Source organism: Halichoeres trimaculatus, unplaced genomic scaffold (assembly GCF_033239565.1).
Source record: "Halichoeres trimaculatus isolate MK-OKI-2021-1 unplaced genomic scaffold, fHalTri1.1 fHalTri1_scaffold_17, whole genome shotgun sequence".
NCBI classification, from domain to species: Eukaryota; Metazoa; Chordata; class Actinopteri; order Labriformes; family Labridae; genus Halichoeres; species Halichoeres trimaculatus.
Window position 1 is genome coordinate 7,501,621 of NW_027437195.1, and position 117,686 is coordinate 7,619,306.

General features: G+C 39.7%; 2 protein-coding genes across 2 annotated transcripts; both read left to right on the forward strand.

Annotated features, from left to right (window-relative positions):
* The first annotated feature begins 20,099 nt into the window (after nucleotides 1-20,099).
* c9orf72 (C9orf72-SMCR8 complex subunit) lies at nucleotides 20,100-30,766 on the forward strand. The gene is made up of 10 exons (XM_074692586.1): nucleotides 20,100-20,299; nucleotides 20,936-21,433; nucleotides 24,530-24,625; nucleotides 25,035-25,099; nucleotides 25,742-25,814; nucleotides 26,475-26,591; nucleotides 27,004-27,239; nucleotides 27,378-27,435; nucleotides 28,105-28,214; nucleotides 30,034-30,766. The coding sequence occupies exons 2-10, from the start codon at nucleotides 20,987-20,989 to the stop codon at nucleotides 30,218-30,220; spliced, it is 1,389 nt and encodes a 462-aa protein (XP_074548687.1). The 5' UTR covers nucleotides 20,100-20,299; nucleotides 20,936-20,986; the 3' UTR covers nucleotides 30,221-30,766.
* Nucleotides 30,767-33,192: 2,426 nt separating this feature from the next.
* kiaa1109 (KIAA1109 ortholog) lies at nucleotides 33,193-113,792 on the forward strand. Its single transcript, XM_074692588.1, has 90 exons — nucleotides 33,193-33,323; nucleotides 37,592-37,727; nucleotides 38,560-38,676; nucleotides 40,456-40,534; nucleotides 40,623-40,687; nucleotides 40,953-41,121; nucleotides 41,221-41,302; nucleotides 41,384-41,577; nucleotides 41,771-41,850; nucleotides 44,686-44,836; nucleotides 45,091-45,247; nucleotides 45,669-45,747; nucleotides 47,952-48,043; nucleotides 48,167-48,284; nucleotides 48,401-48,556; nucleotides 48,780-48,877; nucleotides 48,978-49,168; nucleotides 50,817-50,923; nucleotides 51,112-51,344; nucleotides 51,524-51,742; nucleotides 53,086-53,223; nucleotides 53,744-53,920; nucleotides 54,293-54,421; nucleotides 55,842-55,961; nucleotides 56,097-56,428; nucleotides 58,081-58,331; nucleotides 58,493-58,733; nucleotides 58,937-59,428; nucleotides 60,435-60,696; nucleotides 60,872-61,009; nucleotides 61,189-61,259; nucleotides 62,680-62,853; nucleotides 63,158-63,278; nucleotides 63,540-63,689; nucleotides 64,404-64,531; nucleotides 66,449-66,651; nucleotides 67,820-68,020; nucleotides 68,155-68,366; nucleotides 68,760-68,911; nucleotides 69,512-69,662; nucleotides 70,688-70,840; nucleotides 71,021-71,261; nucleotides 71,457-71,605; nucleotides 72,162-72,393; nucleotides 72,720-72,881; nucleotides 74,697-74,881; nucleotides 75,496-75,671; nucleotides 75,820-76,408; nucleotides 78,467-78,665; nucleotides 78,815-79,078; nucleotides 79,473-79,566; nucleotides 81,334-81,384; nucleotides 81,985-82,191; nucleotides 83,189-83,424; nucleotides 83,559-83,803; nucleotides 83,908-84,013; nucleotides 84,652-84,749; nucleotides 84,952-85,140; nucleotides 85,244-85,412; nucleotides 85,870-86,081; nucleotides 87,806-87,883; nucleotides 88,754-88,952; nucleotides 89,088-89,147; nucleotides 89,293-89,519; nucleotides 91,827-91,957; nucleotides 92,079-92,202; nucleotides 92,349-92,461; nucleotides 92,993-93,083; nucleotides 93,449-93,508; nucleotides 95,917-96,188; nucleotides 96,320-96,535; nucleotides 97,858-98,038; nucleotides 98,130-98,319; nucleotides 98,621-98,782; nucleotides 98,895-99,034; nucleotides 100,029-100,224; nucleotides 100,633-100,833; nucleotides 103,004-103,180; nucleotides 103,323-103,460; nucleotides 104,732-104,974; nucleotides 105,373-105,526; nucleotides 107,167-107,324; nucleotides 107,688-107,877; nucleotides 108,030-108,247; nucleotides 108,516-108,767; nucleotides 108,917-109,120; nucleotides 110,130-110,324; nucleotides 110,560-110,694; nucleotides 111,080-111,239; nucleotides 112,881-113,792. The coding sequence occupies exons 2-90, from the start codon at nucleotides 37,622-37,624 to the stop codon at nucleotides 113,095-113,097; spliced, it is 15,375 nt and encodes a 5,124-aa protein (XP_074548689.1). The 5' UTR covers nucleotides 33,193-33,323; nucleotides 37,592-37,621; the 3' UTR covers nucleotides 113,098-113,792.
* Nucleotides 113,793-117,686: the final 3,894 nt, after the last annotated feature.

Below are 117,686 nucleotides of genomic sequence, written 5' to 3' on the forward strand. Positions count from 1 at the left end.
AATAGGACATGCTACGTGCATTACATTTTCATTGTGGCAACGTATACTGCCTTGGGTGAACTACACAACAACAAAAACAATGTCAGATTAGCATGTTGTGCTAGTGCTGCTCAATCTAAATCATTTGACTACCTTTCAACAAAATGTGCATCTGTTGCACCACTTTTACAATCAGCAAAGACACATTCAATATATGCACCCAACGATCAGCCTGCATCCAATTTGGCAGAGGGCTAACAAAAGACTCATTCATATTGCCAACTACAGGCCTGGCATGCACACTACAGTGTAATTAGTCCCTCAGCGTATTTTTCTTGAGTATTTTATTTCAGTTACGACCTCCATTGAAGAATATTAATTATGTGACATCACTTTGTAAAAAAAATGATTACATTAATGAACAAAATGAAAAATGCATTTACAAGCTTGCACAAATCATCTTCTTCACAAAAAATGAAAAAAAAAAGTCTGTAACCATAAAAGGAGTAGGCTGAAGCTGAGGCTTATTTTTGCCTATCCTGTGCATTAAATGGATGTAGTCTCCACAACGTTAGCCATCTGTTTCTGAAACAGACATTTGAAGTAAATCGACTGGTGCAGCCGTATTGGATGTGGGGCAGGTTTTGAGTTTCCACATCAACAGCTATAGGGCGTCAATCAGTCATGTGAGCTGAGCTCTGCCTCTGATTGGTGGACTTGCAGTCCTAATATTTTCTAAACTGTTGAGTAAGAAAAAAAATCACTCCTGCACTTCAGTGTGTGCTGATAGTGAAATTAACAATTCAGACGTGTTTTGAACCAGACTGTTAATTTGTTTATTTCTGCTGTGAAAATGGCTTTTTTGGCTTGGTATTTTTGCGACTTCCAGTACATCCAGAGCCAGCCTCAAGCAGACACTGCAGAAACAGCTGATTTTAGCACTTCCACATTGTCTTTTATTTTTTGACTGGTGGTTGCTGCTTGGTTTTGGGGAGAAACCTTGTCTTGTAATTACAGGAGCACATAGTTATTCATATTTAGACCTGATCTTCCTTGTATCCTGGCCATAATCTGTTACAAAACAATACACTAACATTGATGTTGACAAAACTAACAAGACTGAGGACATCTCAGAGAATTTGATTGGACTGGTAATGGGGCGTAATAAAAAGACATGTTGTTCTCCGTTAGCTGAACTTTGGAAAGTCAGAGGCAAACCCACCTTTTTGTTTCAAGAGTCAGCACAGTTAAAAATCCAAATGTCAAAGCTCACTCAAAGAGCACACAACCAAAGACTGCAGACTTTGGGTTGCCTAAGGACTGCAAAGAAGCTAAAGCTAACGTAATGTCAGGCAAAAACAACAAAGAAGAAGTGAAGTTCAAGGTACTTCTTGAATCCATTTGAGACCCAAGGACTGACCTCTCAGGTAGACTGGATGGAAGTTTAAGTGGAATTGAAGGGATAAGAAATAAGTGAGGGCATGGAGCATATCACAAATGCTGGGGTTCAAATCTCAAACAGCAGGGGTAACCCAACGAGCCTGGAAGCCAAAGTTCGGTTGCTTTAGGTAACAAAGGCAGAGGTAGAAAACAAAGTGACACACCTCGAGGCAAGGTCAAGGCCAAGGAAGGCACCCAGTGTACCCCAGAGAACTTAAGTACTGAAGCGTCTTAGTAACAGGGATAAGGTGTCTGTGTAGAGAGCAGTCTGTACCAAAAAGAGCCTCTCTACAAGAATAACTATGCTTCTGCCTAGACCTGGGAGCTGGAGTGCATTAAAAAAGAAATTTGTCAATGTGAATTTTTATATTTTCATAAAGGTAAAATAGGTCTCATGCTCAGTTGAGGGAGAATTTTAAGTCCAAAGAGAAGGTGAAGTAGCAGGGCTTGAATACTCATTTTGTAGAGTGGTTTTGAAAGTTACTTGGGTGAACAGGTTTTGGTAGGTTCACAGAAAAGGTTTGCATTTTATTACCTTGGCCAAGGAGGTTATGTTTTTGGGAGAGTTTGTCTGTTTGTCTGTGAACAACAAAACTCAAAAAGTAACAAACAGATCTTGATGAAATTTTCAGGAAATGTTCAAAATGGGATAAGGAAGAAGTGATTAAATTTTGGAGGTGATCTGGATCACCGTCTGGATCCAGGTTTTTTTTAAAGGATTCTTTATCATTGTGAGATAGGGCCGTTTTCACCATATGTGTATATAACTCCATGATAAATGGTTGGATTACTTTACAATTCAATACAAGACAAGGTCACCATAATTTCTGACAGATGTAAAAGTACGATCCAGATCTTGGCGATATTCTGGATATAAGATCTAGAATATGAAATATGTACTGGGTCATCATAATTTTCAACTCTGTCAGGAAACAAATTATCGGACAAACCTTTAACTAACACCAAATTGTAACAGACAGTCTGCTGAAAGGGAGTATAACATTACAGTAGGACTAAAGTGTTGGTGACAATCACAATAGATCAAGTTCTTTGTTGCACGTGAGAAATGCATTGTTTCCTATGGACACAAAATCTACAGTCGCAAGAAAAATTATGTGAACTATCTGGAATTACATGGATTTTTGCGTAATCTGCTCACTATCTGATTTCCATCTAAGTCTCAACAATAGACGGTCTGCTCAAACCAAAACAGTTTCCTCCATCCTCCCATCAACGCTGTTCTTGCTCAGTGTTTGACAAACCATAGATTAGACAACAGAGATGTTCGCATGTGTCAGAGATTTGTCCAGGTCTTCAGCTGATAGTCTGGGACTCTTCTTCCCCTCACCGAGCTTCTGTATGGTGCTCTCAGTCATCCTCACAGGTTTGCCTCTCCACAGCTGACTGATAAACATCAAGGCTTTCAGAGATACCTCCGTGATCCTTCCCAGCTAGTCAACAGCTCTTACTCTCAGGTCTTCTGAGAGATCTTTTGAGCGAGGCATAGTTCACATCAGGCAATGCTTCTTGAGAATAGCAAACTCAAAACTGGTGTGTTTTTCATAGGGCAGGGCATTTACTATTATCAGCCCAAAAACATGAGAAAGGAAACATCCAACTTAAAAGTAAGAAATATGATTTTTGTTTGGTAGGACACACAAAAAAAAGAATAAATAAGGAAATGCCTGTAAACCCTTGATATAATCCATTTATTCATTTATTTATTTGTTTATTTATGTTTTTTTGCTAGGCAGGGCTGATGGGGGCTCAAACAGTGGGCTGATAAGGGAAGAAGTCTGGTTTTGATATCCTTCATAAAGAGGCTGAGAATATGAAAACTTTTGCAGGACTTTTGCCATGAAAAATATTTTCCTCCAACATTTCTTTAATTTTTTACAACTTAAAAGCTTTATTGGATCTCATCATTTTTCAGCAGAGTGCTTTACCATCAGGAGGCTCTTTTTTACATGCCAAAACAAAGACATGCTCTTTGGCATGCAGCGCACTATTCAGCTGTTTGGGCTACAGACAGACAAAAACAAGACCAAACTTTATATTGAGTGATTCTCCAAGTGCTGGTGACATGCTGTGCTCACATGTAGAATGTGTCTGCAGAAACTGTAGCCTAGCTCTGTGCAGTTTTATCCATCAGTCTTGTGTTGATGAGGCCGAGCGGAGGAAGCCCTCATAGACCTAGCATGCTGCAATGTCCTGTTGTTAAGGGAGCCAGAAAAACAGATCAGACTCTTTTATAAACAGGCTGTTATGATTAAATGAGTTCCACAGCCAGTGTTTGGTCTCTTACAGTTTTGGAGGTGAGTTGAGCGCTGTTCTGCTCAATGCCACTTTACAGAACTGTAATTCGATGCAAAACTATAATTTTAGTCGCAGTGTACAAAACATTAATTTTTCCAGAATTTTGAACAGCAATTTTTAGAGTGATGTCAAGCTACAGTAATGCTAACCCATAGGCCATATCATTTTAATACAATAGATTTCTTAATTAAATTTGATTCTATTATTCTGTAATTTTAAAGGGACTGTGAGAACTTTCTGAGGGACCTGAGTCTCACTTCTAGATATATGCCTGATCATAATACACAATTAAAATGAGGTTAGCGGCAAAATAGCTTGTTTCTAAATACTACTTCATAGCCTCCTGATTGGGTTGGGCAGGACCAAATCGATTTATAGCACGTCAAAGTCTCTATGACAACACCACATCCACCTACCTATAAAGCTAAGTAGTGAGAAGATAGAGCTGTGTTTTTATCTGCTGGGAATGATTTCTGTGATTCATTTTGTAGTAATGGTGGACACTGGAGCCTAACTGTCAGACAGAAAAAGGACAGAAGAGCAGGAGAAAGCTAAACAGGAGAGTAATAGAGCGTGAGCCAAAGGCTAAAACACAAGCTAAAGGCTAACACAGGCGCTAAACTGAAAGTCTATCATTAAAATGAAGAGTGAGGTTACGTTAGCTCTGCTTGGTAGATGACTGTCAGGACAAAGCTAACCAGGATTCACTAACGTTACACATTACAGACACGTCAGACGTCAACGTTTTCTTATTGTTCACATTTCAAACTGTAGCGCTACGGTTGCTAACTGTTGATAAATACCTTACCTTGTTGTGTTGTAGGCCTATCTGGTAAAAAAATTGTCTTGAACAAAAAGAAGATCCAATCTCCATTTTTTTCTTCACAAACACACGCCTTGTTTAGAGTCATGTCACTGTGCGTGAGACTCTGGACCAGAGGCTCTGCTGTAATCCACTTCAAACAGAAAGTCCTCCCAGCCTCTTTAAGTATGTTATCTTGCATACATGTGGATCCAGCTCTACATCCCTTACATCAGCCCATTTATACTCAGGCGTGGCACAGAATGTCATTTCCAGCGTGTCCTTGCTTTTTTTTCGAGTGGAGATTAACAACGTCATGGTAGTGCTTATAAATTCTGAACTGTGTATTCATATTCAAGCTGTTTCAAGTTCCACGCTCTGGGATCTAACAGAGCAACAGATTTATGTGCCACGCTTATGAAAATAGTGAAAGCATGTTCAGTGCAGCTTTTTGCTGTATGTAATAATCAGAAAACATCCAAACTGGGGCACAAGAAGGAAAACATCAGAATTGGGGCACTAAAAATGACAGAATGTATGTAGCCTACATATCCAGTCAGTGAGTAAAAAGTGCCTCTTTAAACGCCTGATGCCGAATTTATGAGCTAACATACATGAGTTGTCTTGTATTATTGGTGTAATCTCATCCAGGTCAAATGCTCCCCAAAAATAGGCTTCCCAACAGCTGCTTTCTTCACCGCCTCACCTGACGATCTGTTTAAAAAGATGCTAATTTGGCACCTTTCTCCTGCTGAAAGTGTCTTTTTCTGGCAGCACTTGATACCATCATGGTGATGATAAAAAGGTCTTTTTTTGTCTTTGAGTGTGAAAGCTCACAGGGAATATTCAGGCTGCTGCCAAGGCGTCATGAAGGCAAGATCAAAGTTCCTCCAATAGGCTTTTATTATTTTCATAGCAGTCCCCTTTTACCAAGAGAGTGATGTAAACAATGGAGGAGAAATGTAATGATTCTACTGATGTCTTCTTCTCTTCACATCTCTCACAGATGAAGGTTGAGCACACGGAGTCAGTGTTTAAAGTGATTCAAAAGACCTAAGGAGTGTTTAATGACGCACAGATAGAGGTATTAAAACCCAGGGCCATGCACCCCTGAATTAATACCTCCACACATCATAATGGATCTTCATGAAGGATCTGTCACTGCTGTGCTGTCTCATCAAAGAGCATGAATCAAAGTGAAAAAGATTCAATGCACCTGGGTGTTGCATCAGGGAGAGTAAGCTTGGTAGAAGGAGATTCTTATTATAGATCCAGTTTCCAGGGTTAACAAGCCATCCTGGAGAGAGATCCCTGACCCCTGAGTCAGTGTTGAAATGAAAAGAGTCTGTCCCTTGCTGAAGTTCTGTAAGTAGGGTTAAAAGTTCATCCTTTTTTGTGAGATCATTTTTCTTTCACTTCAAACTTTAATTTCTCGTCTTTTTTAAGAGGAGTCATCGGTGTAGATGTTTCTGTAAAACAGTCTTGGCTAAAAACAAACTTGCATAATCTCTCAGGATTCCAAAAACAGGGCTTTTTTTTTTTTCACTTTTTGACAAAAAACACTTTGTGGTGTATTTTTAAATTAAAGATGCTGTGATGAGGATCTATTTTAATTGGACTGCAGTGACACCTTTTGGCTCAGAGTCTGACACACACACTGTTGTGAAGATGTGTTTGTTTTGGAAGTAAATGGAGATCGGATCTTGTTTTTAAAACATTTTTTCTTTGTATAAGACAACTTTTACCAGATACAATGCAACAAGGTAAAGTGTTTAAAAACATATATACAGTGGAGAAAAATAAGAACGTCAACTTTTTCTCATCACATTTATTTCCGAAGATGCAATTCAAACAAAATTTCTACCAGACATTGGTATTAACTCAAATAATCCACATATGCATGCGGTGGAGTGCATTGCCTATTGTTTTCTCTGTAACAATTGAACCTGCTGCCTCCAAGTCTTTCTGGAGCACTTTCAGGGTGGTCCTTGGCTCATTGAGTACTCTTCTGACTATCTTTCTAACTACCTGACTCCCTCATGTGTGGATTATTTGAGTTAATACCAATGTCTGGTAGAAATTTCGTTTGAATTACAGCTTCGGAAATAAATGTAATGAGAAAAAAAAGTTGACGTGTTCAATACTTATTTTCCCCACTGTACATAGCACTATTGTTTGAAACGTGACAACAAGCAAACTTTGTAAGTTTGTACCATAGTTTAGTAGCCATCTTTATTTAGCATGACTCACAGCAAAGTGCTCTGAGACGTATCTGTAGCATGTGATGTCATCAAATCCTGGTCATGTCCTGCCAGTCATCCACCAATCAGAGCTAATGTAACCTCACTCTTCATTTTATTGATAGACTCTCAAGTTTGAACAGACCACTGCAGAATAACTGCTGACTGTGGGTTGGAATGAACATTAGCACAAACAGTTTAACCCTTTTAGCCTGCTGTATCACTCTCCTGTTTCTCTTTCTTCTACTCTTCTGTCCTTTTTCTGTTTGACAGTTAGGCTCCAGTGTCCACCATCACTACAAAATTAATTATAGAAATCATTTTCAGCAGAGAAAAACACAGTTCTATCTTCTCGCTACTAAACTTCTTTAGCTGGCGTGGTGTTGTCATAGAGACTTTGACATGCTGTAAATCAATCTACCAAGCTCTTCCAAGCAGAGCTAACGTAACCTCACTCTTAACTTTATTAATAGACTCTCAAGTTTCAACAGACCACTGCAGAATAACTGCTTACTGTGTTCTGCTCGCCGTGGTTGGGAAGCTAAATTGTATAAGTTATTTTAACTGGATTATGATCAGGCATATATCTAAAAGGGAGACTTTTTCAAGATCACTTTGAGAGTCCTCACAGCCCCTTTAACTTGAATAACGTCATAGTCATTAACATATGAAACACAGATCTTCATTATTGCTCACGGTTTAATGATTAACCATGTAATGCTGTGTAACATTAGTGCTTCATAAACTAATTATAGACCTGATGGACGGTCATTATCTTCCACATCACCACAATTAACAAATTAAAAAGCTTTTTTCTCAGTTGATGTTGAATTTACCCACAGAATGGATGGAAATACGCCCTGTGAAAAATGTGCACCTTTCCATGAAAATGCTGTAATAATACTTTGTGCTGCACTGCAGTGAATGTTTTTTTTGTTCTCTGTCAGGAATAGTAAATTCACACTTACCATTAAATACCCATTGAACCTGCTGTGGTCAGAACTGAGCACCACTCATCTCATCTCAGTGGAACTGCCCCATTAAAACACAGCTTGTGGCAAGTGTCAGTGAGAGGTGTAGTGTGAAAGATGAGAGCAATAACAAAAAAGAAGCGCATCACATTGCATCGGTGGTCCCAAGGGTGTAGATTTAATTTCTACCAGAAAATCTCTGGGGTAGATTTACTGTGACGTCATTTTACAGACTTTTCCCTCGGGTTGTATTAGCCCGGGCCTAATGGTAGCTTATAACCCTCCACCCCCCTTTCTGTAGAGTGTTACATGTGTATGAAAAATTACTGCTGGGTTCTTGGGGGCATGCAGTACGTATTTTGCTGAATCTATAGAGAGCAACAGCCATATGAGGGATGTCTTCTGGGCTCAACTATCAACCAGCCCTGTACTTTTAAGTTGGGCTTGCCCAAGTGGCTGCCTGCTGCAGCAGCTCTCTCTTCTTTGTCCCCCTTTTTTCTAATTCTTTCCTGTTTTTTCACCATCTTTGTATTTGGAGCCTGTAATCACATTTTATGTCTCATTTGTTGATCATGGACATGGTCGCTCCTGCATTGATGTTTTAACTATTTCTGTTCCTGCATTTCTATGGAGATCCCACATATAATCATGGTTGCATCATTCATGTATGAGATCAGCTGTTAGCAGCCTGTAGCATGTCAATGCTAACCAGTGCTAGGCCTAATGTTCCCCCATGAGCTGAGGAGAAGGAGGCGAGGATCTGTCATTCAACGCTATGGGGAATGTAAGATGTATCTCTAGTAAGATGGATGAGCTACCAGTGCTAACCCAGCATTAGAGGGAATACCAGAAGGCAGGGCAGCATCATGCTTTGCAGAGAGACATGGCTAATGGAGCCAACACCAGACACCAACACCACATAGGAGTGATTTCACCTGCTGCAGGACAAAGGAGAGCAAGACTGAACAGACCTGTGAAGAAGGCCAGCTCAGTCCTGGGCTTCCCTCTGGACCCTGTGGACCCTCTCAACCCTGTGGAGGTGGTGCCTGACAGGGGAATGATGGCAGAGCTCTCGTGTCTGATGGACAACATGTCCCACCACTTTCAGGCGACTTCTTACCTCTTATGTTATGCTTAATATCAATATATAATATTTTTATCACAGTTAGTCTTATTATATTGATATATTATTGTAATATTTTTCACTGTAAACTTTTATATTTGCTGCTGTAACAATGTAAATTTCCCCACTTTAGGATGAATATAGGTGTATCTTATCTCATCTTATCTTATCCCACTCATAGATCGTATAAAACATGGAGTTAGCCTCTGGGACGTCAGCCATCTGTTCCTGATACCATGAAATGAAGCAAATCCGCAGATGCAGCCACATGTGATATGACGCCAGGTGTGTGGTTCTTTCCTAACTGCCAGAGGGCACCTGTCAGTCAGGTGAGTTGAGCTGTGTCTCTGATTGGACAATCAAATGATCCTTACAACTTTTAAACTGCTGAGTTAGAAAAAAATTCACTGTATGTGTCGAAAGCAAAATCAGCATTTCAGACCCAAGCCATTTTTTGAACCAGGCAGTAATTATGCCTTTTAATGCTGTTAAAGTCTGTTGTTGTTGTTTTTTCTGCTGGATGTGAGGCATCTGGTCTTTCTGCAGCCATCCTGAAGCGGATTATTGGTGAACAGCAAATTTTAGCACTTCCGCATAGGCTTCATTTTTCTAAACCGGATGTTGCTCCTTGATTTTACCAAGTACAATGTAGTTTGGCCCTTAAAAAAAAGAAAGGAAAGAAAAGAAAGGAAAACAAAGAAAAAAGCAGTAACTTAGCACAGAAGGATGGAGTGTGACCAAAAAACCCTTTTTTTACATATCAGTGTATATCGTCTGTGTATGATAATTCTTTTTCTTCACTGTTGCACTGCAGCTGGATAGCGAGTGAGATGAATGATTATAAATAAAATGAATGCCCCGTTCCCTCCTGCAGACACTAAATCACTGAGGAAGAAAGCAAAGCTAGGTGCTTATTAATTTAAACATTCATTCTCTGTACAACAAGCCTCACAGAAAGCTTTAAATAGAACCATTGTTTAACTGAAATTCAATTTCACAGGACACACTCTCCTTTCCATTAAAGTTTTCTTTTCACTGAGTCGCCAATAAATGTGGTCCGTTCTTGTAGAGCGGGCTCAAAGCAATTAAACACTCGTTACTTGTAATTCAAGTCTCAAGCAGCCTTTTGTTCACCCACTCTGATTAAAGTGTGGCATTGCCCTTGTTCCAACCACACGTGATGGCCTAAAAATCTGCCTGTGGTTAAGCACAGAGGCTATATCTCAACCAACAGTTAATGTGATGAGGTGGAAGTCAGTGTTTTTAGTGGATGCAGGGGTCAGAGCCATGCCTAGAGGGTCAGAGGAGCTAATTAGGCAGAATGAATGACAGGGACCTGAGGGCATAATTGTGATTACTGACAGAATTAAAGGCATAAAGAGACAAGATAAATCCATAAGATACATGTGAATGGAGCTTAATTTTTTCCCCCCTGAGCCCTGGAAATACCCAAAGTTGAAATCATGTATGTTGTGCTCTTATGCCACGACCACACCATACGTGAATTTGCAAAGACGCGCATCGAGATTACATACAAAGTCAATGCAAAGACGCGTTAAGACGCAGATTTGCCCCGGTCGGCGTGTTGGACACATTTGGCTCAGTACATTTGGAGTGTCAGCGCATTTGGGGCGTCAGACACCTCTACGCTCAAGTTGAAAATATTGAACTTTCGATGCAAATTCGCATGAGGCTGTGCCGCAGCAGCCAATCAGTGATGACATTCCCCCCCTACGTCATTGATTTGATGACGTGTGAAGCTCCTGCCACCTGCTCCCCACCCCACTGAAAGATGGAGGAGAAGTCGATTCGTGTGGTGTGTCATCATCCAGAGTTATACGATATGACGTGTGTACTCTACAGAGACCGGAAAAAAAGGAGCAGGCTTGGGTGAAAGTCGCTGAGGAGACAAGTTTTGAAGGTAAGTTCTGTAAATATTCGTTTCCAGCTGGATTTGCCTGCACAGGTCATCACTGAGTCTGACTTTCCTCAGTGGAGTTTTGTCGTAAAGATGGAAGAGCCGCAAGGAAACCTTCCTGAAAGAGAGGAGGAAGGAGCAGGCAAAAGGAGCGGGGCAAAGGTAGAGCCAAGGAAAAGATGAAAGTTCTCTGCGGTCCTCTCTTTCCTCGACCCCTTCATTATCCCCAGGGAGACCTCCGGGAACATGGGTGGGGGGTCGAGGATGAGGTCGCAGGGATCAGCCAGGCAGGGCCAGTGGAGATGGATAACCAGGGAGAGGCAGCAGGCCCCTCAGGGATTGAGTGTAGAGGTTTGTTGAGAGATGAATATGCACACACATAAAGTATCGCCAACGCGTCATCATCAGCGCGTCGCCCCTCAGCTTGTCAAAATACTCTAGTGTCCAGCCTCAGGCGTTCACTCGGCACGTTACAAGCGTGACGTGCGTTTAAATTTACTAATTTGTGTCTGGTGTGGCCACAGCATTAGGCATAATGATTTAGAAAATAGCATCCTTCACAAATGTTTGTGCTAGGGGTGGCGTCATGGGTGGGCCCAACGGTCCCAGACCACCCCCCCACCCCCCCACCTCTAATTTTTCTTTGAAAAAAACATTTTTTTTCTATTTATTTTTTTAAAAATTCAGTTTTAGAGAGGAATATTTTAAAATTTTGTCACTTAACGCTGGTTTTGTTATTGTTAGATGCCCTGGCTTTATAAAATGAGCCAAGTTTGGCAATCTTTTAATCTGTTGGTAAAAAAATTTATGACTCATACAGCCTCATGTTACACCGTTAGGACTAGAGGATGATTTTGGGAAAGACTGTAGAATTTTGTCTTTTATTTAACTCAACTCAATGTTGCTGCTATTACAGCCTATAACACATGGAAATCTGAGATGGCACAGCCCATTGGTGCGTTGGATACCATTGAGAGCCATTGCTGTCTGATGCAGTAAAATTTTATCAAATATTAAAGGATCAAAAATCAACCAAATCTGCTTTAAAACATCCATAGTATCAGTACCATATCTATATAGTAATAGTTATTTACCAATTTTGGAAACTTAAGGCCCCCCCAAAACTGTTTTGGCCCACCCAAAACTGAAATCCTGGCTCCGTCCCTGGTTTGTGCACTTTAGACAATTGAATCTGCACACCCTGTTAGGATCTATGGACAATGTCACAGTGATCTTCATAAATATTCCATGCTTCCCAGATTTAATTATGAGCTAAAAGGCCTCAGAACACTGTGTGACAGTAATCAGCAGCTCTTGAACATACAGTGAATACACCCCTGCCTCAGTCTGAGCCGTCAGATGAGTTGCACTGAGTCTGCAGACAAGGGAATGTCACTCCAAGCATGTCTGGTGAGAGAGAAAAAAACAGCAGTCTTGAATATCATTAAAGTTTGTTCAGCTCGCTCCTAAAAAGGCAGCAATAAGAAGAAGAGTTGCTGGTGCTGCATGTTTCATGAAGTCTGATTGTTTGATCCAGGATAAAAGACACACAGGAAACCTGGATGGCTTTCTCTGCTTGGCTTCTCTCCAAAGGCTGTCACGGCTTGGAAACAACAGAGAGTCCCTCAGTGTCTCAGCAGCAGAGGAAGGATGTCTGAAGAAATTTCATTCAGCTGAAGACCAGGGATGACACCCAATAACACCTGTAGGCTCAGTTTAATAACTACAGCAGGGCATAATTAAACCAATACCAATAAATCACAGTACACAAAATAAGCTTGTTAGGCAGGAACGTTATTTAATACAGCTATCAAAGTAATAGGTTTGTCATCAACTACGTATCATTTAAACTAGCAATACTTGTATAAAAATGAAGTCTGTCTCTTCCTCTGTTAGAAGAACATTAATGCTTGAAGGTTCTGAAAACCTGCGAAAAACTGTAAATTCAACTGATTGATGCCAGCAGTTTGTCAACTCTTCATTCAAACCATTACTTCATGTTACACTTGAAAAGAAAAGCAAATGAAATGCTAAAGTTTGGCTTTACTCTTGATATATGCTTGGAACAGAACAAGCTAAGGGGAAAATTGAACTGTTCTCATCCCCTGACCAAATTATGCTTATACAGTACACTACTGGTGACTGTTACTGCAAGTACACATGTCCTGGAATGATTATCAACTAAAAGCCTTATGGATTTAGTTGGTGCAGAATTTGATACTTAAACCCAAGGAAAGTCAGGGAAAAAAACTTTCATAGACTTTGTATCATTCACTATCCCAATCCAGCGAGACGGATTAAACAAATGGCTGTACAGCTCAATGCTGCATACAAATGCACTTGCATATCTAAGTGATCTGAAAACAGTACAGTAGATATGCTATGTAAATACTGCATTGAGGCAGATGTTTAAAGGGCTTGAGGCATACAACAACAAATATAGCATGATGACTACATGTGAGGCATGGAATCCAAACATTAACAGACACAGAGGGGAGACAGTGCCTTTAGGCCGCTTTAAGACAGTCCTGAAAATGGGGAAAGATATGGTCTGTTGGTGAAACTCATAAATGTTAATTTGTGTTTTCAATAAAGTTTCTCATAAAGAATTTGATATTGAGCAATAAAAGTTACCATTCATATGGTTTTATTAGTCTGCTACACTGTAAAAGGTGAAACTTAAAATGATTTTTAACCTACTGATCCAAAAATAAAGAGAGAACATTGATGTCCACATCATTCTGACTTGCTCACCACAACAAAACCCATAGTATCAAACCCATATTATTTGTGGTTACACCATTTGACACTGATTCTTTAATTGGTTAAAAATAGATAGAGATGTCATATGACACCAACAGAAATAAAAACTACACATGTAAACAAACATCTGACCTATTTTTTAACGAGTTTAAAGCACAAGTTTGATAAAGACCCTTATATGTCGCTGTCCCAAACATATTTCAAGGAAAAAGATATTGGGCCTTCTTCGGACATTTTCCTGACTCATATAGCAAATGACAATTATGAATTACTTAACACATTTCAAACTGATGTAAAATCAAAGAAGGTTAGAGATATACTGTTGGTTTAGTGTGTCTTTATGATGAAGGCCAAGTCATTGAAGTATGTTACTACTGTTGGTTAAGTATTACCAAATAAAAAGGATTGCATTTGTGTTACTTGATCATTTTGGTTGCCCCCGTTTGTGGAACACTGATTACTTTTGGCTTAAATCAGCCATGCCTGGTTCTAAAAAATCTTTCCAACAGACTCTGCTATCTTATGTTGCCATCACAGCCTTAAAGTGCCAACATATTTAGAAAAGCAGGGCAAAAAAATCCAAGACAAAGTTTGAGATATTTCTAAAATGTATCATGAGTGGAAAGTAACATAGAAGGATTCAAGCATGACTGATGGCCAAATCACAAGTAGACTCAATTACTGTTGATCTCCGGGTAACATGGCAAACAAATCTGTACCAATACTTGCCCTTGGATTTCAAAATGATCAAATACTGATCCCTAACATAGGATATAAATGAATGCTCTATTTACCTTGGCAGAACATAAAAAAGAGAGAAGGACCCTCCTATCCCTTTTCTGCACAGATTGCATTGACCAGATCAACTTTGACAGAAAAGAGAAAGTGACAGTTAAAAAAATGTATCCAAAGATGAATGTACAATACATGCCTGTTTAGATGAACCTGGTTGACAACATTTTTCATGTTTACTTGAACGTTACAATGTTTCAAGAGGCAACACGTGTTTACTCACAGTTAAATTTCAGCTCTTTGGGTCAACTCACTGTTTTATGTTAAGACCAATAATGCATTGTATTATTTCTGTTACACTTCTGTTCTGAAATATCAGTATTTTTCCACTCATATCTCTTTTGCTGCTCTCTGCCCATGGGAAACACCCACCTAATCAGGCACCTCAGTGCACCTGAGCACCCATCTGCAGCTCCTCTGATCAGGCCTTTATTTAAAGCCACATGTTGTTGGGTATATGGGAAACAGCGTATATTTTTATACGCTTAGGCCTGTTATTCACACAATTGCAGTTTGATGTCACTAAAAACAATGTTTTCTGAAAACTCCGGCCAAAGTGGAGATTTTGGAAACCTCCTGGGGTCATTATGATAGGCTGGAGTCTGAAAAACACTGCCAAACATGGGTCCGGTGTGCTCTGAGCCGCACTTATCGGCAGATTTGCCTGGTACGTTTCGATCAAAGTATTTCTTAAACAGGAATAAGGGGAATTATTGGTTTTGGAAAATACCTAGCTACTTGTAGACATGGCCTAAACCTCCAGTTCTTTTCCAGATTGTTCTCAGGATTCATGAAAGACTTTACAGCACTCAGTTCTGTTTTGGTTTCCTGGTTGTGGTCCTCAGCCTGTCATTGACCTGTCCTCTGTCCTTGCCTCTTTTTCTTTTATTTTCTAGCTTTTTTGCTATAACATATGACTGTTCCTGGTTTTGGTCCTGCTGCCTTTCTGACCATGTTATCCATCTTTTCCCTTGGGGTACTGTCCCCTTTATTAGCCCGCAAGAACCACTTAAGGTGCCTGCCAGACATGTTCCAAAAAACAGCACTGGTCACAATGGAGCTCCTTCCTGCCATCATTGCTCTATAAATCATTAATAATTGTGAAATGATTAGCATTGACATGTGAGAAGTCTCTTCATATAGGATTACCACTTCTATTATGGTTTATGTTGTTAAAAAGTGATCCTTGCAATTTTGTTCAGAAAGTTTTGATTGAACAAGTAGCCCTTGTCATGCCAGTCATGCCACTCATTTCCTGTGAGGTAGCCCTCGGTCTCAAAAAGGTTGGTGACCCCTGCTTTAAACTATACGTATGATGTACTCTAACTACTTTCAGGGGAAAAAAAAACTTTAACACAATTTATGAAGAAACACTGTGAATTTTGTGTCCGCAATAAGAACATTTCTTCACATTTAGTAGTGAATGAGGCCCATTGCTCGTATTTTCTTTATTTTTGTGTGCTGCAGTTGGGTTCAAGCATCATTTGTTACCTCATTCACCTGGTCTGTGTGTCTTAAGTTTGGGTGATATTAAACTATTTAAAGAAATGCAGTGTTCCATAAATATGCAATCTGGTTTAAAGTAGTGAAACATATGAAACTATTCAAAATCTGTTGGTTTTAATGCTCAGGCAGCTTTCTTACTGATCATGCTAACATCTCATGATCAGTTAATAGTACAGTGTCTGCATTATTCTGCAGTGTTAGTCTGTGTAGCAGTCCCTGTGTCTTTTTTTAATTCTCATTATAATGATTGGTCTGTGGCAGTGAGGGGCTGGGCAGGAGAAAATTAGGTTCTTTGAAGTTCCCTCTTTTGAATGATTGCTGTTGTTGTGCCTTGTTTCAAACCTGGAGTCATGCAAAAGAAGAGAGGCCTTTTGAAGCCTCGCCGCCTGACCATACTTTGTCCCTTTTGAAAAGAAGAGAGAAGTAATTAGAATTAGTCAGATCAGCCTCTATTCAACGTGATCATGAGTATGACAGACTTTGTATCATCATGATTGTACCTGCATGATTCATCCACATCATTTGTGTTTTTCTCGTCAGTCTATTTGCAGACACTTAGCATGAAGATATTACTTTGTCTGATCTTCAGGGTGACCTTCTCAGCATGTACCTTTACTATTCAATATGTGTGGTGTTTTCAGATCTAGAGATGGCTCTGATTAGAGAAAAATCAGATTTTTTTGTCAACATAGAGTGGATGTATGTGGTAGAATAAGGAAAACTAGGATTCATGGAGGCTCTGGAGGCTGCTCTGAGGGCAGTCTTGCCCCATTTATTGTGGTCATGTGGCTTAGAGGGGAAAAAGCGGATATGAAACCAACCCTAATGGATGTTGGTGGTAGGCATCGAGCAGCTGGCCTTGGTGGATACAGGCGCCTGACTGTCTGTTTAATGTCAGATGAAAAGAAACGCTGTGCTGTCACTCTGCTCAATCATGGCTCCCTGAGCAAAAACACTGACACTAATGAAGTGAACCAGAGATACACAGACGCAGACTCCATCACCCCAAGCACAGATGATGGCTCAGTCGTCCAATTAAGCCCTTTGTACTCTGAGCTTAAAATGAAACAGAGTTAAATCTGAATGAAAATAGCAATTTATGTGATATTTACCATGTCAAATGTCAATAAATCCTAAATGCAGATATGATGCTGTGCGCCACATTTCATAAGAAACAGTTTTAAACATTTTATGCCCAGATTCACTAAAGGGAAAAAACACAGGAACAGGGGCAGACTGAGGTAACAATTTAGGTCAGGAGTTTGATTCTGCCCCATTCCACCCTGTGCACGTGAACCTCTGTGTCTTAAATCCTACAGCGTGAATGGTCTTTCACCAGATTCTATCTTTGACTTGATTCATCAGTTCATCCTTCAGTAGGACAACCACCCTAAGCACACTGCCAAGATATCAAAGGAGTGGCTTCAGGAAAACTTTGTGAATGTCCTTGAGTGGTCCAGCCAGAGCCCGACGCTCCTCATCCAAACTGATGGAGCTGGAGACGTGCTGCAAAGACAGGTGAGCCAAGCTTGAGGCATTATAATCAAAAAGACTTCAGGCTGGAACTGCTGCCAAAGATGCATTAGCAAAGTATTAAGCAAAGTGCATGTGATTTCTAAGTTTTTTATTTTTAATAAATTTGCAAGAATTTCCAAAGAACTCTTTTCATGATGTCATTATGGGATGTTAAGTGTAGAATTGTGAAGGAAGATGAATTTATTTCAAGTGCTGTGAATACTTTCTGATGCTCTGTATTTATGGACAAACCTGATTCTTTTTTTATACCATCTGTTTTGTTGCTCTTCCTGCTGAGTAGCTCTTTTTATTACTCTTCCTCTATCTTTGCTTCACTTTTTCTCTTCTTCCTTTTCATTTCAAATGGCAATAATGCTGTTAATCGTCAGCTAAGAAGTAACGAGTAGACAATTCCTCACTAAGGAAGCTAAAAAAAAAAAAAAGAAAAGAAAATTAATATAACAAGATTTTTTCTTTGACAATATCAAAATTGTGATTCTTTGTCAAAAAATCATTTTTTTCCTAACTCAAATACTTCACTTCATTCTTTGTAAACTGGATCAGAAAAAAGTTACCACTTTTCTCCAGCAGGGGGTGAAATGTTTCTCTCTGACTCACGCGATGTGCATTTTATGGGAAAATATGGCTCCTGATATAGTCTGTAGACATCATCATCATCATTTAACTTTTTCACATGGTCTGGTGTTGGAAAAAGTGAACCAAATTCACAAAAATTGTCAATATCAAAGAAGCGCAATTTCAATCAAATAGGCACCCTAAAAATTGTAATAAAATCAAAACATGAGAGCAGCATATTCTACTAGCCCTAGAAGCTATGATATTTCATTTTGCAGGGACCAGGGCCCTAAACAAACTGGCTGAGCAAAATAAGCAAAGTGCGAGAGCTGAGCTCACATATGATGATGCATTCACCAAAGTCTATTCACTTTGCTAATTATCTTGAATGCTCATGGCAGGCCAAATGAACCCCAGGCCACAAGGAAAAGTCCCTGAGCCCAAGACACACAGGTATGATCCACGTCTGTTCAGAACTGTTCACAATTTACCCTCCTTTGATTAAAAATAATTTACAGTTTTACAAATCATGCAGTAGACTTTCCTTTTAAGTGGTCCGCTAAACATCTATTAAACCACAGAATCCTTTTATTGTTAGCATGGGTCACCTAAAGACATATAAAGTCAGTACTACTCGAATTTAGAGTAGGCTAAAGAAAACTTAATCATTGCCAGACAAGTCAGATCATTTGCAGCTTGGCAGGTTCACATTGAAAGAGATAAATGTGTGTGAAACTGTGAACGATAAGGTTTCATTTCATAAAGTATTTTTGAACCCTAGCTATTCCTACATTCATTTAGTGAAGGCGGGGGACATTTGGTGAAGGCGGGGGACAAAAACATCTGTGTTGACATAAAGTTGTTGTTTTACACCACCTAATGAGATCTAAAGATTTATATTACAACATATGTGTTGTTTTCAAGTGGTAGTGGTTAATACATTTAAAATATCACATATTTTTTGCTTGTCAGTGACAAACCTCCAACAAGCTTCTGGGATAACAATAGTTTGATATTTAGCCCTTTTTTTTTTTTTTTTTTCGCTAATAATGTAATATTCACAGTTATCCAACCCTTGGTCCTGGTACAAGAAATCTTTTTCTCATCTGAGTAGGTTTTCTTGGATCTATTTTAACAACCAGTTTAGTCTTAATAATACATGTTCCAGATAGTCCTCACGGCAGGTTTAAGTTGGCTATATGATGTATCTCTTCAGACAGTGGACCTACTGTATTAATTGTACCTTTGTGGTGGTCTACAGGCTTTAATCACTTTAACAGAAAAAGGATGTGGAGTATTAAATTTTTAACAACTGTTAAAGTACACATTTTTACAACGGTATTACAAGGTGGGTAGTTTTACATTTGTAGAAAGGTCCAAACTTAGGAAGCATCTCAGCCTTGTTGCGATTGCAAAGCTGTAGTGCTCTCCACTGGGGAGAACCTCATCAGTAGGGCAGCCATGAGGTGCACAGTTTTGGGTGACTGGTAGTGGACAGTGACCTTGTGGATTTCAACAGTAGCCAACTTTTTTTTTTTTTTTTTTTGGCTGAGCTGCTCGGTGACTTTCCTCAAATTGTACTGAGTCATGGACAAAGAAAGCATTACACAAAGAAATCCACAAATTAAAAAGGGAAATGGTGAGAGATGTGAGAGATGTAATAGAAATGAGTATGAATTTATGTGTAATGTGTTGGATCATCAGAGGCATCGGCAATAAAAAAAATCTTCCTGGGAATAACTGCATCAGCTTTCAGACAAATGAGCTGTGTAGAACAACATGGTAATAACACTATGAATTCCTTATCACATCCAAATAGTCCGTTAAATTGTTTAAGTTTCTCTTTTACAAATTAATGATAATTTTGAGTCAGAAGACCGAACCACAACCTACTGGACACTATTTCCACAAAGACCTCCTGGTAGTTTGTAATAGCTGCAGTAGAGTGAATTTAAAGGCACAGAGCAGCCTTCCTATCAAAGAAGTGTACTGCATTGGAAATTAAATGCGACATAGAAGGTTTTGAGTGTTTATTAGACCCATTTGTATGACACGACTTGATGAATTTATCTAACACACTGTCTGCATGGGGCTTATTGAGAAGAGAATGACTCACTGTCTATTTACGTGCCTTGTTCGCTAGAGGACGCCGTGCACTCTGAGAGGGGTTGACGCAGGGATGACGTACCAGGAAGTATCTGGAAGAAGAAGGAGCTGATTAGCAAAGGGCTGTTTTCGTACCAATGTTGCATACAGTGGCTTTTGAAATGAAAATATTATAATGACAGTCGAGAAATACCTCGGACTCTTCTTTTAGAAACGCTGCTGGCAGCGTTTCAGTACGCAAAGAGCTAACAAGTAAGTGACTGCGACGTCCGCCCTGTTTGTGTAGGTTTCGCTAATGCTAAAAGCAGACAAGAAATACACAGAAGTTCCCAAAAGCCTGAATTATTTTTCCTCATCACAGACTGCTACGTGATACTATGTCTTTTTTTGTATTTAACATAGATTACTAAAGGCAATGTGTTAATTACAAATTCAGAATAGCTACCGTGAGTGGACAAAAAGTATATTACTGAATCATGTATAATCTTTGTATGAGATTGCTCTTGTTCCGCTTTGTGCCGATTTATGTTTTATCATACTGTAGCAGAAATTAAAGATGAAATACAAAATAACACAACATTCAGCCTCTCAATAAATCAAACTTTAGTCTTTGGAAGTAACATTCACATTGTGTGATTTTAATCAATTTTGAGTCACATGCTGTTGCGTGGCTTTAATAATCAGTATCAGGTGATCCAAACAATTTGCAACCAGTCAAATGATTGAAACATAAAGCCTCTTTAGACTTGTTTACACCCTGTTGGTCAATGCATTTTTGAAAATTGCTAAATAGAGAAAATCCAAACAGAATTTTGGTTGCATTTGAGTTAAAATGATCTAAATGATCCAGAGTACTGAAATGTTTCTTTTTCTTTGTCAATGCCGCAGGTTTTTCATCTTTTACTCTCATTCTTTGGAATACACTGACAAGCCTCTCCAATGTCCTCTGGCTGTCCACCCCAGTCACCTGCTGTGGCAAAGTCTGAGGTTGCCATAGAGGGAGAATGCCCACTCCTCGCTGCCACCTTTGCCTACTGGGACAATATCCTGGGTCCACGAGTGCGTCACATCTGGACACCCAAGGGTGACCAATTGATGTTCCTCAGCGATGGAGAGGTCACATTTTTGGCCAATCATACTCTTAATGGAGAGATCCTACGCAGTGCCGAGTGTGGCGCTGTGGACGTAAAATTCTTTGTCTTGGCAGAAAAGGGTGTCATCATTGTGTCTCTTATCTTCGATGGTGAGCTGAAGGGTGACAAGAACACATGTGCCTTATCCATCATCCTGCCTCAGACAGAGCTGGCCTTTTACCTGCCTCTGCACACTATCTGTGTGGAGAGGCTAAAGCATGTTATCCGCAAGGGACGCATTTGGATGCAGAAGGTATTATGCTTTTCTTGCTGATCTCTTGACTTTTGACTTTTAAATATAAACTTGTTATTCACACAAGAGCAGGCAAATTATTACCCTGCATGCTCCTTAATTGCACTTAAAAAAACTCATTCAGCTTTAGTTCTTGATCTTTAAGAGGTATTAAGTCATTCATCACCTCTGCTTTACCCATTTGGGATTGTAGCAACGTTGGCAGAATAATAAAGTTGCATTCTCTTAACACAAAGGAGTAAGTTAGCTAATTAGGTCTGAGTGCTCCCACAGAGAAAGTGAGTGAGCAGGTAATAACGCAGTCAGACTAATAACAGGTCCAATAACACATGAAAACATGGCTTTAAAATACATTAACAATGTGGAGACTGCTATGAAAGAGGCAGTGTGAATGTCAACTTATAAATGCCCTTGTAACAAGCTTTTATACTTTGCATGTTTTCTCCCTCATGTACCTTGGTTGTACCCAATGCAGTACATCTGGTTTAGCAAATGAAGCTTATGCAGAAGTGCTAAAAGTTGCCGAGAACCCTCATGAGGTTGGCTGCAGAAAGACCAGAAACCACGCACAAACCCAGACAGAATAGTAGACTTTTATGGCATTAAAAACATAATTACTGTCTGTCAAAACGACTTTGGTCCAATGGTGCGTTCCATTTGTACTCTGAAGTTGGAGTTAATGAGATCCAAGTGGGAAATTTCAACTGGAACGCACCCTAAAGTCAGAATTTCCTCCTGGGAAGTCAGGGGATCCGCACCACCCCCAAGTTTACAATCAAAGATGGCTGCCCCAGGTGTAAACAGAAATGGGATTTCTGTTTTTTTTTTCATGATAAATCAGCAGTATACATAGTATAATTCAGTGTTATATACAGAAATATTGCTGTCATGGCAAGTTTATCCAACTTGGCAACTGGAAAGCTTTTAATTTGGAGATGACGTCATTCCCACTCTCCACTTCCCAGTTTGGATGTAAATGGAACGCAGTACAACACACTAATTTGGCTTTCTTACTCAGTGGTTAAGAAGATATTAAGGTTGTCTGACTGTCCAATCAGAGTAAAGCTCAGCTCACTTTCTATAGTCCTGTAGCTGTTAGAAAGCCATATATTAGTCATATTATATGTCTTATTCAATATGTCATATTCAATACGGCTGTGTCCGCGGATAAGCTTCATTTTAAAGGGGACATATCATGCTGATCCCTGATTTAATACTTACATATAATATATTAAATTTGAAAACAAGAACTTTCACCCCCTGAATTTTCCAAAAATGAGATATTGTATTTTTTCTGATATCCTAGAACGAGATTTGATGCCTCTGAAAATAGGTCATTGACATTTGGCCACGAGATTTCGACCTTCATGACGACATGAGGATACTTTCTTTTTATTGGAGTAATCTGATAAAGCAGCTCCTCCTCTGTGATGTCAGTTAGTCACACAACCGCTTCCGAGGGATACACCCACCAAGAGCCGAGTATAAATACAGCTCCCTACTAGCTCTGGCTGACTTGACTGAGTGCTGGTTGCAGGGCATTCTGCTCTGCTGAGCAGCTTGGCTTTACATGGTGAATTAGCAGTTAAAACATTGTAGCTTTAGCAGACGTCGTAATACTTGTGAGACTGTGATATTTGCATGCTTGTTCTGACATGCACTGTGAACCTGGACCACAATAATGCTGCGGTAATAACATAGTGACGAACTGACGGTAGAGGCGATCTTTAGACTACACTTTCAGCATGATGGATAAAACAGACAGAGAAAAGTGAAGGAGCAGGATGAAGCCCTGTTATAGAAATAGTTTATTGGTGAAGTCTGCCTATATTCCCACGTATAAACTATACATGTTACAGTACCGGTTTGACTCACCACACTGAAGCGTCCTGAGATGATCTGTGTCCAGGTAGATTTTCTTCCTCCTGAGCTGCAGAACCGTCTGGGACTGACTCAGGGTCCAACAGAAAAGGACATATCCTACACTCTGCCATTTTATTAGTGCTATCAATGCCTTACGGTGAAGTTTTGGCAAACAGCAAACTCGCTCGGTCTGCTCCATTCAATGTGGTGATTTTGTAAATACTGCCATACTGCAAAAACCGCCCCCTGGCTCTACCCCCTCCGCCCCTCTGATAGAACTGACCAATCAGAGCACAAAGGGCTGTGACGTTGCGAGGTTACTGGAGGTCATTCTCCAAACGGAGCGTTTCAACGAGATCTTCAGAATGGCCTAAAATGAGGATATTGAGAACGCTATTGTGGGGCAATGAAAGAACTTAATGACTTGTACTGAGGACAGAAATGCTTTACAGCCATCCTAGTCTGGCATAGTGAAAGGGAGAAACAAGCATGATATGTCCCCCCCTAAAGGAACAGATGGGGGACATTGTAGAGACTACGTTCATATTTTTCACAGTCTGTGGTTGCACCTTTTTAAATTAGTCTTTTCCAAGCTTTCTCAGGTGGTTTGAGCCTTTTTTCGTTGTGATATGTATGATTTTTACTTTGACAATTAAGTAAAAATCAGGGCACAAAAGCTCTTAACTACACTCAAATATATACTGCCTACTTGTTTCAGGGGTACTTAACAGTTCTTACAAATGTGCTTGAAACTTTAAAACCCTAACACCTGCATTTTAGGTATTAAGAACTTTATTTAAAACTTTGATACAAATCACCATGCAGAATTTAAACATATGTAGTTCAACCTTTTAGAAAAAAAGTCTGTTCAATTTAAAGTAAAATGTAGGAAAACGATAACATCTCATGGCTTGTTTCCTTTGTTTGCTTTCTCATAGTGTGTCTTATCGTACGTCAGAAATCCATTAAAGTTAATTGTCTTCGTAGCCCTTTTATCTTAAAGTTGTGTCCAATCTTAAGTTGGGGGCATGTTTAATTTTTACAACTAAAAGTTGCACTCTACACTAAGAATAAATGATCTGTATTAATGGGTTTCAGTTGTTTCTTGTTCCATACAGACAGCCTTGCAAAAGCTCTTGAGAGAATAACAATTGGTCATTTCTTTCTTTTCATTGTTTATCTAAAGTTTGTTTTGTCCCTGACTCAACTTTTCTTTCTCTCATTTGATATCAGGGCTACAACATCATCTCAGTTCTGAGCCTGGAGATCGTCCCTATCATGGAGCTTTTGGCCTCCATGAAAACACATAGTGTGCCAGAAGAAATAGATGTGAGTAGCCCATCAGAAATGTAAAGATGTGAATATGTCTTGTCTGATGGCTGCATGAAAAGATCAATTCAACATCAAGGTACTGACTAAAACGAGTGGTTTTTTTATTTTAACATAATCAGATAGCACTTTTGTAGCAGAGCAGCTTTTTATTTTCTTTTTATTCCATAAAGGTTTGAACTTCTCAGGCTTTTGTGTTGGTAGCCTTTAAGTGGGATCTAACACCTTCCTGCCTTTGAATATGCAGATCTGACAAAAGAAGCTCCCTAGACTTTTCCTACACCATAACATGCTCTTTTTTGAATCTTGCTTTTATCCCAGCAGTGCCTGAAAATGTGCCGATCTGTACTGTTCTCTTTGTCCAGACATGTTTTAAAAGTGACTCATTTGTTTGGCTCCCACCATGTAGATAAAAGACACTGTGCTAAATGATGATGACATTGGGGACAGCTGCCACGAGGATTTTCTCCACAAGTAAGCACTCCGGTACAAGGCAAATGGAGACAGATGATGAACAATGCCCATTTAACACCCATCAACCTCCCAATGATGAGTAATGGCTGTCCACTTAGGCAGAGTATCCTCCAGAGAAGAGGTGAAAGTTAAATTGCTGCCAGTGTTGAGATGCTGCAAAGTCCATTCTGGCAACGAAGCTCCCAATTGCTCTGAGGTGTAGAGGATTATCTCAGCATCCTGTAGACACGAAAAAACACACCTGCTCACAGGAATTTATTTATATTTATTTTGAAGGATGAATCGTAACAAATGGACTTTTTAATTAAGGAATTATCTTCCATATGCATAGAATTTGTATGGGGGTAATAGGCAAACTTAAGATGGGAAAAGGATCATTTAGTATCCAACAGAATACTCTGAAAGGCAGATATGAACCAAACTGAATAAAACGTTGGTTTTAGCATTGAAAGCACTGTAACACTAGACCACAGTGACATCACTCTTCCTCTATTCCTTCTGTGTTTAAAGCTTTGTTCGTGTTTGTTGGTCCCTGTTCTTCCTTTGCCTCATCTTTATTCCTAAAATCTTTGACTAATAATTGTAGCGATGCCAATGAAGCTAATTGCCGCTCATTTGCATATCTTTGTCTCTGTGGTTCAGGGCCATCAGCTCTCATCTGCAGACTTGCGGCTGTTCGATTGTGGTTGGAAGCAACCCAGAGAAAGTTAATAAGGTAATTTTACAATATTAGTGGCTGCACACAGAAACACTTCTCATACATCTACATAATTTAAAACGTTTGAAGTCTGTTGTGCTGTGTTTAAGACTTTAATGGGCCCCAAATGTACTTTTTCAGTTTCAAAATGGATACGACTTACATATTTTCAATGATAAGATGGTGGACGTGGAAAAAAAAAACAGTTGTTTTTCACATCATTAAGTCCAAATTGACAACATTTTTCTCTGCAAATATCAAAGAGGTGCTGATATCAAAAGCTGTGTTAACTTGAGGATGGAGCTAAGCACCAATTAAATCAAGACTTTTATTAACATCCAGCGATTCTCCTCTTTTACATTGGCCTGTATAGCAGGTTTAGTATGCCCTAGCTTATTTAGTACTTTTGTTTTGTTGCTGCTGTAATTCAGCTTTTTTGAGAGTTTTTTTTTAACTGATAGCAACCAGATATCCACTTCCTTTAAATCTAATCACTAGCAAAAGCAGAGGCTGCTCTCCCACATCAGGAATCTGAAGCGTCACGGACATATACAGTTGCATAAGTTTTGTATCTGAATAAAATACACCTAAGTTGTTGTTTTGTTGCAAAATGTAGAACCTGCTCCCCATTTAAAAAGCTTTTTCTTTCATTGCTGAAATGTTGCCTTTGTTCTGCAGATTGTGCGAACCCTCTGCCTCTTTCTCACCCCGGCTGAGAGGAAGTGCTCTCGCCTCTGCAAGGCTGACTCCTCCTTCAAGTATGACACAGGCCTGTTTGTACAAGGATTGCTGAAGGTGCCCATTTGTCTTGTCAGTGTCTTTAAAAATTGAATGACAGCAGTGCAAGGAGCAGCAGAAACCCATTAGACCGTATTACATAGATTAAAAAAAAACGATGACGTGGAAATCCAGATAGAGTTAGTTTTGAATTTCAACATAAAAACTATTGAGCATAGAAAACTGACCAAAGAAGAAATGATAATGAATAATATTGGTAGAGCTCTTCTAATACTCTTAGTTCTTATACTGTATTAAAGTTAATGTTTACATAAGTGAATCTGAATTATAGATAAATAATAAGGGATAGTATAGGTCAAAATCTACTTTCTTTTTAGTGTAATACTGTGTGCTGTTTCCTGTCTACTTTTTAAAGTTGAGACTGAATTAAACACAAACAAACTTTTCACATTAAAAATGTCATTTTTAGGACTCCACGGGAAGCTTCGTCCTGCCGTTCCGCCAGGTTCTCTACTCACCGTACCCAACAACGCACATCGATGTGGACATCAACACAGTCAAGCAGATGCCCCCATGCCACGAGCACTCATACAACCAGCGACGCTACATGAGGTCTGAGCTCAGTGCACTGTGGAAAACTGACAGTGAGGAGGACATAGCCCCCGACACAGTTATTCACACAGACGAAACCTTTACACCTGACCTGTAAGTCATAGACACATGTTATATTTAAAGAATAAATGAAAGTTATAGTTTTGCACAACAATGTTGCATGTTAATACTTTTTCAAGCTGTTCTTTCTGAAAAATTATATATTAAGAATGCCTTTGCTGTTCTCTTTAGGAATATATTTCAAGACGTCATGCATAAAGATACACTGGTGAAGTCATTCATTGATGAGGTAAGAGAAAATATTTTTTGTGAGTCTTGTTGGACCAATTATATTTGAGTCATGTAAAAAAACGTTTCTGGTATATTTATGATAAACTTCAACAACCCAAAAACCAACCTATCATTAAGTCATTAACCCAGTTTGTAATATCCTACCACTGTATCTTTTGTGTTATCATTCTTCATCAACAAGTTGTGAAACACTACAAAAGACCAGTCCTTGGTGCAAGTTGTTGGTTCATTTACGTTTTCTTCAAGCTAAGCAGCGTACCTTCAACTTAGCTCCTACTGTTAAAGCAACTCGCTGTTGTTTGCTGTTTTTTTTCCTCTGCTGGCAACAGGTCATAATTAACCACAAAATTTAAAGGTCCTCTCTTCTTGTCAGTAACTATTGTTGAGGGATTTTGATCAATCATTTTTTGTGTTGGTCTTCTTGTAGTTTTTCTGGTTTTGATTGTTATAACCACTATGTAACTTGTTTTTAAAAAGGAGGGAAGTTTTTAGTGTTGATGCAGTTTTTATCGTTATTAAACGATTGTCAGGGTAAAAGGTTTCTCTCATGACAACAGTAACATGATTTGTTCTCAAGGTTGGCACAGGAGAGGCTTGTGTTTTACTCCAGCCGTCTTCAGCACAGCCGTAGCCTGGACTACTAATTGACATCCTGTGTTGTACCCAGGTGTTCATGCTGAAGCCAGGCCTGTCCCTGCGGAGCACCTATCTGGCTCAGTTCCTGCTGCTACTCCACAGGAAGGCCCTCACACTGCTCAAGTACATCGAGGACGAAACGTAAGAGCTGCCACTAATATGACTTCAATCCAAAGACCAAAGAAAAGATCACCGTGGGGTGACACTCCACAGAAAACTGAAGAGTATTTCATGACTGAGTTCATCACACTGTGACGTTCAGTTTGTACTCGAGCCACTGACGTTGCTCTGTGATATCACCAGTGCCAAGTTTTCATTTATGAATAACATAGACATATCTATCTATCTATCTATCTATCTATCTATCTATCTATCTATCTATCTATCTATCTATCTATCTATCTATCTATCTATCTATCTATCTATCTATCTGTCTATCTATCTATCTATCTATCTATCTATCTATCTATCTATCTATCTATCTATCTATCTATCTATCTATCTATCTATCTATCTAAACATTATTTTAAAACACCTAAACTGTTGCTATGTCTCAGCATTACCACATCAGCATAAATTGCCCCATGCTTTGTGTAAAAGAACAAAACCTCAGTGTATTTCTTTCTTGCCCCGTCAAATTACCATCTGGATGTTTAAAACCAGGCATTCTGCTTTTGATACAGAAACCTTTTCTTGAGCTCCAACAGCTAATCTGTGACTTCAACTTAACATCTGTCAAACTTACCCAATGTTTATTTTTTCCTGCACGCGCCATGTGGCGACCTGGTCATTGCTCCATCTGGGGTTGACTCACCTCCTTCTGTGCTTCCCATTAGTGAACTGACCTTCCCACTCTTTTCTGGACTGAAGTCATTCCCTTTTTTTTTAACTTTTTTTTTCTGTTTTGCTTTTGTTTTTTATCATCGAATACATAAATGAACTTCACACAAGCATAGTTTTGATATTATTGATCAATTTCAGAATTTCAATCCAATTTGAACATGTTCGTGAATATAGATCTGCTTTGCATACAGGATCTTTCCAACAGCTTCCAGTGGAAAAAAACATAAAAATATTATTTATACTATCTGTACAGCACTCATATTAGGAAAAGTGAATGCTAGATGAATATGATTTAGCCTGAGTCCACAGTTTTCAACAAAAGCCACAAAGCTGACTGCTTTTTGATCTGACTGGCTCATGAGTCCACATTCTGTTGGTGCTGCAAAATAACACACACACTTAAAACTTTACACAGCATATCATCCTTAAGTTTAACAAGAATTAATGAAAGGTCAGTGCCCTCAGATCATTGTGGATTTTTTAAACCCTTTTCCTCTTCCCAATCAGTCAGTCTTTGTAATGCTTCTGGTAATGCAAACATTACAAGATCAGAAACCTGAGAGGTCCTAAAAGTCTATTTAGCATAATCCTCAGGTAAAGGTAAAAGTGGAGCCCCAGTATCTGCAAAGGGTTGTATAGAATCTAGTATAGAAGTCTGGAGTCCCAACAATGTTTATGGTTTCATGAGTAAAATAATTTGGCTAAAAATTAATAGTAATGTCAACATGTGTCCAATAGTGTTTTTCATCTGTGCCCAGAATGGTTACTACAGTTTGTTCACATACATCGTTCATGATTGCAAATATATCTCACTCCAGAAACAACACTAAATACACAGGCAAAACCATTGTTTGTGTTCTCATGTGGAAGCATAAAAACTGGCTTATTTATGGTGCTCCTAACAGCCTGTGCTCCAGGGGCATGCTATTTTACAGGTGCCTCGACGAGATTGTTTATGCTCAGTTGCCATCCTGTAACAGCATACATAATTCATGGTGGCAAGGCATTTCTACTCACAGCTGCAAACCAACTAGATGTTAATCAAGCCCTCAGACTTAGACCTTCCAAGGTTGTTAACACTGACTCAACGTTAACTGTTCTCTGTCTAATTTCACAGGCAAAAAGGAAAGAAGCCATTTCGGTCATTGCGCAATTTAAAGACAGACTTGGATCTGATGGTGGAAGGAGACCTGAACATTGTGATGGCCTTCGCTGAGAAGCTGAGGGCGGGACTGCACTCATTTGTGTTTGGGAAGCCGCTCTTCACCAGCATGCAGGAGCGAGATGTTCTTATGAGCTTTTAAATCATTCCTTCACCTGCGCTTTTTTTTCTGAGCAGTGGACAATAGCAGCTTTTCTGCTTGGTCATTTGTTGCATGCAAGTGTGTTCTAGAAAGAGGACTGCTGTTTGTTTCAGAACTGGTTTCTACCATGCTAAAATGAAAAAAGTGATCTGATCATTTCAAGGCTGGACTAATGGTCATGAACTTAGGTAATAACCTTCATATGCCTTCATCAGCTGTAGGTGAGTTGAGTAATCATCTAAACTTGTATTCTTAGTGAGATACACCATTTTTCTATCCTACACTCCTGTTAACAGAGCGCATTAGTAAAAGTCTGAAGTTATGCTTTGCTGGAATGCACATGTAGTGTTGTCAAGGATCATATTTATTTAATATAATATATTAGTTTATTCACTGCTTGTTTACAGTTAATTTTTTAAAATTTTCTGAACCTGTTTCCTGTTTGCACATTATTTTACGTGTACTGACTGATTTCAACGGTTTTGAATTCCAAAGTTTCTTTCAATTTTAAAAAAAGTAAAAAAAGCAATGTCAATTAAATCACCATCCTCCAAATGAAACTGATTTATTTGTGTCTTATTACAAGTGTCATACTCATTGTGGTCAAAGTGCTAAATTTGAAAGCAATGAAATAAATCAGCTGTTTTGAGCACTGGTATGTGAATTTAAGTAATTTTCACAGAGGTAGTTGAAGTCTGACAGAACTGGAATGCGTGGTGATTTTCAAGCTCTATTTCAGTTCATTTCTTTTAACAACAACAACAGGTTTTAGCTATTTAGGTTTAGTCAAGTAAAATAAAATCTTTTACCTTTGAGAAAGCACGAGTGAAACAATTGATATCAAAGATTTTTCCTCAGTCTTAAATTAATATAAGAAGTAATAAGACAAGTCAACAAGCAGAATGACAGACAGAATTACAGCGAGTAGAGGGAAATAATGAGTACGCAAAAATACTGAAGTCTCTCCTTCATCACCAAGACCCACATTCTCTTCTCCTCCGTGATGAAATGAACCCTGTGCAGGATATCTGCTGCCCAGATAGACCTTTTTTTCATCCCTTAATTTTGACAGCCAACAAACAGGCCTGATGGATGATTGCTGATTGCCAAGAAGAGATGCACTGAAAGGCTCAAAAATGGTCGTTAAAATGCTGCACTAGACAAATCTTAGTAAATTACAACTTTCTGTGTGCTGGTGCAGTGAAATGGACAAGAAGTGCTCTGTCTGCTTCATCAGTGTACAGCGCATCTGAAAAGTATTCACAGTGCTTTTTCTGTTACAGCCTCATTCCAAAAAGGAATACATTCATTTTTCCCTCAAAATTTAACATGCAACACCCCATATATAACTAAATCATCATCTTTACATGAACTACACGTTTCATTTCAATGCTGTTAAATACTGACACACCTAATTCTACTTAATGAGATATTGATTAGGTGATAACTTGAACCAAATCTTATTTAATGAGAAGGATAAAAAAAAACGCTGCAGTCATCACAACCCTCTTGCATTAGGACCGGCTGGATGACAAAAACAGTTATAGTGGTACCTCCAAAGAAGAATCAAAACATATCTACTTAACATTCCAGAAGAGTTAAAAACCAGACTTTTGTGTGTGGGAATGAAAGATTTAACTCTAGCTTTGCTGGTAAAGGGACACAGTAAACATAAGGTTGCTTCCATCTTTTGATTTTCTAAGACTGTAGTTTAAAAGAACGAGATCAAGGAGCAGAAATTGTGGAAAACAAAGCTACAGATCTACAGAGGTTGAGAATGACTTTCCACTGACACGGGTGACTGTTAACTCATTCGAATGTCACTTAAAAACCATACGGCGACATAATAAGATCTCCATGAAGAATGGCAAATGACAGCAAGAATGAAATGCATGGTTCCGAGGGGTAGAGCTCAAGTCTTGAACAGGTAGAAGGAAGCCTTTCATCAATGAGAAGCAGAGAAAGGATCCTAAAGGTTATAGAACTCATAAGGGGGTCTTTTTCTCTGAGGAGTCTAATTTTTTGCCTGACACCTGGTTGTCTGATGGTTTAACAGAGACTTGGAGAGGCCTACAAGCCACGGTGTCTTGTACCCACTGCAAAATACAGCAGATTTGTGCACCAATCAACCCAAACAAGGTTATTCTGGAGGAAAACTTGCTTCCTTCTGCTCTGACACTATTCCCCAACTCTGAGGATAGATCTGATGACTTGGCAAATCAAGGCGTGAATGAAGGAACATCAGATCAAGACCTTGTCCAATTTGCAGCTTAATCCTAACCCAAACCCTATTTAAAGCTTCTGGTAGATGACTGAGAGAACAATAAATGGTCACTGGCATCAAAAAACAGTTGAGCTGCTTGAATTTTTGCACCATGTGTGGAACCTAACATCAACACTAAGACTGGTGAGGACTTTGCCAAGACACATGAAAGCTTTAAATAAAAAACAGGGTCACTACAAATATTGATTTCTGAACTCTTCCAAAGTTAAAACATTGGAATCGTGATTTTATAAACAAACGTGCTTTCTTTGCATTGTTTGAGATCTGAAAATCATGTGTCTTCTTTGATATTTTGAGCGTTTTTCCTTTTCTACAAATAAATGCTCTAAATGACCACATTATACTTTGCAAGTTGGGACAAATGTAGTTTATGGAATAAAAGACAAATGTTCAAGCCTATAAAAATGCTACCAGAGAAGATGAAAGTTTTGCAGTGGACTCCTGTTTTTTTCCCGAGCTGTATTAATTTTACTGTATGTTAACCATGTATTACCGTATTCTTGTTGTATTCATTTTGCTTTCCACACGTTTAAAAGCACGCCCACGTATCCAAAACATTCACCGTGATTGGACAGATGAGCCATCAGTCGTCCTTGGGGTTTCGATCATGCTTTCTTCTGATTGGTCAGTTTTGGACTTTCAGTTTTCTCATTGGTCGACGGTTCAGCAGAAACGAGGAAGTGATGTTAGCTGGCATTCTGCCATGTAAATAATCAACAGAAGATGCTAGCTGTACCTATGTCTGAAACGACAAAAGGAAATCAACTCGTCAAATACCGGATTAAAGATGAAACTCTATGTTTCATTGCGGACATTAAGGTACCCCTCAGTTATAAATTTACTTGGTTGCAGTTTTTGACAGAGGAGAAGTTATTGGGTGCGGCCTTCTGCTAGCTAACACCACAGCTAACATTATTAATTTAGCGGTTAGCTTAATAATAGTTTTATCCAGGATCCTCAGCGTCATTAGTCGGGAGGCTATTAGGCTTTGACCGGACAGATAATCAACCTTTCGTGCTAACACTGAAAAGTGCAAAGACGGAATGAAATTTTGTGGGAGCCATCACTGTAGTGCTGGGGGAAATGGCTTGTACATGAAGACATGGGATTAGCTAACGTTAGCTTTGCTGTAGTAAAGCTCTGATTTCGAAATGTCATCTGAGGTTGAGATGAAAGATATTGAACTATGGTGTCATAGTCATGGTTAAATTGAGCTTAAGCTCAGCTTTGTGTAACATTTATGTGGAAAGCCGCTTCGTTTTGATATTTGTAGGATGGCAAAACTTGAGGCAGTCAACCTGATAAACTCTCCTTTACGTTTGTTATTTAAGTCGTCTAATGTGAGGTTTGTATGACGTCAAAACACCACCAAAGTTATGTGAAAGGTTTAAAATGCAGATACTAATAGTAATAAGACCTTGATTGATAAAGGCTTGGCAGAATGAAGTCATGCTGCTTCTTTGGATCAAGCTGTGTGTGTGTGTGTGTGTGTGTGTGTGTGTGTGTGTGTGTGTGTGAGAGAGAGGCATACGTGGATGTGTGTACATACGTTAGATATCATCATGAAAAATAGCATTTGAGGTTATGTTTGTGTCTCTGAAATGTTTCTGGAATTGTACTTGTGCCTTCGTTGCCAGTCTACCTGGAAAACAATGAGCTACAAAAGTAGAACAAGTTCATAATCTACCAGTGGTGGCTATATGCTTGTTTTACTGTCCCCTGATATTTCCTCAGTGATACAGATGTTAACATTCCTAAACTGTCCCCATCCTGTTAATGGGTGTACTGTTTTATGTCTGATTCGTACAGTATTTGCTAAAAGGTCTGGTAGCACCAGATAAATCAGGTATGTGGATGTCCCAGCTGACAGCATTTCAGTAAAGCTAAAACTGCAAAGATTTCACATAGTCTGGGATAGAGCTGAAACGATTCCTCAAATGATTCGAGGTACTCGATTACAAAAAAAAACTCCAGTAATTTTCTCCGCCTCGAGGAATTGTTTAATTTTTAAAAAGATCAAAGAGTGGTATTTCAAATAGAGCTGAGGCCATATTAAGAGAGTTTTCAGACCCCTCAAGCTACCTCTTATACAAAATAGCAACTAGCAACAAATCTAGCTTCTTTTCTGGAGTTTGGAGACTAATGGGTCATTCTACGAAACGGGTGCCATTTGGGTCCGCAACATTTGATGAGATGTACAAGGCCCAAAAAATGTGTCAAAGTGTGTTTACAAATTTTGGAGCTCCCAAAGCAAGTGCTTTTACTGACATGCTGTATCAGAAAATTCTATTTCTTAAAGAGAAAAAAATTAATTTGAAAAATAACTGCTCTTTAACTAAATAAAAATGTATTTTATCCGATTACTCGATTAATCGATGGGATTTTCAGTAGAATACTCGAATACTAAAATATTCGATAGCTGCAGCTCTATGGCCCTCAGATTTCGAGATACCCCTACCCGAGGTAGAACCAACCACAACAATGATTTTTATTATCTTTAGGGTCTCCTGTTAGTAAAATTGGATGTTGTTGTTTTTGATTTTTGGGGAAATTTTGTTTTTTGGCTCTTCTTTATCTAATCCTACACAAGGCTGCAGGCATATTGAGGAAAACTATGGAGAAGGTTGAAGATGAGCCTCAATTGTACATTAGCAGTGACAAGCTTTCCCCTCTCCAGTGCAGTAAATATGTGCCAAACACTGTGTGAATTTGTGAGCTGGTGTGTTAATGCAGATGCATTGAGAAAAATGCAGACCTGTGATGAGGACGCACATGAGCACATGAGCCCAATGGCACAAAAAGCTAAGCACCTGCATGCTGAGAAATTAAATGAAATATATTTTTAGTATAATTTTTGATAGAAAAACTTTTAAATGTAAATATAGCTAAATGAACAATACATTTTTAAAATAATGTTGAGATGATTAATGATTACCATCAGAGTGAGCGTACTTAACTTATAGGCTATTCTGCTTCTAATCCTCCATTCCGAATGACTTAATTTGACTATTACAGGGAGGGACTATGCCTAAAGAGATCTCATTTTCAAGAGAACTGTACCAGATATCTCCACAAAACCACTGGTTAGTAGAGCCCGACCGATTAATCAGTCGGGCCGATTAATCGGGCCGATTATGCCTGTCACGGATTAATCAACATCGGCCAAAATAAAGCCGATTATAAAAGACAAGACAAAAATAGTAAATTTTATAGGGATTTATGTTTTTATGATAAATGAGAGAAAAGTGAAGAAGTCCAATATGTTCTGGTTACCAAAAAGTACAATTTCCGCCTAAATCAAAAACATGTTTGCAGTGCTATATTTCACTTTTGCCTCAGGTAAATCCTTTTCTGACTGTTTGATGATGGTGGGCAGCCACCTGGTTCATACTTCAGCAAGTTTGATGCAGAAAAGAGTGAGCATTGTCAAGTTATGTTTTTTTTTCCCTCACTTCCCCCATTTCGAACAGGCCCAATTTGGCCCCTTTTCAAGGTTTGGAGTAGTTCTAAAGAAGAGCCAAAAAAAACAAATTTTCCCCAAAAATCAAAAACCACAGCATCCAATTTCACCAACAGGAAACCCTAAAGATAATAAAAATCATTGTTGTTGTTGGTTCTACCTCGGGTAGGGGTATCTGGAAAACTAAGGCCTTTTTTGAGGACTTGTTCCTAGACTAACAAGTTACCAATGAGTCACTATCAGACTTACACTCTCTGGAATAGCAGCAAAACCTGTGCTGTTTCACAATGAATCATGTGTGTTGCTATGAACTCTAACTTGATTTACAGGATAGCTGTGATCAGTGCAGGGTGCGTGAAATCTAAGAACACACACAGTTATTTAAACATCAGGCTCCATTACGGGGGACTGTTTTCATTTTATTTGACTTTCTGCTGAAATTAGTATTTGCCTCCTCGTTTATTTGATATGGTTAAACAAACTCATCTGCCAAAACTAAACAAATTAAACCTTTTAGTTTGCTGATTAAGTCTGCTGTAGCATGTGCAGATCTCTGTAGTCACTGTTTGCCATGTTCAACACACGGTCTCATAAAAATCTGAAAGATATGATGAGTTTTCTTATAGTTTAACAGTGCTTTGGGTTAAATTTAAACAGAATTATTGTTTTTATTTTTATGTATTTATCTGTTTAATGACTGTCATTTATGTCAGATCAATTCAAGATTTGTAATTGTGTGGGTATTTTGTGTGTATTATTTAAAGTTACAGTCTTTTGCTTATCATACACCCAGCCTTCCATCAGCCTGTGACGCACACAAACACAAAGAAATAATCCTTTCTGTGGAAACAAGAACCACTACACCAGCCTCAGTCAATATCCTCCTGACATACCAAGCAGCTACACATATAGCTGATAAAGATTACACGCTCTTAAACGGTCCCAGGGCTCAGCTTTCAGAAAAACAGGGTACTTAACAAATAGTCAAAAGTCTTACACAACGGTTAGAATCTTGTTGGTTTACTACGTATAATGAAGCACGTGCAAGTTTTAGAAACATATTTTTCCTCTAAATCCATGAAAACGTTTCAGTACATTGTCATTTATTTGTTGGCTGAACTTTCAGTTTTGATTTACACAGCTTTTCATTGAGCCAGTTTCAATTTTGATTCCTTGTAAAATTCCCCATGTTCATTAAATCTGTGTATGTCTTTGTGTATAAAGTGACAGCCTGTGCATGTAAAATCACTCTGGTCTTACAAATCTAAATGTCACTTTCAAATTTAACTTTCAAATCTTTTTTTTTTTTCTCGCAGAAAGCATGTAAGACTTGAGTCAGTCGTCAGAAGATTGAAGCATGTTGTTTTGTACTGTTTCTATAGTAGGCTGTCAGAGAGGTGGCACATGGGTGGTGTTAATTTAGCTGAACAATTTTTCACAATCAAATAGCTTTTTTAGATTTCTAAAAAAAGTAAATTTATAATTTGATTGTGTGTTTACTTAAAGAAGGTATCATTTTATGTTTTATCCTTTCCTCTTTCAGCTCCAGCCAACAAGCATTGGGGTTTGAAATTGAAAAGTACAGTTTCACCTAAAACTAACACGACTTATTTTTTTTTTTTTACAGTTATAGACGTTGGCTTGAGAGTCTGTAGCCATGGATGGGCATGTTGCCAAAAACAATGAAAGCACTTTCCCAAGCTTTGTGGACCTGGATGACTTTCTCTCCAAGCACAACTCCAACTTTATCTGGCTGCTTGTTGGTAAGTGTTTTATGACATTGTAGAAATATCCTGATCAATGGGTTTTTGATGGTGATTTCACGAAACTTATTACAAAGTTAACAATTTTTTAGCACAGGATCAGGTGAGATTTAAGTGGCTCTGGAGTTTGTAAGGCAACATGTCATAACTCTTTCTGGTCGTGATAATATTGAATAAGCTTTAACATTTTTCCATGTTTGCCATAAAATTGATTTTTTGTGGGAGGAAAAAATTAAACAATGAAACAATTATTAGAGCATTTTACTTCACTTTTAAGGAAATCATCTATTTGGCTGTCACTGTTATTGGTTTTGTGAGGATGTGTTTATTTGTGATTTACAGAGTTCCCTGTGTAACACTCTTAAATGTTTCCTGCTCTACTGTTTACTTATAAATGCTGTTTCACTCTGGTACAACACAAAAAATGTAACTTACTGTCTTATGATGTGATTTCATTCAGCTACTAGATTTTTCTACATACAGGAGCAGCTCTCAGATCAATGATATTGCTCAGGCAACAAAATGAGGCTGAAGAAAATGTTAAACCTGAACAAATTTCTATATTGCATCAGTAAAAATATATATTTCATCATAGTTTACTACCCCTTCAAAAACACTGCATTTTGTGTTTAGAATTGAAGATTGGATTTGAAAAAAGGTAGAATATCTATATCATTGATCAACTATCCAAGTTAAGGCCTGCTGTTCTATAGTTTCTGACTTCAGTGGACGACCAGTTCAAACAGAAAGGAAACAGCAGAAAACCTTAGAGCATTATTCATACTGTTTGAGTCTTTATATTAACAAACCTGACCATGTTTTTGTCTTTCAGCCACCATTCTCTCATGTGGATGGATAATCTACTTAACTTACTACAACTCCCGCAACATTGGCCTCATCCTCACCCTCATCATCAACAGACTGTACAAGGATGGCTACATCCATATCGGTGTGTAGATCAGGAGTTCTGTTACATGGTGATGAATAGAGAGGAAGAGCTCTGCCAAAGACGTCTGTTCAAAGAGTTTATGCTCCGTCTGAATATTTCATGATGGGCCAGCCTCTGGTCTTTGCAGCCTTCAGCAGATTCATTTTTTTATCATTTCTTTATGAAATGATGTATTACTCCTGTTGTTTGAGTGCCATTGGATCATGTGTTTACATGTCTGTCATGACTGTGGTCTTGGGGTTTTTCTGTTATACTGTGTGCTTAGATGTTGAATGGCACACAAATGATTTCTGAGACACCACTGAGCTTTTATATTTAGGCATGGCCTGTTGGAATGATTCTTTTCCTAAAGAAAGTGCTTCTTTTTTATTTGTTTCAGTTTTTCTTTACTGTTTTTTATTTATAACGTGCATTTCTAGATGTGGTGTTTGTGTTTTTTTGGCTGAACTTTTGTTGCTCAGTGTACAGTTTAGAATTAACATCTTAGAAATACTTAACAGATTTTAAAATGTGGATATTTTTGAAGGTTTGTCTTTTTAATATCAAGTCAGGGGCCAGCAATAAGTTTGTCATGGATTCACAGGAGAGCTCAAGTTTCTGAATGAGCTTGGTAGCACATTCTTTTTTTTTTGCAAGTCAGGGATGACAGTAAAGGACAGTACTAAAAAAAGAGTGTAAATCAAGAAAACTATTGTTAGTATTCTCTGAGTTGCCTAGACACGTTTCTTAGTCTAAGCTTAATTTGAGAAAACTAATCCAAACAAAAAATCCCAAACTCAACTCCCCAAATGTTAGTTTTCCAATTCCAAACCTAACTCTCCACTCAAAACTATTACCCTAGCTGAAAATCCAAACCAAGCCTTTGACATGATACTCCAGAAAAACAGACACACTGCAGGGACCAACTAATGTTTTGCTGCCACAAAAACCTCAAATGAATAATTTTTCCCCTTCGTTCCCATGAAACCTCTTAAGATGGTAAACCAAGAACACACAATGAAAAAAAAAAACTAAAATCTTTACTTAACATTTCATTCTTAATGTGTTCTACTGGACAGCTTCAAGACATTACAATTCAAAGGGGGAGAAAGAGGGCTGAATACACAGTATGGGAATAAAGGTAGATAAACTTACTGTTAAAATATATAAAACATAAAAATACTACAATAAAAAAATAATTTACCACAGTATCTCCAGTGTGGATTATGGTAAATACAGAATATATTTTGACCACCACTGCTCCGTGTTTCTGGTTTGGGTCAGACCAGAGAACTTCCTCTGCATCACATGCTGTTATAAGCCCTTGCTAGGTAGCAGGGGATAAAAACTTGCATGCCTAATCCCCCTGGCCTGCATCTACTGTTACAGTATCTGCGCATTAGGCGGTGTGATTGGTGTGTGAACAAATTTGTCTCTGTGTTTTCAATCAGGCAATCATGTGCTAGTTTGGTTCAGTTTTACACTGAAATTACAACTAATTTGAAGCATGTGTGTGAACAGGTCAGTACGGTTTACAGTTTTGGGAGATGGGAGTGTCTGTTGGGACATTGTGTTATGCTTCAGGTTACACAGGCTATAAGTCTATGAATGGTGTGTAAAAACCCTGAACCATTATGGTTCTGTTACTCTGTTGGCATGCTGTTAAGCGACAGAAAGTCTTAAAAGATTTAATTGGTTGATTGGTGATGTTTTTTACCTACATGTTTATGCTAAGCTAGTGATTTAGACTAATATTTCTCAATGGTAAGAGTGACTCAAGTGCCTACTGCTTCTCCACAGGCTCCTTTTCCTTCTCCGTGCTGTCGGGGAAAGTCATGTTCCGAGATGTCTTTTACATCAACCAAGACATGTCCATCAGGTAACCTGACACATGCCGTATTATGTGTCACTCATCAACACCTGTATTGACTCATAGCTTAATTACTCACTCATGTTTTGTTTTACAGGATACAAGATGGCTTCCTCATATTTCGTTGGTGGAAAATGTACAACCCGAAACAGAAACAGCATGGTAAGTGGATTAGAAATGCATTCAGAATGAAACTTCCTGAAAGAGTTATTTTCTTAAAATTTCATTTCAAAACTTTGATTTAAAAAAGTCTTTGATGGTGTTTCTCATTGTTTTACATATTTTAATATGTTGTAGTATTGTTTAGATCTGTAAAGTTCTCTGATATATTTTCATTGTCCAGCTCAAGTAACTTTGAAAAACAAACCAGTTTTGGAAACAAATGTCAGTATTATCTTTGAGTTTCCTGTCTTTGTCTTGCTTCCAGACCCCAAAGCAGAGACTCGGCTGTACGTGACAGTTAATGGCTTTGAATTTCACGTCTACAATCGCACGGACCTCTACGCCAGACTACAGGAAACTTTCGGACTGGAACCCACTCTCTTAACACCCAAAAAAGATGAAGAGCGAGGTCAAGGGGACAGAACGCTAGAAAGGTACTACTGAAGCAGCATAATTAAACCTTACTTATAATGTTTGTGAAATGGTAACATTAGTTTTGTCCCAAGAATGAACTTTTTCTGCTTCTCATAAAGTGTCAACATCAGATCAGAGAGTCCAGACCCCTCGACATCGTGGCGCTCACTCATTCCTGTCATCAAAGTGAACATCAGCACCGTGAGTATGAGCCCATTTGAAAAGAGGATTTAGAATGTGTGTAAGCTCTGTTGCTTCATTGTGCCTTTCTGTGTCCTGTAGGGTCGTCTGGCATTCGGGAACCACCACCTCCCTCAGACTCTATGTTTGAACTTTGAGGATGCTTTCCTGACATATGCCACCAAGCCTCCATCCAGCCATCTGGACCAGTTCATGCATATCGTCAAAGGCTCTCTGGAAAATGTTCGTGTTATGTTGGTTCCCAGTCCTCGCTACCTGGGCATGCAGAATGATGAGTAAGTTCACTCACTGACAGTTTATTCACATTTTAGCATTTGGCGTAGTTTGAGCATTTCATCCTGGATGATCCACCGAGAAGGAGCAAACATGTATGTTTGATAAACTGATCAAGTTAAGGTCATGCTTTCTTGTTATCTGCAGTGTAAATCTTTCACACGTTGGTTGTGACTTTGTGGCTTCTTCTTCTAGACCTCCTAGACTAATGGGTGAAGGCTTTGTGGTAATGCAGTCCAATGATGTGGACATCTACTACTACCAGGATGAACCAGGTATGCTTATGTCCGGACATGCACTCAGTCACTCGCACATACACTGTGTGCACAATTATTAGGCAAGTTGCATTTCAGAGGACTAGTGTTATTATCGAACAACAACAGAGCTTTTGGTCGATCCAGAAATATTGATAATCTTCAAACCTGAATATTTAAGGGAGTTAAGGTGAGGTTTTGGCTTTTGTTGAGAATATCTGTGAGTGCAGAATTATTAGGCAACTCATAGAATAACAAAAATATTCCAATCTCACTACTTTGCTTTTCTCTTTCAGGGTCAGAATGATAAACAACTCAAACTTAACAAATAAACATTTCTGATTTTTTTCAAAAATAAATCAGTGACCATTATATTCACCTCTTTGTAATAACATGGAAAAGCCTTCCCTCCATGGAGTCTGTCAGTTTTTCGATCACTTGACCATCAACTTTTTGTGCAGCAGCAACTAAATCCTCCCAGACACTGTCCAGAGGGGTGTACTGTGTTCCTTCACTGTAAATTTTACATTTAAGGAGGGCCCACAAGTTCTCAACAGGGTTTAAGTCAGGTGAGAGAGGAGGCCATGTCTTTAATTTTTCATCCATACTAGCTAGCCATACAGTTGAATACTTTGATGCATGAGATGGAGCATTGTCCCATAAATATCATGGATGTCTTGAAATATTCTTTTCCCTGTTCCACTGTGTGAATAAATTGTCTTAAGAAACTATAAGTAGGTTTGGGAGTTGAGTTTGAGCCCATCTGCCCATCTGCCCAACCTGAAAAGGCCCAACAAGCTCATCTTTAATAATTCCAGTTCACACCAGTACCCTACCTCCACCTTGCTGACGTCTGAGTCAGAGTGGAGCTCTATGCTTACTGCTGATCCAGCCACAGGCCTCTCCATCTGGTCCATCGAGTCACTCTCATCTCATCAGTGCACAAAACCTTTGAAAAATCTGACTTCAGCTATTTCTACATCGTGTATTTCTGGACACTCCAGGCAGGCTACATTTCTGGAATATGACAGCAGTGGTGGATAGTGGGTTCCAGGTAGCTTCACGTTTGAATTTTCTCAAATCTTTGGCAGTTGATTTCGGTTTTATTCTCTCAACACATTTCTTGTGACCCTATTGGGCATTTGCAAGAAAACATTTGATGGTTCTGGTGATCACATCCTAATATGTTGGCAATTTCAATAGTGCTTCATCCCTCTGAAAGATGTTTTACAGTTCTTGACTTTTCCAAGTCTGTTAAATCTTTTTTGTGGCCCATTTTGCCAAAGAAAAACAAGCTGCCTAATAATCCTGCACACCTGATAAAGGCTGTCAGGACTCTTGAGGCCACACCCTCCCTCATTACACATTTGCACATCATCAGGTATGCTTAAGTCCAATAAGCATTCAAGTTTGTTCAGCTTGGAGTTGGAAAATATGCATAAAATGATAATAAGTTTAAAATACTCACTTGCCTAATAATTGTGCACACAGTGTACATGCACACGTACAAACTTTTAGTAGGTTAGTGTTGATGATATTATGTGGACTGTAATTTAAACCATTCCTTTACCTTTGTATGAACCTTTACTCTGACCCAAAAAAAATTGGTGACATATGCTCTGACTTTGTGTCTGATATGAGTCTTAAGAGTGTGCTAAATACAGAACACACTCATGCACTAAACTAAATCAACAAAACTAGCAGTTTGACAGTATATGGTTGTTGGCATTGACATGTACCCCACTGAGCTTTTCACTTATTTTTAAGTGAGCTTCGTCATTTAAAGGAAATGTGGAACAGTGCAATTCAGTGGTTCTCAAATTGTGGTCCGCGGACCACTAGTGGTCTGCAACGACCATGAGGAAATTGTGTTTTTTTTTTTTAAGGAACAAAAAATTGGTTCATAAAAGCTTTGACTAATTTAGTTTAATCTAAGTACTTAAGTATTTAAATACTGGAGTTTTAAGTATCATGGAATAATATATCAGTAACGTAGTTGTACTCAGATTTTCAGGTCCATTTTCTCCCTCATTCTAAAAAACAAACATCAAACTATGACGGACTAAGTGCACTTTTTTACTCTATTCACTGTCATTGTGAAAAAAAAAACGTTCTGAATACATGGAATTGAAGAAATAAAATATTAATATTTTTTTCATAGTAAAAATAACTGGCATATTGCTCCATTTTCGAAATTATACTTAGTTGCAGCCCCAGCAAGTTGTGGCATGTATGATTTCAGTTTGTAGTATATCAATTTGATCCCTGGGGTGTTGTTCTGGGGCTATTTAGCCTGGTGGTCCTCAGGATTTTTCTGGGGAGATAAATGGTCCTTGGTCTGAAAAAAATTTGAGAAACACTGGTGTAATTGACCAATGCTTATACAAATGATAAACTGATAAAACCATATGGTAAATTAAACACTTGGGCATCTGCTGTCATTTAATGTGGTCACAAAGACAAACAAGTGTTGTTTTAATTTAACAACCTCTGTGTCACAAACTTTGACCATTACTGGACAGATTTTTAATCTTAAAGACCTTTCACATGACTTTTAAGTCATCCGTTTAAATTTTTCGCCATTAATGTAGAACATGCCGTACTAAAAGTAATATAACTACGAAAAATAAGAATGCGAAAAAACAACTACTCAGTCAAAATGAGCTTTGACTGAGTTGATCTGGTAACCCAGACATACACTCAGGCCTCTGTTTAAGAATCCTGACCCTTTTACATTTAATTTGAGTAAATCTGTTTTCTGGTTCAAGACTTCAGAGCTTTTCATACAGTTGAGTGTTTTCTTGAATATCAATTGTCAGCGCCTGAGGCTTGAATCCTACTCGTGTGAATATTTAGGTCCGGTGCCCATGGAGCAGGAGGGTGTGGAGGAGGCAGAGACATGCAGCGAGGATGATCAGCTTCAGGACCTGCCTCCATGTTGGGGCCTAGACATTGTCTGTGGAAAAGGGACTGACTTCAACTACGGGCCGTGGGCAGATCGTCAGAGGTGAGGGCTGATCATGGAAAGTTTCAACTTAGTGCCACTCATAAGTCTTGCCAAAGGAAGTTAGATCCCAAAGGGAGTCTTCCTTAGGAAATAATTGTTAACAAATTAAACAGTAACATCATCTTTAACATCTTCTTTAAACAACTTAAAACCAACAGTAAGAGTCAGTGAGTGCTACACTGAGTAATCTAAAGTCTGTGGGACTGACTTTACTGATAGAGTCTAACTTCAACATCAACTCTCCCCTCCCTCAGGGACTGTCTGTGGAAGTTCTTCCTCCCAGCTGACTATCAGGCCATGAAAGTGACCGAGGTTTCTCAGCCAGGAAAACCCAGGCAGATCCAGGCCTTTGAACTCCGCATGAACATCATCGCTGACGCAACCATCGATCTGCTTTTCACCAAAAACAGGGTGACTCTTCAGCACACTCTTGTGTTCTTTATACTTAATCCTCTGTTTCGTCTGTTATTGTCGACCTGTGGTCTTTAGTCTTGTCTCTACTCCACCATTTGTCTTAGTTATTATTTATCTCTAGTTGAGCCATTGATCTTGATTTATTTTTAAGGCATCTACATTTTTTCCTCGAGCAGTGCAAGGATTTTTAAATAGCTTACTTTGTGAAGTGAATACTAAATACCAACACAGACGTGAGTTGAATCAAAAAGGTGATTAGACTTGGTCAGAGAAGATTGACATTTTATTACGTCTTTTGAACCAATATTGGTTTTCATTCCAGGACTTTCATTGTAAACATGAGCACTAATTATTTAAGAGTAATGATGATTTTCTGTGTCCTCTTTTCTACCACCTCTGTCTTCACCCCTGTTGCTAGGAAACCAATGCTATTCACATGAATGTAGGGGCAGGCTCTTACCTGGAAGTCAACATCCCCATGACAGTAGGAGAAAATGGTAAGTGTGTTTTAATGATCAGTTTTGAAAACTTAGTAATTAGATTAATTCAACACATTTTATGCTCATAGACTTTCATATCATCTGCAGCCTTATCCTGTTCTTTGTTTATAACTAATTGTTGTGACCAGTGATTAAGCTACAGCCACAATGGAAGAGTCAGCATTAACATGTTGTTTTAGAGACTGAGGCAAAGCCCCTCGTTACATTATCACCCAAAAAGAAAAGATTATCTTTTTTACACATATCCAGATCCCTAAGGCTAAAAAGTGGTGTTTTTATTCTTTTGAAAAGTTGACAGGAAGCGAGGTTTTTGGAAAAAAAAATGGCTAAAAATGTTTCAGTTTTTAGGCCATTTCTTTTCCAGTCCACTGGAAACGAGTCTTACCCCCAGTAGGGACCTATGGCATGAAAAACTCATGAGCATCATTTAAGTTTAATCCATACATCCCCCATTCATGTTCACCTCAGTCTTAGTCCACCACCAGAGATCCATGAGCATCTGCAGGGAATTGAAAAGAAGACACAGAACACATCCCATCCTACATTGTGACTGACCGTGACTTTCTTACTAAAACAGAAAGAAGTCATTTCAAGTCTTAGTAATATCTGGAAATTATTTTTTCTGAGAAAAAAATTTGGGGAGATGGAACTCATTTGACACTCTTCATTCCCTTCTGTCTTTAGGGTTCAGCTTCTTCTAAAAGTCTACCTACGTGATGTTTAACATGAGCACTTTTTGCCAGCAGATCGACTCTGGTCTTTCAAGCTTAATTGTCTTTCTCGGATACAGTTATTTGTTGGTTCAATGACTGATCAAGTGGCAAAAATGTGTCTTTTATCCTCATGAAATCCACACCATATTTTTAATTTATTTGTCTAGGAAAATATTGGATATTTTTCTCAGTATTTTCTTTGTAACACTTGTGTTGAAAACAGTTTTATTCCCAGATTATGACATGCCAGCTACTCAGAACCAACATGGTTATGATCTGTTTCTGCAAGTGTACCAGCACTTCATGTTGTGTTAAAAAATTTATAGCTACATGTATTGTTCTTTCTTTCGTGAAAACATAACTGTGGCGACTGCTCTGGATCCTGGCTTTAGCCACATTGTGACATGCAATACACTTGGACATTCACAAAGTGGGAGGGCCCATCCAATGCTGCTTGCTGCTTTATTATCACTGTAGTTTTATACAATTGTATGTCATTTTGCACCCACACTTGTATGAGTATTTCTCAAAACTTGTATTGTCTCCTTTTATGACAAAAATGTTTACACCAGATATGTTTTTTTAGATGTTTTCTCTGTCCACATGACTTAGCTGGAGTTGTTGAAATGCCATAAGCATGTTAAGCCAGCAGGTGGCCGGTCTGTCACGTCAGGGTTGCGTGCATGTGTATTGAGCAAGCTGTAAATTTAAACAACCCTTTTAAAACATGCACACAGAGCGTGAATTAAAAAAACAACAAAAAATATGTGCTTTTGTGCTACAGTATAATGATGAGTAACAGCCATCTGTCCATTGCACATGGGGAATACACAATAACAATAACTGCCATATTTTTGCCAAAAATCTAATCTTTGCTGTCTCAACCTTCAGAAAGCAATTTTAAAAATCTCTGTCTTCAGTTACTGAAAACTCTATCAACGTGTTTTCTGCACGCTGAAGCACAAAGAATAAACACAGCAGGGCTAAAAATTTTTTATTCAATAATAAACAATAATACATATTTTCCATATTATCTGGTCCCACACATCTTCTCTCTTGAGAAACAGCAAACACTTTTTTGACTTGAAACTGTGGCTGTGAAAAAATTTACATGAAAAATGTGCAGGAGTCGTCAGAATCACACCATCTTCTAGGAAATGTGTGTGGCTGGTTCCTTGTAACTTCAGAGCAGTACTACTTGAAATATAGTATAACAGGAGTGTTAGAGGTCTCTATTATTTTATATTTTGATGCAGGAAGGAACACCTTTTTGGTATCGCAGGGTTTTGAAAATGAAACATTCAACACTGAGTTGATGACACTTTTTTCAGTCATCAGTCGATGTACTCATCTGTTCCCTGGAAAGTTGTTAGCTTATGGAGATTTTAAAATGTTTTTGATAAATTACATTATCAGCCACTCCGTAGCCCCAGCTGTGGCTTTGAGAGTTGATGACTCTGCTTTTCTTTCGCCTTGTTTTGCCCTAAGGCTACTCTCCTACTATCAAAGGCCAGCTGCTTCACGTGGACACCACCAGCAGCATGCTGTACAGGACTCTTCTGGAGGCTGAGATGCTCGCTGTAAGTTATAAGCTATAATGTAAAGCGCTAAGAAGATACATTTTTGGACCAACTTTTGGAATGAAGATGGAACCAAGGTAAAGTTGATTTTTTTTTTTGCTGAAATGTGTTGTGCTGTTTCAGTTTCACGTCATAGCTAGCTACCCTCGGGTTTGGAACATGCCTCAGTCATGGCAGTGTGAGATTGAAGTTTACAAAGCCACCTACCACTTCATCTATGCCCAGAAGAACTTCTTCACTGGTGAGTCTTTAAGCAGACAGGAAAAAAAACTATGAAATTAATTGCATTTTAGCACCAAAATATGTGAAACCAACAGAAAACTTTCCCTTCATTTGTGTTTCTTTTGAATTTCTAAGATCTGATTCAGGACTGGGCAAGTGATAATGCCCCAGACATCTACTCCTTTGTGCCCTATTCCTGGAAGTTCAAAATCCTTTTCCACCAGTTCGAGATGATCTGGGCTGCAAACCAGCACAACTGGATTGACTGCTCCACCAAGCAGCAGGAAAATGGTGAGAAAGCCCATAGAAGAACGGCATATCATCTACTTTAGTATTAGCACAAAAGACACCAAACCTTTGCATAAAGACAATAACTTAAAGCCTCTTTTACACTGACTAACCAGGGATGGGATACTGCAGCATAGCTCTTATAAATCTTGATATATTGTATCGTATAAAATCTTTAATGGCGGAGCTGGGGATACTAATTGGTTGCTCTGCTGATCTTCTACAGTGTACCTGGCGGCATGTGGCGAGACACTCAATATAGACTTCACTCTGCCTTTCAATGAGTTTGTTCCAACCACCTGCAACACACGCTTCACTTTAAAGGTGAGTGCTGATACACTCTTGCACACAATACTGAACTCAGCTAAAAACCAACTGAAAAAACCCAAAAGGATTCATTTGTATATTTTTGTTTTGTTTTCAGGCAGAGGACACAGATATGCGATTGTCCTTGCCAGAGTGCCATCCAAGCCGCTACCCCCTTCTCACTGTCGCCAAGAACTATCAGAATGTAAAGCTGCCAGCAGACATGTTCATGTCGGGAGAACACCAAAGTGCACCACCACCACCACCAAAGCCCACTAAGTCTCGCTGGAGGAACATAACCAGTGCAGAGTGAGTTTAACCTGGGAATCATTTCTCTACATTTCTACAGTTTCATTTAGCAGACGCCAAAGCGACATACAACGCAAGCAAGAATTTAGACTGAAGGAAAACCTAGTTAGTGCGACAAAGTGCTATAAGTTACTTGGCAGCAGGTGCTGCCATTGAGGGCGGAATTTTTTTTAATAATGTAGCATTATCTAGCCAACAACCACAATCATTTGTTGCAACAATATACTGCTGCTATGGCGTCACACTATTATGTTACTGATGTGGCTGTCGGCATCCAGCTTACACGCCGCCTACCACGAGGGAGCACGGTTGGCTGTGGAAAAGCAAACAGGACCAAGCTTAACTGAGCCAACTCATACTGACCTAAACCAGACCGCTTGGTGGAAAGCAGACCTTCTGACTTATTCTACCCCTGAGGACAAAGAGAAGAAGAGTCAGATTAAGGGCCTAAGTGTTCCCTGAACAGATGAGTCTTCAGACATCTCTTAAAGTAGAAAGAGACTCTGTAGATTGTATAGAGTTAGGTAATTCATTCCACTATTTGGGAACAACAGAGGAGAAGAGTCTGGCTAGAGATTTAGAGCCACGCTGGGCTGGGAGCACCAGGAGAGTAGACATGGAAGAGGGAACGGAAGCAAGAGCAGGGTTATCCATTATTGTAAAACAGACTCAAATTGATGCTAAGGGAAAGGGAAAACTTTGTGAAGTGTGGTAGTGGTGATATTAAAAATTTGCTTCTTAACCTACCTCCTTGAACGAGAATATATATATACTTGGAGCACAACCAGTCTGTTTCCATCCATATATTTAGTTACAACTGTTAAAAGTAAAAATCAGCATTGATTTCCAACACTTGCCATATGAAAAGATGAACATTATGCTCTCATCTCCTCAAAAAGTGATGCCAAGTACTTCCTGTGATGGCTGCTACAATCCTGCTTATCCAGAGCCACAGACGGGTTATTTTTTTGGCAGCCATCCTCTACTTTACTTAAGTGTTCACAGCTCTCTATTCATCAAAAGAGCTGTCAAGACAGATTTTATACCAAATTTTTAGCATTGAGTGACCAATTTAAGCAATTTGTCAGGAAAAAGATCAGACAAATCAGCATGATGGAAAAGAAGAAAACAATTTTAAGTGTATCTGGATTTTTGTTTAGACAGAGGAGATGTGACTTGTTTATCCTGCAGCCAGTTGTTAGAGGGAGCCCTAAAACTCTTAGCTTTATTTTTTTTTATCAGAGCCACTTCCATCTTATCAGTCTTTGTAGCCTGTTCCTCCACTGTAAGAAACCCCTTGAGCTTGGTAAAACTTCAAACAGTCATAAAATTTGTCATTCGTGTAGCTCATGTAATGTGCACTTGGTACAGTAAAGCTCAATGTAGGTATAATCATAGATGGTCCCAGGCCAGACTGTAGTGATACAGCTCTTTAGGAGACCTTAGAGACCCACTGACTCACCAGGAGTTGATTCGCTCTGTGTGGCAGTGTAACGGGGCGTGACCTCTGTCTTCAACCTCTAATGAATGTCCCTGAATAAAATGGATCATAAAGCAAACAGTGCGCTGGAAAATCCATTAGAAATGATGAAAACCTCAGCATTATGTCTGTGTGCTGAGTCAACAACCTTTTTCTGCCCCTTAACAGAGCTGGCTGGGTGGACTGCTGGAGTGTGCCCAACTTCTTGCTGATCATCGACTACACCTGGCATCCCATATATCCCCAGAAGGCGGATGAGCAACTCAAACAGTCCTGTAAGTGCTCCACTTCAGTGTCATTTCATTGATTTTCACTGAAAGCAACTACGACTTAGTGGGCTTTAAAGAGTAGAAGAGCTTATGACAATCACAATTACCACACCCGTAGTTAAGGCACCGTATCTCTGTCTAACCAAGCTGTTTCACAGAATGTCGTCTGACTGGTCTATGATTTGTGTCTCCAGTGTCTGAGATGGAGGAATCCATGCTGTCAGCCCTGCGTCCCCCAGAACACACCTCTGGACCTCATAAATCACAGCCCCGCTACACGTGTACATCTGGATCTTCGGCTCAGACCCGGGCACCCACTGATCCCTCAGAGCTCCCCCCTGATAAGCTTCATGTAGAGATGGAGATGTCCCCTGATTCCCAGATCATCCTTTATGGGCCTTTGCTGCGAGCACTCATCTCCATCAAGGTATGATCATCCTCACATTGGAGAGTGGAAAAACTTTTGGTACAAACTCTTTTAATTTCTCATTTTGTGCTTTTGTTTTTGTTCAGTTTAATTAAATCAGTTTTAAAAAATACTGTTTATAGAACAGTAATGGCAGTTTGTAAAATGTCTGTCTTCCCTTTCTTTCTCCTTTTTTAAAGGAAAACTACTTTGGTGAGGATGACATGTACACAGACTTTGAGGAGGCAGTCTCCAGCCCTGTTTTGTCCACCTCCACCTCCTCAGGCCTGGGCTGGTCTCCTCTGGGAATAGAGGGCAGTGAACAGAGGGTTGACTCAGACATCCATCCTCTGGACCTTCGCCCATGGGACATTACTGTGTTCATCAACCTCTACAAAGTCCATGGCCGATTACCAATGGTAAAAATAATCACAGCAGTCTTCTTCAAGGTTTTTATTAAAAAATCAAGAATAGTGAAAATATATTTTTATTATTGAAAAAGAGCGGTCAATGTGGACAGAGGTCAAGGTCATAGTCCTGTGTTATGACTCTCATGCTACAGCTTTTTATTTAAACATGTTAGCAGTGTTTGTCTCACTAATTTCGGTTTTAGAGAGACAATTAAAGCTATGGTCTACGATCTGAAACCCAGTGTGGCTGATGAGACACATTTGAAAAACACAGCCATCCCTCCCCTCCGTGTTCCAAGATCCTGCCCCCCAGCTCGTATCGCCCTTCTTCGCCTCCTTACAACAAGCCCCCTCCGACAGAGCAAGAAGCCGACCGGCAGAAAATGTAACAAACACGACAATCATCCTCATTGTAACACACAGTGGTAGATTTTTTCAATTAGACCGGCGCGATCAAAACCATGAATTAGCCGGCGAAGCAGGTCTGGCGTTGCCACTGCCAGCTGATCAGAGCAGAGCCGACTGTGGGCGAGGCTTTACCTTTTCTGTGTGTCTTCACCAGCTCGGTATACAATGCCAAAGATGTGTGGCTAACTTCTGCTAAAATGTATTAACAGAGCCGACCCGTTCCGACCAGCAGCTTTCAGTCATTAGCCAGTACAGGCTCAGACTAACCAGAGTTATTCAGCTGACATCTCCCACAGTGGTAAACAAAGTAATTGCCTGTTCAACAGAAACTCATCTGTCTCAGCGTCAGTCTTCAGTCCCAAATCTCTCTGCAGCTTTTTCCACCAGTCGTACATTTCTCCAATATTCAGTCTCTGTTGGCACCTATATGGCTCATAATTCTTCCTTGCTTCAACCTTTTTCTTGAAACTTTTCATTTTCTTCCCTTCACTGTGGAGGGTAACAGTAACAGCTTCCTGGTTTTGGTCTTCTCTGGCTCCATGACACGCTTTGGTAGCTGAGCAGCTAGCTGACGTGAGACGGGTAGTGGGGAAGGACGAGGTGGGACCATGGGCAGGACAGTGTGGAGCAGGGGAGACAGGGGATTGGATGGACTAACGCACAAATCCGAAATGAGGGAAACGGCGGTTCAGATAGGTCAATTATTAAGCCGTTTTGCAGCTGCTGTACTTAATGGATTTTTTTTGGTTCTTTTTGGTTTTTATATTGCGTAGATCGGACCATCAGACCATCACAGCCTCAAAACGGTGTTAATCACAATTACTTAGCTTCAAATCTTAGACCATAGCTTTGAGACATAAAGGGACTTTGATTCTGATGTCTGTTCATGTTAATGAGACCATGGAGATGTATGAGTAATCACTTATTTTTGTTGGTGCCTCCAGCACTGCAGCAGCGAGGGTCCTGAAGGTCCATCTGGCTACTTGGAGCGACTTTGTTTTGAGATGAAGAAGGGTTACAAAGAGACGATGCTTCAGCTGCTCCTGTCTCCCATTCACATCTTTGTCAGTGACAACTATCAGGTCAGAGACACAACTACTTCATGCTTGATGTTTCCTGCTTATCTTGACTTCATACAGTGAAAAATGCTTCAGAAAAAAAGTCTTTGACTTGATACAAATCTGTATTTGAAATGTAAAGCAGAACAGTCTTATCATCTAGATTAAAGTCAGCTTGTTCTACATAGCACATATCACAAGGTTAAACAATTAATGCGCATCAGCAGAAGGTCTGTCTCTGATTTTACAAAATGTGAATAAAGCTAACCAGGCAGTGTTGCATTATGTAAAACATGATTTCTGCTAACCTTGTTTGCATAAACATTAGCATATTGCATTACCACACAGAATTTCTATGCGGTTAGTTGGATCTATTTTGTTGTATGTGGTGAATATTTTTCCCTAATCTCTGACAAATAACTGTGTCCCAGGTCTTCCTTCTTCAGTGAGATAGCAAGCTCTTGTTTTACATAATGCGCAGGAAAACTATGCTGTGAAGATTAAAAAGAATGTCTATGTGACTCCACATATTTCTCACCCACAGCGTCCGACAGCAGACGGGGTTTTGAGAGACGGCCACCTCAGTCTCTCCGGCCTGCAGATGAGAGCTCATGCCATGTTCTCTGCTCAGGGCCTCCCCTTGGGCAGTGACACCCTGGAATACGCCTGGCTCATTGACATGCAGGCTGGGGGCCTCACAGGCAGGGTCACTGTGCCACAGGTGTGTGCATGGGTGTTTGTGTTGGAAACATTCAAAACATTCAAAGACTTATAGCTTTGCTTGATAGGATCACCACACACAACTCTTACAAAACAAAACTTTTCTCAGGTAGTCCTGCATAAACTTCAGTTAAGTTTGAATACCCTGTTAAATCATGAATCTGCTGTGACTAATTTGTTGTTATAGATTGCATACCTGTGGGTGATTTCATGTTTTATACAACTAATCTGAGGGGTTTCCTTGTGCTTTTGCAATCCTATCAATGGCTGTCTTGTTTTTTATTGTTTGATTATATGACCTGCAGCTCGTAATCTGTGGGTTTTTTCTATTATTTTAAGTGGTAATGTGTATGCTGGTGGTTTTGACTCTCAGGTGGCCAGCATCATAGAGTGGGGTGAGACTTTTCTCTTCCATGGGGTATCCAGAGAGTTTCAGCTTGAACAACCCAAGCCCTCCGTCATCTGCCAGCACGGTGCTGACCGCCGCATCTGTGATGCCAAGGTAACAATAGGAAGTGCTCTGTGAAATGCAGGAAAAGTCTGACTCTAAATCTTTTAATGCTGTAGATTATGATGCTGCTTTGGTGCTTTGGACTAGTTGCTGCTGCTATGTGTCTAAACCATAGGCTGGATATAGAATGGATAGCGTGGTTCTGCTTTTACCATTGTGAGGTTTTGAAGCCAAATTACCCCATCACAGGCGCTGCCATTGTGCAGCCAGAAATAGTTTTATTTTTTTCTTTGAAAAGTCTCATCTCTTGTTGGCTCTCCATTCTGACACATTCCCGAAAAAGTATGCAAGAGTGACACCTGTCAATCATCGCTCAACATGTTGTAAAACCCTGTTTTTTAACATCTGATAGTAATAACTACTGAAAACTGCAGCCCAACATCTTCTAATCCTCACAGCACACAGATGTGAAAAACATTTCTACGAGGTGTTTTAATAATTAAAGGTTGACCACAGCCCATCTGGAATGACTAGGGAGATGGATTTTCTGACCTATACTGCAGCCAGCCACAAGGGAGAGCAGTTTTTGTGCTGACCATAGATTGTGAAAAAATTGATCTTGCTGAGCTCGAAGTGAGGTCCCCAAGAAAATTGTTCCCCCTGATGGCTGGCTGCAGTATAGGTAAAAAAAAATCTGACTTCCCAGTCATTCCAGATGGGCTGTGGTCAAACTTTAAAAAAAATTATACACCTCTTAGAAATGTTTCTCACATCCAAATGTTGTGGTGATTTGAAGGTGTTATTTGGCTGCCTTGTTTTCAAGTTCTCTTTTTTTCTGAAAAGTCTCTTTTTTATTAGTTATAAGAGGTTAAAAACAACGTCACATTTAACGATGATTGACGGCTGTCGTTCTTGTGTATTTTTGGGGGGATTGTAAAATATGTCAGTAGGGAGAGCCAAGAAGAGATAAGACTCTTGAAAGAAAAAAAGATCATCAATTTTGTCACCCGGCTTCACTCAGATTGTCGCTGAGTCCCTCATAGCCTCTGCTGCGCAGACTCTGGCTGTCAATGGCAGCCCCTGTGACAGGGGTAGTTTGGCTTCAAAACTGTACAATGATAAATAGGGGAGCCACGCTGTCCACTCTATATACAGTTAATGGTGCTGCCCTCACTTCGAGCCAAGCAATGTGATGTCCATTTTTCTCTCATTTATGGTCTAATCCACCAATTGGAAACAACAAAGTTCACTTTTTATACTTTAAGCTACTTTGAAGAAAAGTCTGTTTCACAGAAACATGTTTGTATGGAATTACTAATAAGCGTATATTTCTAAATATGCTTATTATCGTAAATATAACTTTTTCTAAACTCTGCCCAAGAGCCTTGATCGGTTTCTAGCAGCTAAGCCAAAGAAAAGCCAGGCTTTAACTATTCAAACCCCACCTTGCTATTATTTACAAATCTTTCAGATGACCTGCCTCCCGGGTCACTGCCGGACATCAGAGGAGCTGAAGTACACCATGACACGACTGGCAATGGATGGAGTTGATCTCTTCGTTGTAGAGCATGGCTGTGCTGCCAACATTAAGGTAATTACCTCCAACCTCAACATGATTTGGATCAATTAAACTTCTTCCATTAAAAAATACGTATTGAATTATTTGAAACTCAATGATGTTTTGATAAACTGTGTGTGGTGTTATTATTCTAATGTCTTTTTTCAGACGGCCAACATTCGTGTTGCAAACTGCAACCTGCACAACCAGGCGGTAGGAGAGGGCATCAGCGCTGTGGTGCAGGACGTAAACATACGGCAGTACATCGAGCAGCAGCAGCAAAGCGAGGGAGCCAGGCCGCCGCCAGCTGGTCAGGGTCAGGGTCTGGGTCAGCCATTAGGTCCCAGTCAGCCCCCTTTGCTGCGACGCTCAGTCTGGCTTGAGGCAGGTTCAGTCAGCCTGAACCTCATTACCGCAGACATCGCCTTGGCTGCTGACCACTCAGCCAAGTGTGAAGTCCAGAGGCAATTTCTGGAGCTGCATGATGCTCAGACCAAAAGGTAAAAACACACTGTTGTGTCTTCTTTGCTTACCAAGTGACCTCTCTGACTCTTTTTGTTTGCCTTGACTTCATCTGTAAATTTTGTTACAGGGGCCAGCAAGTGTTTGTTGTGGTGCTGTGTGATGTTAAAACACCCTGCTGAAAGTAGCTCTTTAAGCAGAAATGATTCACTTGCTTTATAACAGCACTCTGTGTTTAATGAGTCAGTGATGCAGTCATAAAATATATTGCTTGTTAAAATGTAAAGAAGTAGTACTGAACACATCTTCTGGACAAACAGTCTTCATAAGTGGTACATTTCAATAAAGTAGTAAAAAATAAGGATACCTCTTTTGACGGTGATTTAGGCCTTGTACACATGTAGCCAGGTATTTTAAAAACTAATATCCCCCTCATTCGTTTTTAAAAATACTTTTGACCACATGCACTGGACAAATCTGCCGGTGAGTGAGGCTTGAAGCATGCTAAACACATATTTAGCTGTGTTTGTCAGACGTGGAACCTGTGCCATCCAATAATGATGAACCCATGTCATTTATCTGTGATGTTTGCGAACCAAAAACTAAATTTTCTGGCGTCTACACGACACCATGAAACCAAAGTTTTCCAAAATCTCCACTTTGGCTGGAGTTTTCAGAAAATATTGTTTTCAGTGACGTAAAACTGCAATTTCTTATGGACGACAGGCCTAAACGTTTAAAAATATATGCGGTTTCCCAAAATACCTGGCTATGTGTGAACATGGCCTTGACATAGGCACAAGCCTTTAACAAGATGGCAGGGAAATATTTGTATTACACAGGAGAGCTCTGACCTTTATTATTTATTTCATGAATAAGGAGTACCTGAATATACCTTAGTTTCTCTGTTGAGGGTATGTATGGATCTTAACTCATAGAGCAATGTTCTCGATGTTCCTCTAAAACTCAAAGCATTTCTCATATCTTAGTCGGATACAACAGTGCAAACAAAACAAAACACTCCTGTCTTATGTCATTTGTTTCTATGGTAAATGCAGGCCATCTTTGATAGTTGTCATTTAGCCTTAGATGACACTTAACATACAAAGTTGAGTAATAATGATAATAATAATAATGATAATAATAATAATGATAATAATAATAATGATAATAATAATAATAATAATAATAATGATAATAATAATAATAATAATAATGATAATAATAATGATAATAATAATACTAAAACTTATAACAATAATAATAATACTTATAATAAAAATAAAACTTATAATAATAATAAAACTTATAATAATAATAATACTTATGATAAAATAATAATAATAATGATAATAATCATCATAATAAAAAGTCAGACTCATATAGCTTTTTTTAAGGTGCAAAGATGCTTAATTTATATGAGTTAATTTTGTAGATTTTTTATATTCACTAAGATACATCAACACAATATTAACTTAATATTTTGACAGCACAGATGTTATAATGTTAAAAATAAAGGAAAACATAAAAATAAGATCAGTGATGCAATAATTTAGGCTAGAATGATTTAGTATGTCCGCAAGACTGAACAGCTACCACACCTTGTGGTAGACAAGGTCGCTCTGTTTCTGTTTGTTTGCTATATTGTACTTCCAATTGTGGTCATCTCTCTTTATCCTCTTCTTCCAAGGCTTTGGTTTCTATGGCCGGAAGAGGCAGGCATTCGCAACAAGCGCAACAGGAATCGCTGTGGCTGCCTTGGAGGCTGCAGGTTTTTTGGAGGCACCAATGTGGGCCTGGATTTCTTCAAACTGGAAGAGCTCACTCCATCCTCTTCATCTGCATTTTCTTCTTCAAGCACTGAGTCAGACATGTCCTATGGTCAGTCTCTGCTGCAGCCTGGGGAGTGGATTATCACCAAGGAAACACCGAAAGTTGATGGTATGTGTCAGCGGAATTGTTTTGCGAATTAAGATTTTCTTTTAATTGTTGTCGGCAAAAACCATCTAGTTTTTTGTTTTATGAGAGTTTATTCTTTTTTATTGTAATCATTAGCATTCATCTTGTTTGGCTACAAAGTGATCAATTCCATTTTTTCTTAGGGAGAGTTGTAGGACTGAAGACAGACACACACTCACCATGCCTGCCTCCTGAGCTGCCTGAGAGGCGTGGTCAGCAACATCTCAGTCTTCAGGTGCCACAGCGGTCCCACAGCTCCGCCTCCTCCTCTGAGGAAAATAGTTCCTCCAGTGCTGCGTTGCCCCTGCTGGCTGGAGAGCGAGACTCCCCCTCACCAAGCACAGAGGAACGGTTGTTTCAGATGAACGGCAAAAGTCCTGCTGAGTAAGCACTTTCCAAAGTTATGTTTGACATATAGTCTGGATGCTGTATTAAATGAAACATTGTGTGCTATAACACTGTTGAAGCTAGCAGGCAGAACATGACAGACTGATAGAATTCAGGAAGTAAACAACATTATGTACTTCAAACATCCTCTGATCGCTCAGAAAGGACTCACTGGTGTAATATTTTGCCTTTCTGTGAAGCACTCTAGGTGAGGTTCCAGAGGTCTCCCCTGTTTCACCCAACAGCTCCCAGGACCGTACTTCAGTGCGCTCTCCACTCTGCTCCCCTCTCAAGCGCCAGTCCTCAGTACACTCTGGGCGGCTTGGCAGCACCAAGAGCCTGTCAGCAGCTGTCTTCACTGACAAGCCTCCACCAGTGCTGTCCAGTGGCGTACAGTTCAGCAGCGAGGTTTCCCGCAGTGATGAGAATGTCCTGGATTCCCCACGTCAGCGTAGGAGCTATGGCTCTTTCCCCTTCACACCCTCAGCGGACTCCAACACCTTCCACCAGTACCGCTCTGCTGACTCCAGCATGTCTGTGGCTGACAGTGAGGCCTACTTCTCTGCTGCTGAGGACTTTGAGCCAATTAGCAGTGCTGATGAGGGTCCAGGGACGTACCCAGGGCGGAAGAAGAAGAGAAGGCAGCAGATGCAGCAGCCACAGCAGCCTCCCTATCACATGGAGAGCTACAGGTCAGACAGCAAACATATCAAACATAACTTAACTACAGAGACGCTTGTTCAGGTAGAGCACAGCTTTAGCAGCTCTCAGATGAATTCTCAAAGTAAAAGGGTTTAAACTTTAAGCAGAGGCTGTGTGGTTGGTTAAATGAAGCACAAGGTTGAGCGTATGATTACAGTGATAGTCGAGTCATCCGGGAGAGAGACAGCTCACAGTAACATCAAAGACTCTCCCATCTCTCATCTGTATAAGCAGATGAATTAATGACTCTTCAGGGAAGTTCTGACCTCGCCGGAAAGCTTGAAGTAAAACCCTTTTATGTAAAGAGCCCTTCTCCAGAACTTTAGATGTTTGAACTACATTGAAGATTTTTGTTATTGCAAAATTTTCTGTATCACAACTAAGAAAAATAATATGTGCACTTTGCTTTTCCCAGAGTTATGGGTGCTGGGGTGAAAGTATTGCTTTGGAGTTTCTTTAACCAAGCTCTGAACTCTTGGTGTGTGAATAGTTTTGATTTATACGGAGCAGGTCATTACACAGGAATACAGTAACAGCGTTTGGATGTTAATGTCTTAATAATGAAACGTTTTTGCATTTCACTGTGTTAATGAACTTTCCTAAAGCTAAACACAATGTAGGTTTTTACTGTAATTACTTGGATCATTGAAACATGAGTGGGAAGGACTGCAGCGAGTCAGACTTTTAATCATTACAACTGTTTCTCAAATTAGATTTCATTCTTGTTCTGCAAGTCTGTTTTAATTTTTGGATACCCAATATGTTTCACATTGGTTCCAGTCGACTTTTGATTAACACAACCTTAACCCAGAACAAATGTAATGAATTAATTCCAGTCTTATAAAAGCTTTCAGCATGACGTAAGGCCTTGGATAAGAAGAGGCTTTTCAAGCGTAAAACTATACACAGACAGAAAGTACTTAATGTTCTGTTAATCATTGTCTGTAACTGTTGTGTAATGAAATATTCATTTTATATCCTTTGGTTTTTGCCCAGCCGAAGCTCCATATACCACAGCGTGGAGGGTCCTCTTACCTACATGCTCAACGGAGAGCTGATCACTGAGCCACGACCTCTGCCTCCGCTGCCTCCACTGCCACCCCACCCTCTGCCCAGTCACACGTCCCAGGCCTCCTTCGTCTCGGCCCTGGCTGAGGAGGAGAGCTCAGTGGAAGCAGAGAAGACTGCTGAACCAGGCCCTGTAACCCGCCAACCCCACGTTATGGCATGCTACCAGAGCTACCTGGCACACTACCAGGCAAAGTCTTTCAGATTATTTGTTTTTGCTGACGCTGGAGCTTTAGATTTTTTTAAGTTGTTTGTTGTTGTCATAATTAAATACATTATTATAAGTTTGGTACTTGGAGTAAAACTCTGCCTGTTTGTGTTGAATTATTTGATCAAATTTTGACACTTTAACTTTCCTGTTTTAGGTCTCAAATTGGTCGGTCAAACAGCCCACCAACAAGAGGACCTCCAAATCATCACTACACCGCCCCCTCGATTTGGACACACCCACCAGCGAAGAGAGCTCAGCTTCTTTTGACCAACTCTCTGTCCCTACCTTCAAGGTCCTTGTCTTAAAACAAAAAGTCTTTGAATGAACAAGTGTATTTGCCCCTTTGACTTGTGAAGCTTTAGTTGGATTCAACAATCTTGTTTTTAATATTCGCTGTGTTGAGGATTGTGTGGTACACTTCCACAGTACAGTTGAGCCGTCTTGTGGTGTAATGTGTTTTCTTTCATGCAGGTGATAAAGCAGGGCCTCTCCGCCAGCTCTTTGATGGATAGAGGAGTCCAACTAATGGGAGAAAACAACAGGTATCTATCTATCCACCTCTCTGTCTCTCTGCATCCATCCATCCACCCACCCCTACATCCCACAGTAGTCATATCCATGAAAGGGGACTTGTTTTCCTGTGCTATTATGCAAAGCCACCAATTTCTCTTCACCGTACCTTTAAACGGATATTTTTTATTTGAACTTAAAGGTCCCATATTTTTCTCCTTTTCTGCAGTCTAATATGGATCATTGATGTCTTCATGAAATGGTAGTAACATGTTTTGGTCCAAAAAGCCAATAAATGAAGCACAGCAGCATTGTTTCCAGGCTCTCATAGCCCCTCTGTTCAGAACACTCTGATTTAGTGGGCGTGACCTTCATATGTAAATGAGCCACAGATGATACCGCCCCACTCTTCAGCATCACTGAGAGTGGCACCACAAGCTCCGAGTGCACAATGTTTAGAAAACAGCGAAGCTCGTTTACCGTAACATTACAGGCTAAAACAACAGGCTAACCGCAGCTAAAGTTAGCATCCTGAAGCTACCGCAGAGACAGGGGGGACACTGAGGAAAAGCTCTTACATCTGCTCCACAGCACACAGCATTTAAAATACTCACATTTCCAGGGTCCCAGGTTAGTTGGTGGATGGTTGGTAATGCGCCTGGATTCAGGACCAGTCGATTTGCTAGCCCTCTGTTATACTGTCCAAGGTTGGAAAAGCAGTTAGCCGTGAAGTGACGAGCACACACATGCACAGTTTTACTGAGTGTAGCTGGCACATTTCCTTGATAAATGAACTCTAGCCGCTTAGTCTTGTCTTCTTCTGAGATGGAAAGCTTGTGTATGGAACTATGTGGCTGTTTACAGCCAAAAACAACCACACTCCTCTCCCCGTTGCTGGAGAGATTTCTCTCCAGATGCAGGGAGAGGAGTGGGCGGGGAGAGGTTTCGGGGTATTTGCTCCAGTGGACCAATCAGGTCAGACTTGCTCCTGAATATTCAAAAAAGGGAATTGCTGACGTCGGCAAACCCCAGAAATTCCAAACAGCTCGTTTTAAGTCAGGATTTTACATTCACAAGCACTACTAAGTGCAGGTTTTTTCATTAAATATCACATTTTGTGGGACCCACAAATTTAACTAAAAGACTTAATAAAGTGATTTTTGCATAATATGGGACCTTTAAACAGTAGTTTTGGTGGAGTTTATGTTTGGAAGTTCAAAATATTATCAGTCCATAAGTAATATGTGTTTTACACTGCTACCTAAACAAATATCTTCTTAAAAAACATTTTACATAATTTTCTGTAAGTGTAAATTTCTGTTTTTTTAATATGACGTTTGAACACATTATGCTGGTGTTTTATTTCTTTCCCTTCACAAACAAACGCACAAACATATTCAGTACATGCATGTGACAGAGACAGAGCAAATACTGTCACTTTTTCCTCTACAGTACACCGTACACCCCACTGGATAAAAGAGCCATGGAGAACACAGACGATGACACAACAACAGAAGACTGGACTCTGGAGCAGCCCCTTGCTCAGACCAGGACAACTGCCATCGTGGAGGTCAAGGGAGCCATCAATGTGGTACTGACACCACTTGTAGCTGAATCCCTGGACAGGTAGTAACCATTCTGAACGTACGTTTGACCTCTTAGTGCAATTGCTTGCCGTAGTTTGACATTGCTGGTTTACAATTGTCTTAGGAGCAATTACCTTAGATTGCAGTTAGGAAATGGGTCAATGGCAGGTGATAGCTTTAAGAATGGCTGTGACATAATCAAGTTTTTGGATCTGACAATAGAGATTTTTGTGGTTTTGTTTTGCTTTTTTTATTTTGCAAATGGAGCTAAACATACATACCAGGTTTTCACTTTGTTGTTTTCTTGTCCTTCCATCACAAATGTCTCTGTTTGATCTCTTAAGGTATATCGAATCCATGGTCCACTTTGCCAGTATCCGTCATCCTGCAGCCATTCTGGATGACCTGCACGGGAAAGTCCTCAATGAAGCCTATCAAATCAGCAAATCCACTGTCACTGAGTCTGTACGTTCAACAATTGTTGCTCCATTGGTTAAATTTTCATGATACTCATGTTAATTTGCAGCCTAGTAATGACTATATCAAGGAGATATTGATGGTTTTAAACCAAAGGAAAAAGCTGCACTTGTTGTGGTTGTGTCTAAAAGACTGGTTTTATTTATTTTTCCAAATGCCCCATGTTTGTTGAAATCAGCTTTCCAATTAAAAAACAAGTTTGTGGCCAAATAACTAACATCTCTCTGTTTTGGATCTCGACCCATTCAGAGCCAAACAGGCAAACAGGAACACAAGCTGTCCAAGACAGAGGGCACCACTCCTGGCTCCCTCAACATCTCCCACGGCCAGACAGACCTGTCCATCAAACCAGACAACGTGAAAATCAAGGGCCTCCAAGCCAACGTCTCCATTCCCAAAGTAAGACCTGTGACCCCCATAATGAGAAGCCAGTGGTCCCAAATAACAGGGGTCCAATAGAGGGCACAAAGTAATAAACATTACTGAAGATCTCTTTTCCTTTCAAAGAATGACTGGGTTTAACATGGTGTGTGAAATGTTTTTGGCTTGATGGCTTTCTATACTTCCGGAGGCAGCCTCAAGTGGACACTCAGTGAAGTGCAGATTCTAGCATTTCCACGTTGCCTCATATTTTTAGACCAGAGGTTGCCGCTCTAGTTATACATAACTGGTGTTAACTTTTTGTGGGCATGCGTTATAGATTTCAGGTTGCCCTCTGAATATCTTGTAGTTACAGCGTATCCAGAAAATATTCACAGCACTTCATTTTTTTCACATTTAGTTATGCTACTGGCTCATTTTAAAGTTGAATGAATTTCTTTTTTTTTCTCGACAAAATTCCACATACACCTCTAGTCATTTGAAATATGAAATAACCAAGAAATCATATGTACTGAAGTATTCACAGCCTTTGCTCAACTAATATTTTGATTAAACCTTACTCCCTGTGGAGCAATTATCTGTCCTCTTAAAGAGATTGTACTGGGGATGGCTTTTATTTTCGTCCACGGCAACAGGATTTACGGAGAAATATTATTTATTTAAAGGCATGGTTGCATACAGTCCAGTTTTGTTAACCCATCTTTTTGTTTTGTTTTATTTCTACCCTGGCAGATAAACCTGTGCCTTCTACAGGCGTCTGTAGAGGAAGGGTCACCTTCTTGCTCCAGTAAGTGTGTTACACATGTGTCTCTTGTGGCACTGTGCTTCGACAGGATTGCAACCCAGTTCAGAATGAACAGGTAGGGTCTTATATTATCGTGACATTGTGTTGATATAAGGGGTGTGGGCTTTTAAAACACTGATTTCAGAATAACTGACTTGCTCTGCAAATCACCTCGAAACAAACTGAGTTTATATTGTCCTACCTGTGATCAGATTTGTGTCAGTGGTAAAGACAAAAGGCACTAGTGGTAAGGGGAAAAATACCTATCAAGCCTCCCTCAGTAGCACAGACAACAAAGTTAAAATGGACCCTCCACTGAAAGTGGGTTTTGGGGATTGAAACTTTCTATCAGGGGTCTTAACTGAGTAACTTGATGTCCAGTGTGGTTAAAGGTAAGGCATGGTGTTTTTGGGTGCATGCATTTGCTTGTGAGCCCAGCCTGACAGAGCACTGGAGATAGAGGCTGCAACTTCACCAAAAAAAAAGGATAAAACTACTGTACGGTTGGTGCAGACCCCTGGAGTTTCTTTGCCAAATATAAAATCTACATTTGACTCTTGGAGGGGGGTAATCTTGGATCCTGCATTATTTGGGTTCCTTGTGTATTTTATTATTTTTCTGTACCACTTTCAAGATAAGATAAGATAATCCTTTATTGATCCCCAGAGGGGAAATTCAAGTATTGCAGCAGTACAGGGCAAGTAAAAAGGTAGCAGCATGCATTGGGAGAAAAATAAAGTAAAATAAAATTACACATAGTATGTTTTTTGGACAAAGGAAGGATGACATGAAAAAGCAAAAACAAATTGAGAGCAATGTACACAGTATATATTAAATATTAAATATTAAAGTGCAGAGCAGTGTAGTGTATTATTGCCATAGACATCGATTAGTGGAGGTCAGTGCAGTGATGTACTGCGGCCTCCGCTGCTGTTCAATAGTCTGATGGCGGTGGGCACAAAGGAGCGCCTGAAGCGCTCAGTTCTGCTTCTGGGTGGGATGATGCGCTGGCTGAACGAGCTGCCCATGTCCCACAGCTCGTTGTGGAGGGGGTGAGAGGAGTTGTCTATGAAACATCTATGATTCTTGTTATGTTGCATTTAAAAAAGAAGTTTGAACAGACTTTGAAGCCTAAACTGTTGATTATCTGCTTTGGACAGTGTGTAAAGTTTGACAAGTTCCTTATAAAACAGAATTTTAGTGATGTGTTTTGTTTGTCACCTTTTCCGCTACATCAATCCTAAAACATACCAAACTAAAATTTCAAAACTATTTAATGACAGAACAGAAATTTGTGTATAGCGTTACACCCCTAGCTATAATTTTTGACTCTGGATAAATGTTTCTGTGTTGTATTAGGCTCACTGAAACTCCCAATTGGTCTTTAAAGTGCAACTTTTAGAGAACTTGGTGTCATTCACTTAAATTTGTTTAATTTATTAGTTTTTTTAAAAATCTGAAACCAAAAATTGAAAAAGAGGAAATATTTATTAATACACAGTTTGTGTTTCCAAGACAAAAGAAGTCAGTCTCAAGTCAGAAATGTGAAAACATTTGATAACATGCATTGAAATCCCATGAAACATGCTTTGTTTTCTTGATGGAATATTCCCCTGTGACACCAAGCTCAGGGTGAGCACTTCTCTACTAATGGATATATATATAGTGTTCCTGGGGTCACCTGTGTGGTCTGACACTCTATTCATTTCACAGCTCTTTGCTGTAGCCAGAAACAGCATAGATTTTTTAAATCAGGAGAGAGATCAAGACAAATTTTAAGTTAAATAACATTTGACAGCTGATGAGCTACATTAGAACTCAAAATGCATTCGCTTTAAGACAATGTGTTGTTTTTGTGTTTTGGTTTTGGAATCAAATGTTAATGTGATTTGTCTTTTGCTTTTTGTGTTAATGACTGGGTTTACTTAACATGATCAACATATATTTCCCTGAGTCCACAACAGCCACTTAATTTACCTTTCCCTTTCTTTAGGGGTATTGTGGAGGAAACACCCAACACTGTAGAACATGGACGACCTTCAGTCCTGTTGGAAAAGTACGCCTCAGCCACTAAGATGCAGCCCCAGTCCTCTGGTTCACTACGCTCCAACGCTGGTATCGAGAAAGGCAAAGAGATCGCAGCCAGGCTCAACATCCATCGTATCCACAGCCAGCTGCGAGGCCTTGACACCACAGGTTGGTTTTGAAGAAAACTGTTTGATTCATCCTCAGTGTGGTCCGCTTTCCCTTTATATGACACTTGTTTGGATACTTAAGAAAATACAAGGTTTCAGAGGAATTTTTTTTTCTGTAAGCCCTTTTCTGTGCATTAAGGTTTGATGCAACATTATTTCAATTGTTCCTTTTTCTTTTGCTCCACACATACTTTTCCATCTAGTTTTACTAACCCCAATCCAAAGATCTGGAATGGGAAAAAAACACTTGAAAACTTGAAATTTCCCCTCATGTAAAATTGCAGAGATTTTGTAGATATCATTATCCATGGTTCTTAACATCATTAAAATATTCTGAAAATTATAGGAAACCTTTGTACAAAGGGGGCAAGGCCAGTACTGCCTGGCCATGACCCTTGGGCCTTAAGGTGTCATGCCTCATAAACTGAAATATCTCTGTAGTAGGAATCATGCATAGGCTCAAAACTCTGTCTGTTGTCTGGGAAAACAGTAAATTGCTGCAGTGCTGACAAATTATTAGACCAACACCCAGTGTAAGGTGTTTGCCACCTAAAATAAAATTAAAAATGTATTGTTGATTGACAAAATTTTTCAGTTTCTGTAATGGTTAATTCAGCAGTGTGAGGAAGCTCCTCAAGCAAAATATCGCTCATGCTAAATTATAACTATTGTTGTAATCCTTAAATTTTCAAATAAACTGCTTTAAAAAAGGAGAAAAAACAATGAGACACATCATATATTTTGATTAAACCATGTCATATCTTAATGTTTTAAAACCCATCTGAGTGCTGGTGCTTCTTTTTTACAAGTACTCTTTAAACTCCTCAACCATTTGGGTTAACGAGAAAATTCAGACAGCTCCTTGGAGAAGAAAAGACAAGCTTCTTGGAGATATCTGGAGTATTATGGTACTAGATGTTCATCCACATGCAGTGATATTCCAATCTCTATTAATAATTGATGCAAGCTGTTGTCATTACTGTAACTCCCTAACCATTAAGGGTAGAGAAAAATCTTAATGAAAGAAGGGAAGATGAACTTTTAGATTTTGGGCATAATTTCTGACTATTATGGCCAAAGGAACAAAATATGTCTGGGTGGTCTTTATAACGCTTGAGTTTAAAAGAAAAAAAGCTTTAACTCTTGCATTGTTTTTGCTTCGTCTATAGATATTGGAACATGTGCCATCACAGCCATACCTTTTGAGAAGTCTAAAGTACTGTTTGGCTTGGAGGAGATGGAGGAGTTCTCACTGGTGGATGAAACTGACGCTCAGGCCACAGCAGGGGATCTTGGCCGTTCAACTGCATCTCTTGAGAAATGGGGCTGGATAATGTTTGAATGTGGCATAGAAAACCTCACAGTCAAAGGTAAAACATCCCAGATTCAGCAAGAGTTGTGACTTACAGTAAAACTTGAAAATATTAAAAGAAGGCGGGTAGTATCTGTAGTGATTAGTTAGTTTCTGTGCAAGGTAGTGACTGTGTGACACTTTGTGCTGCAGGAGGACGTCAGTCTGGAGCCATTCTCTACAATGCGTTTGGTGTGATGGGGCGCTCAGACACTGGGGGGAAGACAGGGATGTCCAAGTCCAATGGTTCAACAGGCTCACAGACAGGAAGCGGGTACAGCACAGACGTCTCTGATGACAACCTGCCAAATGACACCATGAGCCCTGCTTCTGATGTCAATGAACATTCCGACTCAGATGACCAGGTGACCTTCTTAGAAATTCTGTCTTTGCTTCTGGGATTTAAAAAAAATACTGTATTCAATCCTTCCCCAAAAGTGTGGATTCTTCATTAGTTGCTTTGGTATTTTCCTTTAAAACACACAGAAATGCCTGTCATTAATATTTTACAATCCTATATTAATTTCTTAATTTTTCACCAAACTAGATCATCAAGAATATTTTGGGTGTAATAGTAAGACAGCATAAGAATGAATGTGGTTAGGCAGCAAGTAAGGGAGCAAAAGGAGATAAAAAAGCTGCAGCTGTTGTCATACATGTTGTGGTTCAAGAAAAGCACAAAATCTTTGCCCAAACTGCGAAACTTTCAGTCATTCACTTCTGTCTGTGTCATCTGCTTGTGAAACCATGTCGAACAGGATGAGGGCGTGGAGTCAGATGACCTGAAGAAAGACCTCCCCCTCATGCCCCCACCTCCTGACTCCAGCAGCATGAAACTGACCATCAGGGAGATCTGGTTCAGTTTTGCTGCCCCCACCAATGTGCGGTCTGCTTCACAGGCCTTCTCAAGGTAGGACTCTGCTGACATCTACAGACTGCTGTAGTTTGTACTGTCACTGCTCATAGTTAATTCTGTTTTCTTAATTTTTTACATGGCACCTACCTCCTCCCACAGCTTTTCAAAAAAATATTTTTGCATCAGTGATTTCACAAGCTCTGTGATTCTCTCCAATTAAAAACTGAGCGCTTCCTGTGAAGAGTAGTGAAGGCTTTCTACACAGGGGGTTGATTTCTCTGGTGCATTCTTAAATCAGAATCAATTCTGCACAGTTTTTGGATAAAACATGACCAGATTTCCAGATTTCTCTGTCAACTGACTAAGGATCCTTAAGCTTACTGATCAGTTATGTTAACTGGCATAGGTAAAGTATGGGTTAGAGAGGGTTTTAAATCGTAACTGTCCTGTGACCTGTCAGCTGCACAGTGCATCAAACTGGGTCTTGACTTCTTAAAGCTAAAAATATGTGTATTTTTAGAGAACTTCTGAAGAACAGACTTCACAAAGTGCCCCAAAACACAAGATAATGATTGTTGTCAACAGGAAGAAAATACCTATGCAAACAGTGTTGATGAACATGGTGTGAAGGATCCTGTGACTCTGTCTTCACAGGCAGCTGAATCTGTTGAGCACAGCCACGCCTGCTATTGGAGCCTGGTTGGTTCCCATTGACCAGCTCAAATCTTCTCTGCGCAAACTGGACATGGAAGGCACTCTGAGAGTGTGTGCTGTGATGGGCTGCATCATGACAGAAGCTCTAGAGGTAAACACATCTTTCTACCCAAATTTAAGGGCTGTAACTTTAAGATTAATTATTTACACTGCAAATTAATGCATTAAAAAAAAAAAATAACGTGATTAACTCTTTGGCTGCTAGACATTTTCAGTGCATCTTGAATGATCTTTCAAGACCCAAATATTTTTTTTTCTCTGAAGATAAAAACACCAAAACTACCTGAGGAGAGTGTACGCTCTTCTTTTACGTCTCTCTTGATCCAAAAAAAAAGACAAAACATACTTTTTTTTATCCCATTAATCTCGGGCGCTCCATCCTGTGATCCTCTCCATGATCTCTGCAGTTTCTTTTTGCGATCGCGCCGCTCTTTCCCTCTGAACTACTGCGACACATCCTCAGTTGGAGTGTGAGCTGCCTGAATTTTTCTGACTTGCAGTGTCTCGCTTTGTCTCTGTCATCTCACATCTTCTCCTCATATCCATGCTGAGCTCTCTTCCAAAGAGCGCACCGCTCTCACCCACAGTAGTTTACGAGCAGGATTTTGGTTAACAAGCTCAGCAAGACCCCGCCTCCCCCTGCTGAAAAACATAATTTACTTCTATAGACCCAGTAAACAGTTGCACAGCATCAATGGCAGCGAACATTGACATTTTAAAATTGACCAGTTGAAAAAAAATGTGGATTTACAAATCTTCTCTTCTTTGTGTATTCATTTGATTAGTCATGATTAGTTTTGTAATGTCCATGAATTCAAATTCTTTATTTGGGGACCTTTATTAGATTAATTAATCCAATTAATCAATTAATTAATTAACAAATCCTTTAATTAATTAGATTTTTTTTTTTAATCGCCTGACAGCACTACCAAATATATATCACCTGTGGTTAATTTCACAAAGTAATGAACTCCGAGGGCATCATTGTGTTAGGATCTCTTTTATCGAACGCTTATTATTTATCAGCAATAGCAAAGGAGTCGACAATCTGCCGTCTAGAGTCATTTGCACTAGTTGAAATGTTGCATTTAACTTTTTTTTTGTCTTCCCTAACAGAAAAAGAGCATCCACATTCCCATCCGAAGCAAGTACAATCGTGTGACCAAGCGAGCTCGATACCTGTATGAGAATCCATCCTGTATGCTCTGTAACATTCTTCACCGATACCTGCAGCAGGCTGACTACTCAGTTATCGAGGAGGCGACCATGGTCAGTGTGTCAGTTTGTTTTTAGTTAGAATGCTGCTTAGATTAATTTATTTAGGCCTCAACCAATACTTAGAACCTCCTAATTATAACAGCAGTTGGAAGTGTTCGTAACTCTCTTATACTTTTTTTAATGTGCCCATGGCATTGATGTATCTCTGTCCTCTTCTCCCTTTTATCTCAGAACGATGGGGTCCCAGCACTCGTGACTCTGAAAAAGGGTCTGGTTGCTTTAGCCAGACAGTGGATGAAATTCATTGTAGTCACTCAGGGCTTCAAAGCTATAGGTATCATGAGGCCAAATCAGCTCTCTAAACCCAAGGACCCTCAGCAGAGCCTTGGAGAGACCATGTTGGGCCTGGACAACGGGGCTGCCCTGCAGAGTGACACCAGTGCTGATGGAGCTGAGTTTGAGTTTGACGCAGGTGGGAACTTAAAGTTTTTGGGAGGCTGCTGTTATTTTGACAACTCTATACCTCTAATTTATCATGTTTGCGCATAAATAAACTGTTATGACTTTTCAGCCTGTAGATTTATGTATGTTTGTACTAATGCATATTTTTTACTATTGTAGAAGTAATATTGTTCTTGTAGTTTTATTTTATCTCATTATTGTGAAGCCACAGTGAGTGAACATACTATGTTGCTGGAGGGAGCAAGCAGCCGCCCCCCACCAAAAGAAGGAAACACCGGTCCTGTCAGTGGTGTCGAGATCATGAGGAAACTGTCCAAGTCCCACACACACAATGAGTCTGCACTCAGAATAAAGGTACAACTTAAAAAAAAAATTCCAGTTACCAATTGTACAAAGAAATTGAGCTACATGTGAGTGAACGCGTTAATCTGCCAAGTATTATTTCCCAGATGAATTATTTACATTTAGATTGCTTTATTAGGGAGGTTTCAAGCAACTATTTTTTGAAGATTTAACAAATATTTGAATTCAGGCTGATCAGCTAGCCAAAACATAAGGAAACACACACTGTAGATATAAAGCACATTTAATGTAACACAGCTAAACACTGTCCAGAACAATGTTAATATTGTTTTTAGTTTCTGTTTGAAAGACTGTGCTGTATTACTTCATTGATGAAAATGAATGCTATTTGTAATGCTGCTGAAATGTGTGACACTTAATAAAAGAAAAGTAACAGAAGACATACAGATTGATCACAATGGGGCATTACTTTATCACACTATTTCTAAACTCCTGTGTATTTTGGTGGTCTGTTATATCTGCCACTCCTCTTTAAATATATAGCACTGGATGTTTTAGAACATGAACATGACCTCCTCTGAATAATCTGTCCATTTGTCTTAACCAGGGCTCCCATCCATACCAGTCTCTGAGCTACACCAGCGGAGACACAGCAGCTGACTCACCCGCCCATGTTAGCCGTGCAGGCCTGCCAGCCAAGGACAGCCCGAGGAAAGAAAGCCTCCTGAGCAATCTGACGGGCAGCTTTCGCAGTCTTCACAACCTGTTGGAGAGCATGCCCCAGAGGAATGAGCCGTCTGCAGCAGCTGCTGCTAAGAGCAGTTCTCTCACTCGCACAGGTAAATTATACCTAAGCTGTTGTTGTGCTGTACTGATACTAAATGCAGTGCGTTAAAGTTTCTGAAAACCAGTGCATTTGGTATTTTTGTGGTTTTATCCGTATCTTAATGTGTATGTCACTTATACAGTGAAGTCAAAATTAACTGCTCAGCAGTGTGAATAAATAAGGAGGAAACTTACTAAAGATTGGACCTAAATACATTTACAGAGTCGGTGTGCCAGTGATTTATTTGACTTTGTCATTTGCTTTGCCTTTCTTGTTATCCACTTTTTTCTTTCTTCCATATAGAGGTGTGTTTGTAATTTGCTTTCTTCTTGGACACAGGAAACAGTTTGGGTACGGACATGTTGACCGAGCACCCGCTGCTTTCTGAGCCCTCCTCTGTCAGCTTTTACAACTGGATGTCTAATGCAGTTGGTAACAGGACAGGGGTTGGAACCATGGACTCTCCTGTCAACCGCTCCCAGCACAACAGTCTACAGACAGGTAAATAGATGAGTGCAAATTTTCCCATTTGTCAATGTGTAAACGACAATAAGTATATATTTTTAATGTTCACAGAACTGTGTAATGTTTTATGAATGGACTTCTGTTCTATATGATGCCACATTGTGTATTTCTTTTCTCGTTTTATAATGTTTAGTGATGCAATGAGTTCTGAAAATCTTTTTATCGCCTCAACCATTACTTTGATTACAGCAGACAATCACTGTTAATGTCCATTTAATGTTGCAATTTACTAGAGTCGCTGGATTCTCTTGTCAACCACTACCAGTACCAACCACTACCAACACTAAACAGTCCAGGAGGTCAGGGGTTATGATTCAGTATCGTGTTAAAGTTGTTGGTGTAGTACTTAGCCAAATAGAACCCATTTTCCCTTTAGTTAGTGGAACAGTTACATCTTTCTCTGTGTGAATATGTCCTTTAGAAAAAAAAAAAACTGGAAACAGTGTTGTTAATAAGGTGACCTAACACTTGTGGTGGGGAAAGCTGATTTCCTCCTGGCACTAATTAAAAAGATGTAATTTTTAAAGATGGGATTGCTTAAAAAAAGAAAAATTTATGACCAACCTTTTTCTTTTGTTTCCAGCTTTTATCGAAATGATAGCAAGATTTTTTAGTTGTTGATAAAATAAGCTTACTTGTTGACAATAATTGGATGATTGCTTTTAAAATTATGCTAATTTTTTATTCCTGCAACCAATTTATTGTGTTTTTATGTAACATAAATATTGAGGCCTGAATATTTAGATATTAAATTGATTACTCATAAAGTCAGTTATTCTTAGTCTCCCTACTTGTTGATTATTTTTAATTTACTGTAGCTGCCAGCTGACGACTAAGCATATAGCTGAGAAATGTAAAATGTGATGTTATCAACAGGGTCAGGGCCTTGTCAGACTCTCTATAGATGTGCTGTAGGCTGCATAAGTGTTGTTTTAATAGACAGAGATGTGTTTTGTCCCTGTTATCTTCCTGCCTCATGTGTCAGAGAGGTAGAGCAACATATATTCAAACCCTTGTAGATCAGCCTCATCTCTACCTTCTTTTTTTAGAGTCTTACTCACCTTTTCAGTTACGACCTTAGAGTTTACACCTCCCCTTTTAGAGCCTTTTACGTCACATTCACACCACATTAATTGGCTGATGGCAGAAGCTGCTTTGTAAAGAGCGTAACAGTTTTTTTTGTTAACCAATCTCATTCACACATCTATAGCATAGCATCAAGGTGGTAGGTGGGCAGTTAGGCATATGCTTCAGGATATGACACGTTGACAGCAGGACCTGGGATCACACTCACAACCTTTCAATTAAGAGACAACCAACTGTACCACTGAGACACAGCACACACACATTCTGCAGTGGTCTGTTCAAACTTGAGAGTCTGTCAAAAAAAAAATGAAGAGTGAGGTTACACCAGGTTGTGTAATGTTGAACAGAAAGTCAGGTACACCATGGCACAAGTTAAGTTTACAAAGTTTGTTTGACACATTTCAGACAGTAGCTACATAAACATGAATGAATTACATTGTCGCTTTGCATCCTACAAAAAGTCCTCTTGAACAAAGATGGGTAGATTTAAAAAGACGATCTGATCCCTATTCATTAGCTTTCAAAAACAAAAGTATGCCATCACAAGAGTAACGTCCTCACGACAGTGGGTGATAGTGCTCTTGGGAAATTGAGTCTTTATCCCAGAAAAACACCACACTGCTCCTTTAGGAACAGTAGAATGCTTTCTATGACTACTGGTGTTTGACCATATGTTCATACCATATCTCTTTTCTACAACTTTAGGTGGGACTTGTAACCTACCCACAATCCCCTCAGCATCGGACTTCAACACGGTGCTCTCTAGTGACCAGAATACCCTGGATGGGACCCACTCTCAGCACTCCCAGCATAGCACCAGTCAGGACGACATGGCTGATATTGAGGAAGGCAACCAGTGTCCAGCTGCGGTTCAGCTGGCAGACGCTCAGGTTCTCTAAATACATCCGTCTGCCTTGCTTTGCTTTCATTTTTTACACTTCAACTTAACATGCAACTGACATGTCAGCAGTTCCTGAATGTTCTATTAGACACTGGAAATGGTTTTAGACAGTGCGCTTATAATGCAGAATAGCTAACAACACTGGTTACTTATACTAATTTCTCCTCTTTCTTACCATTCAAAGCACTTAACACTTTTGATCTCTTTCACCCATCCACACCACATTCACAGACTAATGATGGGGAATTATATTGTAGGAACCATCAGTTTAATCAAATGCATTCATACCCATCCACACCACTGACCAACAGCAGCAGAAATTTGGGGTTCAGTGTCATTATTAAGGACACTTCAACATGACAGGAACTTTTGAATTGAGAGACTCTACCACAGCCACAATCACCACCAGTGAAATGTTCCTTTGACTAAGGTGTAACAGTGCATCTGTGTTTGGTGGATTAGACAATGAATGCCACAGGATCATGTTCCTCTCCTCTTTTCCTGCTCTGACAGAACCACTGCTGTGATCTTTTTTTCCTGTTTGTTTTTTGGAAAAAAATTGAGTTTAAATTTTGTGTCATGATACCTTTTTTCTTCCTGTAGGTTGTTTTCAAGCCTTTGCTTAGCTACACTGGCATCCAGGCTCAAGACACCACTCCTCTAAGTTACAAGATGTACTTTGGAGAGCATCTGTCTTTTTCTGGCAACCTTGAATGCCTCAGAGCAGACATTGTTGACTCCGATACCTCCAAAGACCGTAAAAACAAAAGATCCCGAAGGTAAAATACATTTTGATCAAATGGAAAGGACTGTCAAAGTTCAATCCCATTTTAATGTGTTTTAGTTTGAATTCACCTTTAGCAGCAGAATAGAATGCTTTCTTGATACATCATGTATTGAAACTATCAATCTTTTTCAATTCTTTAGACAAGGCATGGTGAACCTGCCCCCGTTGGAGTTCAAGCCAGCCCTGCTGATTGAGACTTTCAGCCTAAATGCGGTGGTGATGGAGAAGTCGACCAGCGCTCCTCAGGGCCCCACTGCAGCGCCGCTTTCCTTTCACGACCTCAACCGCCGCCATTACAACACATTCCACTGTGATTTCACGACAGCATGCCAGGCTATCAGCCAGCGTGTCGACATGGCCCTGGTGCGCCTCATCCACCAATTTAGCACCATGATTGATGACATCAAGGCCACACAGACTGATATTAAGCTGAGCCGCTACACTGCAGGCTCAGCCTCTCCAACGCCCACCTTCAAGGCTCGGCCATATCGCCACTTCAGGTCCTCTGACTTCAGCCGCAGTTCCCGGGGCAGCCTCAACGGAGCAGGACGCAGTGGAACCCAAACCTTGAAGAGCAAGAGAGGGTTGGGTGCTGGGGGAGGAGCTGCTGGAGCAGGTGGTCCTGGGGGATTACCACCTAATGGGCCTCCATCTGGAATGGACACATTGGGGCGAAGGGAACCACGAGGTCGCAGCTCCCTTGGACGTTCAGAGCGTCGCACATCAAAGGTGAAATTAAACAAAAAACCTAACAGTTGTTTTTTAAATCAAAAACAGAGCTCTCCAGTAAAGCTGACTTTGTTCATGCTAATGTGATCAGCAGCATTAAACACTGCAAATTAAAGGGGCTGTGAGTTTGAAAGTGATCTTGAAAAGGTCTACCTTCTAACTATATGCCCAATCATAGTCCACAATTTAAAATGGGATTATCAGCGCCAGTGTAAGTTATTTCAAAATGCTACTTTGTAGCTTCTTTGTAGCTTCCCTATTGGGTCAAGCAATACTGGATTTATTTACGCTATGTCCTAGTCTCTATGACAACACTGTGCTGAAAACGATGTCTGCGATTAATTTGTAGTGATGGTGGACACTGGAGCTTAACTGTCAGACAGAAAAAGGACATAAGAGCAGAAGAAAGATAAACAGGAGAGAGATAGAGCCCGAGCTAAAGGCTAAAACAGGGGCTAAACTGTTTGTGCTAATGTTCATCCCAACCCACAGTCAGCAGTTATTCTGCAGTGGTCTGTTCAAACTTGAGAGTCTATCAATAAAATGAAGAGTGAGGTTATGTTAGCTCTGCTTGGTGGATGACTGGCAGGACATAACCAGTATTTACTAACATTACACATTATTGACACAGCATCAGGCTGTCAGTAGCGCTGCATATCGACGGCTCCTAAGCTACTGTGTGGACTGAAAGTTTGCTTTTTGTCACAATAGCCTACAGATTTGTCATAGCACTGGCCTGCTATTAGCGGCACATTTTGCCGACCACTGATATACAGTACAAACTTACGTTTGCTTGTTGTCACGGTTCAAACAACAGCACTATGTAACTGATAAATACTTTACCTCATCGCATTGTATCTGGTAAAAAGTTGTCTTGGACAAATAAAATTAGTTGCAAAACAAACACACGCCTGGTTAAAAGTAACATCTTCACAACAGTGTGTGTGAGACTCCGGGCCAGGAGGTGGCGAGGCAGTCCAATTAAAACCGATCCTCCTCACAGCATCTTTAATCAATGGGTTTTGCTTATAGACTGTATAAAACATGGACGTAGTCTCGCCGACGTCACCTGTCTGTTTCTGAAACGTAAAATGAAGCACATTGGCTATAGCGGCCATATTGGTAGTGGCAAGGGCTTCACCTACAGCCATAGATCGCCTGTCAGTCACGTGACCCTCAACTGTGCCTCTTATTGGGGGAGCCCGCAATCTTAATACCCTCTGAACGGTGGAGTTAGAAAAAAATTCACCCCTGTACAGTGGGTGCCAATAGTAAAATTAGTGACTCAGACAGGAGACGTTTTTTGAACCAGGCTGTAAATAGGTTAATTTCTGCTTTGAAAATGGCTTTTTTTGGCTTGGTGTGACTTCCGGTACTTCCGGAGCCAGCAGATTTTAGCACTTCCGCATTGTCTCATATAGTTAGACCGGAGGTTGCCGCTTGGTTTTGCTATGTACACATATGAAATACATTTGGACCCATTGCAAAATGTTCAGAATGTTTGGCTGACAGTTTTATACTCTCATGACAAAAATACCTTCATCTGAAACCAACCGAGGACTGAGGTTTAAAACTGTGATAAGTGTAAAATGGCCTTGTACACAAAACAGTCAGCTACACTTAAACCCTGGAGGGTGCTGGTAGATTGGAGGAATTTCTGTAAGCTCTCACTTGGTAGCAGCTGATAAAATGTTCTGGCAAAAATTGGAGATTTGTAGAGTATTACTAATATTCTGATAGTAATAATAATATAATGTCTATGTTTTTTTTTTTTTTTATTAACTAAGAAAGTAGAGAGGCACTTCGTACTTCTATTGAAAAAAGTTTACAGTAGCCAGTGTCGCAGATTGTGCAATTATTCATAAACAAACATTGTGATCCCCTCTTAGTGCCAAAAGTGCTTTATTTAATTAATTACTTAGTATTGATTTGACAGCATACAAATGTTTGGCTTTGGTAAAACAGCAAATTGCTTGATGATCCAGTCAGGTCTGATTTTAATGCACATTTTAACATTTGTGTTTATTTATAATGTGAAATGTTGTTCCATCCCTTCAGGTGTCAAGGAAGGGCTCTCGTGATGTGGCAGACCACATGGCGATCCAGATGGATGACTCTGATTCCATCACGGTGTCGGAGCAGAGTGAGCCATCAGCAGAATGTTGGCAGAACATGTACAAGCTGCTCAACTTCTACTCCCTCATCTCTGATCCCACTGGAATCCTGGAGAAAAGCTCCCCAGAGAACTGCCTTTCAGGTGGAAATCCGTTACCAGCAGACCTGCTGCTTCTCTCTGCTTTGCCTCCATTTCCACATGTCTTCAGCAAATGATTTTTATAAGCAATAGCTACACTCGTTTATAGTTTCAATCTTTAACCTGTTTTTGTCTATTTCTTGTTACTGTAGAAGGTGGACTCAGGCCTGCAGAGCCTGTCTGTAAAGTGATCTTTGAGAATGAGCAGCAGGACCCCACCACCCCCAACAAACTACTGGGTGCAGGGGGGAGACGACGGAGCTTGGTGAGCTCTGAACCCCAGCACGTCACACTCATTGTGTTCGGCATAGGCATGGTAAACCGCACCCACCTGGAGGCTGACATCGGAGGCCTGACCATGGAGGCAGAGCTGAAGAAGATTCATGGCAGCTTCACTCTGAAGGAGAAGATGAAAGGTGAGGCTGAAGGATAATTATTGGTTTTACAAGCACAATACTTTTTTAAAAGTTATTTCAGTTTAATTTTTTTTCCATTGTCAGTTGCCAAATATAATTTTTCTGTGTGATCAAATTTTGAGGCCTTTGAAACTTTAAAAGCACAATTTATTCCTTTCACTCCTTTGGCTTTGCGTGTATGTGGTATCCAATACTTCTTGTGCCAGCCTCAAACAGACACTCCACAAACTGCATTTCCTAACACGTTCACATTGTCTTCATTTCTCAAAACTGCAGGTTGCTACTATGTGCAAAAAAACCATTTATGTTTTACAAAATTTAGTACATTTAATGTGGTGTAAAAAAAGTAAGTTGCATTCTTGAAATTTTCTTGTTTTATTTTATTCATCCACAGATATCCTGCACCAGAAAATGACTGAGACATGTGCGTCAGCTCACATAGGAGGGGTAAACATTGTTCTACTGGAAGGAATAACACCTGACATCCAGTAAGTACCGCTTTATAATAGCTTCTGCAATGTTTAGTGCGTTTTTTTTTTTTTTGTAATTTATTAATTTTGGGATGGGGGTGTCAAAGTCTACTAATTGTCTGTACTTATGCTTTCTTGATTTATAATTTTTCAATGTTTTTCACTGATATAAGATATATGAGTGAAGACATAAAAAGAACAGTGAAAGAAGAGAAAAAGAAGTAGACCTGTCGCTCAATGTGTCAAAGTCCAACAGCAGTCTTTTCTTTTCACTGCAATAATCTTCTTAAAACATTTCCTCTTTGATCTTCGACCCTTGAAATCCTGAGACTAATAAGCTTTCATCCATTTGGACAAGCAAATGTTTCTGCACGCGTCTTTGAATTAGTACTGACCTACTGATGCTTAATCAAGAAGCTTTTTTCCTACTTTTTTATTTAACTGTTGCATTTGTTGACACTTGATCACATTTTCATAATATGTGCTTTGAACTAAATCAGTGTTCTGACAACTTTCAAAAACTGTTTCTATTACTCATTATTTGATTAATTAATTTATTCATTTATTTACTTTCTTTCCATTCGAGGACTTTTTTTCTACCTCTGAGTATGATATGTAATGGGAAACTTGATGGAGTGGTTAAAAGCTGTTTCTCATGCAGATAAATGTTAAAGCATACTGTTCGCCATGTGATCAGATTGCAGATGTTTTATTATATACTTTCAATTTAAACTCACAAATCAATCACTAGCTGTGTTTCCATTACACCTAGAATTGTGCAAAACGTAAAAATCGCAATAAAATAATGGAAATGGAAACGCCACATTTTCGAAAAACCTTTCAAATTTCAGCAAAACGTTTTTACGCTCTCATGGGGTGGTTTTTCAGAAGTTTCGATATTAAAGTTTCTTGCAAAAAGTGCAATGGAAACACCTGTTTCGCAAAAAGGTCACGTTGTCATAACAACGCACCTTTCTCACCTCCTTGTACTAATCCACTGCCACACAAACAGTCTCTGGCAGGACGACTTTGAGCAGGTCAGAGAGCAGCAGGAGGGAGGGGCGGAGGTCTGTGTGTGTGAGTGAGAGTATGTTAGCTGGAGATGATGATTTTCATTCAGTGTTTTGTTCCTGCCTGTTTTGAGTTAGCGTGATCACGGCCGACAGTTAGAGCAGTGAATAAAAACACGAATGTTCAAGAATCGACATCACCATAAGTGCAGCGTCCGGACGAACATTATGTTTTACTTCACTCAAGCTGTGTGCAATTCTAGTCATAATAGAAACACCAGCAAGGCGCATTTTTTCTTTATGGAAACTTCAGAAATATCGCTTTTGTTTTGCGAAAAAAAGTGTAATGGAAATGCAGCTGTTGATGGCTTTGCTCAAACTACAAGTGAAATAGTTAAACAGTCTTAAGCCTGGTTTATACTTCTGCATCAAATCATCACCTTAACCTGCGCAACAGGTCAAAGGACTAAGAATTGCAGAGCAGAGTGGACACAACAGTGCTCAAAGAAACAGTGCTCATTACTGCATTGACCGCAACAGCGCAGCCAGCACAGACGTATAAACCAGGCTTTAGCCTTTTTTTCACCTGCTCACTGTGCATCTAAAATAGAAATGAGAAAGAGCCATGTTGACCTTTAAGAGCTTACCACAGTTTCACTCCAACAGGCTTTTTAAAATTCTTGCTTCTGTAAACTGTTTTAACCTTACTGTGCCTTCAAACTTTAAACATTTTCCCTTAATACTCTTTATCTTTCTCTTTTAACTACTCGCATAGACTGGAGGATTTTCCAACGTCTCCTACCAGCACAGCTAAACAAGAGTTTCTGTATGTTATTGTTACCACTCAGGGCTCATCTCATCAGCCAGAAACACATGCTCTGATAACCATCCTTCATTTGTTTGATTCATTCATACATATGTGTCTTTAGTGACAAATTGTTCAGTATTCCTCTTTTTAGATATTTGTGTGTTTAAAGCTACTTCACCAGTCACAGATAGTGAATTATTTTTCAAGTTGAAGTTAGTACCGAGTCCCTCTTGGCTGTTGTCACATTAATTTCCAGTCTGAGAAAATACTGAAATGCTTTACAAATATTCTGGTATCTCATTTTATTTAAAGCATTTCAATAAAGCATCCCAAAGCCTCCTTATCAGGAATTCAAAAGTTTATTTTCTGCAACGTAGAACAACTTGCATTCACCTGCCATGATGTACATATCCTTTCTTTGTCGTTCATTCAGTACGTCACATTTATGATTGTGGAATTCAACCCCATAAAAAACTGAATGCTTTCTGAATCTGCATGATATTTCACTGTATGATGTCCTGTTGGTTATTTCCCTTGTGTTGTCTATCCATTCATATATCAACATCACTAAAAATAACAAACTGCTTTTGCTTACTCAAGTTGGCTCTTGTGTTTCAGAACGGTCGTCAAATGCAACATCGCCAAGTCCCAGGCTCTGTACAGCGCCCAGCGAGGGCTGAAGACCAATAACGCCGCTGTTTTTAAAGTGGGGTCCATCATGATCAACATCCCTCAGCACCCTGCTACTTTGCACAGCATGATGGTCCGCAGCTCCCACCAGCTCTCAAAACAGATCTCTGACCTCATCCGCCAGCCTTCAAACATGTAGGTTTACATAACTTAAGAAGTTTTGCTTAAAGTCTTTTAATGCAATAGTAGGCTGAAATAATGTAACCAGATTAAAATCCAGACTTAAACCTAAAGCCATATCTTTAACTTAGTTCTTAAACTAAAATATGTTCAAGGAAACTAGGGATGGGCGAGTACCGATACCAGGTATCTGTGTTGGTATAGGGCCGATTCCAGCCTTTTTTCAAGGTATCGGTACTCGTGAAGGCTGCAGATACCAGCAGCAGATACTTTAGAAAAGTAAAGAAAAATCTTGAGTTGAGCAGGTCCTCTTCACCGCTAGTTGCTGCTAAATGCTGCGGTTGAACACCACAGCAAATGTGCCCCAGGTCCTGAACCTGAACCAGGGAGAGTTAACAATTAAACTTTTTTATTTTGCACTTTAGTTTACTTTAAACAATACTGAAACTCTGACAGTTGCTAGTTTTATTGTACAATTTTAATTTTTTTGATATTTATCAAAAAAATCTAAACTCAGAGAGAGTTGTTTGTTGTCTTTGGACTTAATGGCAGAGTGACTGTGCTGTCTTTGATCAAAATGATCTGTCACTGTTAATTGAAATTTTATGTATCAAAAGGACTAGTAGTATCGGTACTCGGTATCAGTGAGAACTCAAGAGGGAGTACTTGTACTGGTATCAGTCTGCATAAAAAGTGGTAACGAACATCCCTCAAGGAAACTGCAGGATATTAACTCTGTAACCAGTTTAATACTTTCATAGTGGTCTATGTCCATGTTAATTATCTGGTTTTGTTCAAATATACATAAGTAGTTCAATGGAACACAAACATTTTGGTAATCATTTTCTATACAATTTTTGTACAGAAAGGCAGGGAGAATACAATGGAATCTGTTGTCTTCTGTTGGGAACTTACAGAACTTTTAACACAGTTTAAAATACAAAATCACTGTAGTAGTTCATGAGCCAGTCTTATCAAAATAAATGTTTTTTGATTTCTTCTGCCTTTACAGTCAGCCTCCCAACAGAGAGGACACCCCCACCCCACAACCCTCTGACAAGGCATCGAGCATCAATCAAACTCCAGTTGAGGCCAACGAGTTCCCCCAGCTTCCTGAAGGCCTGGAGAAGAAGCCCATCGTCCTTAAGTTCAGCGCCATGATGGATGGCATCATTATCGGGGCTGCCCTGCTGCCTTCACTGAAAGCTGAATACAAAATGGGTCGTGTGAAGAGCCACGGCATGACAGGTGTGTTTGAGAAAAGATCTATGATGGTCTCTGAAAGCGATAAAGAATCGTCTTCAGAGGGTTAATATTGAAGATGGCGATCTTACTCACAAGTCGTCATATTGATGGTTTCATTCTCCCTCTTCTATCCAAAGGAGCACAAACCAGTTTCACCTTTGAGTTGCCGAACCACAAGCTTTGCTTCCAGTCAAAGGTGTCCCCTGTGGACATGTCAACCATGCCGCCATCAGCCAGCCTCACTCTGCCTCCAGTCACCATGTCAGGAGAGTACATCATGGAGGACCATGAGAGCCACTCAGACCAGGGCTGGGCCTCAGACGACTTCCCTGCAAAGCAAGGGAACTACCTGCAGGGCAACTACTTGCGCTGTGTGGCCGAGGTAAAATATTTTTATTGGGCCAAAGGTTGAAGCAGCCCCGGCTGGATAAACAGAGCAGTCTTTGAGGATCTTGATTGACCCCCTTTCTCTTTGTTATTGTGCAGATTGGTTCCTTTGAGCACAACCTGACCACAGACCTCCTCAACCACTTGGTCTTTCTGCAGAAGGTTTTCATGAAGGAGGTCAACGAAGTCATTCAGAAGGTTTCAGGTACTTGGATATTCAAATGTCTTTTGGATTGTTTTAGACTTGCTTTATAAGGAAAATTTGACACATCTGTATCACTGATCTGATCTAGATCATTTTTTAGTGCAGCTAGGTGCACAGTTTCTACACAGACCAGTTGAGTTAATCTTCCATAATCTGAAGTTCTGAATGTTCCTCACAGTTATTGAAGTTTATGGTTTGATACTGAAGTCACTAAAAGTGGTTTCCTGTTCAAAACCAGCACTTGACACTCACAAACCCAGCCATGTTGGTTTTTGATTGATTTTTGATACTGTGTCTTCTGAAAACCCAAGGTGAAGACTTTGGAAAACTCAAGTTTCAGGGTTTTCTGTTGACGCTGGGAAACAGAGTTTTTGGTCCTCAAACGTCACAGTTGAACAGGGTTTGTTCTGATTGGCTGGCACGGGTTTTACGTATGAAAAATGCTGACACATATGGGCTTGGCATATTGCAAGCCGCACTTATTGATGAATTTGCCAGCTGGATTTGTGTGGACAAAGGTATTTTTAAAAACAAATGAGGGGTGATGTTGTGTCACTTGGCCAAACGACATCATACATCAAAGATTGAAAACGTTTATATAACCTTATGAGTCTGACATGTGCACTTTCTTCATGAAGGAGGAGAACAACCCATACCCCTGTGGAATGAGCACGACACCTCAACAGATGCAGACAAGCCAAAAATACTGCTGTATTCTCTCAGCCTCATGTTCAAGGTACCCTGTGTAAAGTTTCTATAAGCACTGAAATCAAAAGTAAAAGATCTTCTGTTGAATAGTTTCTCTGGTGACTGGGTGATTAAGGTCTGTACTGAATTGTTGTTGGGTCTTTAATGAAAAGAAGAGGGTGTTCCCTTTTTGTTACATTTTCTATTCCAAGCTTTGATAGAGTACTTAACTGCTGTTTTGATGAAACCAGGGGATCCAGATGACAGCCACCACTCCTTCGATGCGAGCTGTGCGCTTTGAGACCGGCCTGATTGAGCTGGAGCTTTCCAACAGGATCCAGTGCAAGACTCAGCCTGGAGGCAGCAGCAGCTATTTGAAGCTGTTTGGCAAATGTCAAGTTGATCTCAACTTGGCCCTTGGACAAATTGTGAAGCACCAGGTAGAGATCAGGAAATACAAACTTTCAGGTTCTTTTTGGTGACTGATACAGATTTTTTGTGTCTGTTTTTTTTCTTAACTGGTCTTTTCTCTTTCTTTTGCAGGTGTACGAAGAAGCTGGCCCTGACTTCCACCAGGTGGCGTACTTCCGTACGCGAATTGGCCTGAGGAATGCTCTGCAGGAGGAAATCAGTGGCTCCTCAGATAAGGAGGCTGTCCTTATCACCCTCAACAGGCCAATCGTTTTTGCCCAGCCGGTGGCGTTCGACAGAGGTTCTGCTTCCTCTTCTACTAGATCACATCTGAGATCTCACATCACCCGTGTATTTAAGAACATCTTTACTAAATGGGTTAACCTCAAAGTGGTTTCACCAATCTTTGTTATAAACTTCTGAAGCTTTCAGAGTGAACATCCTCAGAGAATTATCCATTCTTTAACTACAAGACGCATTAGCCTCAATTTTTTTTGTCAAAATATTTTTTCTTGTCAGCCATTTCTCAAGATTTGACATGTCTATATTAGATAACACCTAAAAAACATTGTCAACACAGTTGAAACATTGAGATTTTGTTTTAGGCCTCCATAAAGAAATCTATTCACACAACATAAAACATGTCAATAACGATTATTTCAACAGAAAATAAGTGGATCATCAAAATCTGTCTTTGATATTAAATGTTCAGGATTTGCTCTTGAGTTTCTTTCTCCTACTTGTATGTCTTCCTGTAGCTGTGCTCTTCTGGCTGAATTACAAAGCAGCGTATGACAACTGGAATGAGCAGCGCTTGGCCCTCAACAAGGACATCCACATGGCCACCAAAGAGGTGGTGGATAAACTGCCAGGCATCCAACAGACCTCGGCCCAGGCCTTCAGCACCCTCTTCCTGCAACTGACGGTCAACGACCTGGGCATCTGTCTGCCCATCACCAACACTTCTCAGGTAAGCTCTAAGCCATTGTTTGAGTCTCTGGATGGTGTGGATCTAGATTTCCAGGGTCAAATTAGTTTTTTTCTGTTGCTGTTAATAATACGAAAAAAAAGTTAATTTTCAGAAGAAGAAGAAGAAGATTTACTTTAGTAATCCCCTTGGGGGAAATTCTTTTTTTTTTTGTACCACAGCAATTCCAAAGAATCTGTTTTATACATGAAACACTGATTTTTTTTTTTCAAAGTAACAGGATTGTTTTTTCAAGCTTTTAAAACTTTAATAATAGAGCAAGGGTTGACAACGAATGGACGATGCAGACCCAGACCTATCATCAATAAAATACGGGAGGATTTTAAATTAAACGAGACGCTTCTATTTTCACCCGCGCAGCTTTTGAAGCGTTAACCAATTGCATTTGAGTTGAGCCATCCCCGTGACGCTTTTCAGCCAATGAAGTCCCTGCATTTCAGGTGTTGAATACTGCAGCTCTGCATGCTGACTAAAGTTTAAAAGTGAAGAACAGATGGAAGGATGATAGAAAGAGAAAGAAAACAGTGTTTCTCCTACCATTAAATAGAGGGGGCACCCGCTTCCCCTGGATGTGGAGTTAATTTTATTTTCCATACAGCGCCAGATCATAGCAGAAGTGATTTAGAGTTACTTCTCCTATAAATCAGGTCTATACCTCGTTAATTCAACAGTGTAAGTAACCTTATGTTATTCATTTCATTTACATGATGGTATGTCCTTTGTACATTGCCACGTTCACATTTCTCCTCGCGCTGTTCCACGCACGGTGAAGTTCCCAGCGCGTTCACAGACACACAAACAAGTGCACGCCCTTACACAGACAGACAAGGACATTCCGTATAGCGAACAGAGAGCTGGAAAAACGCCACAAGAAACATCTCTCAGAGCCTTCGCTGTGAAGATGCAACACTTGCTCTTGCTCTGAATTGTCTAATAGGTCAGAAATGAATCAGTATATTTTCTTTGACTGGACTGTTAAAAATTTGAGTTGCCGACCCCTGTCATAGAGGATAGGACGGTGGAAACAGTGGGGAGTGACATGAGGGAAAGGTGGCGCAGGCATGCGCCAAGACATCTACATCGCTACATGGAACTTGTGTATTACAAGTTTGTTACGTTAAGTATACAAGACACTGTTAAATCATCTTGGTCATTTTTTCATACTAAAACAGAAGTATTTGCATTAAAGATTTAAGAAGCTCACAAGAAAAATTAACAAATTACCCCGTTGAATTGCTAATTTTTTTCATCTGCTCTTTGATAAAAGCAGAAAACTGTAATGTTCAATCCTTGATCTATCAAGGAAATGTTGGCTGGCTATTATTTAAAAGACAGCCCTTATCTGCAACACATTTTAATCCTGACTGTTTTAAGGATGTTAACTGTTTATTGTAAGAGGATATCAGTTGTGGTGTCGTTTTTTCTTTTGACCATTCTCACCAATGAATGAAGGAAGTGCCATCTTAAGACTTTTTTGTGAACTGTTTATTAATTTCAGATATATTACTGAATGATCTGTTAACCCTGGAAATTCTACTAATGTTATTGATCATTTTGATAACAGATTAACATGATTCACCCTGCAGAAATAGAAATTCAAAGGAAAAATCTGGAAACAAGAGAATGGTCCATGTTTCTAGGCTTGTTCTACTGTTTGTCCGTGGTGTCAGGATATTCTAGCTGTGATCTCACCCTTATTTCCATAGAAAGGACCAGTTACGGAGGGCACCAACTCTGAAGCTGGGGCCAGCTCATCAGTAGGCCGACATAAAAGTGCCCGAAAAGTAACCCACAAATCATTACATCTGTGTTGATGGCTTGTTGTGCTATGATGACTTACTCTGATGGATTCATTCTGACGGCACAAGAATACTGCTTTAACAGTGCTCTTGCTCAAAAAGAAAAAAAGAGAAACAGATAACACTGTTACTCTATAGCAATCACATTTCCCTCACTACGCTGGCATAACAACTAATGAAGCTTAACTGGTGTCTGAGGTGTTTGGGTATGTATTTGCTTTGTACTAAAAAGAAAAAAAAGTTATGCCAGCTTATGTTCGTGTACTGCTCATCTGCTGCTAATGAGAAAATGAAAGTGTGCTACACACAGAATGAGCTCTAATCACATGGTGCTGTGTTGTGCATGATAGGCCCTGTACGCCTTCAAGGAGAAAACACAGAGACCTTTTAAATTACTTAAACTATGAATATCTGCAGGAAAATTGAGGTTAATTTTTATCACAGTGGGTGAAAATTGGTTAATAAGAGGGTAAATAATACTTTACCTGCCTTGAGCTTTGAGGGGGTGAAAACTGGATCTTAATTCTGGGACCTATTCCAAGTTAATCAAGAAACTTTCATCTAATGAGTACTTTTTCCAAATCCTGTAATCTTAAGCTGTAACTCAGCTCAGTAACACTTCATTCATTAGCGTATTAGTTAACATTGACCAGAAACACTGCAATTTGTTATCCTTTTAAAATGACCTGAAAACTGCCTTATCTCATGATCTGAGTCACCTGAAAATTAAAAAGGACTATTGAATGAAGTGTTACCAGCTAACTCTGTCTTTTCCGAACAAGTGGAGGTGGGCTCTTTTTCCATTTATTCCATCCATGCTTAATGAATAACCCCTGTCTCCTCCCCTCCCACCAGGCTAACCACAGTATAGACTTTGATGCTGGATCTGCTTTGGTCCTGACCATCGAGAGCACACTGATCACTGCCTGCTCCTCTGAGTCCCTGGTGAGCAAAGGCCACTTCAAGAATTTCTGCATCCGCTTTGCAGAGGGCTTTGAGACTTCCTGGGACGACTGGAAGCCCGAGATCAGAGGAGATCTGGTCATGAATGCATGTAAGTGGTGTATCATATTAAAGCATAAATGCCTCAAGTCAAATAAAATATAGAGGTATTTCTATTCAACATGATTTTTCTGACTAATGTAAGTCACATTTGCTGTCCTTGCTTTTCTATTTTACTTTTGTTCAGGTGTAGTCCCTGACGGCACATATGAAGTATGTTCCAGGACAACAGGGCAGCCCTCTGCAGGCAAGTCTTGTTTACTGATTGCTGCACCACTAAAGCATCAATCTCCTACTGTATACGCAGAAAAATGTGGTTAAAAAATGTATATTTTATGATATTACCATCCTAATATTCTCCTCTTTATAATCCCATCTCCTACCATAAGTAGAGAGCAGCAGCGCTGGTACCTGGACTCTGAATGTGCTCTGGAAAATGTGTGGTATCGATGTTCATATGGATCCTAACATCGGAAAGCGCCTCAATGCACTGGGCAACACGCTGACATCACTGACGTGGGAGGAGGAAATAGATGACATTGCTGACCTTAACTCGGTCAACATGGCAGACCTTTCTGATGAGGATGAAACCGACACCATGTCACCGACTATCCATATGGTGAGTCTCATATAAGGGATTTTTTTTCCTTGGAAATGCCTTTTTATCATTTTCATTAAATTTTAATATAAAAAAGATTTTAGAAAAGGCTGATTCCAAAATGTGATTTAGAAAATACTTCTGTAATTTACTATTTTGAATTTTGAAATGACAGAAGAAAAGTGCAGTGCAAACTATCAACTGCACCTGTTGAGTTGTTGCTAATCTGCTGCCATGCTGATCATCAGAAAGGAAAATCAGTATAACTCTTGTGCTTAATGTGTCATCTGAATAAAGGGTGTCACTGTGCTTTACACAAACACTGAACATTTTCAAAACAGCTTGCCAAGCTTTGTCCAGTCATGCCAAAATCAGTTTACTAGCATCTTCAATGTGCATGTTTAATTCATTGAAGAGTCGTGTGCAGGCTTCCTGTTAACTATGCAGTGATTTTAAGAAACCCCGCGATCACCTCGCTCTGCCAAGACAGAAACCGACACATAGCTCTGTTGATTTTTTTAGCATACAGTAGGTTAAAAAGTAGACATGCTGATTTTCCTTAATGTGAATGATTCAATGATTTTCAATAAAATAAGATTGGAACATTGAAGGTTTATGTTGTCAGTTTTAAATAATAAAAATCGGTATCGGCCCAAATGAGTATTAGCAGGTCAAGCTTTTTAAAGAGTGATCATGATCGGCCAGAAAATTGTGATCGGTGTACCCTCATTAAAAAGTCATCTTTGCGTCTTAATCTTTGCATTAAGCCAACTAACATTTCCAGACATCTATATGCAGCTGCATAGCTTACCTTAGACCAGCCATTCACAATCTTGAGGTCCCGACCCCAATGGGGCTTGTTACATGATTTCTGGTGGTGGCCAAGTCATTTTGGAAAAATATTACATAATATTAAATTATGTGATTTCAGACAAGGAGTTGTTTTGATTGTTTTCTGCTCCATAATTTTTCCAAAATTCATTTTACTCATTCACAGGGAAAGGGGCAGAATGAGTGGACTGACAGTGTAAAATTTATAAAGACCCCAAAAAACCCTCAAAATATGGAAAGACAATGATGATATGACTTGTTCTTTTTCACATCCAGCAACAAAAATTTAAAAATGAAACATTGGCTGGTTTTCACTCCACTGTGCTTTGTTTAAGTTCATTTTATTTGGTTGATAGTTTTTTTTTTAATTAAAAAGAAAAATAAAGTTTGCATTATTTATTTAAATGTAAATTGCAACTATTGGTGGTCTGTTGATCGCAATAACAAGTTATTGTGATGCTGCTATATGTGTTTTAATAAGTCCAAAAGCAATAAACCCCCCCAAAAAAGAAGGATTTTATTATGCTTTTGGGCAAGACTTATGTCTCAATAAGAAACTCAATCAGCTTAAGTGTGACCTTAAGAGCTTGATTTGTAACTCAGACAAAAACAGTAGGCCGTATTAGTGGGGTGTTAAAGTGACAGAAAGGACACACCTTTCAAACAGATGAAGTTATGCACGGTATTGGGAGAGGGCAGGGGAGTCTCGGACACCAGTGCATGACAGATTTCACTTGGCTGCCCTTTCAAATGTCCTTACGTTGTTCACAGAGTCCAGGGAGCCAGTTTAGCCCTCGGATGACCTTAAGGAAGCGTCTGGTAAACCACATCCTGGGCTTCAGTCCCAGGCCTCAGAGTGTGTCTGTCCCACCAGACTACTTAAACTGTGCATCACCTCGCCTCCCAACAGCCAAAACCAGGGCCCAAAGACCTGTTTCCTGGGCCTGTGTATGTTGCCCCCTCATAGTGTCAAACTCTTCTTTGGGGATTACAGAATCATGTGCAAGGTGGCTTTACAGCTGAGTTACCTGCAGATACTGAATAAAGGCTGTGGATTTCAAAATGCTGAGCAACACTTGTGCTTTACCTCTAGCATGCTGTAGGGGAACTTAGTGAGTGCTCTCGCTGCCTTTCTTATTAAGCTTTAATGATGGGTGACAGGAAATCAATGAGTGTGACCGTGCTCCCTGATTTAGCTTTATTTCTGCCTTGTTTCACTTTGACATTGATTGGGAGGGTGGTGGTGGTAGTGGTGGTGGTGGTGGTGGAGATGTGAAAACTGAGTGCTTTTTTATATGTGGTGTGTGGAGTGACATAATAAGCTATTTTTCATTCATTCATAAAAATCAAATTAACACCTGACAGACTTGGGAAGGAGTGCATTGTATTTGCAGCAGCAACTTTTTCAGGACTCAACTGTGATTTGTTTTTCACCTGGTCTTCACCTGTACATGGTTAAATATGCTTAAAAGGGTTATAACTGCCTTGACTCCACAGGAAACCTTCGACCTCAGAAGGCAGATGGCGTTAGGAAACCAAGTGATTGATGCTCGTGGGAGGAAATTCACAAAGAGAGTGGTGGACATCAGAGAACTGAACGAACAGGCCAAAGTCATTGATGATCTCAGGTAAAACTCGCCAACACATTTAGTACTTTGATTCTTTATGACATGATTCAAAAATATTGAACAGCATTGAATTCCCTTGCTGTATGGCTGAAACTATCAACATCAACTATCTTATCTTCAGGAAATTAGGGGCCAGCGAGGGCACCATCAACCAGGAGATCCAGCGCTATCAGCAACTAGAATCTGTGGCTGTCAACGACATCAGGAGAGATGTCAGGAAGAAGCTACGGCGTTCCAGTATGAGGGTGAGTGCTTGACCAAAGATTCTTGGAACTGTCAGTGAAATAACTGAACCGAGCAGTACGGCCTCGATCACTCTTTAACTCTTTGAGATTGATTGAAAATATCCTTTTGCTTCTCATTTAAACTCATCATATTTGTTATGTTTTAGGCAGCGTCTCTGAAGGATAAATGGGGACTTGGTTACAAACCAAGCTACAACCGCTCCAAAAGCATTTCTGCGGCAGCAGGCCGACCCCCTCTGAAAAGAATGGACAGACAGAGGTACGTGCATTGTGGGAAATATTAGAGAATTTTTACTGTCAAATGTAAATCCATCATTTTTACCTCAACCAAGGAGGTTATGTTTTTTGGAGAGTTGGTCTGTGAACAACATAACTCAAAAAGTAAAAAACGGATCTTGATGAAATTTTCAGGAAATGTTCAAAATAGGATAAGGAAGAAGTGATTAAATTTTGGAGGTGCTCGGGATCACCGTCGTGATCCAGGACTTTTCTAAAGGATTCTTTATCATTATGAGATAGAGCCATTTTCACCATAAGTGTATATAACTTCACCATAACTGGTCTGATTGCTTTTCTAAACAATACAAGACAAGGTCACCATAATTTCTGACAGATGTAAAAGTACAATCTAGATCCTGCCAATATTCTTGATTCTAAGATCCCGAATATGAAAAATTTGACACTCAACAAAAGGGAAAAGTTTACATTTTCCTGTTTTATTTCTACTGTATGTTTGTGTGAATGAATTTCATTTATTCTTACATATTCATTCCTATTTTCCCGACTGAAGTTCTAGGATTGGAGATGTGGAGGATCTACCAGATATGCGAGTGGATGCTGCCTCTCCTGGACCTCGGGTCACCTTTAACATCCAGGAAACGGTAAACCCATTTCTGAAATCTTCCTACTTCTCACCTGCTGAGAAAAGATAGACAACTCTGTTTTAGCTCTTCTAAAATGAGATTTCACTACAATACTTCAAATTTGTTCTAACCAAATCAGCATTTAGTATATGTTTAACCATAAGCACCTATTTGAATAACACCATCTTATTTCTCATTGTTTAATGGATGTCAGTGTAACTGTTGACCATAAACACTCATTGTGTATGGTCTTAACTTAGGTTTCCCAAATGTCCCACGAAGGGGGACAGTTTTGGTTATATTATTTTTATATATATTTTTTTTTGTTTGTTTGTTTACATTTTGGTCTTTCTTTCCTTAATGAATACTTTTTTTAATTAAAGATAAATAATCTGGCTTTGGACTCAACACATGCACCCATCAGTCCAGGAGAAGTATTCAAGGTATATGATTGGAAATATTAACAACAAATAATCAAAACTCCTAACAAGCACCAGCTTTTTTTTTTTCGACAAAGTTTCCTCAACTCTGTGATGGCAATAACCTCTGATGAAATTTCAATATGCAATCAAAACAGGATGATGAATTATCAGCTTTTATTTCATGCTTACAACTCAAGTGTTGAACAAAGTGCATTCGAAGACAATGGTCTGCCATTTTTATGTATGTACTTTGTTCTGCTTTGATTTATGATTGGATATAAGTGAAACCAACTCAAATGTTTACACTCTTTACGTCACTCAGAAACAACACCAACAGTTTCCATCAGTTTGATACACAGGATAGTGATTTTAGTCAGGTTACTGCTTTCATAAATCTGTCGCATTTTGGCTGATTAGACGCGTAAAAAAATATTATTTATGCAACACCTTTGACAATTCTCATCCTGTCTTGAAACTGCATAAAATTCTCTTCTTGATAATTAATAATTTGCCTGATTTCTAACAACTGACTGTTTCTCATATCAGCGGCTCCTGCTGCCAGCGTTATATGAAAAAATAAAAACTCATGTGGAATTAATGAACATAAATTAAGCTTTAAAGGAAACCTCATTAAAAGTTTACTGATTTCTATCATCAAAGTCAGGAGAAAAGACTTTCAGGTTGGAAAACTTTAAATTGCACTTTGTGAGAAGAACTGATTTTGAATGATTGAGTGGATATTTGTGACCCACAGCACAGCTTCTTTTTTAAAACAGATTTCTGAAAAAGTGGAGAGACTACCTGATCAGGGCAAAATGAAACATTCTTTTAAAAGTGTTAATGAAAAAGTAGGAGGCTCTCTACTAAGTGACCAATTTATGCAGAAATCCAGGTTAATACAAAGTGGTAACACACAATTTCTTACAACAGTAAGTGGAAACCTGAGGCCTGACTTGAGGCGCTGGCTCTACCATGCAAAGCCAAATATTTGGAGGCCCATTGATTTGTTTTGTATTTACACTTTAATCCGTACATGCACGACAGGTGTTAACCACCAAAAAACACATTTTTCTAACTTAATGTCCTCACTTTGACGTACGGCAAAATACTCACAGGTTTGTGAAACAGCAGTGATTGGACAGAAGAGATCAGGAAGTGGACAGATATCAGGTGGACAGACGTTTTTAGAGGAGAAACTTAGCGTGTACCCAGAGAGGAAACACAACTCTCACTCAATGCTCATCTCTGCATTATCCGTGGACACTTATCAGACTGTGACAGACCAGGATGTAATTGTCGTTTCATAATATTCCCTAATTTTACTTTGGTCATAAAAATCTGTTTCTGTTAATCATAATTTATAGGTTCACTCATTATTTACTGTCCATATTGAGTCCATGTTTGGTCAGAACCTCAGCCCCAACTTACTTTTTCATTAAATAAACAAAGTCAAATCTGTATTTTTAGTATCAGCAGTTAATATTGCTTGTTTGCAGTCAAACCTGGTTAACTGAGGTTGGATAAAGAAGACACATTTGATTATTCACCTGCAGATGTCGCTGGTGTATCAGTGTAAAGTGCGACCCTGTTAACTGATGACTTTCCGCCGTTAATCACGGCCGTCTGCTGAAAGTCACCAGTTAGCATAGTCGCTATTAACACCGAAACACCGGTTGTGCTGTAATGGTTGAAACTTGACAGAAGTTGCCTCTGTTGTGTAGTATTGGTTTTTGACATCTGTCCACAGAAAAACCGTACACCTTGATGCTTTTAACAGGTTGAATTTAGTGTTTAAAAAATGCTAACACACCTGAATGAATGGAGCTAAACGCTGCTTGTGCGGTCGAGATGTATGCCCATCCTGATGATGATGTAGACTGACAATCCCTCTGTAAGTTGCTGACTTCTATGTCAGAGCACACTGTTACAAAAAAAATCGTCAGTGACAATAAAATGAATGAATAATAATAATAATCATAATAATTATATTAAATAGAACTGGATTTACTTTGAGGTACAGCAAAACATTGTCTGTCTCTGATATGTTGGGAATGAGGCTCTTTTCATCTGTCTCTAAGGATAATAGACTTTGGGGGAATTTTTCTGTCTTCACTCTTTTGGGAATGTGCTAAAGCTTTCTTCATTGTGGCGGGAGTCATGACTTCATCCTCATCTTCTTCTTGTCTTTTTCACCACCCCACAAGCAAAGTGCATGACCTCCTCTCTCCTCTTTGAGCAGCTGTAAACCGGTAGTGTTCTGTCATTGGACATTGATGTAGGCATCTATTCAGTGAACTTTGTTTTAACAGAGGTGACACTTCATAAATAAACAGATAAAAGAAACCTACAGTCCAACTGTCAGATCACTATCTTTGTCATATCTCTGTTGTTTCCCCCATGTGAGTTTGACTCTTTGTCCTTCTCTGAAGTTCCCTGAGGAGACAGAGGTGGACCTGTTGTCAGTCTCCATTGATGAACCATCACATACTCATCATCATCATCATCATCTCCATTCCCCGTCTGTTTTCGAGGGGCAGCACTCAGCTTTCAGTGCCCCTGTCACCCCAGCTGTCTTTTCACCCCAAATTCCCTTCCAGCATGATGACATGAGGCGAGATGACCTGACCTCCTCCTCATCAGAAGATTCTGAAAAGGATGATGAGTTTGAACGTGAAAGGCCACCAAGCTACCGAAGACCTTTGTGAGTCATTCCTTTCCTTTGTTTTTCTTAAGCCAAGCATTTTTGGGATGATTGCTGAACTTAAAGTTTTTCTGTTTTACATAAAATTGGCAGTTTCGAGCATTTAAAAATCCTTACCTCTCTCTTTTTAGCCAAGCGTCTCACAGGAAGTCCTCAGGGTTTTCTGCTGTAAGTCAGCTTTTCAGCGAGCGTTGGCCCAGCACACCTGCGAATCGCAGTTTCGGCGGCCCGGCAACTGAAAGAAACATCGACTTTGAACTTGATGTCCGTGTGGAGATCGACAGTGGGAAGTGTGTGCTTCACCCAACCACTCAGCAGCCAGAGCATGAGGACATTTCCCTCAAGAGGTATGACCAAAGGCTGGTCCCCTTGTTCTGATTACACCTACAGAGAGAAAACAGGTTAAGTAAGGTCAAAGTCATATACCATGCTACCTCTGCTCTCAATCATTTTAAGAGCACAAGCACCAAGAGTGCTGTAATTGTTACTGGAACTATTGAGGATCTAATCATCCTGAGGAGTTCATTATAAAATGTAAAAAACGTGACGTTTGCAACTCCAGAAAAAGAAAAGCCTAACAGGGGAGTGCCAAAATGAGTGAAACTATATGATACACGTCCCTGGCTGTTATTAAGTCTCTGGAAATGGGAAAAAATAAACAGTTTTGAGCCTTTCTCATTGCTTTTTTGACGATACACACCAAATTCAATATGTGGTCCTTAAAGGTAGGGTTTGCAGGAATTTCCGTTGCTTGTTTGTAAACATGAACTCAAACTGGGCTCCCCACTTCTTGGCTCAGTGCCAGCAGCAGCACACACCCCCATCTCACAGCATAAACACATTTACTAGCCTAGCAACCACCTGCACCATCCCGTTTCTACGTGGGAGAGACTAGAGAGTTGTGCACCTGCCTTGGCATGATAGCACAAGCTAATCACTGGGTTATTTGACACGCACCTGGTTAGCAGAAAGCCAACTTAGGTGCTCTTTGTCCTGAGCTGCTCTACAAGCTCCCAAAAGGAGTGAAAGTCAAGCCAAGCTTCAACCTCGTTAAGAAAAAAAGTTTTATCTGTTTGGTGTTAAGTTTCACTTTGGTTGTGTTTTTCTTACTCCATGCTACGTCCACTATCGTAGCCGCTCAGGTTAGCTTCTTCCACTTACTAATCAACACACAAATTCTCTTGGGCACTATGCACACTGTGATTGGCTGGCCACACTTTCTCTCTGCCCAGAAACCTTCCAATACAACCAAAACATCATACAGGCAGAGGAGAGGGTTTGAGGCAGACACAGATACTGACATGTGTCTAAAGGCTCAGAAAATTCAAAGGGCTTGGCTATGGTGAACCATCAAAGATAGGTTTGTTTTTCCACCGAGCAGTTTTTATTTTGGCTACAAATTCTACAGCCAAGCCCCAATTTGGCTTGCACTTTATGAAGGACACCAGACCTGAGCACCTCAAGGTGGCAGTAGGTTTTTGTTGTACGGGAAACAATGTGTTTCAGGATGTTTGCATATTGCATCACATAACACAACATTTTAATTTTTATTTTCATTTCTCTCTTGAATCTTTTTCATTTATCCAGACAACTACATAGACTTTTGACATTGATATAACTTACTTACATAGCTGTCACCTCTCCTTCTGTTTTTTTTTTTTTTTTATAGGAGCTGTGAGCGTAGTCTCAGGAGTCTAGATCAGGACTCTCCCCCAAAGAAAAAGAAGCTGCAGCCCACCTACACCTCTACCACCCACCTCCTGGCTGGAAAGAAGTGTCCCTCCTCTTTGCAAACCAAATCCAATGACATGGAAACCACAGTTTTTTACATTCCAGGAGTAGATGTCAAGGTTTGGCTTCTCTGACTTTAACTATAAAAAAATGAACATGTCGTATCTGTATTGCTTTGAATGACTAATGTTTTCCCATCCTGTCCTTCAGTTGCACTATAACTCCAAGACACTGAAGACGGAGTCCCCAAACGCCTCTCGTGGATCCTCCCTCCCTCGCACTCTATCCAAAGAGTCCAAGCTGTATGGTATGAAAGATAGCGGCCCTCCCAACCCTCCCAATGCTGTCCAAACCAAGACTAACTCGCTCCTACCTCCCCCACCCCCACCTATTCCATCAGGTATTGAGCATTCCCATGTTTTTGATTGCATGCCTTTGTAATCACCATCACTAGAGTGCTCCACCTCTCTGATCTGATGATTTACACCAGGATACAGGTGGAGGCACTGAATCAAATGCATGTGACTTCATCATTAACTTTGAGTCATGAATTCAAAGGGACCAGTGCATTGAATGGACACATGCATATCTGATCAGTCACAGAAGTTATTTATGAAGTGTTTAATACGTCTCTTTTTTTTAGATTTTGTTGACACATAGTCCAGGCTGATAATAATTTAAACCTTTACATATCTTTTCAGCCAAAGGCAAAGGTAGTGGAGGAGTGAAGACAGCCAAGCTTTATGCGTGGGTGGCCCTGCAGACTCTGCCAGAGGAGATGGTCATCAGCCCCTGTCTGCTGGACTTCTTGGAAAAGGCTCTGGAGACTATTCCTATTACTCCAGTGGACAGGAATTATGCAGGTTTGCTTTTTGTAGACAATAGATTTTAAAGATATCAAAGGACTTTTGAAGTAAAGTCTTATTTCTGCTTTGCATGTGACTCTTTGTGTTTGTTTCATGAATCTCCCATTAGCTGTGGCCTCCCAGGAGGAGGACATGGGTCAGTTTGATACTGTGGAGCAGCTGGAGGAATCTACCACCTCCCTGGTTTCCTCCTCCACGTCGGCCTACTCCTCTTTCCCTGTCGATGTCGTCGTCTATGTCAGAGTCCAGGTACCTAAAAGCTCTTTGCAGTAAGCTGCAAAAGAGAAAGTCAGCTTGTAACATATTGAATACATGAGGTATTGTTGATTTATTTCTCAATATGAGTGTCAGTTTTGGGGTTCGTTTATTTTTTTCGGTCATCCAATCCAGATGTATCTATTGCATCCACCATATTACATTTTGAATAAGATCATTTTAGTTTTTATTTCAGTTCTCCTTTGTTATGTTTTAAGTTTTGTTTCAGTTTCTATTTGAAAGATTTCTTTCGCAATATTAGATAACCTGCACCAAAAGCCATTCAACTTTATACTAATAGCTTAAATGTGTTTAAACCTTTAACAAGAAGTCTTTCTTTGTGTTTCTGCTTTAAATTTTTGGAAGTCATTTTTCAACGATATGGAGTCTATTTTTCTTATACTTTCTAACATAATATAAAAACAGTTCCTGTTTCCTATTTATAATCTTGGGTAGAGATACACCGATCCTGATATTGGGTTTTGGCCTGATCCAGCCCCTCAAAGCTGGATCGGTTATTGGTGGAAAGGGTCTGATCCAGGCAACCAGCTCAATGGCGTTTTTAACCGGCAGTCTTGGATACTTGCTTTGGAATGTTACCTCTGATATGCTTTCATTGTTTTTGCTGCATTACCAGTCTACAAAGTGCAAAATTTTGCAGTTGAATTGTAGTTTCTGTACATGCTGAAGCTTTGTTTTTACCAAACTGCAGGTAAACATTTGAATACTTTATAGTTTCAATGATAATTAACTTCAGTAAGTCTACATATCCATTTTTTTCCTTTTACCCAAATTATTACCAGTGTTATCCTGCAGTAGGGCATGCAGGTTATTATTTAAAACTCACATCAGATTAGTATCGGTATCGGTCGATACCCAAGGCCTTTGTATTTAGACGGTAACAACCTTGAGTTGAGATGTACAGGTGTGAGTGTTAAACCTCACATAAATATTTCTACTGGATGATTAATTATCACTGATGTCCCAGCCCTCTCAGATCCGCTTCAGCTGCCTGCCGTACTCCAGGGTAGAGTGCATGCTCAAGCTGCCGTCTTTGGACCTGGTCTTCTCCTCTAACCGTGGAGAATTGGAGACCCCAACAGGAGCCCCGCCCCCTGAAGGATCTCATCCACCCTCCTCCACTCCACCAGGGCAGCATATCCCTAAACTTCCTCCTAGCAAAGGTCCGTAGAGAATCATTGGTAACAGAATAATCCTTGAATGTAGTCTGGGTAAAACAAAATGCTTGCTGTTAGTCTCTTTAAATCTAAACAGACTGAAGTAATTAAACTTATCTCTAGTCTTCTTGACCCTACAGCTGGAGGAGCACATCCTGATATTAAATATTCTGTTTCTCCTTCTGAGCAACAACCTGAACTACAGCATCCCAAATTACGTATTATCAAACACATCTGATGCATTAACCTTTTTAAATTATACCCCCCCTTTTATCAGCTCCTCAGCTCCTCCATATTCAGACTGTTATGACCTTGTTTTATTTGATACTTAAAGATGGTTGAGTTTTAACATTTAGTGCTTTGTGTATGTAAGTGTTTGACTGAGTGTCCATCCTCCTCTCTGCCTTCTCACAGCATCACCGTTGCTGGGTAGCCCCCTGGGCAGGAGTCGCCACAGCAGCAGCCAGTCAGACCTCAGTGGACCTGCCAGCAACTCCTCTGGCTTGAGCTTTACTGCCTGCATGTCGGACTTTTCCCTCTATGTTTTCCACCCTTATGGTGCAGGGAAGCAGAAATCTGCTGTCACAGGTCTGCCTCCAGGTCCCGGCCCTCTAGGTATGGAAGAGTTAAACTCTTAATACTTTGCTGCTAAAACTGTAAACTTGACAGTGATGCTGATACTGGAACTAGTAATGTCAAACAATACATGCAGGTTTTTGAAAAAAATATTCTGCCATCTAGACTAGGGTTTATTATGTTTCCTGAAAACTTGTTCATGTCCATCAACAGAGGCTATCAGTTGCAATGGCCAGGTGTGCCCCGTGCATAGCATCTGCTGCTATGCTAATTATAAAATGCCAAGTGGACTGCAACATAAAGCAACACTTATAAGACGAATATTGTACAGAACCCATTAAACGAACAAAATATGATAAAGCAAACCATTTTGATCCCCTAAACCAAGGGTCTTCAACCTGTGGCTCTGGAGCCTTGTGCGGCTTCTTGACTCCTTTGCACTGGCTCCTTGTAGCTTTAAAAAAATATAATTGGAATGAAGAATTTTTATTTTTCTTCATAGGGTATTGAAAAACACTAACACTAAATAAAATCACAAGTTAACATTCTGTTTAACTCAACAGGCATCCAAAAACCTTTCTCTTTTTTTCTGAGATTTCTGCATATTTTTTTACTTTCAATTCTTTTATTTATTTATTTTTTTAATTTAGAAAAAAAATGCAAATGTCAAAACTTTTGGAATTTATGCCAATTATTTATTATTATTTCATTATTTTATAATTTCTACATTTATTTAAATCAATCAATTTTTATTATTGTTATTATTTGGGAAATTTAAGTTTTGCAAATTTTGGAAATTTCAAAATTTGTGAACATTTAGATTTTTAAAAAAATATTTATTGTTTTGAAAAAATTGCAACTTATTAAAAATGCAAATAGTACTATAGACATAACAAATTTTTCATTTTTAAAATAAAATTGCTCATTTTTCAAAACTAAAAAACTAAGACATCACATGAACAATTTAATAAACACAAAAAAACCTTTCATTCAGATAAACATTCACTAGATTTTACTATGTTTAGAGTTTTATTCACTTTTTTTTGTATTTTTATTGTGAAGCTAGAGTACATTTTGTTGCTCCTGAATGCCATTATGTCCATTCTGTGGCTGTTGAGATTTTGACTGCAAACAGGAATAATTAACTATCAAAATAAGTAGTTAACAAAATAGATTTTTTTTTAGAGCAGAGCAGGTATATTTCTTCTTCTTGACACATAACCTACATGGCCCACAGAAATGTAAAACTGTAGGAAATCCATTTGTTGTCCCTGAAAATGTTCAAGGCAGAACTTGTCGCCAGCATAATTAACTGAGGTAGGTAGCTAGTACCTACTGCTGCGTAAGCCAGCCTGTATTACCATGACTACAGCGTGGCACCACAGTCTGCATCATTACTGCAGCACAATAGAGCCCCCCCCCCCCCCCCCCCCCCCCCCCCCCCCCTTTCCTGTCATTACCCTTCATTGCTTTTCCTAGGAATCAGGAAATGGATTTTATCAGATTTCCCAGGAATCCCATCTTCCAGCTTTTAACCTTAATCTAGTCAGGGCCTGTCCAGTGAAAGAAGACTTTGCATACTACAGGGAGACAGTGACAAACTGTATTTGTGGAAAGAAACTCAGGTTTTAAATTGGCCTGTCTGCAGAGCAACTTGTCTCATATTGAAACCATTTGGGACATTCTGGCTTTAAAATTCTGATCCCAAACTGTTCTTACAGCTGAAATCCTATCAGGAAGGAATGGGCAGCATTTCACTTCTTAACCCTTTAAATCCTAAGGTTCCTCAATTAGGGGACTTTGAAGTTGCTTGGCAACAAAAGTCATCAAACAAAGCACTCATCACATATAAATAAATTCATATTTGCACATCAGATTAAACACGAGAAACTCAAACACCGTCTAGTCATACTTCAACTGAACTTAGTGTTTGTTTCAACAATACCTGAGTAATCACTCTGAGCCAGGGACCTAAATACCAATACTTTTACCTCTGGACAAATTTCACGGGTATTCCCTTACTTATGATACCAGACTGATTCAAATAGACACTGTAGATGCAGATGCAGAAATATACATTTTTTAATTTGATATGTCATTTTTTATAGCAGGGACTCAAAAAAAAAGTTTATCCCAACTTTTTGTGAATACTGTTTGTATTAATCCAGCTACTGCAGAGCATTAAGGATTATCTTTTTTGTTTTTAAAGGGACTGTCGATGAAGAGCCTTCTTCAGTAACAGGCAGAAAAGACTCCCTGAGTATAAACCTGGAGTTTGTGAAGGTCAGCTTATCCAGAATGAGGCGCAGTGGAGGCCCCACCTTCATTGAAAGCTTCATTCCTCCTAAAGGTGGCAAAATGGACACCACCCTCATCAACATCTCAGGTACGTTGTCAACCCAAAAACACATCTCTATAAGATGTTATCTTGAATATCTTTCAGTAAATGTATTCAGCTCCAGTCTGATACATCAGAGTGTTTCACAGTTGTGTCTCACTTGTAATCAAATGTAACTATCCTCCTCTAGCTGTTTGTGACATTGGATCGGCCTCCTTCAAATACGACATGAGACGACTGAGTGAGATCCTTGCCTTCCCAAGAGCCTGGTACCGCCGAAGTATTGCACGACGCCTCTTTCTGGGAGACCAGACAATCAACCTGCCAGGTGACTTATGGTTAAAACAGTCACTGTGCTGTAATCAATCTGCCACTGTTGGATTATTCACAGTTTTTTTAAGTTGATGTTATGATGTCTTAGCTTTCTTGTTGCCTTCACCTTAACTGACACTGAGTGTTTCTATTTAACTGACTTTTTAACTGATGTTTTTAAGAGAGTTCCTTATTTCTGGTGGTCTTACATGGGTCTTATCTGAAGGGGGCACTGTCAAGGTTTTGTATGATCAAACCAACCTTTTACCATAGCTGTCAAGTAAAGTCATGTTTGAGGAATACAAGAAATGTTTTACTGTAAAAATGAGGTCATGATTTTTAATGTCGGTATTTTTCCAAGTCATTTATCTCTACACGTTTAGCTTGTAACCTTCTTCATATTCCATCAGAATAGAATAGAATAGAAAATACTTTATTTATCCCCGAGGAGAAATTCAGGAGTCACCGCAGCATTTAAGAAAACAAAAGTAAGAAAGAGTATAGAAAGTGCAAAAATGTCCATAAGAAAATAGATGACAATAGCCCGTCCACCACTCTCCAGCCCAGCCAGTCTCCACCTCCACAGGGTCCAGGACTGAGCCTCCCCAGAAGTCTGTTCAGTCTCTGTCTCCTGGATCCTGTCTGCTCACAGCAGGCGAAGCTCCTCCGATGTGTCGCGGCATCCGATGTCTGCTCCGTCAGCCACGTCCGTGAACAGCACGATGCCGCTGGGTTAGCACGGCTAGCTCATCCATCCCGCGGAGCGAGATCCCACGTTCCCAACAAGGATGGATGGAAGGACAGGACCACGTCGTCACCTCCCAGCTCACATCCGAGAACCAGCACGTCGTCCTCACCACCTCCTCCTCAGCTCGAGGGAAATCATCAAGCCCTACACCAGTTAGCATTGACATGCTACAGGCTGCTAACAGCTAATTTCGCATGTAAACAATGCAGCCATGGTTACATGTAGGATCTCCAGACAAACACAGGAGAAAAGTAGTAAAAAATACCGCCGAAGCCACAAAAAGTTTGGTGTCCGTGACCAACAATGAACCATACAAAGTGATGATCCACTCCAAATACAAAGATGACGAAAAAGAGACGAAAAAATTACAAGAAACGGACAAAGACGAGAGAGCTGCTGCAACAGGCAGCTACTTGGGTAGCGCCTAGCAACCGTTAAATCAGACTGATCCTCCATAAGTCAACATTTCCTATTTGCTCTGTGTTGACATTTCAAAGAATGTCCTTTACTGACGTCTCTTAACCTCAATCTTTCTCCAGCATCTGGTCCTGCCACGCCTGACTCTGCCGAAAACGTCACTCAGCATCTGTCTCCCGAGTCCAGCCGCAAAGCTTACTGGAGGACCTGGGATGGCAGCACAGGGCAGCACATGCCTCAGTCCCCCAACGTTTTTTCAGAGCACTCTACTGGAAGCAACATGTCACCAAGCAGCCTGGACCATCTCAAGTCCCCGGCACCAGGACGCACTAGGAGTGTGTCAGATTCCTCTGCTCCAAGGAGAGGTATGAAACACTTCAGCCATTTTTAGAAGAACTTAACACAAAACATTACTTTTACTATTTTCAAAAAAAAAGAATCCCTGTGATTTAAGTAATACAAGTTGACTTTATTTGATCACCTTGTTTTAATTCAGGAGAATGTCATAGAAAGAAAAATACTGAAAAATTTCTTAGCTTTACCAACACATTGCTCTTGTTTATAAAAAGGCTCAACAGATGGCGCTGTCAGGGAAAGTTTAGAACAGCCGTAGCTTGCATCATGTTGTGTATAACATACGTCTAAAACACAACAGGGATCATCATGAGGTCAACTTGTCTTTCTTTGTGGGATTCCTTTCGACACAGGATCTGAGTTTCAGATGTTAATATAACATTATCTGAAGTAAATCCTTCTCGTCTAGATTCGGTGACAAAAACGTCGACTCCATCCTTCAGTAAAAACGGGAAGGTAACTGGTCAGCAGGGTTCACCATGGGAAACACTGGTGGTGTTTGCCATCAACCTGAAACAACTCACCGTGCAAATGAACATGAGCAACGTCATGGGAAACAATACGTAAGTTATCAGAGTGTGCACGCTTTTAATGCTGATGCTTTACTACTAATGGCATGATCTATTATACATGAATTTAAAGTGTCTGTTTCTTGGAAAAAAAAAGCCGCCATTATAAGTTGAGAAATATCCTGTCTTTGTTATTTTTAACAATTTCTTTTTCAAAAGTAGACAACAAATTTTATCTGCTCTGCTTTAACATTACTGATAATATAAATTATTTTTTTCTCTTACTTAATTTTCCATTTATATCACAGAACTCCACATCAAACCTGAATATTATCCCTACCTGCACACTTCCCACCCAAGACAAAGAGTATACTCTAAACAAAGGGCAATAAAGAAAATCCAAGAATCACAATCAGAATGGCCTCTATTGTCATCATACAAAATGCACAACAAGATTGGAGAGCCTCTCCTTTCAGGGCCATAAATAGTTAGTTAGAAATAAATATATATACAAAAAAATAGTATAATTAAAAGAGATGAAGAGAAAAGAAAAAAAAACTTGAAGTTGCAGAAGGCTTTAAATGTACAAGATATATATATATATATATATATATATATATATATATATATATATATATATATATATATATATATATATATATATATATATGAGATGTAGTCCTTGTGCACAGCACAATTGAGGTTCTTTTCTTAGTGTACAATGAGGTATTTTTTCTATTGTATTGCACAGGATGTAGATATGAATTGTTAGATGAATATCAATGAGTATAAATATAAATCTGAGGTAGTGCAAAAAAGTAGCAGCAGTTGCAGTGGCAGAAATAATGCACTTTTAACATTACGCTGAAAACTGGACTCGTTGTGTGTCAGCGTTCAGGGTGGTAATGGCTCTCGGGAAGAAGCTGTTTTCAGTCTGTTTGTCCTTGTTTTGATCTACCTGTAGTGCCTGCCAGAGGGCAACAGGTCAAACAGCTGGGCACCAGGATGTAAACTGTCCTTGATGATGGTGCGAGCTCTGCTGAGGCAGCGGGTGGAGTAGATGTCCATCAAGGTGGAGAGAGGGCAGAGGATGATTCTCTGTGCTGCCTTGACTGTCCTCTAAAGAAAGGGTTAACAACTAACTTCATCCAATTATGAGACTTTTATTCCTTTTCTGAGACAGATTTTTAGGAAAAAAGGCTATTTGTTGACAAACTCTTGTTTTATCACAAAGGACATTTTATTTAAAAATTCTAAGAAAACATTGATAAAAAGCAATATAAAAGAAAGCAGGCTGTTGTTAAAAAAAGCATCAAACCATATCATAGTGCAGCCCATATCACAATAGAGAAAATAACTATTAGAAAACAAGATAGACTGTTGTTTATAACAGTATAATGGTGCAATTCAACATTCAACATCTCAGTGGGTGGGGAGAACGAGGAGCCCTTTTATATATGTAATTTATTTAATTTACTCGTATCTTGAAAGTTAAGGCAGGTTTAAGACGGATTATTAAAAGTTGGCATTTTCAATGAGTATTGGTACATTCGATTGGTTGGTCCTTTTGCTCGACAAGAATCAGCTGTTTTTTCCTGGGGAATTCCAAGGACTCATTTATATTTCATAGGGAGCATCTCTGCCTTGTTCAGCGGTACATCAGGGGCACTCACATTGTTTTTTTTCCTCGGCAGCTGGACGACCAGTGGGCTGAAGAGTCAGGGGAGACTGTCTGTAGGGAGTAACCGGGACAGGGAGATCTCCATGTCTGTTGGCCTTGGCCGCTCCAAGCTGGACTCCAAAGGCGGGGTGGTGGGTGGAAATATAGATGTGAACACGCTGGAGATGGTCTGTAAGTAGACGAAGCATCAGCTTTTCACACACTGGGTGTTTTTTAACCATTTGAGTGTAAACCATGGATGTAGAGTTGTAGCACATTGATTGGAGCAGTGCATGTTAAAACTTTTATACAGCCTCACATTTTATCCTGCACATATGTTACATTATTTTGTAAGCCTATTAGTTTCCTCTGATCCTTCTTAGAAAGCATTTTTGTTTTTTCTGCTTAAAAAGTTTCCACTCATTACTATATAGCATTTCATGCTTCTATTGTAAAAAGAATAGCTTTGGAGATGATATGGTATAACTTGTATTTAGGTTTGGCTCTGGATACAGAAACACTCCTTGAAGGAATTAATTGCTGTTTGTTTTTTAGCCCACATCTCTGAGCACCCCAACCAGCAGCCCAGCCACAAGATCCAGATCACCATGGGTTCAACAGAGGCCCGTGTGGACTACATGGGCTCCAGCATTCTGATGGGAGTTTTCAGCAACGCTGATCTGCAGCTGCAGGACGAGTGGAAGGTCAACTTGTGCACTGTTGACACGAGCATTTCAGAAAAAAGGTGAGAATGGTCATCAGGATCTTTGGGGACAAACCTCCAGAAATGTTCCTGTTTTCAGTTTTGCTGTCTACACTCTGACCCCTGGTTAAACTCATATTTTTTTTTATTTCTCACCCTCTCTGTCTCCATTTTTTGTTTTTCTTTACTCTCAGTGAGATTTTTGTCCATGGAGACTTGCAGTGGGACATTTTTCAGGTGATAATATCTCGCTCCACCACACCGGACCTTATCAAGATTGGCATGAAGCTGCAGGAGTTTTTCACGCAGCAGTTTGACACCAGCAAGCGGGCCCTCTCCACCTGGGGCCCTGGCCCCTACCTACCTCCCAAAACCCCGGTCATAAACACTGAGAAAGGAGCTGCAGAGCTTTGTAAGTTTGCCTTTTTTTCTATAAGTGTTGGGTGAAATTATCAGTGTAGACTGGCATTTGGAGGCAGGTGTGCTGGTTACAGGAACAAGAATGCTTTGTCACTCAAACAGTTTTGTTTGAATAGCTTCTTTTAACGGCTGGGTGGGGTTTTAAAAAACTACATTTGACAACCTGACAGCTTCAATGTAGAAAGTTTTTATCTTTATTTTATGATCTACCCCTCTCTTTTCTGCTTACTATGTTCCTTTCAAATCTCTTTTTCACACAGACATGGACGCAGCCCATCACCGCCACTGGCCTGGGGTGCTGAAGGTGATTGCTGGTTGCCACATTTCCCTCTTTCAGATGCCTTTGCCTGAAGACGCTGTGCAGCTAGGCGGCTCGATGAGCCTCCATGGAAATCACATGACCCTGGCCTGCTTCCATGGACCCAACTTCCGCTCCAAATCATGGGCTCTGTTCCACCTGGAGGAGCCAAACATCGCCTTCTGGACAGAGGCACAGAAGATCTGGGAAGACGGTGAGACAAAATTAATTTTAGGGACGACTGTTTGATAAATGAATTTGGAAAATGTTACCAAGATGTGAAAAAGAAAACCAGGAAGTGTCAGGGTTAACACTGGAGCTCTGTTGTCCTAATCTGATGACTGATGGTTTTGTTGCTCCCAGGCTCCAAAGATGATTCCACATACATTGTTCAGACACTGGATTTCCATCTTGGTCATAATACAATGGTGACCAAACCCTGTGGGGCACTTGAAAGCCCCATGGCCACTATCACTAAAATAACCCGGCGGCGGCATGAAAACCCTCCTCATGGAGTGGCCACAGTCAAAGAATGGTTCAACTACGTCACCGCCATGAGGAACGAAGGTAACTGATGTCACCTCAATACATCACACACAACGCAACATAGGCCTTTCTCCTCTCAGATGATACCAGAGCAGCTTTTATTCACAAGAAGTGCTGATCTGATCACAGAACCACTATTTTTTTTTATATTTACAAAGTTTTATTTCAAAACAATAATCACGCTGACAGTAACATTGGATCTCCAGTATGAATAGTTGAGCACAGTATTGAAATGTTTTTTGTTTGTTTGTTTAAAACTTGTATAACATTTACAAATGCGTATCATAGCTGACTACGGTGGCCAGTAGGTGCCAGGCGATTTGCAAAAGCCACAACACGAAAGCAAAAGCGAAAACATGAATGCAACTTCAGCTATGATAAGCTAAGCTAAATACAAGATGTCGTATTTGCAGATAATATGGAAATATAAGGACTGAAAAACTTCCTATTTCGCATTACTTTTCCTGGCTGCTTTCATTGTTGACTGCTTTTACTGTTTTTATTGTCTTTATTGTTTTTTTATTGTTTTCTTATTATTTTGCACTTTGAGATTTGCCCACAAATGTAAAATGGGTTGTAAATAAAATCCATTATTATTATTTAATATAAGCACGATGAAGGATATCACAAGGTAAGACTCCCACATAGCTATGTTTATCATGAGTGAAAAAAACAAACAATTATTTACTTGCTTTTGCAACTTTTCTGGGTCCGTTGGGTTAACTGACCTCTTGACTTCTGTTGTGCTGTCGCTTTTGCAAATTGTCTGACACCTACAGGCCACTGTAGCTGACTGAGTGAAATTGAAGTAATTTCATAAAGCTGGTCAAATGTAGTTCTGTCGATAAAAACTAACAACAGTAAACTTTTAAAGTCATAAAGTTCAGGGTTGATGGCAGGGCTCCCTTTGCACCTGCTGTCTGTTAGTGTAAATGTAAAATGAGTACAGATAGTTTATTATGTACCCTAAGATATGTTACTGTTACCTTCAACCCAAAACAGCTCTGACATTTCTTGCCTCTTGTTGCAGAGTTGAACCTGCTCAGGAACGTCGAGGCCAACAACCAAGAGAGCGGAGCCACAGCCAAAAGCTCCAGCCTGCTGAGCAGTTTCCGCAGCTCCTCCAGCTATAACCATGAAACTGAAACCATCTTTGCTCTCCCGAGAATGCAGCTGGATTTCAAGTCCATCCATGTACAAGATCCTGATGAACCCTCTTTAACAGGTGAGGACATGGAAATAAATTAATGAACTTATGGGCACATGATGGTACAAAGGGCCAAGAATTGGAGTTCAGACCAACAGCATAACAAAACCAAACGTACTGCTTAAGTGTATTGCAGTTGGGAATTGAGTTACAAGAGTGCCATGTTTTGGCAAGTAAGAAAAATGTGCAGAGTACAACACGCCATCATAAGCATACTTTTTTCAGGTGAATAACTCTGATTTTGTGTTTTTAGACTCCAGCAGCAAGCCCAAAGTGGAGTGCAGCGTGGTGACAGAGTTCACTGATCACATCTGTGTTACCATGGATGCAGAGCTCATCATGTTCCTTCATGACCTGGTGTCTGCTTACCTGAAGGAGAAGGAGAAAGGTTTTTATCTTCACACCACATCTCTATTTTATTCTCCCTGTCAGTCGCTGATTAAGTTCACAACCAGTTAGGTTTGATGATTTTGATTTAATTTGTTATCTTCAAGGGATTTCATGAAAGTTAAAATAACCTTCAACCTCACAAATTTTAATCAAAGCTTTTCCCAGAAAGCTGAAGGAGAAATTAAAAAAAAAAACAGGAAGCTGTGTCTTCTTTACACTCACACAGAGCACAATGTCTGAAGCTTTTAGTGGGGTCTATGTTATTTTCAGTTTTTAGTGGTGTGTTGTCACTGAATATATTCTCCTTATTAACAAGGAAAACTCAGAGCAGCAGGGTCAGTAAAACATTGTCAATGCTGTCTTGTCTTCCCTCGTATCTCCAGCCCTCTTTGCTCCTCGGATGTTCATGGCTCGGCCGGGCCAAAAGAGTCCCACAGCCCTGCACGATGAAAGCTCCACAGACAAGGACGAAGGCATCAACTACACCACCGTGGACTGGAGGGAGTTCATGTGTAACACCTGGCATTTGGAGCCGACGCTCAGGTCAGTTCTGCTTTATTGCACGACACTCTGAGCATTTATAGCATTTATTACGCTGTCATATGACCTATTACATTATTATTGTAACCTCAGGTACTATTTATTTAGATCTGTGCTGTTGTCCGTATTGTTCTGTTTGCTTGATTGTTTTAATCTTTGCAGACCCTGTTTTGTACTTGTCCTTTACTGGAGACGTGAAAAAAAAATGTTTCAAGGAAAAAAAAAACAGGCAGACGAGACAAAAGACAGGAGCACAGTGATACCGTGAGAGCCCAATTGACCTTGTGATTATTCAACATCTGGTTTGTCCCCCTAAAAAGAGAAGCTAGATACATTTCACAGATAATTAATTGATGCAAAAAGAGAAAATTATGTGTCAAACATACTTTAAATAATTAAATATGCAAACTACAAGATGACTGTAGCGAGAAAGAGTAGCTTGCTATCCTATACTCCATTCCTTAATTTTGTGATTTATATCATGTGAAGTGTCACAAGATGTACTTTGTTGCTGTTTAAAGGGAAACTAAGGGTGAAAATGGTTTTTGAGACACCATATCAAGCAAGCCATTGAATTATTTGAAAGTTTCTTTTTTTGTTTTTTTTACATATTTCGTCACATATTGTCATAGTACTGGCATTTGACTTCTTCCAATGTCAAAGTGTGCAACAACTATAAAGTGAGCAGTTAAATTGTAATAATTTTTTAAAGTATCAATACATCCTGGGAAGTATATTCAAAAGAATGTATATAGTCTGGGTGAGTATTGGATGTCGTCTGGGTCCTGATCACTGACTACGGTCAACCAGTTAGTGACCCCTGGTGCATAGTGTCTCTAAAGGCTGATTTATGCTTCACCGACTGCTGGGTCTGCGCAGTTTCACGCAGATGAATGACGTCATTTTCGCACCTACGCCCCCTCGCACGGTCCCTTTCAGGCAGAAAATTTCCACGCCACGGGCACTCGAAAATTCCTAACCTGCCGGATGGAGACATGCAGACAAGATGGTGAAAGAACAGGATCTCCTAGTAGTCGAAGAGCAGACATAGAGGCGTCTGTATGACTCTTCACACAGAGATCACCGTGATAACCGAATGGTAAATAATTCATGTCGTGAAATTGAGGCCACTCTCAGCAGAGAAGAGAAATCAGATAGAAGAATCTGGAAAAATCTCAGGGACAGATATGTCATGTTGTAAACAAAGGTAAACTTCTTTGACTTTCATTTAGTACTCTGGTAGTCGTACGTTTGTAATACACTGCCCCCTGCAGTTTGGGAATGGACACCAACAGACGCTGTGTGGTGCGTTAAAAGGCATAAAAGCCTCACACGTTCTCTCATGTGGTCTCATTTCCGTGCGTCACGTTCACGCTGAAAGCATAACACAGCCTTTATAGTTCATGAGCTTGAATTTATAAAGCATATTTGTCTTTCCAACCACTTAAAGTGCTTTAACATTACTTAGCACCGTCAATGATCACCTTCACATCATATTTATACGCTGGGAACATACTTTCAAATCCCAGCGTACTCTGTGGTCCAGGGGATTGAACCACTAAACTCAGATTGAGTAATTACCAACTTCACCACTGAGCCCATATATTTAGTGTTTCTAAAGCTGCGTATTCCCTCTGCTTTCAGGCTCATCTCCTGGACTGGACGTAAGATTGACCCTGTGGGGGTGGACTACATCTTACAGAAACTGGGATTCCACCATGCCAGGACCACAATTCCCAAGTGGCTGCAGAGGGGTGTGATGGACCCTCTGGACAAGGTTTTGTCAGTGCTGATCAAGAAGCTGGGCACCGCCCTGCAGGACGAGAAGGAGAAGAAAGGCCGAGAAAAAGAAGAACACTGAAGAACGCTCACACCACACACTCATACTACTGTATTTAAAGCTGTGCATATGTTCTCTACAGTCACACACACTGGAGACATGTCGTATAATGACTCATGTTGTACACCATATTTGCCACGCACACCAACTCGTCCTGCTAAACCTTGTGAGACTGAGCATGGTTGTTTACTGTAGTCTGAGAAACAAGCTGTTTGACAGAAGCATTTTGCACCAATGTGATTTTCTGTATATTTTGAACAAAGTAACAAGTGTTAGAGTTATTTGACTGCTTTGATGGTAAAACGCAGCCACCTTTACCTGTTGTACATGACCTGACTCATACCGCTTGAATATTTTTTTAATGTAAGGATAACCAGTATTTCATGTGATATGATTCTTTCAAACCATTGCCTTTTTTTGTTCCATGGATCACACGGTAAACATGCTTCATGTACTTCATAGTGTGGTTCTGAGATATTTAAGAGCAGTCTAGTTGCTGTTCGTTTTTTTTCCTGTGAACAAATGAACACTGGGAGGTTACTGCACATCAACCACTGAGTTGGGAGATTTACTTTGTAATTATAATTTTAACCTACATTGCTATTTATGGGAAAATGAAATGCAGATTGTGTAATATGTATGGGCTTGATGTGTCAAGCTAAAATGTGTCTTTCTTTTTAATCAGTTCTGTAGATCCAGTGTATATATTTAAGTTTTGTAAATGTGCTGATTTCCTAACTTAATAAAAAATGTTCTCTCAGCTGTCATCCATATTTTTTCTTTGAAGGCTGCCAAAGAGCCTCTTAAACCGACAGGTGAAAGGACTCAAAATCTCCCTCAAATGCACAAGAGGCTCAGTATTTTGTGCACTTAACTAACAACACAAAGGAGAATGCTGAAGTTTAAGAGCCATCACTGCTCTGTTTTTGGCTGTAAACAGCCACATAGTTCCATGCACAAGCTTCCTGTCTTGGAAGAAGACAAGACTAAGTGGCTAGAGTCCATTTCTCAAGGAAATGTGCCAGCTACACAGTAAAACTGTGCATGTGTGTGTTAGTCACTTCACGGTCGACTGCTTTTCCAACTTTGGACAGTCCAAGAGAGGGCTAGTGAATAGACTGGTCCTGAATCCAGGTGCATTACCAACCATCCACCAACAAACCTCGGACCCTGGAAATGTGAGTATTTTAAATGCTGTGAGCTGTGGAGCAGATGTAAGAGCTTTTCCTCAGTGTCCCCCCTGTCTCTGTGTTAGCTTCAGGATGCTAACTGTAGCTGCGGTTAGCGTGTTGTTTTAGCCTGTAATATAACGGTAAATGAGCTTCGCTGTTTTCTAAACATTGTGCACTCTGAGCTCGTGGCGCCGCTCTCAGTGACGCGGAAGAGCAGGGCGGTATCAGTGGTGGCTCATTTACATATGAAGGCCACGCCCACTAAATCAGAATGTTCTGAACAGAGGGGCTATGAGAGCCTGGAAACAATGCTGCTGTGCTTGATTTATTGGCTTTTTGGACCAAAACATGTTACTACCATTTCATGAAGACATCAATGATCCATATTAAACTGCAGAAGAGGAGCAGAATATGGGACCTTTAAAATTTGACCCATTGCCCTATGAAATCTAAATGATTAAAGAGAAGTTTTTACACGCTTACAGACCTGTACCTTTTTTTTCTCTTAGCTGTGGGAACCCCTCCTGGATGCTGCTTCAGCTCACACTGCTTTTAGGTTTGGACCAAAACAAGTTTTAGTTTTTTTGAAGGCATTGTTTGGTGCCAAATAAATGCCAGAGAGAATGTGTATATTACAGCACAGTAACACCTCAAAACTCGAACAGTCTGGTGTAAAAAAAAAATTAAAGAAGTGATGAGAAGGATGTGACTAAAACTGTTTCTGCTACATCTAATTATCCAATCTGAAAGAGAAGACAAAAAATCCAGAATCATAATTTATCATTTAGTGGACACGAAACCCACCTCTCAATAGAAAGCTACATACACACAGCAAAACTGCTCCAACCTGCCATGTCAGAAAGATTTGTTTATGGATGATTTACTTGAATTCTTCACTGATATTCAACCAGGGTCAGTAAGAAGAATGTATAGCAAGCTTTAACCGGGATGAACTTTGAACTGCTGTCACAGTCACTGTTGACTGCTGTTGCATACACACAGCATCATGAAGTGACATCAGCAACATGTCAGCACAAACGTCAAGCACACTTTTCAGTTATCAGTGGGCTGTGACCTTCAGAGTCAACTGCCTTGGTAGCAGTGGACCTTGAACATAAATTCAAGAGAAGTTTAAAAAACGTCTCCAAGGGCAGTGTCTCAGTTTGAGTCTGCAAAGTCTTCAGGTATGTAAATAAATACCTACAGACACAGTTTCTGCTTTGACAGTAAGGCCCTATAGTTAGAGCTGCTTGATCCACACCACTCAGTGAGAAACCATTATCATGGTAAATGCTTGGTGATTCTAAATTATCTAATTTAACTGTAAATGTGTGTGTGTGTGTGTGTGTGTGTGTGTGTGTGTGTGTGTGTGTGTGTGTGTGTGTGTGTGTGTGTGTGTGTGTGTGTGTGTGTTAAAGGTTGTCTCCATATGACAATCCTGTGATTGACTGGAGACCAGTCCCGCTCCCCGCTTCTCACCCAAATATGCTCCAAGCCACCCGCTTGAAAATTCATTCATTTTAAGTATAAAATGAATGAATGAATGAATGAATGAATGAATGAGTGAATGTGATGATTAAACAGATTAGGAAATGGATAATGTTCATCTGTGTTATCTTCACCTGCTGTAAATCTGCTAGGGTCATTTCACTTATTTGTTTGATTATTGTCATAAAAATATTGTGTTGTGCCCAGTGTTGGGTGTAACGAGTTACAAAGTACCGTGTTACAGTAACGTAACTACTTTTTTTTTGTGTATAAAGTAATGTAACGTGTGTTACTACTTAAAATACAGTAATGAAACAAAGTTCGTTTTTCAGTTGGGCACAACATTTTTTTCCCAGGGACTGATTTGACAGCAACACTGCCTCAGCTGCGCAAATGCGCCATAGTTGCCCCCTCTGCAACAGCATGTTGAGAGCAGTCAGTCATCATGGCATTATTGTTTTTCTTGTCAAGTGCTCTGTGGCATTTTTCAAAATAAAGAGCACAAAAGTATTACCTGTTATGTGCTCCGTAGTAGAACTTCATGTAGGCGTATAAGCAATTGGGAAATGAGATGGGGTTCTGCTCAAAGTCGAGCATCAAAAAAGTAACGTAAAAAGTTTCTTTCCATAGAGGGTAACTAAGTAAAGTAAGAAGTAAGGGACTACTTTTTCCAAAAGTAATGTGTAATGAGCAAACACTACTTTTAAAAGTAACTTCCCCAAAATTGGTTGTGCAAAAAATAAAATAATAATAATAATAATAATAATAATAATAATATTATTATTATTATTATTATTATTATTATTATTATTATTATTATTATTATTATTATTATTAATAATAATAATAATAATAATAATAATAATAATAATAATAAATGAAATAAAGTTTAAGTTTAACTTTTAACATGATTTATAAAGTGCTCCTCCTCCCAGGAAATTATATAAAGGAGTGTGGAACAAGTGGTAAGAGTTGGTAATTAGTCAGGGGAGTACGGTGGCCGGTAGGTGTCAGTTGATTTCTAAAAACACAATGTGAACACAACAATACAAATGCAAAAACTAAAACATGAATTCAAAAGCCGCAACACAATTTATAGTTCAGTTATGCTAACGGACACAGAAAACACAGTACATGATTGTTTTCTTTTTTTAACCTCAGCTTTGATAAATGTAGCTTTAATGCTTATGTTATCGATTAATAAAGCTAAATATAAGATGACATATTTTGATGTTAAATGAAAAAATATAAGTACTATGAAGGATTTTACAAGATGAGACCCCTATGAAGCTTTATTTATCATGGATGAAGTTAAAAGAGATAATCATTCACTTATTTTTTGCAACTTTTCAGTGTCCGTTGAGAGAACTAACCTCTTTAACTTTGGTTGTGGTTGTACCCATTGTGTCTTTGCTCTTACATTAATGTTGTGGCTTTTGCAAATCGTCTGACACCCACTGGCCACTGTAGGGAAGAGCCTTACTGTTTTTGACCTTTTTTTCTCCTTCTCCTCTTTTATTTATTTGGCTCAAGTGACCAACTCAGAGAGCTTTCATCAAATACTTTGAATAAGTGGTGAAAAAGTGAAACACGGAAGATCGATAAATTGTCATGCATTATCCAACATGAAATTCAGATTCATAGCCTGATACAGCCCACTTACTTGCTCTACACTTTTACAAAAATGCTTTAAAAGTGCTTGAAAAGAGCTATATTATGGTAAGCCAAAGCATTTTGTTTTTTAATCAAGGTTTTGACAATGTCATACATAATCTGAAGTCACAATACTGGAAGTCATGCATTCCTGTAGTCAAAATATGACTAGTCATAATGTTCCATTAACGTTTGTCTCTTATCATAGTGAAGTCAAGTAAGCATCAGTAATGAAGTCTGTAGAAGGTTGAAAGGATTATATGAATGCACAAATACATCAGCTCTGTGAACAGTAAA

Excerpts from the sequence above, each read along its gene's own strand:
- c9orf72 (XM_074692586.1), top strand. The coding sequence starts at position 20,987 with ATGTCCTCTGGCTGTCCACCCCAGTCACCTGCTGTGGCAAAGTCTGAG. Across the intron at positions 25,815-26,474 it reads ACCCAGAGAAAGTTAATAAG|ATTGTGCGAACCCTCTGCCT; the intron begins GTAATTTTACAA and ends TTTGTTCTGCAG. Across the intron at positions 26,592-27,003 it reads TTGTACAAGGATTGCTGAAG|GACTCCACGGGAAGCTTCGT; the intron begins GTGCCCATTTGT and ends TGTCATTTTTAG.
- kiaa1109 (XM_074692588.1), top strand. The coding sequence starts at position 37,622 with ATGGATGGGCATGTTGCCAAAAACAATGAAAGCACTTTCCCAAGCTTT. Across the intron at positions 72,882-74,696 it reads GCACAACAGTCTACAGACAG|GTGGGACTTGTAACCTACCC; the intron begins GTAAATAGATGA and ends CTACAACTTTAG. Across the intron at positions 108,248-108,515 it reads GAAAGGAGCTGCAGAGCTTT|ACATGGACGCAGCCCATCAC; the intron begins GTAAGTTTGCCT and ends TTTTTCACACAG.